The sequence below is a fragment of the Chiloscyllium plagiosum genome, unplaced genomic scaffold (assembly GCF_037043375.1).
Source record: "Chiloscyllium plagiosum isolate Xiang-an unplaced genomic scaffold, Cpla_swu_hap1 HiC_scaffold_20, whole genome shotgun sequence".
Lineage (NCBI taxonomy): Eukaryota > Metazoa > Chordata > Chondrichthyes > Orectolobiformes > Hemiscylliidae > Chiloscyllium > Chiloscyllium plagiosum.
Window position 1 is genome coordinate 64876451 of NW_028270158.1, and position 144179 is coordinate 65020629.

At 51.7% G+C, this 144179-nt stretch overlaps 2 long non-coding RNA genes across 4 annotated transcripts; one reads left to right on the forward strand and one right to left on the reverse strand.

Moving 5' to 3' along the window:
* Positions 1 to 10967: 10967 nt before the first annotated feature.
* On the forward strand, positions 10968 to 72781 carry LOC148146642 (uncharacterized). Its single transcript, XR_015760639.1, has 4 exons — positions 10968 to 11094; positions 15499 to 15572; positions 71864 to 72013; positions 72343 to 72781. It is a non-coding gene; the product is annotated as an uncharacterized LOC148146642 (long non-coding RNA).
* A 9662-nt stretch (positions 72782 to 82443) lies between these two features.
* On the reverse strand, positions 82444 to 90702 carry LOC148146643 (uncharacterized). Of its 3 annotated transcripts, none has more exons than XR_015760642.1 (3): positions 90577 to 90702; positions 85287 to 85400; positions 82444 to 84584 (listed from the first exon to the last, which is right to left on the reverse strand). It is a non-coding gene; the product is annotated as an uncharacterized LOC148146643 (long non-coding RNA). The 3 variants fall into 3 exon arrangements; XR_015760641.1 differs by lacking the exon at positions 90577 to 90702 and adding an exon at positions 88040 to 88267 and having other exon boundaries at positions 82444 to 83121; positions 85287 to 87176; XR_015760640.1 differs by lacking the exon at positions 90577 to 90702 and adding an exon at positions 88040 to 88267 and having other exon boundaries at positions 85287 to 87176.
* Between the last annotated feature and the right edge of the window lie 53477 nt (positions 90703 to 144179).

Below are 144179 nucleotides of genomic sequence, written 5' to 3' on the forward strand. Positions count from 1 at the left end.
GGAGTGTGTGGCCAACGTGGCCTTGCCATCACATGCAGGTCAGACCAGACTGGGTTTAAAATTCCACGTAATGAAAGATTCAGTGAAGCAGTTGTTTTTTTGCAACCATCTGACAGCATCCATTCTTCTATTCTGCTGCCAAACTATAAGTTTAATGAATTAAATTTGACAAAGACAACTTCTGTCCTTGATTCACCCTTACTGTTCTAAACATTGGTTTTGTCCCGAGTTTAAGATTAACTGCTCAGAAGTTATTTCATTTATTTTTTTGCTCAGATTGGAGAGGAAGGAACAGAGTGACTTCAGTCTTCTATAAAAAAAGCTTGATCTGGATTCCAAAATGTATTATTCTTTCATGGGAAGTTTGCTAACTCACACATTTCAAAGAGTGAATTAAGAGTCAGCTACATTACTGTCGATTTGGAGTCTGTAGACATGGGTCTAGCAGAGTAAGGATGATAGGTTTCCTTCACAAAGAACATCAGTGAATCAGATGTTTTTCTGACTCATGGTCACAATTGTTGAGGTGAACTTTAGTGTATTCATTGAATTTAAATTCCACCATCTCCTGTTATAAGATATGACCCTATGTCCCAGAACATTAGCTAGCACTCCTAGATTACTCACTCAGCAATTTTAGCACAACGTTCATCTTCCCACATTGAGAAGCTCGTTGGGGATATTAGTAACAGTGATGGAATTGATGGAGAAAGTGACAGTTAGAGAGATCACAGAAAACAATTGCATTGACTACTCTTGTGGCATCCAACCCATGGGACCATCCATCCATTAAAATCTTTCAGCTTATCTATGCATGCAAGAATTATTCTGAGGAGGAAGAGTTGGGTTCTTGAAGCGTTGAAGGATCTCAAATGACCTGCTTTTATCTGTACAGTGTGATGTTGAATGAATGACTGCAAGAGAGTTGGCCTGATGTTGAGGTGAGAATGGAGTGCATTTACCATGTGAGCAGTTCACTGGGAGAAGCCCTGAGTACAGTACAACCATTTCTAATATAATGAACTCTCTCCTTGTTTCCAGGTTTCTGATGATTTATAGAGTCATAGAATTCCCATCCCTCCAATTGCAACAAGGATAGAACCTCCCCTGATCCTCACTTTCCACACCACCAATCTCCGGATACAGTGCATCTTCCTTGGTCATGTCCCCACCACCAGAGATATATTTCCCTCCCCACCTCTATCATCATTCAACAGAAACCATTCCCTCCCTGATTCCTTTGTTAGGTCCATGCCCCTTACCAACCCACCCTCCACTGCCAGCACCTTCCCTTGCCACATCCAAAGATTTTTCTGCATATTCAAATATCTTATCTACTGTGTCCTTTGCTCTCGATGTGGTCTCCTCTACATTGGGGAGACAGGAGGCCAACTGAAATGGAGCGTTACAGAGAACAATCTGGGACACATGCATCAAACAACCCCACCACCCTGTGGCTGAACATTTCAACTCCCCATCCCACTCCACCAAGGACGTGCAAGTCCTAGGCCTCCTCCATCAACAAATCCTAGTCACCCGACGCCAGGAGGAACACCTCATCTTCTGCCTTGGAACTGTCCAACTACATGGCATCAACATTAATTTTACCAGTTTCCTCATCTCCCCTCACCCCAGCCCATCCCTGATCCAACCCTCCAACCCGGCACTGCCCTCTTGAACTATCCTACCTGTCCATCTTCCTTCACCCATCCGCTCCACCCTCCACTCCAACCTCTCACTGTCACTGCCCACCTGCATCTACCCATCACCTTCCCAGCTACCACCCCCACCACACCACCCACCCCACCCACCCACATTCCTGATGAAGGCCTTATACCCAAAACATCAACTCTCCTGCTCCTTGGAAGCTGCCTGACCTGCTGTGCTTTTCCAGCACCACACTTTTCAATTTTGATCTCCAGCATCTGCAGTCCTCACTTTCTCATAGAATCATACTCATATAGCACGGAAACAGACCCTTCGGTCCTACTATTTCATGCTGATCAAGTTTCCCAAACTAGTCTCACTTGCCTACGTTTGGCCCATATCTCTCTAAACCTTTCCTGTTCAAGTACCTATCCAAACTTGATCTACAGATTTAACTATCTGTCTAAAGTGTTATTGGGCATAGCATAGACAGGTCACAATATTCATAGTTTTGATGTTGATAATTACGTGGTTGATTTGAACATTTTTAATTTTTCAGGTTGATTGAAATTCTTTTGTCTTGATTTCTTTCGACAGTGTCTGACTGGCTGTAATCAGAGTGAGAGGGTGTGTTTTTCACTTTAATTACTTTGAGTTGAGTTATTTAATGATTGTTTTCAAACTGTGACCTTCACAACGCACCAGTCCATACACTAGCACGCCAATCGACATACAGACGACAGATTACAGTCAGTATTTAGCCTCTTTTTTACATATTCAGTGGAAGTGTATAACATAAACATGCCTGCAACAGGTGGCCCCGTGTTGAGGGGGGCGTGGGGGGGGGGGGGTGGGGGGGGTGGGCGGGGAGGGGTTGGGTAATCAGCCTCTCAGCTTGTCCTTTTCTGTGTCTCTGTTTCAGGGTTCCCTGAATCTGTTCAAGTGTGACATTTCATGAAAAAACAAAGAACTGCAGATGCTGGAAGTCAGATAAACAAACTGAAACTGCTGGAAAAGCTCAGCACATCTGTGGAGAGAAATCAGAGTTACAGTTTTGTGTCCAGGGACCTTCTTCAGGATGCTCTTCAGAAGTTATAAAGAAGGGTCACTGGATCCGAAATGTTAACTCTGCTTTCTGTGACAGGAGTTTGCAGTCCTTTTTTGGCTGTAGGAGCCCTTTTCTAAACAATGAGTTGAAATTAAATTTCAATATGTCCATAAATACTTCAGGATCATATTACATTTTGAAGGTAGCCATTGCTAATTCAATTACTTTTATGCTTGTAGAGCTCACCAACTCACCAGAATACGTTCAACAGTCCTCCAGCCTGAATAATTAGGGTGGCACGATGGTTAGCACTGCTGCCTCACACTGCTAGGGACTCTGGTTCAATTCCAGCTTTGGGTGACTGTCTGTGTGGAGTTTGCACATTCTCCCAGTGTCTGCGTGGGTTTCCTCCGGGTGCTCTGGTTTCCTCCCACAATCCAAAGATGTGCAGGTTAGGTGAATTGGCCATGCTAAATTGCCCATAGTGTTAGGTGCATTAGTCAGAGGGAGATAGGTCTGGGTAGGTTACTCTTCGGAGGGTCGGTGTGGACTTGTTGGGTCGAAGGGCCTGTTTCCACACTGTAGGGAATCTAATCTAATCAAAGAATTGTCCATTCTTACTCTAGCCCTGCCCCAGGAAGTAGCTGGAGTTAATATGGGAGGCATGTAGCTTATGTAAGCTTTCCGGAAGAAGATCCCAACTGCCTGGCATATTCTAGCTAGAGTTCATACTTCCCCCCATTCCATTGGCAGATGTCCACAGATGTTTAATGGGGATGTTTGTTGTGGTGAGGGGTATATTGTACCACAGAGAGCCGTGAGATATGTAATGTCATTTATCTCAAGAGGTTGGAATGTAAAGGCAGCGGTGTGCTACTGAGACTTTATAAAGCTCTGGTTAGGCCCCATGTAGAATACTGTATCTAATTTTGGGCCCCACACCTCAGGAAGAACATACTGGCACTGGTGCATGTTCAGTGGAGATTCACGCGGATGATCCCTGGAATGGTAGGCCTAACATACGTTGAATGGCTGAGGATCCTGGGATTGTATTCATTAGAGTTCAGAAGGTTGAGGGGAGATCTAATAGGATCTTACAAGATAATGTATGGCTTAGAAAGGGTGGACACTGGGAAATTGTTTCCATCAGGCAGCGATACCAGGACACGTGGGAACAGCCTTAGAATTAGAGGGGGTCAATTTAGAACGGAAATGAGGAGACATTTCTTCAGCCAGAGAGTGGTGGGCCTGTGGAATTCATTGCCATGGAGCGCAGTGGAGGTTGGAACATTGGGTGTCTTCAGGGCAGAGATTGCTAAATTCTTAATCTCGCAAGGAATTAAGGGATACAGGGATAGTATGGGTAAGTGGCGTTGAAAGGCCCATCAACCATGATCGAATGGCAGAGTGGACTCAATGGGCCAAATGACCTTAATTTCACTCCGATGTCTTATGGTCTTATGGAAGAGCATGCATAGGGTGAATTGCCAAGGCTTATTTCCCAGGGTAGGGGAGTCCAAAACTAGAGAGCATAGGTTTAAGGTGAGAAGGGAAAGACTTAAAAGGGACTCAAGGAGAAACTTTTTCATGCAGCAGGTGTATGGAATGAGCTGCCAGAGGAAGGGATGGAGGCTAGTACAATTACAACATTTAAAAGGCATCTGGATGGGGACATGAATAGGAAGGGTTAGAGGGATATGTGCCAAGTGCTGGCAAATGGGACGAGATTAATTTAGGTTATATTGGACCTGGTGTTGGGGAATGAGCCAGGCCAGGTGGCAGAAGTTGCGGTGGAGGATTTCTTTGGGAACAGTGACCACAATTCTGTAAGTTTTAGAATACTCACAAAGATGAGAGTGGTCCTAAAGGAAGAGTACTAAACTGGGCCAAGGCCAATTATATCAAAATTAGGCAGGATCTGGGAAATGTGGATTGGACACAGCTATTTGAAGGGCAGTCCACATTTGATATGTGGGAGGCTTTCAAAGATAGGTTGGAGAGGGTGCAGGATAGGCATGTCCTGTTGAAAGCAAAGGATAGGAAGGGCAAGATTCATGAACCGTGGATGTCAGGAGAAATCGTACAACTAGCCAAGAGGAAAAGGGAAGTGTACATAAGGTCTAGGCAGCTAAGAACAGAACAGGCCCTGGAGGAATATCGGGAGAGTAGCACCAGTCTTAAATGAGGAATCAAACGGGCTAAAAGGAGTCATGAAATAACTTTAGCAAACAGAATTAAGGAGAATCCCAAAGCCTTTTATTCTTTTATAAGAAGCAAGCAGGTAAGTAGAGAAAGGATTAGTCACTAAAGGATAAGGAAGGAAGGCTGTGTGTCGAACCTGAGAAAATGGGTGAGATTCTGAATGATTACTTTGCATCAGTGTTCACTGAGGAGAAGTACATGATGAATGTTGAGATTAGAGATAGAAGTTTGATTAGTCTGGATCACATTGACATAAGTAGGGAGGATGTGTTGGGTAGGCTAGAGGTTGTTAAGATGGACAAATCCCCAGGACCGGATGGGATCTATCCCAGGTTGCTGAGGGAGGTGAGACAGGAAATAACTGGGGCCCTGACAGATATCTTTGTAGCATCCTTAAATACAGGTGAGGTGCCGGAGGTCTGGAAGGTTGCTCATGTTGTCCCCCTGTACAAGAAGGGTAGTAGGGATATTCTGGGTAACTACAGACCAGTAAGCCTGACGTCAGTGGTGGGAAAACTGCTGGAGAAGATACTAAGGGATAAAATCTATTTATATTTGGAAAAGAATGGGCTTATCAGTGATAGGCAACATGGTTTTGTGCGGGGGAGATCGTGCCTTACTAACTTAATAGAGTTCTTTGAGGAAGTGACCAAGTTTATAGCTGAAGGAAGGGCTGTAGATGTCATAAACATGGACTTTAGTAAGGCATTTGATAAGGTTCCCCATGGTAAACTAATGGAGAAAGTGAAGTCACATGGTGTGCAGGGTGTTCTAGCTAGGTGGATAAAGAACTGGTTGAGCAACAGAAGAGTAGTAGTTGAAGGGAGTTTCTCGAAATGGAGAAAGGTGACCAGTGGTGTTCCACAGGGGTCAGTGTTAGGGCCACTGTTGTTTGTGATATACATAAATGATCTGGAAGAGGGCACTGTTGGTATGATCAGCAAGTTTACAGATGACACGAAGATTGGTGGAGCAGCAGAAAGCATTGGGGACTGTCAAAGAATACAGGAGGATATAGATAGGCTGGAGAGTTGGGCAGAGAAGTGGCCGGTGGCATTCAATCCAGGCAAATGTGAGGTGATGCATTTTGGGAAGTCTAATTCTAGAGCAAATTATATAGTAAACGGAAGAACCTTGGGAAAGGTTGATGAGCAGTGATCTGGGAGTGCAGGTCCTTTGTACCCTGAAGGTTGCTGCACAGGTGGATAGAGTCATCAAGAAGGCATATAGTATGCTTGCCGTCATCGGACGGGGTATTGAGTATAAGAGCTGGCAGGTCATGTTAAAATTGTACAAGACATTGGTTTGGCCGCATTTAGAATACTGTGTACAGTTCTGGTTGCCACATTACCAAAAGAATATGGACGCTTTGGAGACGGTGCAGAGAAGGTTTACGAGAATGTTGCCTGGTATGGAAAGTGCTAGCTATGAAGAGAGATTGAGTAGGTTAGGATTGTTTTCATTAGAAAAAAGGAGATTGAGGGGCGCATGATTGAGGTCTATAAAATCATGAAGGGTATAGACAGGGTAGATAGAGATAAGCTTTTTCCCAGGGGTGAAGGATTCAATAACGAGAGGTCACACTTTCAAGGTGAGCGGTGAAAAGTTTAAGGGGGATACACATGGCAAGTACTTTACACAGAGGGTGGTGGGTGCCTGGAACGCATTGCCAGCAGTGGTGGTAGAGACATGCATGGTAGATTCATTTAAGACACGCCTGGAAAGATACATGAGTAGGTGGGGAGCAGAGGGATAGAGATGCTTAGGAATTGGGTGATACGTTTAGAAAGTGGATTTGGATCAGCTCAGGCTTGGAGGGCTGAAGGGCCTGTTTCTGGGCTGTAAATATTCTTTGTTCTTTGTTATCTGCTTGGCATGGACGAGTTGGACTCAAGGGTCTGTTTCCATGTTGTACAGCTCTATGACTCTATGAGCGTTAACACTGCACATTTGATAATAAATAGAGCACCACATTAGTTTCACAGAACCATCCAGATGAGAGAAAGCCAACCAGCCATTGTATACATGCTGGGTTTTGAAAAGGCTGCCCTCTTAGACACAGCACCTGCCTGCAGCTCCCCTCTCAACCTTTCCTTTCTCCCGATAACTCCCGATATACTAGCACTTAAAATGGCAGTGCTTGTCCGGTTGCATTGTGACATCATAAAGATGGCATGGTTCCCAGGAATGTTGATTAACAAATTGTTCTGGAAACAGCACATGGTAAGACTGAACAAGAATTGGATGTGAGGGATACCATCGGATTAAGGGAGGTAGTTTATGAGGCAACTTTGATAAGATATGGTGAGAAATCTTGCCAGGCCTTACCATGGTAGCTCCAACAGCTCAATGAAGGTCACATTGAGCCAATGAAACAGAAGATTCAGCCAGCTGTTAGATCCTGTTTCCCTTTGGCTGGCTTGTTGACTATTTGGCTTCTAGCACTCAGAGCGAGAAGTTCTTTACCTGCAATACAGAGGTGGTTCTTCAACTGTGACCCTTCACAATATACTAGCACTTAAAACCAGAATAGTGCATGAGTGCTCAATTCACTCGCACATCAACTTCCATTAGCATGTACCAACCAGAATAGCAGATAGTTTTCAATAATTTATTTATTTTTCTGATAGGATAAAACACATAAAATATCTGGCTGAGGTACCTTTCTGCTGAGAAGTGGAGTGATCAGTCTCCTTCTATTCTTTTTGTTCTGTCTCCTTTCTTGTTTGAAGATTCCCTGTCCCTCTACAGGTGTGACACTCCACGGCTCTCACGCACAGTCCCAGACAGTGACTGAACTTACATAAACAGACTGTTTTTTTTAATGCTGCAGTCCTCTTTTAAACAACACATTTAGAAGTTAAAAGATAAAAATTTCTATAGTACTTCAGAGTTCTGATGTGTCATGACGGTCTCTATTGACTAACAACAAATAAACATTGGCTGGGCTATCCCTAGTTGCCCTTGAGAAGGTGGCTGTGCACTACCTTCTTGAGCTGCGACAGTCTGTGTGTTGTAGGTGGATCCACAATGTCATTTGGGAGGGAATTCCAAAACTTTGACCCAGCTCTGCTGAAGTAATGAGAACATATTTCCAAGTCAGGATGGTGAATGGCTTGGAGGGAAACTTGTGGTGGTGGTGTTCCAATGTATCTGCTACCCTTGTCCTTCTAAATAGCAGAGTTTACCATTTTGGAAGATTCTATCTCTGGAACCTTGGTGAATTGCTTGGTGAGTCTTGGAATGATAATCAGGAATGAAGTTTAATGACTCCCAAGGGGAAAGTAAAGAAGACAGGGGGTGGAAGATAGATTGTGAATTATCAGAATGAATGTAACTAAAATGATAATGCAGAAGTCTTGGCATCAGACAGCACTTCAGAACAACTACTCTGTGTGCATGGCATATTCACAGGAAGTGCTCTCTTGTTCTGTTATGAGATCATATTTGATTTGGGTCAATATGATTGAGAATGGGTTGAGAATAGGTTAGTAGAAAGAAGGTGGAGTGTAGGCACAACCAGCGCATTTTCAAGGTGATTAACTGTTTCTAGTTAGGTTCTCCAAGGGTCAAGCAATTCTTCACAAACTATATAAATGATTTGCTTCTGGAAATTAATATTTTTAAATTTGGAAATCTGAATAACAAAGCAAGTTGTAAGATGGATACAAGGACAGGGTGGCATGGTGTCTCCCTGCAGCCTCACAGCACCAGGGACCTGGGTTTGATTCCACCCTCGAGTGACTGTCTGTGAGGAGTTTGCATATTCTTCCCATGTCTGTGTGGGTTTCCTCTGGGTGCTCCAGTTGCCTCCCATATTCCAAAGATGTGCAGGTTGGATGAATTGGCTATGCCAAATTGTCCATAGTGTCCAGGGATGTGCAGGCTAGGTGGATTAGTGATGGGGAAATGAAGAGATAGGGTGCACAAGTCGGTGGGAAGATCTTTGGGGGGGGGGTCAGTGTGGATTCAATGGGCCAAATGGCCTGCTTTCACTCTACAGGTATTCTATGAAAGAAGGTTCAAGAAGACTTGGACAGTCTGGGTGAGTGGGCAAGAAAATAACAAATGGATTATAATGTGAATGAATGCAGTTATTTCCTCTGATAGAATAAGACAGAAGGGCAGGATGTTTATTAAATGGTGAGAATTTGGAATGTGCAGGTGTGTGAAACGTTTTAGATTAGATTACATTACAGTATGGAAACAGGCCCTTCGGCCCAACAAGTCCACACCGACCCACCGAAGCGCAACCCACCCATACTCCTACATTTACCCCTATACCTAACACTACGGGCAATTTAGCATGGCCAATTCACCTGGCCTGCACATCTTTGGACTGTGGGAGGAAACCGGAGCACCCGGAGGAAACCCATGCAGACACGGGGAGAACGTGGAAACTCCACATAGTCAGTCGCCTGAGGCGGGAATTGAACCCGGGTCTCTGGCGCTGTGAGGCAACTGTGCTAACATCTTGTCCATGAGCCACATGCATGTGCAGCAAACAATTAGAAAGTCAGTTAGTACTTTGGTGATAATCACAAAGGGATTCGAGAACAGCAATAAAGATGTCTAGCTGCAGTTGTATGGAGCTTTTGTGAGACTGCACAATGTGTATGATGTTGGTCTGCTTATTGTAGGAAGAAAATATTTGCCACAGAGGGAATGCATCATCAGATTAATCGCTGGGATGGCATGATTGTTTTATGAGGAGAATTTGAGTTTTAAAATTTTGAGTTTTGAGTTTCAAAAGAGAGGCGATCTCATTGAAATTTACATTGCTCTTACAGAGTAGCTGCTCATTCTAGAACCAGGAAAAATCATCTAAAGTTAAGATGCAAGCCACTTCATAGAATCGCTACAGTGCAGATAGAGGTCATTCAGCCCATTGTGCCTGCACTTACCCTCCAAAGAACATCCCACCCAGATCCAACCCCTCTACTTTCTCCCTGTAACCCTGCATTTCCCATGGCTAATCCACTTAACCTGCACATCCCTGGACAGTATGGGTAATTAAACAAGGCCAATTACCTAAGTTGCACATCTTTGGACTGTGGAAAATCACACAGAACACAAAGAGAACATGTAAACTCCATACTGACAGCCACCCAGGGCGGGAATTGAACTGGGTCCCTGGCACTGTGAGACAGCAACGCTAACCACTGAGTCACCATTTCGTACTGACATGAGCAATTCCTTCAGTTAGATGGTGGTGAATCTTTAGAATTCTCTACCCCAGACGCCTGTGGAAACTCAATCATTGTCCAAATTCAGGACAGAAATCAATACATTTCTGGAAATTAATTACATCAAAATGGTATGGAAATGGAGCAGGACAGTGACATTGAGGAGATCATCAACCATAATCTATAATGGCAGGGCAGACTGAAAGGGCTGAATAGCCTACTCCTGTTTCTGTGTTATTATGTTATGTTGCACGGATGTCGAACTCACTGCTCTGACCTAAGGTATTTATAGCAATGCGTCAAATTCTCCTCATGTAAAACCTGCAAGTCTGAGGATTCAGGGCACTGAGTGGTTCATGCTAAACTACTGCACACTTCGCACTTAACAGATTGAATCACTCTCGGAATGCACAAGTCAGTCTATCGCAGTATGAGGTGCATTTTTAAAGGAACAGATGTGACAGAATTTCTCTCTTTATTTTACCTTAAAATCCTTTTTCGTTTTCTTAAGTCCTTAGACACTAAAGAATAAATCAGGCAAGGACTCACAGTAAATTATTAAATATTGGCTCAACATTGAAAGCAACATCATCATTTTATGTCTTTTATTTAAACTTTAGTCATGAATGGCTGTTTAGTGGTTGGCTTGTGGAATTTCAGTGTCATAACAAGGTAGAATGGATTTTCACGTTCAGGACAGACGATGACCAAAGGGATGATAGTTCAACTGAGCAACAATCTACCCCATTATTTTGGGAGGGTCTTGACCCCTGTGCTGTGCGCAGCAGGGAATTTGAGTTTCCATCCGTCTGTGTCTTTTTACAAGGCGTATAAAATTCGACACTTCATGACTCTGAGGGTTTCTCTATTGAGCAGATCTCAGGATCAAAGCTGTGCTTTGTTGCAGTCTGTAATGGATTTAGGTTCTGGCGGATTTGTGGATGAATAGATTTTCTCAGTTCCTCCTCCAACCACCACCTGACTCCGTGTTCCCTCTCCTCCATCACTAAGGTAAATAAATTACTGCAGGCGTGGTCTGATAGCCTGGGTGATCATTATCCCGAGCTGGGTCGCAGGGTGTAACATTCCATTTGCCTGAGGCCTCTTTCACCATCTGCTCTGCAAGATTCCTCTGGGTTCGAGTTCTTGGTTTGTGTTTCATCCCTTTATCATTCCCACTTGAGGCGTGAACTGGCTCTGGTCCATTACCTACTCAGGTTGGCCTGGAGTTTCAGAGGCGTCTTGTTGTCACTGATCAGTGTTTGTGCACTAAACAGATTTCAGAGGTCAATCCAAAAATTTCTTATTGCTTTTAAGTAAGAATTTTAGACATTCTGAACATTATAAAGGCACCTCAGGTACCTGAATGACAAATAGCAATTTGTGCTCTGGCTGATATTGTGTGTGTGGCTGTTTGTTTGAAAGTATACTGTTTATTATCCTGCAACAACATGGTTTATTTTTGCTTTTATTTACCCCTGACTAGGTTTGCCTGGCAGTGAAAGGTGTGTGATTTATTACATATAATTTTTAGGGTTTCCATTTCAAAGTAGTAGCATACCAATGTTGATGACTTTTGTGAAGGGTTTTAAACAAAGCTGTGTCAAACTGTCATAGAGTCATAGTCATAGACTATGGAAACAGACCCTTCAGTCCAACCCATCCATGCTGACCAGATAGCTCAACCCAATGGCCAACATCAGTATGTGTTAGGAAACCCTCGAGCACTCATGGTAAATTTTATATATTGCAGTGAGTTATCATAGGAAGAGTAAACACAGAAGGTCAATAGCATGTTTTCAGTATTGAATAAAAAAGGGTCATTTTATTTGGTTTTGAAAACCCAGTGATTGACCATTTTTAAGATTTTTCAGAGGAGAACTGACTCAGAAGCAAGAACAGAGCTGAAAATGTGTTGCTGGAAAAGCGCAGCAGGTCAGGCAGCATCCAAGGAACAGGAGAATTGACGTTTCAGGCATACGCCCTTCTTCAGGAATGAGGAAAGTGTGTCCAGCAGGCTAAGATAAAAGGTAGGGAGGAGGGACTTGGGGGAGGGGCTTTGGAAATGCGATAGGTGGAGGGAGGTCAAGGTGAGGGTGATAGGCCGGAGTGGGGGTGGGGGCAGAGAGGTCAGGAAGATGATTGCAGGTTAGGAAGGCGGTGCTGAGTTCGAGGTATTTGACTGAGACAAGGTGGGGGGAGGGGAAATGAGGAAACTGGAGAAATCTGAGTTCATCCCTTATGGTTGGAGGATTCCCAGGCAGAAGATGAGGCGCTCTTCCTCCAACCGTCGTGTTGCCATGGTCTGGCGATGGAGGTGTCCAAGGACCTGCATGTCCTTGGTGGAGGGGAGGGGGAGTTAAAGTGTTGGGCTACGGGGTGGTTGGGTTGGTTGGTCCGGGTGTCCCAGAGGTGCGCTTTTCCAGCAACAAATTTTCAGCTCTGATCTCCAGCATCTGCAGCCCTCACTTTCTCTCTCAGAAGCAAGAACAGTCTTTCTGAAAGAAAGAAGCTTTATTCAAAGCAGCTATGGGAATAGATTATCTCAGTTGTAACAGATCTACTTGTAAAATTTCCAGACAGGAAGATTTGGTTAGAAAGAGGCAGGTCTTTAGAAGATGAGAAAGTCAAAGCTCTTGGTTTTGTGGCTACTCATGTAAGAAAACTCCACAGGCTCTTGGGACAGAAATTGGGGAGGATCAGTTCAGTAGAATTTAAAAAATTTGATGCAGTGATACAATTTTTCTGGATTTGAATCACTATAAAGTAATGGTTTTGGGATATAAAACCTTTGGTTTTGCTGTGTATTTTCAGATTTTTCTGTGTTCTATGTCTAGATAACTTCGTTTAATTTTGTTGTCATGATTAGATTACATTACAGTGTGGAAACAGGCCCTTCGGCCCAACAAGTCCACACCGACCCGCCGAAGCGTAACCCACCCATATCCCTACATTTACCCCTTACCTAACACTATGGGCAATTTAGCATGGCCAATGACCACCTGACCTGCACAAGTTTGGACTGTGGGAGGAAACCGGAGCACCCGGAGGAAACCCACGCAGACACGGGGAGAAAGTGCAAACTCCACACAGTCAGTCACCTGAGGCGGGAATTGAACCCGGGTCTCTGGCGCTGTGAGGCAACAGTGCTAACCACCGTGCCGCCGTGCCGTCATCTTTTGTATAATAACCATTTGCTCTGTTATTAAGAAATCTCTGCCTCATGAGACTATATTTCAGTAAATGACCACAATGTTAACCAGAAAAATGGTACAACCGATCAATCCAGGTTATACTCTGGGACCTGATTTGTTCAGAAGTACTGTCAGCTGGCCTCCTGATACTAGTTTTCGATTATGTAGCATTAAGAGGTTAATGTAGAGTCATAGAGTCATACAGATATACAGCATTGAAACAGTCCCCTTGGTCTAACTTGTCCATGCCAACCAGATATCCCAAATTAATCTAGTCCCATTTGCCAACATTTGGTCCATGTTTCTCTGACCCCTTCCTATTCATGCACCCATTCAGACGCCCTTTAAGTGTTGTAATTGTACCAGACTCCGCCCTTTCTCTGGCAGCTCATTCCATACATGTATCACCCTCTGCGCAAAAGAGTTATCCCTCGGTCCATTTTAAATCTTTCTCACTCACCATAAACCTATGCCCTCTAGTTTTAAACTTCACTACCATGGGAAAAAGACCTTGTCTGTTTATCCTATCCATGCCCTTCATGATTTTATAAACCTCTATAAGGTCACCCCTCAGCCTCTGATGCTGCAGGGAAAATCATCCCAGCCTGTTCAGTCTCTCCCTATAGCTCAAACCCTTCACCCCTGGCAAAATCCTTTTAAATCTTTTCTGAATCCTTTCAAGGTCAACAACACCTTTTCTGTGGCAGGGAGACCAGATTTTGTTTTATATTTATTTTATATCAAGATTGTCAGATACAGTCAGAAAGAGACTTTTACACAGAAACAATTGGCTACACAGGGTCATGTCAGTGTATAGAACTGGACAAGGATCTGGGAAAATGCCAAGGCTTCAGGTAAATTGGTCATTTAAGGAGGCCAAAAAAAAAAGTCCTGCCTATTCAGAAGTTTGTGAACACAAGGCAAGAGTGAGGAAATATTGCAGCAATTTTAAAGTGTTGATGTTGGCGACTGAAGCAATTCAATAGATCGTAAGATTATCCACAAGACTGTAAGACATAGGAGCAGGAGTAGGCCATTCAGTCTATCAAGTCTGCTTCACCATTCAATGATATCATGGATGATCTGATAATCCTCAACTCCATTTTCCTTCCTTTACCCCATTATCCTAGAAGAGGAGCAGAGGGTTTTCAATGCAGGAAAATAGGGCACTTCAAGCAGCTTTTACAAGAAAAAAATCCACCATAAGGCAAAAATCGAGAGACTGTTTCTAAAAAAAAACTGTCAATTCTCAAAATCAAAAGAAAAAGCAATAAGTAAAAACAGATTTCTTCAGGGAATTCATAAAGGAAAATAGATATTCTGGTCAGTCACTCAGGCCCTAAAAGGCTTCAAAACAGAGTTGGAGCTAGGCATTGGTGTAAGCATTCAGTCTTACAAACCATTTACAATCGCTCAAAATGGGAGAAATTCAGCCATCAAGAATTAGACTGTGAGGTCCAAGGGGCACACTTCTTCAAGTAAAAGTTCAGATCAATACCACACTTACAGAACAATGAGACTTTCAATGTCTTAAAGAACTAAAGACTATCTTCATTGAACAGAATAAAGATCCAAGATGGCAGCTGAGTAGGAATCCTCAGCCAGAGCTTATTCTCTCCATCTATTTCTTTATGTTTCCTTCTCTTTTTTTCTGTTTTGCATTTCTTTCCTTCTTTTCTCTCAGCGATGTTTTGAACTCGCATCCTTTCATAGATGAAACCTCTTGGTCTCAACATGGACCCAGTGTAGCAATCCCTCGGCCTGGTGTAGCAATCTCTTGGCTCAGTGTGGTGGCCTCTCAGTCTGACAGCCCTGAATCCTGGCCCAGCCTGGTGGTTGCCTGGAAGCCTGATGTGTCATCTCTCGGTGGGCCAGTGTGTCAGTCTTTCCGCCTATCGTGGCCTCAGCTTGGAATTCCAGCCCTAAGTGGTCGCCTGGCCTCAAAAACCTTGAGGTGAAGCCTGGTACAGTCTGGAATCAAGGCCCAGTGGGGACTGGAGGCTAGGTGCCGGTGGGGACTGGGTTAGAAGGACTGTTATTCTGAACTTTTTATTTCTTTTTTTTCTATATTTTTCCCTAAACGTTTGTACTTAAGAATCTTTACCTAGGTGCCTTGATACCTAAGATGATGCTGTTATTGGCAATTTGTAAACTTTTCATTGTACTCATTTGTGACAATAAATCCAATTCTAATTTTAAGGAAATGTCTATGTTCAACTAGGACTTCAGGAAAGAGTAGTCAAAGTTCTACATCAAGGCAATGAACAGGATACCTACAGTTGTTGCAGAGACTTGGTAAGTTCAAGAAAGAATATTACATTACAATGTTCTAAGATGTTAAGTTAATCTGCCTGTACATTCCCAGGAGGGTGCCACTCCCATTGCTGGAGAAGGTTAAAGAAGAGCTTGATAGAATGCTGTCCTGTGGGGTCATATCATCAGTCAGAAAGCTATCCAGGGAGTAGTCCATCTGATGTCTTTACTAGTGTGCTCTTCACTAAACCAGACGTTAACAGCAATTATTGCCAATTACCCAAATTTTACAAGGTTTAACATGCTGCTTTAAACACCTTTCACTTGTGATCTCACCAGACTCCATGATAGTTTGGGTATTGATGTCGGGGTTTAGATTAGAGTGGTGCTGGAAAAGCACAGCAGTTCAGGCAGCATCCGAGGAGTAGTAAAATCGACGTTTCGGGCAAAAGCCCTTCCTCAGGAAGCATCCTGAGGAAGGGCTTTTGCCCTAAACTTCGATTTTACTGCTCCTTGGATGCTGCCTGAACGGCTGTGCTTTTCCAGCACTATTCTAATCTAAACTCTGGTTCCAGCATCTGCAGTCATTGTTTTTACCCAGGTATTAATGTCCTTGAAGGGAAGAAAGAAGGACTTTATTATATGGGTGTCATACACAGCAATACAAAACAGGAGCATGAAGTGCTGGCAGCTTTTGAATTAGAAATGCAAATTTTCTAAGATTGAGAATGAATCCACGTCCATGGACTTGATTTAACATCACATCAGACAACGCACTACTGCTTCAGTGTTGCTTTGGAGCATCAGCTTCATTTATATTCTGACAGAGGATTGAAATTCATAAACTTCTCACTTCAAGGTAAACTGTGTTGGTCTAAACAATCGACAATAGAGGAATTAATACATTTATACTTGTAATAATGCCGGTATTACTGTATTAATTTTGATATAATTGTACAAATTAGAATAGTACGAGTAATAGATGAGAATGAAAGGGAGACCAGAACCTGACCAGGGATAGGGAGGATGGTGAAAGAAGGATCCAAACAAAAGACATAAAGGTAAGAAGCAAACGTGAAGTCAGAAAAAACTTTGGGAAAAAATAAATGTGCAGAGTTTTGGTCTGTAGTCCGGTCATTATCTGTAATCTTTACCTACCCTTCCCTTTTTTAAATAGTGGATGGGGACCACCAAAGCATCCAATATTTCTCGGGCCACTTCCTTTAGTACTCTGAAATGTAGATTTTCAAGCCCTGGGGATTTGTCAGTCTTTAACCTCATTAATTTCCCTAACACTGGGAAGTTTGCGAGTGGAATGTCTCCTCGCCCGAGCAGATGTGGCACAGGCGAAAGAATTGGGAGAATGGAATGGAGTTCTGGTGGAAGCAGAGGAATTGGGAGAATACGCTGTTACATCGATGACTGCATTGATGCAGCGTCCTACACACAGGCTGAACTGGAGCAGTTCATCGACTTTGCCCACAACGTCCACCCTGCCCTCAAATTCACTCCGACACCTCCCTCCCCCTTCTTGAAATCACAATTCCATCTCCGGTGACAGTCTCTACAGACGGACGTTTGCTACAAACCGACAGACTCCCATAACCATCTGGACTACACCTCCTCCCACCCAGTATCCTGCAAGAACTGCATCCCATTCTCCCAAATCCTCTGCCTCTGCTGCATCTGCTTGGACAAGGGGACATTCCACTTGCGAGCTTCCTAGATATCCACCTATTTCGAACAAGGTGCTTTTCCACCCCGGCCACCCAGACACCCCTCCACCACACCACCTCCATTTGTTTCTGAATGCAATGATCAGTTTTTTTGTTTTGCTGACCTCTATTCCCTGTTCCACTGCTCTAACCCCCTCCTCCCAACGCAATAAAGACAGAGTTCCCCTGGTGCTCACCTACCACCCTACCAGTCTCCACATCCAATGATTATCCTTAAACAGTTGCCCCAACTCCAACTGGACCCCACCACCAAGAACATTTTCCCCTCCCCACCCCCTCTGCTTTCCGCAAGAACCATTCTCTTCGACATTCCTTGATTTGCACCTCTCTCTCCATCAACCCCCCCAAACTCTCAGATATCTCCCCCTGCAACCAGAAAAGATGTAAAACCTGCCAATACATCACCCTCCACCCCCCCCCTTCACCTCCATCCAGGACCCCAGTCAGTCCTTCCAGGTGAGACACAGGTTCACCTGCCTCTCCTCCAACCTAGTTTACTGCATCAGGTGATCCTAGGGTGGTACAATTGGCACAAATTGGAGGATCAACACCTCATCTTCCGCCTGGACAGTCTACAGCCCAGAGGACTCAACATTGAGTTCTCCAATTTCAAATAACCTCCCTCCCCATCCCCGACTCCCTTCCCAGCTCCTTCCCCTCACTGCCACTGCTCCCTGCTACCAACCGGATTCATTCCTCCCATTGACCAATCAGGTCATATCCTGTACCTGTCTTCACTTGTCCCCACTTCACCACCCTGCCCCCCCCCCCACTCTTATCTGCAGCTCCCCCCATACCCACTCCAGTCCTGAAGAAGATTTACACCTGAAACATCGACTTCTCCACCACCTGATGCTGCCTAACTTGCTGTGCTCTTCCAGCCTTTGGTAACCTTCCATGGCCATGAGAAAAGCAAATGGGAGTCCATGGACAGAAGGTTGGCTTCAGTGATGGTCTGGGCTGTGGTCAGAACTTTCTGTAGTTTCTTATGGTCCTGGGCAAAGCAGTTGCTAAACAGGCCATTATGTACCTGGCTTGTAAGCTTTCTACTGTGCATCTGTAGAAGTTGGTGAGGGTCTTTATGGACATGCTGAATTTCCTCAGCCACCTGAGGAAGAAGAAGTGTTGTTGTGCCTTCTTGACCGTCACATCTACGCAGGAAGTCCAGCACAGAATGTCAGTTATCATCACTCCAAGGAACTTGATGCTTTCAACTATCTCAACCTCTGCTCTGTTGATGTAGATGGGATTGCGTTCTCCTCTTTTGTTACTGAATGCAATGATCAGCTTTTTTGCTTTGCTGACTTTGAGAGAGGTTGTTATCATTGCATTGACACCAAGCCTTCTATCTCCTTTCTGTATTCCGACTCATCATTGTTTGACATCCATCCTACCACGCTAGTGTTGTCAGCAAACTTGTAGATGGTGTTCATTCAGAATTTGGCTACACAGCCGCGGGTGTACAGGAAGTACAGTAGGAGGCTGAGAACGCAACCTTGGAGGGCTCCAGTATTGAGGGTTGTCATGGAGGAGGTGCAGTTGCCTATCTTCAATGATTGCAGTCTCTGTGTCAGGAAGCCGAGGATCCGGTTGCAGAAGAAGTGTTGTTGTGCCTTCTTGACCTTCACATCTACGCAGGAAGTCCAGCACAGAATGTCAGTTATCATCACTCCAAGGAACCTAGGTCTCAGGGTTTTGATCTTAGTCTGGAAGAGATTATGGTGTTGAAGGTGGAGCTGTAGTCAATGAGTAAGAGTCTGACATAGGTGTCTTTATTGTCCAGACATTCTAGGGATGAATGCAGGGCTAGCGAAATGGCGTCCCTGTGGTCCTGTTATGTCGGTTGGCAAATTGCATGGGATTGAGGCAGGCTGGGAGGCTAGAGTTGATGTGGGCCATGACCAACCTCTCAAAGGACTTCATGATTATGGAAGTCAGAGCCACTGGGCAACATTTAAGGCATGTTGCATGTGCTTTCTTTGGTAATGTGGTGACGGTGGTCATCTTGAAGCAATTAGGGACGTATAGGAGGGAAAAGTTGAAGATGTCAGTGAGTACCTCCACCAGCTGAACCACACAGGATCTAACTGCATGACTGGGGACTCTGTCCAGGCCCATTGCTTTCCTTGGATTGACTCTCAGGCAGACTGATCTGACATCTTCAGCAGTGACAGTGGGATCTGGTTCATCTGGGACTGTTGGGGCAGGTGACCCTGCATCGCTGGCATTCTGCTTGAACTGAGCACATTATTGGGCACATCAGGGAGAGATGTGTTTTTTTATTTGCTATCTTGCTCTGCTTCATTTTGTATCCCATTCTGTTGTCTAGGCCTTGCCACAGGCAGTGGGTGTCCATATGGTTGGTTTGGAACTCTAACTTGGTTCAGTACTGCCTCTTCACATCTCTGGTGGTTCTGTGGAGGTCACTTTCTGTATAGGCCTGGGTTGTCCAACTTGAATGCTGCATGCCTGGTCTTCAGTAGGTAGTGGATTTCTGCTTCATCCAAGGTCCCAGTTGGGGAACACCAGCATTGACATCTTTGGCACAGAATGAAGTTGGTGTTGGTGGTGGTGTACTTGTCTAGGATTAGACAAACCTAATTCAGGGAGGATGTTTTCCCTGGCTGAGGAATATGGAACCAGGGGTCATTGTCTCATGGTGTGGGACAGACACTTAGGACCTTTTTTAATTCACTCATTGGTCCTGGGACCTGGATTCTGCTGGCTGATTGCAGCCATTTCTGGTTGTCCTTGATATGGTGGTGGTAAGCTGCCTTCTTGAACCACTACAGGCCATGTTCTGTTGGTAAGACCCACAATACCATCAGGGAGGGAATTCCAGGATTTTGACCCATTGACAGTGAAAGAATGATGGTGTGTTTCCAAGTCAGGATGATGAGTGGCTTGAAGGAGAACTTGCAGGGGGTGATGTTTCGTGCTGCCCTTGTCCCTCTAGATGGAAGTGGCTGTGGGTTTGGAAGATGCTGTCTAAGGGGTTTTGGAGAAATGAGGAAACATTTCTTCATTCAAAAGGTTGTGAACATGTCGAATTCTGTTCCAAAGAACTAATTAACTAGCATATTCATCATGGAATGCATTTACCAACCAGAGGCTTTTCTCCAACTGATTGGCACTCTCATATAGTATAAATGTTGTTCCTCTTTAAGTTGGTAAATAAAGATCTATCCACAAAAGGGGAGGATGGAAACTTCAACAAAATATGCCCACTTGCAGCAACATTTAAATTCATATATAATTGCACTGATATTATAGGCGATATTACAATAATGGCACTAATCCAGACATAATTGTACTTTGAAGATATTATTCTAATGCAGATGTAACTGTTTTAATGTCAGTATAACTGTACTAATATAGTTATTGCTGGTCTAATTCAACTGGAAAACTATAAATATAGTACAGGAGTAGGCCCTTCAACCCTTTAATACTGCCCCACCATTTCATATGTTCATATCATTAAACTCAAAAGCTTCTTCCCGTTATTCCCCCATATCCTTTGATCCATTTTACTGTAAATGCTACATCCGATTTACTCCTGAAAACATTCAATGTTTTGGTCTTGCCTGCTTTTTCTGTGACAGAGAATTCCACAGGCTCACCACTCTCCGAGTGAAGACATTTCTCTGAATCTCAGTCCTAAATGGCCTACTGTATATCCTTAGACTGGTCTGGACTCCCCCATCACCAAGAACATGCTCCCACCACAAACCTGTCTAATCCTGTTGGCATTTCCCACTCAGGCATGAGATTAGATATTCAACCTCCATTTTAGATCCAAAATGGTTTTAAAAGTTACTCCAATGTTATTTGCACATTCAGTCATGTAAATGAGTTCCAAATAATTGGAAGTAAGTAATGCTTCAATGTTAATGTTTTCAAGTTAAGCAGAGAATTCAACAGTTCAAACTAACATTACCTCTACCCTGTGGGAAATGCTGTAATAGTGGGTATGCACACAACTACCGTAGCTCTTTCTTCTCTGCAATAGTATAAAATACTAGTCATTCATTGGCCAGATTTACATCAGAATACATCTGCATCACGCTTTCTAATTTCTAATCTCAGAAAAGTGTAAGGAATTTTAAATTTAGAAAGGGTGGCACAGTGGCTCAGTGGTTGGCAGGGCTACCTCACAGTGCCAGGGACCCAGATTCAATTCCAGCCTTAGATGACTGTCTGTGTGGAGTTTGCACATTCTCCCTGTGTCTGCATGGGTTTCCTCCCAAGATCCAAAGATATGCAAGTGAGGTGAATTGGCCATGCTAAATTGCCCATAGTGTTCAGGATGCGTAGCTTAAGTGCATTTGCCACGGGAAATATGGGATAGGGGGATTTGTCTGGGTGGGATCCTCTTTAGAGGGTTGGTGTGGACTTGTTGGGCCAAATGGCCTGTTTCCACACTTTGGGGATTCTATGAAATGGACATCTATTTTCCAAGATGATTGATGGTTTGTGTCATAATTGTGAAAAAAATCTGACAGTGAAAGTTTGTGGTTAATGATAACGCATTGTTTTGGGGAGAACACTCCGAGCATGCTGATATTTCCAAATAAATCCAGTGGCAAATTCAGTAGAAACTTCTTTACTGAATTGTGGTGGAGTATGAGTGCAATCCCACAAGGGGCAGTTTTGGAAAAGGAACAGAGACTTTGTTGACAGGAGGAAATGACGATGGAGTGTTAATACAGCATGAGCCAGTTAAGTAAATGCCCTTCTGTGCTTCAGACTTCATGTTATTCTACACAAAACAAATTTGGTCTTCTTCACCAGTTGGATAGCTTGCAGGCATGAGAAAGTGGCTTAGATCGAAGAAAGATAAATAAAGTTTTGAGATTAAACAAAATAACAATAGAAAAAAACTCAACGTAACAACAATTAGGTGTCATCGTTTAGCAAGATGATCCATAATTAGTTAATTAATTTATTATTCATTATGGATTGCTATTGAGTCCACAGTCACAGTGCCAACCTGTTCAAACTATCAGGACCACATTAGTCTGTTTCCAAACTATGAGCATATCACTCAAAAAGATGGTCACTCTTCTACGTCTCCTCGGTGGGCTTTGTCTTGGTTTTTTGAATGAATGAATGAATCATTTATGATTCATTGTCACACATATCTAGGGAGATACAGTAAAAAGTGTTCTGTCACCACACTCTGGCACCATTTTGTGGGTCAAAAGCATAAAAAGAAAGTTTCTAAATAGAGTTCATCTTCATTGACTGGGGTCCCAAAAATGGCTCCAGGACCTATGCAAGGTCACTGCAATGTCCCCACTCTGGGCCTACCACAGCCAGGAGCGCACACTCCGGTCAGCACCATACAGCTCCAGCCGCCCTGCAATGTCAGGAAGATGAAGAAAACAAGATAAAGAAAAAAGGGTGATAAAGAGAGAAAGAGATGAAAAGAATGTGGCCTGCCTGGAGTAGATGGGCTGTACCACGCCGGTGCTGCCAGCTTGAATAGCTGGGCCCATTCTCTCTTCTGCGATGCATTGTCCACTCTCCCCTCCATTTGGGCCCACTCTCCCCTCCCCATTGCAGGGCCCGCTCTCCCCTCCGCACTGCAGGGCCCGCTCTCCCCTCCGCGCCGCAGGGCCCGCTCTCCCCTCCGCGCCGCAGGGCCCGCTCTCCCCTCCGCGCCGCAGGGCCCGCTCTCCCCTCCGCGCCGCAGGGCCCGCTCTCCCCTCCGCGCCGCAGGGCCCGCACTCCACTCCCCAGCGCAGGGCCCGCACTCCACTCCCCAGCGCAGGGCCCGCACTCCACTCCCCAGCGCAGGGCCCGCACTCCACTCCCCAGCGCAGGGCCCGCACTCCACTCCCCAGCGCAGGGCCCGCACTCCACTCCCCAGCGCAGGGCCCGCACTCCACTCCCCAGCGCAGGGCCCGCACTCCACTCCCCAGCGCAGGGCCCGCACTCCACTCCCCAGCGCAGGGCCCGCACTCCACTCCCCAGCGCAGGGCCCGCACTCCACTCCCCAGCGCAGGGCCCGCACTCCACTCCCCAGCGCAGGGCCCGCACTCCACTCCCCAGCGCAGGGCCCGCACTCCACTCCCCAGCGCAGGGCCCACTCTCCACTCCCCAGCGCAGGGCCCACTCTCCTATCCCCATTGCAGGGCTCACTCTCCCCTCCCCATTGCAGGGCTCACTCTCCCCTCCCCATTGTAGGGCTCACTCTCCCCTCCACACTGCAGGGCCCACTCTCCCCTCCCCATTTCATGGCTCACTCTCCCCTCCCCATTGCAGGGCTCACTCTCCCCTCCCCATTGTAGGGCTCACTCTCCCCTCCACACTGCAGGGCCCACTCTCCCCTCCCCATTTCATGGCTCACTCTCCCCTCCCCATTGCAGGGCTCACTCTCCCCTCCCCATTGTAGGGCTCACTCTCCCCTCCACACTGAAGGGCTCACTCTCCCCTCCCCATTTCATGGCTCGCTCTCCCCTCCGCACTGCAGGACACACTCTCCCCTCCCCAGCGCAGGGCTCGCTCTCCCCTCGCCTTTTCAGGGCTCACTCTCCCCTCCGCACTGCAGGGCCCACTCTCCCCTCCGCACTGCAGGGCCCACACTCCCCTCCGCACTGCAGGGCCCACTCTCCCCTCCGCACTGCAGGGCCAACACTCCCCTCCGCACTGCAGGGCCCACTCTCCCCTCCGCACTGCAGGGCCAACACTCCCCTCCGCACTGCAGGGCCCACTCTCCCCTCCGCACTGCAGGGCCAACACTCCCCTCCGCACTGCAGGGCCCACACTCCCCTCCGCACTGCAGGGCCCACACTCCCCTCCAAACTGCAGGGCCCACACTCCCCTCCACACTGCAGGGCCCGCTCTCCCCTCACCGCTGCAGGGCACGCTCTCTCCTCCCCGCTGCAGGGCTCGCTCTCCCCTCCGCGCCGCAGGGCCCGCTCTCCCCTCCGCGCCGCAGGGCCCGCACTCCCCTCCGCGCCGCAGGGCCCGAACTCCCCTCCGCGCCGCAGGGCCCGCACTCCCCTCCGCGCCGCAGGGCCCGCACTCCCCTCCGCGCCGCAGGGCCCGCACTCCCCTCCGCGCCGCAGGGCCCGCACTCCCCTCCGCGCCGCAGGGCCCGCACTCCCCTCCGCGCCGCAGGGCCCGCACTCCCCTCCGCGCCGCAGGGCCCGCACTCCCCTCCGCGCCGCAGGGCCCGCACTCCCCTCCGCGCCGCAGGGCCCGCACTCCCCTCCGCGCCGCAGGGCCCGCACTCCCCTCCGCGCCGCAGGGCCCGCACTCCCCTCCGCGCCGCAGGGCCCGCACTCCCCTCCGCGCCGCAGGGCCCGCACTCCCCTCCGCGCCGCAGGGCCCGCACTCCCCTCCGCGCCGCAGGGCCCGCACTCCCCTCCGCGCCGCAGGGCCCGCACTCCCCTCCGCGCCGCAGGGCCCGCACTCCCCTCCGCGCCGCAGGGCCCGCACTCCCCTCCGCGCCGCAGGGCCCGCACTCCCCTCCGCGCCGCAGGGCCCGCACTCCCCTCCGCGCCGCAGGGCCCGCACTCCCCTCCGCGCCGCAGGGCCCGCACTCCCCTCCGCGCCGCAGGGCCCGCACTCCCCTCCGCGCCGCAGGGCCCGCACTCCCCTCCGCGCCGCAGGGCCCGCACTCCCCTCCGCGCCGCAGGGCCCGCACTCCCCTCCGCGCCGCAGGGCCCGCACTCCCCTCCGCGCCGCAGGGCCCGCACTCCCCTCCGCGCCGCAGGGCCCGCACTCCCCTCCGCGCCGCAGGGCCCGCACTCCCCTCCGCGCCGCAGGGCCCGCACTCCCCTCCGCGCCGCAGGGCCCGCACTCCCCTCCGCGCCGCAGGGCCCGCACTCCCCTCCGCGCCGCAGGGCCCGCACTCCCCTCCGCGCCGCAGGGCCCGCACTCCACTCCCCAGCGCAGGGCCCGCACTCCCCTCCCCAGCGCCGGGCCCGCACTCCCCTCCCCAGCGCCGGGCCCGCACTCCCCTCCCCAGCGCCGGGCCCGCACTCCACTCCCCAGCGCAGGGCCCGCACTCCACTCCCCAGCGCAGGGCCCGCACTCCACTCCCCAGCGCAGGGCCCGCACTCCACTCCCCAGCGCAGGGCCCGCACTCCACTCCCCAGCGCAGGGCCCGCACTCCACTCCCCAGCGCAGGGCCCGCACTCCACTCCCCAGCGCAGGGCCCGCACTCCACTCCCCAGCGCAGGGCCCGCACTCCACTCCCCAGCGCAGGGCCCGCACTCCACTCCCCAGCGCAGGGCCCGCACTCCACTCCCCAGCGCAGGGCCCGCACTCCACTCCCCAGCGCAGGGCCCGCACTCCACTCCCCAGCGCAGGGCCCGCACTCCACTCCCCAGCGCAGGGCCCGCACTCCACTCCCCAGCGCAGGGCCCGCACTCCACTCCCCAGCGCAGGGCCCGCACTCCACTCCCCAGCGCAGGGCCCGCACTCCACTCCCCAGCGCAGGGCCCGCACTCCACTCCCCAGCGCAGGGCCCGCACTCCACTCCCCAGCGCAGGGCCCGCACTCCACTCCCCAGCGCAGGGCCCGCACTCCACTCCCCAGCGCAGGGCCCGCACTCCACTCCCCAGCGCAGGGCCCGCACTCCACTCCCCAGCGCAGGGCCCGCACTCCACTCCCCAGCGCAGGGCCCGCACTCCACTCCCCAGCGCAGGGCCCGCACTCCACTCCCCAGCGCAGGGCCCGCACTCCACTCCCCAGCGCAGGGCCCGCACTCCACTCCCCAGCGCAGGGCCCGCACTCCACTCCCCAGCGCAGGGCCCGCACTCCACTCCCCATTGCAGGGCTCACTCTCCCCTCCCCATTGTAGGGCTCACTCTCCCCTCCACACTGAAGGGCTCACTCTCCCCTCCCCATTGCAGGTCTCACTCTCCCCTCCGCACTGCAGGGCCCACTCTCCCCTCCGCACTGCAGGGCCCACACTCCCCTCCGCACTGCAGGGCCCACTCTCCCCTCCGCACTGCAGGGCCCACACTCCCCTCCACACTGCAGGGCCCACACTCCCCTCCACACTGCAGGGCCCACACTCCCCTCCACACTGCAGGGCCCACACTCCCCTCCACACTGCAGGGCCCACACTCCCCTCCACACTGCAGGGCCCACACTCCCCTCCACACTGCAGGGCCCACACTCCCCTCCACACTGCAGGGCCCACACTCCCCTCCACACTGCAGGGCCCACACTCCCCTCCACACTGCAGGGCCCACACTCCCCTCCACACTGCAGGGCTCACACTCCCCTCCACTCTGCAGGGCCCACTCTCCCCTCCCCATTGCTGGGATCACTCTCCACTCTCACTGCAGGGCTCACTCTCCCCTCCGCACTGCAGGGCCCACTCTCCCCTCCGCACTGCAGGGCCCACACTCCCCTCCGCACTGCAGGGCCCACACTCCCCTCCGCACTGCAGGGCCCACACTCCCCTCCACACTGCAGGGCCCACACTCCCCTCCACACTGCAGGGCCCACACTCCCCTCCACACTGCAGGGCCCACACTCCCCTCCACACTGCAGGGCCCACACTCCCCTCCACACTGCAGGGCCCACACTCCCCTCCACACTGCAGGGCCCACACTCCCCTCCACACTGCAGGGCCCACACTCCCCTCCACACTGCAGGGCCCACACTCCCCTCAACACTGCAGGGCCCACACTCCTCTCCCCACTGCAGGGCCCACACTTCCCTCCCCACTGCAGGGCCCACTCTCCCCTCCCCACTGCAGGGCCCACACTCCCTTCCCCACTGCAGGGCCCACACTCCCCTCCCCACTGCAGGGCCCACACTCCCCTCCCCACTGCAGGGCCCACACTCCCCTCGCCATTGCAGGGCCCACACTCCCCTCCGCACTGCAGGGCCCACACTCCCCTCCGCACTGCAGGGCCCACTCTCCCCTCCGCACTGCAGGGCCCACTCTCCCCTCCGCACTGCAGGGCCCACTCTCCCCTCCGCACTGCAGGGCCCACTCTCCCCTCCGCACTGCAGGGCCCACTGTCCACTCCGCACTGCGGGGCCCACTCTCCCCTCCGCACTGCGGGGCCCACTCGCCCCTCCGCACTGCGGGGCCCACTCTCCCCTCCGCACTGCAGGGCCCACTCTCCCCTCCCCACTGCAGGGCCCACTCTCCCCTCCCCACTGCAGGGCACCCTCTCCCCTCCCCACTGCAGGGCCCACACTCCCCTCCCCTCCCCTCCCCAATGCAGGGCCCAATCTCTCCTCCACACTGCAAGGCTCACTCTCCCCTCCGCACTTCAGGGTTCACTCTCCCCTCTGCACTGCAGGGCTCACACTCCCCTCCCCATTGCAGGGCCCACTCTCCCCTCCACACTGCAGGGCCCACTCTCCCCTCCACACTGCAGGGCCCACACTCCCCTCCCCATTGCAGGGCCCACACTCCCCTCCGCACTGCAGGGCCCACTCTACCCTCCGCACTGCAGGGCCCACTCTCCCCTCCGCACTGCAGGGCCCACTCTCCCCTCCGCACTGCAGGGCCCACTCTCCCCTCCGCACTGCAGGGCCCACTCTCCCCTCCGCACTGCAGGGCCCACTCTCCCCTCCGCACTGCAGGGCCCACTCTCCCCTCCGCACTGCAGGGCCCACTCTCCCCTCCGCACTGCAGGGCCCACTCTCCCCTCCCCTTTGCAGGGCTCACACTCCCCTCCCCATTGCAGGGCTCACACTCCCCTCCCCATTGCAGGGCTCACACTGCCCTCCCCATTGCAGGGCCCACTCTCTCCTCCCCATTGCAGGGCCCACACTCTCCTCCCTATTGCAGGGCCCACTCTCCCCTCCCTATTGCAGGGCCCACTCTCCCCTCCCTATTGCAGGGCCCACTCTCCCCTCCCTATTGCAGGGCCCACTCTCCCCTCCCTATTGCAGGGCCCACTCTCCCTTCCCTATTGCTGGGCCCACTCTCCCCTCCCTATTGCAGGGCCCACTCTCCCCTCCCTATTGCAATGCCCACTCTCCCCTCCCTATTGCAGGGCCCACTCTCCCCTCCCTATTGCAATGCCCACTCTCCCCTCCCTATTGCAATGCCCACTCTCCCCTCCCGATTACAGGGACCACTCTCCTCTTCCCATTGCAGGGCTCACACTCCCCTCCGCACTGCAGGGCTCACTCTCCCCTCCGCACTGCAGGGCTCACTCTCCCCTCCGCACTGCAGGGCTCACTCTCCCCTCCGCACTGCAGGGCCCACTCTCCCCTCCAGACTGCAGGGCTCACACTCCCCTCCAGACTGCAGGGCTCACTCTCCCCTCCCCATTGCAGGGCTCACTCTCCCCTTCCCATTGCAGGGCTCACACTCCCCTCCCATTGCAGGGCCCACTCTCCCCTCCCATTGCAGGGCCCACTCTCCCCTCCCATTGCAGGGCCCACTTCTCCCCTCCCATTGCAGGGCCCACTCTCCCCTCCCCATTGCAGGGCCCACACTCCCCTCCACAATGCAGGGCCCACACTCCCCTCCACAATGCAGGGCCCACACTCCCCTCCACACTGCAGGGCCCACACTCCCCTCCACACTGCAGGGCCCACACTCCCCTCCACACTGCAGGGCCCACACTCCCCTCCACACTGCAGGGCCCACACTCCCCTCCACACTGCAGGGCCCACACTCCCCTCCACACTGCAGGGCCCACACTCCCCTCCACACTGCAGGGCCCACACTCCCCTCCACACTGCAGGGCCCACTATCTACTCCCCATTGCACGGCCCGCACTCCACTCCCCAGCGCAGGGCCCGCACTCCACTCCCCAGCGCAGGGCCCGCACTCCACTCCCCAGCGCAGGGCCCGCACTCCACTCCCCAGCGCAGGGCCCGCACTCCACTCCCCAGCGCAGGGCCCGCACTCCACTCCCCAGCGCAGGGCCCGCACTCCACTCCCCAGCGCAGGGCCCGCACTCCACTCCCCAGCGCAGGGCCCGCACTCCACTCCCCAGCGCAGGGCCCGCACTCCACTCCCCAGCGCAGGGCCCGCACTCCACTCCCCAGCGCAGGGCCCGCACTCCACTCCCCAGCGCAGGGCCCGCACTCCACTCCCCAGCGCAGGGCCCGCACTCCACTCCCCAGCGCAGGGCCCGCACTCCACTCCCCAGCGCAGGGCCCGCACTCCACTCCCCAGCGCAGGGCCCGCACTCCACTCCCCAGCGCAGGGCCCGCACTCCACTCCCCAGCGCAGGGCCCGCACTCCACTCCCCAGCGCAGGGCCCGCACTCCACTCCCCAGCGCAGGGCCCGCACTCCACTCCCCAGCGCAGGGCCCGCACTCCACTCCCCAGCGCAGGGCCCGCACTCCACTCCCCAGCGCAGGGCCCGCACTCCACTCCCCAGCGCAGGGCCCGCACTCCACTCCCCAGCGCAGGGCCCGCACTCCACTCCCCAGCGCAGGGCCCGCACTCCACTCCCCAGCGCAGGGCCCGCACTCCACTCCCCAGCGCAGGGCCCGCACTCCACTCCCCAGCGCAGGGCCCGCACTCCACTCCCCAGCGCAGGGCCCGCACTCCACTCCCCAGCGCAGGGCCCGCACTCCACTCCCCAGCGCAGGGCCCGCACTCCACTCCCCAGCGCAGGGCCCGCACTCCACTCCCCAGCGCAGGGCCCGCACTCCACTCCCCAGCGCAGGGCCCGCACTCCACTCCCCAGCGCAGGGCCCGCACTCCACTCCCCAGCGCAGGGCCCGCACTCCACTCCCCAGCGCAGGGCCCGCACTCCACTCCCCAGCGCAGGGCCCGCACTCCACTCCCCAGCGCAGGGCCCGCACTCCACTCCCCAGCGCAGGGCCCGCACTCCACTCCCCAGCGCAGGGCCCGCACTCCACTCCCCAGCGCAGGGCCCGCACTCCACTCCCCAGCGCAGGGCCCGCACTCCACTCCCCAGCGCAGGGCCCGCACTCCACTCCCCAGCGCAGGGCCCGCACTCCACTCCCCAGCGCAGGGCCCGCACTCCACTCCCCAGCGCAGGGCCCGCACTCCACTCCCCAGCGCAGGGCCCGCACTCCACTCCCCAGCGCAGGGCCCGCACTCCACTCCCCAGCGCAGGGCCCGCACTCCACTCCCCAGCGCAGGGCCCACACTCCCCTCCACACTGCAGGGCCCACACTCCCCTCCACACTGCAGGGCCCACACTCCCCTCCACACTGCAGGGCCCACACTCCCCTCCACACTGCAGGGCCCACACTCCCCTCCACACTGCAGGGCCCACACTCCCCTCCACACTGCAGGGCCCACACTCCCCTCCACACTGCAGGGCTCACACTCCCCTCCACTCTGCAGGGCCCACTCTCCCCTCCCCATTGCTGGGATCACTCTCCACTCTCACTGCAGGGCTCACTCTCCCCTCCGCACTGCAGGGCCCACTCTCCCCTCCGCACTGCAGGGCCCACACTCCCCTCCGCACTGCAGGGCCCACACTCCCCTCCGCACTGCAGGGCCCACACTCCCCTCCGCACTGCAGGGCCCACACTCCCCTCCACACTGCAGGGCCCACACTCCCCTCCACACTGCAGGGCCCACACTCCCCTCCACACTGCAGGGCCCACACTCCCCTCCACACTGCAGGGCCCACACTCCCCTCCACACTGCAGGGCCCACACTCCCCTCCACACTGCAGGGCCCACACTCCCCTCCACACTGCAGGGCCCACACTCCCCTCAACACTGCAGGGCCCACACTCCTCTCCCCACTGCAGGGCCCACACTTCCCTCCCCACTGCAGGGCCCACTCTCCCCTCCCCACTGCAGGGCCCACACTCCCCTCCCCACTGCAGGGCCCACACTCCCCTCCCCACTGCAGGGCCCACACTCCCCTCCCCACTGCAGGGCCCACACTCCCCTCGCCATTGCAGGGCCCACACTCCCCTCCGCACTGCAGGGCCCACACTCCCCTCCGCACTGCAGGGCCCACTCTCCCCTCCGCACTGCAGGGCCCACTCTCCCCTCCGCACTGCAGGGCCCACTCTCCCCTCCGCACTGCAGGGCCCACTCTCCCCTCCGCACTGCAGGGCCCACTGTCCACTCCGCACTGCGGGGCCCACTCTCCCCTCCGCACTGCGGGGCCCACTCGCCCCTCCGCACTGCGGGGCCCACTCTCCCCTCCGCACTGCAGGGCCCACTCTCCCCTCCCCACTGCAGGGCCCACTCTCCCCTCCCCACTGCAGGGCACCCTCTCCCCTCCCCACTGCAGGGCCCACACTCCCCTCCCCTCCCCTCCCCAATGCAGGGCCCAATCTCTCCTCCACACTGCAAGGCTCACTCTCCCCTCCACACTTCAGGGTTCACTCTCCCCTCTGCACTGCAGGGCTCACACTCCCCTCCCCATTGCAGGGCCCACTCTCCCCTCCACACTGCAGGGCCCACTCTCCCCTCCACACTGCAGGGCCCACACTCCCCTCCCCATTGCAGGGCCCACACTCCCCTCCGCACTGCAGGGCCCACTCTACCCTCCGCACTGCAGGGCCCACTCTCCCCTCCGCACTGCAGGGCCCACTCTCCCCTCCGCACTGCAGGGCCCACTCTCCCCTCCGCACTGCAGGGCCCACTCTCCCCTCCGCACTGCAGGGCCCACTCTCCCCTCCGCACTGCAGGGCCCACTCTCCCCTCCGCACTGCAGGGCCCACTCTCCCCTCCGCACTGCAGGGCCCACTCTCCCCTCCACACTGCAGGGCCCACTCTCCCCTCCCCTTTGCAGGGCTCACACTCCCCTCCCCATTGCAGGGCTCACACTCCCCTCCCCATTGCAGGGCCCACTCTCTCCTCCCTATTGCAGGGCCCACACTCTCCTCCCTATTGCAGGGCCCACTCTCCCCTCCCTATTGCAGGGCCCACTCTCCCCTCCCTATTGCAGGGCCCACTCTCCCCTCCCTATTGCAGGGCCCACTCTCCCCTCCCTATTGCAGGGCCCACTCTCCCTTCCCTATTGCTGGGCCCACTCTCCCCTCCCTATTGCAGGGCCCACTCTCCCCTCCCTATTGCAATGCCCACTCTCCCCTCCCTATTGCAGGGCCCACTCTCCCCTCCCTATTGCAATGCCCACTCTCCCCTCCCTATTGCAATGCCCACTCTCCCCTCCCGATTACAGGGACCACTCTCCTCTTCCCATTGCAGGGCTCACACTCCCCTCCGCACTGCAGGGCTCACTCTCCCCTCCGCACTGCAGGGCTCACTCTCCCCTCCGCACTGCAGGGCTCACTCTCCCCTCCGCACTGCAGGGCCCACTCTCCCCTCCAGACTGCAGGGCTCACACTCCCCTCCAGACTGCAGGGCTCACTCTCCCCTCCCCATTGCAGGGCTCACTCTCCCCTTCCCATTGCAGGGCTCACACTCCCCTCCCATTGCAGGGCCCACTCTCCCCTCCCATTGCAGGGCCCACTCTCCCCTCCCATTGCAGGGCCCACTTCTCCCCTCCCATTGCAGGGCCCACTCTCCCCTCCCCATTGCAGGGCCCACACTCCCCTCCACAATGCAGGGCCCACACTCCCCTCCACAATGCAGGGCCCACACTCCCCTCCACACTGCAGGGCCCACACTCCCCTCCACACTGCAGGGCCCACACTCCCCTCCACACTGCAGGGCCCACACTCCCCTCCACACTGCAGGGCCCACACTCCCCTCCACACTGCAGGGCCCACACTCCCCTCCACACTGCAGGGCCCACACTCCCCTCCACACTGCAGGGCCCACACTCCCCTCCACACTGCAGGGCCCACACTCCCCTCCACACTGCAGGGCCCACACTCCCCTCCACACTGCAGGGCCCACACTCCCCTCCACACTGCAGGGCCCACACTCCCCTCCACACTGCAGGGCCCACTATCTACTCCCCATTGCACGGCCCACTCTCCACTCCCCATTGCAGGGCCCACTCTCCACTCCCCATTGCAGGGCCCACTCTCCACTCCCCATTGCAGGGCCCACTCTCCACTCCCCATTGCAGGGCTCACTCTCCCCTCCGCACAGCAGGGCCCACTCTCCCCTCCGCACTGCAGGGCCCACTCTCCCCTCCGCACTGCAGGGCCCACTCTCCCCTCCACACTGCAGGGCCCACTCTCCCCTCCACACTGCAGGGCCCACACTCCCCTCCACACTGCAGGGCCCACTATCTACTCCCCATTGCACGGCCCACTCTCCACTCCCCATTGCAGGGCCCACTCTCCACTCCCCATTGCACGGCCCACTCTCCACTCCCCATTGCAGGGCCCACTCTCCCCTCCCCATTGCAGGGCTCACTCTCTCCCCCCCCACCAGTGCAGGGCTCACTCTCTCCCCGCCAATGCAGGGCTCACTCTCTCCCCCCCATTGAAGGGCTCACTCTCTCACCCCCCCACCCCCCCCCCCCATTGCAGGGCTCACTCTCCCCCCCCCCCCCACACCCCCCACCCATTGCAGGGCTCACTCTCTTCCCCCCCCCCCCCCCATTGCAGGGCTCACTCTCCCCTCCCCATTGCAGGGTTCACATTCCCCTCCCCATTGCAGGGCCCACACTCCCCTCCCCATTTCAGGGCCCACACTCCCCTCCCCATTTCAGGGCCCACTCACCCCTCCGCACTGCAGGGCCCACTCTCCCCTCCGCACTGCAGGGCCCACTCTCCCCTCCCCATTGCAGGGTTCACATTCTCCTCCCCATTGCAGGGTTCACTCTCCCCTCCCCATTGCAGGGTTCACATTCTCCTCCCCATTGCAGGGTTCACATTCTCCTCCCCATTGCAGGGTTCACACTCCCCTCCCCATTTCAGGGCCCACACTCCCCTCCCCATTGCAGGTCCCACTCTCCCCTCCCCATTGCAGGGTTCACACTCCCCTCCCCATTTTAGGGCCCACACTCCCCTCCCCTTTGCAGGGCTCACACTCCCCTCCCCATTGCAGGGCCCACTCTCTCCTCCCTATTGCAGGGCCCACTCTCCCCTCCCTATTGCAGGGCCCACTCTCCCCTCCCTATTGCAGGGCCCACTCTCCCCTCCCTATTGCAGGGCCCACTCTCCCCTCCCTATTGCAATGCCCACTCTCCCCTCCCTATTGCAATGCCCACTCTCCCCTCCCTATTGCAGGGCCCACTCTCCCCTCCCTATTGCAATGCCCACTCTCCCCTCCCGATTACAGGGACCACTCTCCTCTTCCCATTGCAGGGCTCACACTCCCCTTCGCACTGCAGGGCTCACTCTCCCCTCCGCACTGCAGGGCTCACTCTCCCCTCCACACTGCAGGGCTCACTCTCCCCTTCGCACTGCAGGGCTCACTCTCCCCTCCGCACTGCAGGGCTCACTCTCCCCTCCGCACTGCAGGGCCCACTCACCCCTCCGCACTGCAGGGCCCACTCTCCCCTCCGCACTGCAGGGCCCACTCTCCCCTCCGCACTGCAATGCCCACTCTCCCCTCCCGATTACAGGGACCACTCTCCTCTTCCCATTGCAGGGCTCACACTCCCCTTCGCACTGCAGGGCTCACTCTCCCCTCCGCACTGCAGGGCTCACTCTCCCCTCCACACTGCAGGGCTCACTCTCCCCTTCGCACTGCAGGGCTCACTCTCCCCTCCGCACTGCAGGGCTCACTCTCCCCTCCGCACTGCAGGGCCCACTCACCCCTCCGCACTGCAGGGCCCACTCTCCCCTCCGCACTGCAGGGCCCACTCTCCCCTCCGCACTGCAATGCCCACTCTCCCCTCCACACAGCAGGGCCCACTCTCCCCTCCGCACTGCAGGGCCCACTCTCCCCTCCGCACTGCAGGGCCCACTCTCCCCTCCGCACTGCAGGGCCCACTCTCCCCTCCGCACTGCAGGGCCCACTCTCCCCTCCCCATTGCAGGGTTCACATTCTCCTCCCCATTGCAGGGTTCACACTCCCCTCCCCATTTCAGGGCCCACACTCCCCTCCCCATTGCAGGTCCCACTCTCCCCTCCCCATTGCAGGGTTCACACTCCCCTCCCCATTTCAGGGCCCACACTCCCCTCCCCTTTGCAGGGCTCACACTCCCCTCCCCATTGCAGGGCTCACACTCCCCTCCCCATTGCAGGGCCCACTCTCTCCTCCCTATTGCAGGGCCCACTCTCCCCTCCCTATTGCAGGGCCCACTCTCCCCTCCCTATTGCAGGGCCCACTCTCCCCTCCCTATTGCAGGGCCCACTCTCCCCTCCCTATTGCAGGGCCCACTCTCCCCTCCCTATTGCAATGCCCACTCTCCCCTCCCTATTGCAATGCCCACTCTCCCCTCCCTATTGCAATGCCCACTCTCCCCTCCCTATTGCAGGGCCCACTCTCCCCTCCCTATTGCAATGCCCACTCTCCCCTCCCTATTGCAATGCCCACTCTCCCCTCCCTATTGCAGGGCCCACTCTCCCCTCCCTATTGCAATGCCCACTCTCCCCTCCCTATTGCAATGCCCACTCTCCCCTCCCGATTACAGGGACCACTCTCCTCTTCCCATTGCAGGGCTCACACTCCCCTCCGCACTGCAGGGCTCACTCTCCCCTCCACACTGCAGGGCTCACTCTCCCCTTCGCACTGCAGGGCTCACTCTCCCCTCCGCACTGCAGGGCTCACTCTCCCCTTCGCACTGCAGGGCTCACTCTCCCCTCCGCACTGCAGGGCTCACTCTCCCCTCCGCACTGCAGGGCTCACTCTCCCCTCCGCACTGCAGGGCCCACTCTCCCCTCCGCACTGCAGGGCTCACTCTCCCCTCCGCACTGCAGGGCCCACTCTCCCCTCCGCACTGCAGGGCCCACTCTCCCCTCCGCACTGCAGGGCTCACTCTCCCCTCCGCACTGCAGGGCTCACTCTCCCCTCCGCACTGCAGGGCTCACTCTCCCCTCCGCACTGCAGGGCTCACTCTCCCCTCCGCACTGCAGGGCTCACTCTCCCCTCCGCACTGCAGGGCCCACTCTCCCCTCCAGACTGCAGGGCTCACTCTTCCCTCCGCACTGCAGGGCTCACTCTCCCCTCCCCATTGCAGGGCTCACTCTCCCCTTCCCATTGCAGGGCTCACACTCCCCTCCCATTGCAGGGCACACTCTCCCCTCCCATTGCAGGGCACACTCTCCCCTCCCATTGCAGGGCCCACTCTCCCCTCCCCATTGCAGGGCCCACACTCCCCTCCACAATGCAGGGCCCACACTCCCCTCCACAATGCAGGGCCCACACTCCCCTCCACACTGCAGTGCCCACACTCCCCTCCACACTGCAGGGCCCACACTCCCCTCCACACTGCAGGGCCCACACTCCCCTCCACACTGCAGGGCCCACACTCCCCTCCACACTGCAGGGCCCACACTCCCCTCCACACTGCAGGGCCCACACTCCCCTCCACACTGCAGGGCCCACACTCCCCTCCACACTGCAGGGCCCACACTCCCCTCCACACTGCAGGGCCCACACTCCCCTCCACACTGCAGGGCCCACACTCCCCTCCACACTGCAGGGCCCACACTCCCCTCCACACTGCAGGGCCCACACTCCCCTCCACACTGCAGGGCCCACACTCCCCTCCACACTGCAGTGCCCACACTCCCCTCCACACTGCAGGGCCCACACTCCCCTCCACACTGCAGGGCCCACACTCCCCTCCACACTGCAGGGCCCACACTGCAGGGCCCACACTCCCCTCCACACTGCAGGGCCCACACTCCCCTCCACACTGCAGGGCCCACACTCCCCTCCACACTGCAGGGCCCACACTCCCCTCCACACTGCAGGGCCCACACTCCCCTCCACACTGCAGGGCCCACTATCTACTCCCCATTGCACAGCCCACTCTCCACTCCCCATTGCAGGGCCCACTCTCCACTCCCCATTGCAGGGCCCACTCTCCACTCCCCATTGCAGGGCCCACTCTCCACTCCCCATTGCAGGGCCCACTCTCCACTCCCCATTGCAGGGCCCACTCTCCACTCCCCATTGCAGGGCCCACTCTCCACTCCCCATTGCAGGGCCCACTCTCCACTCCCCATTGCAGGGCCCACTCTCCACTCCCCATTGCAGGGCTCACTCTCCCCTCCGCACTGCAGGGCCCACTCTCCCCTCCGCACTGCAGGGCCCACTCTCCCCTCCGCACTGCAGGGCCCACTCTCCCCTCCGCAATGCAGGGCCCACTCTCCCCTCCCCATTGCAGGGCCCACTCTCCCCTCCGCACTGCAGGGCCCACTCTCCCCTCCGCACTGCAGGGCCTACTCTCCCCTCCGCACTGCAGGGCCTACTCTCCCCTCCGCACTGCAGGGCCCACTCTCCCCTCCGCACTGCAGGGACCACTCTCCCCTCCGCACTGCAGGGACCACTCTCCCCTCCGCACTGCAGGGCCCACTCTCCCCTCCCCATTGCACGGCCCACTCTTCACTCCCCATTGCACGGCCCACTCTCCACTCCCCATTGCAGGGCCCACTCTCCCCTCCCCATTGCAGGGCCCACTCTCCCCTCCGCACAGCAGGGCTCACTCTCCCCTCTGCACTGCAGGGCCCACTCTCCCCTCCCCATTGCAGGGCCCACTCTCCCCTCCGCACTGCAGGGCCTACTCTCCCCTCCGCACTGCAGGGCCCACTCTCCCCTCCGCACTGCAGGGCCCACTCTCCCCTCCGCACTGCAGGGCCCACTCTCCCCTCCCCATTGCAGGGCCCACTCTCCCCTCCCCATTGCAGGGCCCACTCTCCCCTCCCCATTGCAGGGCTCACTCTCTCCCCCCCCCCCCCCCATTGCAGGGCTCACTCTCTCCCCCCCCCCATTGCAGGGCTCACTTTCCCCCCCCCCACCCCCCCCACCCATTGCAGGGCTCACTCTCTCCCCCCCCCCTCATTGCAGGGCTCACTCTCTCCCCCGCCCCCCCCATTGCAGGGCTCACTCTCCCCTCCCCATTGTAGGGCCCACTCTCCCCTCCCCATTGTAGGGCTCACTCTCCCCTCCCCATTGCAGGGCCCACTCTGCCCTCCCCATTGCAGGGCCCACTCTGCCCTCCCCATTGCATGTCCCACACTCCCCTTCGCACTGCAGGGCCCACCCTCCCCTCCCCATTGCAGGGCTCACCCTCCCCTCCCCATTGCAGGGCTCACCCTCCCCTCCCCATTGCAGGGCTCATTCTCCCCTTCCCATTACAGGGCTCACTCTCCCCCCCCCCCCCCCCCCACCCATTGCAGGGCTCACTCTCCCCCCCCCCCCCCACCCATTGCAGGGCTCACCCTCTTCCCCCCCCCACCCATTGCAGGGCTCACCCACTTCCCCCCCCACCCATTGCAGGGCTCACTCTCTCCCCCCCCCCCCCATTGCAGGGCTCACTCTCTCTCCCCCCCCCACCCATTGCAGTGCTCCCTCTCTCCCCCCCCCACCCCATTGCAGGGCTCACTCTCTTCGCCCCCCTCCCCCCCCCATTGCAGGGCTCACTCTCTCCCCCCCCCCCCATTGCAGGGCTCACTCTCTTCGCCCCCCTCCCCCCCCCATTGGACGGCTCACTCTCTCCCCCGCCACCCATTGCAGGGTTCACATTCCCCTCCCCATTGCAGGGTTCACATTCCCCTCCCCATTTCAGGGCCCACACTCCCCTCCCCATTTCAGGGCCCACTCTCCCCTCCGCACTGCAGGGCCCACTCTCCCCTCCGCACTGCAGGGCCCACTCTCCCCTCCGCACTGCAGGGCCCACTCTCCCCTCCCCATTGCAGGGCCCACACTCCCCTCCCCATTTCAGGGCCCACACTCCCCTCCCCATTTCAGGGCCCACTCTCCCCTCCGCACTGCACGGCCCACTCTCCCCTCCGCACTGCAGGGCCCACTCTCCCCTCCGCACTGCAGGGCCCACTCTCCCCTCCGCACTGCAGGGCCCACTCTCCCCTCCACACTGCAATGCCCACTCTCCCCTCCGCACTGCAGGGCCCACTCTCCCCTCCCCACTGCAATGCCCACTCTCCCCTCCGCACTGCAGGGCTCACTCTCCCCTCCCCATTGCAGGGTTCACATTCCCCTCCCCATTGCAGGGCCCACACTCCCCTCCCCATTTCAGGGCCCACACTCCCCTCCCCATTTCAGGGCCAACTCTCCCCTCCGCACTGCAGGGCCCACTCTCCCCTCCGCACTGCAGGGCCCACTCTCCCCTCCCCATTGCAGGGTTCACATTCCCCTCCCCATTGCAGGGCCCACACTCCCCTCCCCATTTCAGGGCCCACACTCCCCTCCCCATTTCAGGGCCCACTCTCCCCTCCGCACTGCAGGGCCCACTCTCCCCTCCGCACTGCACGGCCCACTCTCCCCTCCGCACTGCAGGGCCCACTCTCCCCTCCGCACTGCAGGGCCCACTCTCCCCTCCACACTGCAATGCCCACTCTCCCCTCCACACAGCAGGGCCCACTCTCCCCTCCACACAGCAGGGCCCACTCTCCCCTCCGCACTGCAGGGCCCACTCTCCCCTCCCCACTGCAATGCCCACTCTCCCCTCCGCACTGCAGGGCCCACTCTCCCCTCCCCATTGCAGGGTTCACATTCCCCTCCCCATTGCAGGGCCCACACTCCCCTCCCCATTTCAGGGCCCACACTCCCCTCCCCATTGCAGGTCCCACTCTCCCCTCCCCATTGCAGGTCCCACTCTCCCCTCCCCATTGCAGGGTTCACATTCCCCTCCCCATTGCTGGGCCCACTCTCCCCTCCACACTGCTGGGCCCACTCTCCCCTCCACACTGCTGGGCCCACTCTCCCCTCCACACTGCTGGGCCCACTCTCCCCTCCACACTGCTGGGCCCACTGTCCCCTCCACACTGCTGGGCCCACTGTCCCCTCCACACTGCTGGGCCCACTCTCCCCTCCACACTGCTGGGCCCACTCTCCCCTCCACACTGCTGGGCCCACTCTCCCCTCCACACTGCTGGGCCCACTCTCCCCTCCACACTGCAGGGCCCACTCTCTCCTCCACACTGCAGGTCCCACTCTCCCCTCCGCACTGCAGGGCTCACACTGCCCTCCCCATTATAGGGCTCACACTGCCCTCTCCATTGCAGGCTCACACTGCCCTCTTCATTGCTGGGCTCACTCTCCCCTCCCCATTGCATGTCCCATTCTCCCCTCCCCATTACAGGGCCCACTCTCCCCTCCCCACTGTAATGCCCACTCTCCCCTCCGCACTGCAGGGCCCACTCTCCCCTCCGCACTGCAGGGCCCACTCTCCCCTCCGCACTGCAGGGCTCATCCTCCCCTCCGCACTGCAGGGCTCACACTCCCCTCCCCATTGCAGGGCTCACACTCCCCTCCCCATTGCAGGGCTCACTCTCCCCTCCCCATTGCAGGGCCCACTCTCCCCTCCGCACTGCATGTCCCATTCTCCCCTCCCCATTGCAGGGCTCACTCTCCCCCCCCCCCCCCCCTCCATTGCAGGGCTCACTCTCTCTCTCCCCCCCCCCCCCCTCCATTGCAGGGCTCACTCTCCCCTCCCCATTGCAGGGCCCACACTCCCCTCCCCATTGCATGTCCCACACTCCCCTCCGCTGCTGCAGGGCCCACTCCCCCCTCCACACTGCAGGGCCCACTCCCCCCTCCACCCTGCAGGGCCCACTCTCCCCTCCACACTGCAGGGCTCACACTCCCCTCCACACTGCAGGGCCCACTCTCCCCTCCACACTGCAGGGCCCACACTCCACTCCACTGTACAGGGCTCGCACTCCCCTCCACACTACAGGGGTACTCACCCCCCACCCCCCATTGCAGGGCTCAGTCTCCCCTCCACACTGCGCGACCCACACACCCCTTCACATTGCACGACCAAAACTCCCCTCCACTCTGCAGGGCCCACTCTCCCCTCCCCATTGTAGGGCCCACTCTCCCCTCCCCATTGTAGGGCTCACTCTCCCCTCCCCATTGCAGGGCCCACTCTGCCCTCCGCACTGCAGGGCCCACTCTCCCCTCCGCACTGCAGGGCCCACTCTCCCCTCCCCATTGCAGGGCTCACTCTTCCCTCCGCACTGCAGGGCCCACTCTCCCCTCCGCACTGCAGGGCCCACTCTCCCCTCCCCACTGCAATGCCCACTCTCCCCTCCGCACTGCAGGGCCCACTCTCCCCTCCCCATTGCAGGGTTCACATTCTCCTCCCCATTGCAGGGCCCACACTCCCCTCCCCATTGCAGGTCCCACTCTCCCCTCCCCATTGCAGGGTTCACACTCCCCTCCCCATTTCAGGGCCCACACTCCCCTCCCCTTTGCAGGGCTCACACTCCCCTCCCCTTTGCAGGGCTCACACTCCCCTCCCTATTGCAATGCCCACTCTCCCCTCCCTATTGCAGGGCCCACTCTCCCCTCCCTATTGCAGGGCCCACTCTCCCCTCCCTATTGCAATGCCCACTCTCCCCTCCCTATTGCAATGCCCACTCTCCCCTCCCTATTGCAGGGCCCACTCTCCCCTCCCTATTGCAATGCCCACTCTCCCCTCCCTATTGCAATGCCCACTCTCCCCTCCCTATTGCAATGCCCACTCTCCCCTCCCTATTGCAATGCCCACTCTCCCCTCCCGATTACAGGGACCACTCTCCTCTTCCCATTGCAGGGCTCACACTCCCCTCCGCACTGCAGGGCTCACTCTCCCCTCCGCACTGCAGGGCTCACTCTCCCCTCCACACTGCAGGGCTCACTCTCCCCTTCGCACTGCAGGGCTCACTCTCCCCTCCGCACTGCAGGGCCCACTCTCCCCTCCGCACTGCAGGGCTCACTCTCCCCTCCACACTGCAGGGCTCACTCTCCCCTTCGCACTGCAGGGCTCACTCTCCCCTCCGCACTGCAGGGCCCACTCTCCCCTCCAGACTGCAGGGCTCACACTCCCCTCCAGACTGCAGGGCTCACTCTCCCCTCCGCACTGCAGGGCTCACTCTCCCCTCCCCATTGCAGGGCTCACTCTCCCCTTCCCATTGCAGGGCTCACACTCCCCTCCCATTGCAGGGCCCACTCTCCCCTCCCATTGCAGGGCCCACTCTCCCCTCCCCATTGCAGGGCCCACACTCCCCTCCACAATGCAGGGCCCACACTCCCCTCCACAATGCAGGGCCCTCACTCCCCTCCACACTGCAGGGCCCACACTCCCCTCCACACTGCAGGGCCCACACTCCCCTCCACACTGCAGGGCCCACACTCCCCTCCACACTGCAGGGCCCACACTCCCCTCCACACTGCAGGGCCCACACTCCCCTCCACACTGCAGGGCCCACACTCCCCTCCACACTGCAGGGCCCACACTCCCCTCCACACTGCAGGGCCCACACTCCTCTCCACACTGCAGTGCCCACACTCCCCTCCACACTGCAGGGCCCACACTCCCCTCCACACTGCAGGGCCCACACTCCCCTCCACACTGCAGGGCCCACACTGCAGGGCCCACACTCCCCTCCACACTGCAGGGCCCACACTCCCCTCCACACTGCAGGGCCCACACTCCCCTCCACACTGCAGGGCCCACACTCCCCTCCACACTGCAGGGCCCACACTCCCCTCCACACTGCAGGGCCCACTATCTACTCCCCATTGCACGGCCCACTCTCCACTCCCCATTGCAGGGCCCACTCTCCACTCCCCATTGCAGGGCCCACTCTCCACTCCCCATTGCAGGGCCCACTCTCCACTCCCCATTGCAGGGCTCACTCTCCCCTCCGCACAGCAGGGCCCACTCTCCCCTCCGCACTGCAGGGCCCACTCTCCCCTCCGCACTGCAGGGCCTACTCTCCCCTCCGCACTGCAGGGCCCACTCTCCCCTCCGCACTGCAGGGACCACTCTCCCCTCCGCACTGCAGGGACCACTCTCCCCTCCGCACTGCAGGGCCCACTCTCCCCTCCCCATTGCACGGCCCACTCTTCACTCCCCATTGCACGGCCCACTCTCCACTCCCCATTGCAGGGCCCACACTCCCCTCCCCATTGCAGGGCCCACTCTCCCCTCCGCACAGCAGGGCTCACTCTCCCCTCCGCACTGCAGGGCTCACTCTCCCCTCCGCACTGCAGGGCTCACTCTCCCCTCCGCACTGCAAGGCCCACTCACCCCTCCAGACTGCAAGGCTCACACTCCCCTCCAGACTGCAGGGCTCACTGTTCCCTCCGCACTGCAGGGCTCACTCTCCCCTCCCCATTGCAGGGCTCACTCTCCCCTTCCCATTGCAGGGCTCACACTCCCCTCCCATTGCAGGGCCCACTCTCCCCTCCCATTGCAGGGCCCACTCTCCCCTCCACACTGCAGGGCCCACACTCCCCTCCACACTGCAGGGCCCACTATCTACTCCCCATTGCACGGCCCACTCTCCACTCCCCATTGCAGGGCCCACTCTCCACTCCCCATTGCAGGGCCCACTCTCCACTCCCCATTGCAGGGCCCACTCTCCACTCCCCATTGCAGGGCTCACTCTCCCCTCCGCACAGCAGGGCCCACTCTCCCCTCCGCACTGCAGGGCCCACTCTCCCCTCCGCACTGCAGGGCCTACTCTCCCCTCCGCACTGCAGGGCCCACTCTCCCCTCCGCACAGCAGGGCCCACTCTCCCCTCCGCACTGCAGGGCCCACTCTCCCCTCCGCACTGCAGGGCCCACTCTCCCCTCCCCATTGCAGGGTTCACATTCTCCTCCCCATTGCAGGGCCCACACTCCCCTCCCCATTTCAGGGCCCACACTCCCCTCCCCATTGCAGGTCCCACTCTCCCCTCCCCATTGCAGGGTTCACACTCCCCTCCCCATTTCAGGGCCCACACTCCCCTCCCCTTTGCAGGGCTCACACTCCCCTCCCCTTTGCAGGGCTCACACTCCCCTCCCTATTGCAGGGCCCACTCTCCCCTCCCTATTGCAGGGCCCACTCTCCCCTCCCTATTGCAGGGCCCACTCTCCCCTCCCTATTGCAATGCCCACTCTCCCCTCCCTATTGCAATGCCCACTCTCCCCTCCCTATTGCAATGCCCACTCTCCCCTCCCTATTGCAGGGCCCACTCTCCCCTCCCTATTGCAATGCCCACTCTCCCCTCCCTATTGCAATGCCCACTCTCCCCTCCCTATTGCAATGCCCACTCTCCCCTCCCGATTACAGGGACCACTCTCCTCTTCCCATTGCAGGGCTCACACTCCCCTCCGCACTGCAGGGCTCACACTCCCCTCCGCACTGCAGGGCTCACTCTCCCCTCCGCACTGCAGGGCTCACTCTCCCCTTCGCACTGCAGGGCTCACTCTCCCCTCCGCACTGCAGGGCTCACTCTCCCCTCCGCACTGCAGGGCTCACTCTCCCCTCCGCACTGCAGGGCCCACTCTCCCCTCCAGACTGCAGGGCTCACACTCCCCTCCAGACTGCAGGGCTCACTCTCCCCTCCGCACTGCAGGGCTCACTCTCCCCTCCCCATTGCAGGGCTCACTCTCCCCTTCCCATTGCAGGGCTCACACTCCCTTCCCATTGCAGGGCCCACTCTCCCCTCCCATTGCAGGGCCCACTCTCCCCTCCCATTGCAGGGCCCACTCTCCCCTCCCCATTGCAGGGCCCACACTCCCCTCCACAATGCAGGGCCCACACTCCCCTCCACAATGCAGGGCCCACACTCCCCTCCACACTGCAGGGCCCACACTCCCCTCCACACTGCAGGGCCCACACTCCCCTCCACACTGCAGGGCCCACACACCCCTCCACACTGCAGGGCCCACACTCCCCTCCACACTGCAGGGCCCACACTCCCCTCCACACTGCAGGGCCCACACTCCCCTCCACACTGCAGGGCCCACACTGCAGGGCCCACACTCCCCTCCACACTGCAGGGCCCACACTCCCCTCCACACTGCAGGGCACACTCCCCTCCACACTGCAGGGCCCACACTCCTCTCCACACTGCAGTGCCCACACTCCCCTCCACACTGCAGGGCCCACACTCCCCTCCACACTGCAGGGCCCACACTCCCCTCCACACTGCAGGGCCCACACTGCAGGGCCCACACTCCCCTCCACACTGCAGGGCCCACACTCCCCTCCACACTGCAGGGCCCACACTCCCCTCCACACTGCAGGGCCCACACTCCCCTCCACACTGCAGGGCCCACACTCCCCTCCACACTGCAGGGCCCACTATCTACTCCCCATTGCACGGCCCACTCTCCACTCCCCATTGCAGGGCCCACTCTCCACTCCCCATTGCAGGGCCCACTCTCCACTCCCCATTGCAGGGCCCACTCTCCACTCCCCATTGCAGGGCTCACTCTCCCCTCCGCACAGCAGGGCCCACTCTCCCCTCCGCACTGCAGGGCCCACTCTCCCCTCCGCACTGCAGGGCCTACTCTCCCCTCCGCACTGCAGGGCCCACTCTCCCCTCCGCACTGCAGGGACCACTCTCCCCTCCGCACTGCAGGGACCACTCTCCCCTCCGCACTGCAGGGCCCACTCTCCCCTCCCCATTGCACGGCCCACTCTTCACTCCCCATTGCACGGCCCACTCTCCACTCCCCATTGCAGGGCCCACTCTCCCCTCCCCATTGCAGGGCCCACTCTCCCCTCCGCACAGCAGGGCTCACTCTCCCCTCCGCACTGCAGGGCTCACTCTCCCCTCCGCACTGCAGGGCTCACTCTCCCCTCCGCACTGCAAGGCCCACTCTCCCCTCCAGACTGCAAGGCTCACACTCCCCTCCAGACTGCAGGGCTCACTCTTCCCTCCGCACTGCAGGGCTCACTCTCCCCTCCCCATTGCAGGGCTCACTCTCCCCTTCCCATTGCAGGGCTCACACTCCCCTCCCATTGCAGGGCCCACTCTCCCCTCCCATTGCAGGGCCCACTCTCCCCTCCACACTGCAGGGCCCACACTCCCCTCCACACTGCAGGGCCCACTATCTACTCCCCATTGCACGGCCCACTCTCCACTCCCCATTGCAGGGCCCACTCTCCACTCCCCATTGCAGGGCCCACTCTCCACTCCCCATTGCAGGGCCCACTCTCCACTCCCCATTGCAGGGCCCACTCTCCACTCCCCATTGCAGGGCCCACTCTCCCCTCCGCACTGCAGGGCCCACTCTCCCCTCCGCACAGCAGGGCTCACTCTCCCCTCCGCACAGCAGGGCCCACTCTCCCCTCCGCACTGCAGGGCCCACTCTCCCCTCCCCATTGCACGGCCCACTCTTCACTCCCCATTGCACGGCCCACTCTCCCCTCCCCATTGCAGGGCCCACTCTCCCCTCCCCATTGCAGGGCCCACTCTCCCCTCCCCATTGCAGGGCCCACTCTCCCCTCCCCATTGCAGGGCTCACTCTCTCCCCCCCCCCCCATTGCAGGGCTCACTCTCTCCCCCCCCCCCCCCCCCTATTGCAGGGCTCACTCTCCCCCCCCCCCCACCCCCCCCACCCATTGCAGGGCTCACTCTCTCCCCCCCCCCCCCCCTCATTGCAGGGCTCACTCTCTCCCCCGCCCCCCCCCATTGCAGGGCTCACTCTCCCCTCCCCATTGTAGGGCCCACTCTCCCCTCCCCATTGTAGGGCTCACTCTCCCCTCCCCATTGCAGGGCCCACTCTGCCCTCCCCATTGCAGGGCCCACTCTGCCCTCCCCATTGCATGTCCCACACTCCCCTCCCCATTGCAGGGCTCACCCTCCCCTCCCCATTGCAGGGCTCATTCTCCCCTTCCCATTACAGGGCTCACTCTCCCCCCCCCCCCCCCCCCCCACCCATTGCAGGGCTCACTCTCCCCCCCCCCCCCCCCCCACCCATTGCAGGGCTCACTCTCCCCCCCCCCCCCCCACCCATTGCAGGGCTCACTCTTCCCCCCCCCCCACCCATTGCAGGGCTCACTCTTCCCCCCCCCCCACCCATTGCAGGGCTCACTCTCTCCCCCGCCCCCCCCCATTGCAGGGCTCACTCTCCCCTCCCCATTGTAGGGCCCACTCTCCCCTCCCCATTGTAGGGCTCACTCTCCCCTCCCCATTGCAGGGCCCACTCTCCCCTCCGCACTGCAGGGCCCACTCTCCCCTCCCCATTGCAGGGTTCACATTCTCCTCCCCATTGCAGGGCCCACACTCCCCTCCCCATTTCAGGGCCCACACTCCCCTCCCCATTGCAGGTCCCACTCTCCCCTCCCCATTGCAGGTCCCACTCTCCCCTCCCCATTGCAGGGTTCACACTCCCCTCCCCATTGCAGGGCCCACACTCCCCTCCCCTTTGCAGGGCTCACACTCCCCTCCCCATTGCAGGGCTCACACTCCCCTCCCCATTGCAGGGCCCACTCTCTCCTCCCTATTGCAGGGCCCACTCTCCCCTCCCTATTGCAGGGCCCACTCTCCCCTCCCTATTGCAGGGCCCACTCTCCCCTCCCTATTGCAGGGCCCACTCTCCCCTCCCTATTGCAATGCCCACTCTCCCCTCCCTATTGCAGGGCCCACTCTCCCCTCCCTATTGCAATGCCCACTCTCCCCTCCCTATTGCAATGCCCACTCTCCCCTCCCTATTGCAGGGCCCACTCTCCCCTCCCTATTGCAATGCCCACTCTCCCCTCCCTATTGCAGGGCCCACTCTCCCCTCCCTATTGCAATGCCCACTCTCCCCTCCCTATTGCAATGCCCACTCTCCCCTTCCTATTGCAATGCCCACTCTCCCCTCCCGATTACAGGGACCACTCTCCTCTTCCCATTGCAGGGCTCACACTCCCCTCCGCACTGCAGGGCTCACTCTCCCCTCCGCACTGCAGGGCTCACTCTCCCCTCCACACTGCAGGGCTCACTCTCCCCTTCGCACTGCAGGGCTCACTCTCCCCTCCGCACTGCAGGGCTCACTCTCCCCTCCGCACTGCAGGGCTCACTCTCCCCTCCGCACTGCAAGGCCCACTCTCCCCTCCAGACTGCAGGGCTCACACTCCCCTCCAGACTGCAGGGCTCACTCTTCCCTCCGCACTGCAGGGCTCACTCTCCCCTCCCCATTGCAGGGCTCACTCTCCCCTTCCCATTGCAGGGCTCACACTCCCCTCCCATTGCAGGGCCCACTCTCCCCTCCCATTGCAGGGCCCACTCTCCCCTCCCATTGCAGGGCCCACTCTCCCCTCCCCATTGCAGGGCCCACACTCCCCTCCACAATGCAGGGCCCACACTCCCCTCCACAATGCAGGGCCCACACTCCCCTCCACAATGCAGGGCCCACACTCCCCTCCACACTGCAGGGCCCACACTCCCCTCCACACTGCAGGGCCCACACTCCCCTCCACACTGCAGGGCCCACACTCCCCTCCACACTGCAGGGCCCACACTCCCCTCCACACTGCAGGGCCCACACTCCCCTCCACACTGCAGGGCCCACACTCCCCTCCACACTGCAGTGCCCACACTCCCCTCCACACTGCAGGGCCCACACTCCCCTCCACACTGCAGGGCCCACACTCCCCTCCACACTGCAGGGCCCACACTGCAGGGCCCACACTCCCCTCCACACTGCAGGGCCCACACTCCCCTCCACACTGCAGGGCCCACACTCCCCTCCACACTGCAGGGCCCACACTCCCCTCCACACTGCAGGGCCCACACTCCCCTCCACACTGCAGGGCCCACTATCTACTCCCCATTGCACGGCCCACTCTCCACTCCCCATTGCAGGGCCCACTCTCCACTCCCCATTGCAGGGCCCACTCTCCACTCCCCATTGCAGGGCCCACTCTCCACTCCCCATTGCAGGGCTCACTCTCCCCTCCGCACAGCAGGGCCCACTCTCCCCTCCGCACTGCAGGGCCCACTCTCCCCTCCGCACTGCAGGGCCCACTCTCCCCTCCGCACTGCAGGGCCCACTCTCCCCTCCGCACTGCAGGGCCTACTCTCCCCTCCGCACTGCAGGGCCCACTCTCCCCTCCGCACTGCAGGGACCACTCTCCCCTCCGCACTGCAGGGCCCACTCTCCCCTCCCCATTGCACGGCCCACTCTCCCCTCCCCATTGCACGGCCCACTCTTCACTCCCCATTGCACGGCCCACTCTCCACTCCCCATTGCAGGGCCCACTCTCCCCTCCCCATTGCAGGGCCCACTCTCCCCTCCGCACAGCAGGGCTCACTCTCCCCTCCGCACTGCAGGGCCCACTCTCCCCTCTGCACTGCAGGGCCCACTCTCCCCTCCCCATTGCAGGGCCCACTCTCCCCTCCCCATTGCAGGGCCCACTCTCCCCTCCCCATTGCAGGGCTCACTCTCTCCCCCCCCCCCCATTGCAGGGCTCACTCTCTCCCCCCCACCCCCCATTGCAGGGCTCACTCTCTCCCCCCCCCCCCCCCCCATTGCAGGGCTCACTCTCCCCTCCCTATTGCAGGGCCCACTCTCCCCTCCCTATTGCAGGGCCCACTCTCCCCTCCCTATTGCAGGGCCCACTCTCCCCTCCCTATTGCAGGGCCCACTCTCCCCTCCCTATTGCAGGGCCCACTCTCCCCTCCCTATTGCAGGGCCCACTCTCCCCTCCCTATTGCAATGCCCACTCTCCCCTCCCTATTGCAGGGCCCACTCTCCCCTCCCTATTGCAGGGCCCACTCTCCCCTCCCTATTGCAGGGCCCACTCTCACCTCCCTATTGCAATGCCCACTCTCCCCTCCCTATTGCAATGCCCACTCTCCCCTTCCTATTGCAATGCCCACTCTCCCCTCCCTATTGCAATGCCCACTCTCCCCTCCACACTGCAGGGCTCACACTCCCCTCCGCACTGCAGGGCTCACTCTCCCCTCCGCACTGCAGGGCTCACTCTCCCCTCCACACTGCAGGGCTCACTCTCCCCTTCGCACTGCAGGGCTCACTCTCCCCTCCGCACTGCAGGGCTCACTCTCCCCTCCGCACTGCAGGGCTCACTCTCCCCTCCGCACTGCAAGGCCCACTCTCCCCTCCAGACTGCAGGGCTCACACTCCCCTCCAGACTGCAGGGCTCACTCTTCCCTCCGCACTGCAGGGCTCACTCTCCCCTCCCCATTGCAGGGCTCACTCTCCCCTTCCCATTGCAGGGCTCACACTCCCCTCCCATTGCAGGGCCCACTCTCCCCTCCCATTGCAGGGCCCACTCTCCCCTCCCATTGCAGGGCCCACTCTCCCCTCCCCATTGCAGGGCCCACACTCCCCTCCACAATGCAGGGCCCACACTCCCCTCCACAATGCAGGGCCCACACTCCCCTCCACACTGCAGGGCCCACACTCCCCTCCACACTGCAGGGCCCACACTCCCCTCCACACTGCAGGGCCCACACTCCCCTCCACACTGCAGGGCCCACACTCCCCTCCACACTGCAGGGCCCACACTCCCCTCCACACTGCAGGGCCCACACTGCAGGGCCCACACTCCCCTCCACACTGCAGGGCCCACACTCCCCTCCACACTGCAGGGCCCACACTCCCCTCCACACTGCAGGGCCCACACTCCCCTCCACACTGCAGGGCCCATTGCACGGCCCACTCTCCACTCCCCATTGCAGGGCCCACTCTCCACTCCCCATTGCAGGGCCCACTCTCCACTCCCCATTGCAGGGCCCACTCTCCACTCCCCATTGCAGGGCTCACTCTCCCCTCCGCACAGCAGGGCCCACTCTCCCCTCCGCACTGCAGGGCCCACTCTCCCCTCCGCACTGCAGGGCCCACTCTCCCCTCCGCACTGCAGGGCCTACTCTCCCCTCCGCACTGCAGGGCCCACTCTCCCCTCCGCACTGCAGGGCCCACTCTCCCCTCCGCACTGCAGGGCCCACTCTCCCCTCCCCATTGCACGGCCCACTCTTCACTCCCCATTGCACGGCCCACTCACCACTCCCCATTGCAGGGCCCACTCTCCCCTCCCCATTGCAGGGCTCACTCTCCCCTCCGCACTGCAGGGCTCACTCTCCCCTCCGCACTGCAGGGCCTACTCTCCCCTCCGCACTGCAGGGCCCACTCTCCCCTCCGCACTGCAGGGCCCACTCTCCCCTCCCCATTGCACGGCCCACTCTTCACTCCCCATTGCACGGCCCACTCTTCACTCCCCATTGCAGGGCCCACTCTCCCCTCCCCATTGCAGGGCTCACTCTCCCCTCCGCACTGCAGGGCTCACTCTCCCCTCCGCACTGCAGGGCCTACTCTCCCCTCCGCACTGCAGGGCCTACTCTCCCCTCCGCACTGCAGGGCCCACTCTCCCCTCCGCACAGCAGGGCTCACTCTCCCCTCCGCACTGCAGGGACCACTCTCCCCTCCGCACTGCAGGGCCCACTCTCCCCTCTGCACTGCAGGGCCCACTCTCCCCTCCCCATTGCAGGGCCCACTCTCCCCTCCCCATTGCAGGGCCCACTCTCCCCTCCCCATTGCAGGGCTCACTCTCTCCCCCCCCCCCCATTGCAGGGCTCACTCTCTCCCCCCCCCCCCCCCCCCCATTGCAGGGCTCACTCTCCCCCCCCCCCCACCCCCCCCACCCATTGCAGGGCTCACTCTCTCCCCCCCCCCCCTCATTGCAGGGCTCACTCTCTCCCCCGCCCCCCCCCATTGCAGGGCTCACTCTCCCCTCCCCATTGTAGGGCCCACTCTCCCCTCCCCATTGTAGGGCTCACTCTCCCCTCCCCATTGCAGGGCCCACTCTCCCCTCCGCACTGCAGGGCCCACTCTCCCCTCCGCACTGCAGGGCCCACTCTCCCCTCCCCATTGCAGGGCCCACTCTCCCCTCCGCACTGCAGGGCCCACTCTCCCCTCCGCACTGCAGGGCCCACTCTCCCCTCCACACTGCAGGGCCCACTCTCCCCTCCCCATTGCAGGGCCCACTCTCCCCTCCGCACTGCAGGGCCCACTCTCCCCTCCACACTGCAATGCCCACTCTCCCCTCCCCATTGTAGGGCTCACTCTCCCCTCCCCATTGCAGGGCCCACTCTCCCCTCCGCACTGCAGGGCCCACTCTCCCCTCCCCATTGCAGGGCCCACTCTCCCCTCCCCATTGCAGGGCCCACTCTCCCCTCCCCATTGCAGGGCTCACTCTCTCCCCCCCCCCCCCATTGCAGGGCTCACTCTCTCCCCCCCCCCCCCCCATTGCAGGGCTCACTCTCTCCCCCCCCCCCCCCCCCATTGCAGGGCTCACTCTCTCCCCCCCCCCCCCCCCCCCCCCATTGCAGGGCTCACTCTCCCCCCCCCCCCACCCCCCCACCCCCCCACCCATTGCAGGGCTCACTCTCTCCCCCCCCCCTCATTGCAGGGCTCACTCTCTCCCCCGCCCCCCCCCATTGCAGGGCTCACTCTCCCCTCCCCATTGTAGGGCCCACTCTCCCCTCCCCATTGTAGGGCTCACTCTCCCCTCCCCATTGCAGGGCCCACTCTGCCCTCCCCATTGCAGGGCCCACTCTGCCCTCCCCATTGCATGTCCCACACTCCCCTTCGCACTGCAGGGCCCACCCTCCCCTCCCCATTGCAGGGCTCACCCTCCACTCCCCTCCCCATTGCAGGGCTCATTCTCCCCTTCCCATTACAGGGCTCACTCTCCCCCCCACCCCCCCCCCCACCCATTGCAGGGCTCACTCTCCCCCCCCCCCACCCATTGCAGGGCTCACTCTTCCCCCCCCCCCACCCATTGCAGGGCTCACTCTCCCCCCCCCCCCACCCATTGCAGGGCTCACCCTCTTCCCCCCCCCACCCATTGCAGGGCTCACCCTCTCCCCCCCCCCACCCATTGCAGTGCTCACCCTCTTCCCCCCCCCACCCATTGCAGGGCTCACCCACTTCCCCCCCCACCCATTGCAGGGCTCACTCTCTCCCCCCCACCCCCATTGCAGGGCTCACTCTCTATCCCCCCCCCCCCATTGCAGGGCTCACTCTCTCCCCCCCCCCCATTGCAGGGCTCACTCTCTTCGCCCCCCTCCCCCCCCCATTGCAGGGCTCACTCTCTCCCCCGCCACCCATTGCAGAGCTCACTCTCTTCCCCCCCCCCCCCCCATTGCAGGGCTCACTCTCCCCTCCCCATTGCAGGGTTCACATTCCCCTCCCCATTGCAGGGCCCACACTCCCCTCCCCATTTCAGGGCCCACACTCCCCTCCCCATTTCAGGGCCCACTCTCCCCTCCGCACTGCAGGGCCCACTCTCCCCTCCCCATTGCAGGGCCCACACTCCCCTCCCCATTTCAGGGCCCACACTCCCCTCCCCATTTCAGGGCCCACTCTCCCCTCCGCACTGCAGGGCCCACACTCCCCTCCCCATTTCAGGGCCCACTCTCCCCTCCGCACTGCACGGCCCACTCTCCCCTCCGCACTGCAGGGCCCACTCTCCCCTCCCCATTGCAGGGTTCACACTCCCCTCCCCATTTCAGGGCCCACACTCCCCTCCCCTTTGCAGGGCTCACACTCCCCTCCCCATTGCAGGGCTCACACTCCCCTCCCCATTGCAGGGCCCACTCTCTCCTCCCTATTGCAGGGCCCACTCTCCCCTCCCTATTGCAGGGCCCACTCTCCCCTCCCTATTGCAGGGCCCACTCTCCCCTCCCTATTGCAGGGCCCACTCTCCCCTCCCTATTGCAATGCCCACTCTCCCCTCCCTATTGCAATGCCCACTCTCCCCTCCCTATTGCAGGGCCCACTCTCCCCTCCCTATTGCAATGCCCACTCTCCCCTCCCTATTGCAATGCCCACTCTCCCCTCCCTATTGCAGGGCCCACTCTCCCCTCCCTATTGCAATGCCCACTCTCCCCTCCCTATTGCAATGCCCACTCTCCCCTCCCTATTGCAATGCCCACTCTCCCCTCCCGATTACAGGGACCACTCTCCTCTTCCCATTGCAGGGCTCACACTCCCCTCCGCACTGCAGGGCTCACTCTCCCCTCCGCACTGCAGGGCTCACTCTCCCCTCCACACTGCAGGGCTCACTCTCCCCTTCGCACTGCAGGGCTCACTCTCCCCTCCGCACTGCAGGGCTCACTCTCCCCTCCGCACTGCAGGGCTCACTCTCCCCTCCGCACTGCAGGGCCCACTCTCCCCTCCAGACTGCAGGGCTCACACTCCCCTCCAGACTGCAGGGCCCACTCTCCCCTCCACACTGCAGGGCTCACTCTCCCCTTCGCACTGCAGGGCTCACTCTTCCCTCCGCACTACAGGGCTCACACTCCCCTCCCATTGCAGGGCTCACACTCCCCTCCCATTGCAGGGCCCACTCTCCCCTCCCATTGCAGGGCCCACTCTCCCCTCCCATTGCAGGGCCCACTCTCCCCTCCCCATTGCAGGGCCCACACTCCCCTCCACAATGCAGGGCCCACACTCCCCTCCACAATGCAGGGCCCACACTCCCCTCCACAATGCAGGGCCCACACTCCCCTCCACACTGCAGGGCCCACACTCCCCTCCACACTGCAGGGCCCACACTCCCCTCCACACTGCAGGGCCCACACTCCCCTCCACACTGCAGGGCCCACACTCCCCTCCACACTGCAGGGCCCACACTCCTCTCCACACTGCAGGGCCCACACTCCCCTCCACACTGCAGGGCCCACACTCCCCTCCACACTGCAGGGCCCACACTCCCCTCCACACTGCAGGGCCCACACTGCAGGGCCCACACTCCCCTCCACACTGCAGGGCCCACACTCCCCTCCCCACTGCAGGGCCCACACTCCCCTCCACACTGCAGGGCCCACACTCCCCTCCACACTGCAGGGCCCACTATCTACTCCCCATTGCACGGCCCACTCTCCACTCCCCATTGCAGGGCCCACTCTCCACTCCCCATTGCAGGGCCCACTCTCCACTCCCCATTGCAGGGCCCACTCTCCACTCCCCATTGCAGGGCTCACTCTCCCCTCCGCACAGCAGGGCCCACTCTCCCCTCCGCACTGCAGGGCCCACTCTCCCCTCCGCACTGCAGGGCCCACTCTCCCCTCCGCACTGCAGGGCCCACTCTCCCCTCCGCACTGCAGGGCCCACTCTCCCCTCCGCACTGCAGGGCCCACTCTCCCCTCCGCACTGCAGGGCCTACTCTCCCCTCCGCACTGCAGGGCCCACTCTCCCCTCCGCACTTCAGGGACCACTCTCCCCTCCGCACTGCAGGGACCACTCTCCCCTCCCCTTTGCACGGCCCACTCTTCACTCCCCATTGCAGGGCCCACTCTCCCCTCCGCACTGCAGGGCCTACTGTCCCCTCCGCACTGCAGGGCTCACTCTCCCCTCCGCACTGCAGGGCCCACTCTCCCCTCTGCACTGCAGGGCCCACTCTCCCCTCCCCATTGCAGGGCCCACTCTCCCCTCCCCATTGCAGGGCCCACTCTCCCCTCCCCATTGCAGGGCCCACTCTCCCCTCCCATTGCAGGGCCCACTCTCCCCTCCCCATTGCAGGGCCCACACTCCCCTCCCCATTTCAGGGCCCACACTCCCCTCCCCATTTCAGGGCCCACTCTCCCCTCCGCACTGCAGGGCCCACTCTCCCCTCCGCACTGCACGGCCCACTCTCCCCTCTGCACTGCAGGGCCCACTCTCCCCTCCCCATTGCAGGGTTCACTCTCCCCTCCCCATTGCAGGGTTCACACTCCCCTCCCCATTTCAGGGCCCACACTCCCCTCCCCTTTGCAGGGCTCACACTCCCCTCCCCATTGCAGGGCTCACACTCCCCTCCCCATTGCAGGGCCCACTCTCCCCTCCCTATTGCAGGGCCCACTCTCCCCTCCCTATTGCAGGGCCCACTCTCCCCTCCCTATTGCAGGGCCCACTCTCCCCTCCCTATTGCAATGCCCACTCTCCCCTCCCTATTGCAATGCCCACTCTCCCCTCCCTATTGCAGGGCCCACTCTCCCCTCCCTATTGCAATGCCCACTCTCCCCTCCCTATTGCAATGCCCACTCTCCCCTCCCTATTGCAGGGCCCACTCTCCCCTCCCTATTGCAATGCCCACTCTCCCCTCCCTATTGCAATGCCCACTCTCCCCTCCCTATTGCAATGCCCACTCTCCCCTCCCTATTGCAATGCCCACTCTCCCCTCCCTATTGCAATGCCCACTCTCCCCTCCCGATTACAGGGACCACTCTCCTCTTCCCATTGCAGGGCTCACACTCCCCTCCGCACTGCAGGGCTCACTCTCCCCTCCGCACTGCAGGGCTCACTCTCCCCTCCACACTGCAGGGCTCACTCTCCCCTCCACACTGCAGGGCTCACTCTCCCCTCCGCACTGCAGGGCTCACTCTCCCCTCCGCACTGCAGGGCCCACTCTCCCCTCCAGACTGCAGGGCTCACACTCCCCTCCACACTGCAGGGCCCACACTCCCCTCCAGACTGCAGGGCCCACTCTCCCCTCCACACTGCAGGGCTCACTCTCCCCTTCGCACTGCAGGGCTCACTCTTCCCTCCGCACTGCAGGGCTCACACTCCCCTCCCATTGCAGGGCTCACACTCCCCTCCCATTGCAGGGCCCACTCTCCCCTCCCATTGCAGGGCCCACTCTCCCCTCCCCATTGCAGGGCCCACACTCCCCTCCACAATGCAGGGCCCACACTCCCCTCCACAATGCAGGGCCCACACTCCCCTCCACACTGCAGGGCCCACACTCCCCTCCACACTGCAGGGCCCACACTCCCCTCCACACTGCAGGGCCCACACTCCCCTCCACACTGCAGGGCCCACACTCCCCTCCACACTGCAGGGCCCACACTCCTCTCCACACTGCAGTGCCCACACTCCCCTCCACACTGCAGGGCCCACACTCCCCTCCACACTGCAGGGCCCACACTCCCCTCCACACTGCAGGGCCCACACTGCAGGGCCCACACTCCCCTCCACACTGCAGGGCCCACACTCCCCTCCACACTGCAGGGCCCACACTCCCCTCCACACTGCAGGGCCCACACTCCCCTCCACACTGCAGTGCCCACACTCCCCTCCACACTGCAGGGCCCACTATCTACTCCCCATTGCACGGCCCACTCTCCACTCCCCATTGCAGGGCCCACTCTCCACTCCCCATTGCAGGGCCCACTCTCCACTCCCCATTGCAGGGCCCACTCTCCACTCCCCATTGCAGGGCTCACTCTCCCCTCCGCACAGCAGGGCCCACTCTCCCCTCCGCACTGCAGGGCCCACTCTCCCCTCCGCACTGCAGGGCCCACTCTCCCCTCCGCACTGCAGGGCCTACTCTCCCCTCCGCACTGCAGGGCCTACTCTCCCCTCCGCACTGCAGGGACCACTCTCCCCTCCGCACTGCAGGGACCACTCTCCCCTCCGCACTGCAGGGACCACTCTCCCCTCCGCACTGCAGGGCCCACTCTCCCCTCCCCATTGCACGGCCCACTCTTCACTCCCCATTGCACGGCCCACTCTCCACTCCCCATTGCAGGGCCCACTCTCCCCTCCGCACTGCAGGGCCTACTCTCCCCTCCGCACTGCAGGGCCTACTCTCACCTCCGCACAGCAGGGCTCACTCTCCCCTCCGCACTGCAGGGCCCACTCTCCCCTCTGCACTGCAGGGCCCACTCTCCCCTCCCCATTGCAGGGCCCACTCCTCCCTCCCCATTGCAGGGCCCACTCTCCCCTCCCCATTGCAGGGCCCACTCTCTCCCCCCCCCCCCCATTGCAGGGCTCACTCTCTCCCCCCCACCCCCCATTGCAGGGCTCACTCTCTCCCCCCCCCCCCACCCCCCCCATTGCAGGGCTCACTCTCCCCCCCCCCACCCCCCCCACCCATTGCAGGGCTCACTCTCTCCCCCCCCCCCCCCTCATTGCAGGGCTCACTCTCTCCCCCGCCCCCCCCATTGAGGGCTCACTCTCCCCTCCCCATTGTAGGGCCCACTCTCCCCTCCCCATTGTAGGGCTCACTCTCCCCTCCCCATTGCAGGGCCCACTCTGCCCTCCCCATTGCAGGGCTCACCCTCCCCTCCCCATTGCAGGGCTCATTCTCCCCTTCCCATTACAGGGCTCACTCTCCCCCCCCCCCCCCCCCACCCATTGCAGGGCTCACTCTCCCCCCCCCTCCCACCCATTGCAGGGCTCACCCTCCCCCCCCCCCCACCCCCCCACCCATTGCAGGGCTCACCCTCTTCCCCCCCCCACCCATTGCAGGGCTCACCCACTTCCCCCCCCACCCATTGCAGGGCTCACTCTCTCCCCCCCCCCCCATTGCAGGGCTCACTCTCTCTCCCCCCCCCCCCCCATTGCAGGGCTCACTCTCTTCGCCCCCCTCCCCCCCCCATTGCAGGGCTCACTCTCTCCCCCGCCACCCATTGCCGGGCTCACTCTCTTCCCCCCCCCCCCCCATTGCAGGGCTCACTCTCCCCTCCCCATTGCAGGGTTCACATTCCCCTCCCCATTGCAGGGCCCACACTCCCCTCCCCATTTCAGGGCCCACACTCCCCTCCCCATTTCAGGGCCCACACTCCCCTCCCCATTTCAGGGCCCACTCTCCCCTCCCCATTTCAGGGCCCACTCTCCCCTCCGCACTGCAGGGCCCACTCTCCCCTCCGCACTGCACGGCCCACTCTCCCCTCCGCACTGCAGGGCCCACTCTCCCCTCCGCACTGCAGGGCCCACTCTCCCCTCCGCACTGCAGGGCCCACTCTCCCCTCCACACTGCAATGCCCACTCTCCCCTCCACACAGCAGGGCCCACTCTCCCCTCCGCACTGCAGGGCCCACTCTCCCCTCCACACTGCAATGCCCACTCTCCCCTCCACACAGCAGGGCCCACTCTCCCCTCCGCACTGCAGGGCCCACTCTCCCCTCCCCATTGCAGGGTTCACATTCCCCTCCCCATTGCAGGGCCCACACTCCCCTCCCCATTTCAGGGCCCACACTCCCCTCCCCATTGCAGGTCCCACTCTCCCCTCCCCATTGCAGGGTTCACACTCCCCTCCCCATTTCAGGGCCCACACTACCCTCCCCATTGCAGGTCCCACTCTCCCCTCCCCATTGCAGGGTTCACACTCCCCTCCCCATTTCAGGGCCCACACTCCCCTCCCCATTGCAGGTCCCACTCTCCCCTCCCCATTGCAGGGTTCACAGTCCCCTCCCCATTGCTGGGCCCACTCTCCCCTCCACACTGCTGGGCCCACTCTCCCCTCCACACTGCTGGGCCCACTCTCCCCTCCACACTGCTGGGCCCACTCTCTCCTCCACACTGCTGGGCCCACTCTCCCCTCCACACTGCTGGGCCCACTGTCCCCTCCACACTGCTGGGCCCACTCTCCCCTCCACACTGCTGGGCCCACTCTCCCCTCCACACTGCTGGGCCCACTCTCCCCTCCACACTGCTGGGCCCACTCTCCCCTCCACACTGCTGGGCCCACTCTCTCCTCCACACTGCTGGGCCCACTCTCCCCTCCACACTGCTGGGCCCACTGTCCCCTCCACACTGCTGGGCCCACTCTCCCCTCCGCACTGCAGGGCCCACACTCCCCTCCCCATTTCAGGGCCCACTCTCCCCTCCGCACTGCACGGCCCACTCTCCCCTCCGCACTGCAGGGCCCACTCTCCCCTCCCCATTGCAGGGTTCACACTCCCCTCCCCATTTCAGGGCCCACACTCCCCTCCCCTTTGCAGGGCTCACACTCCCCTCCCCATTGCAGGGCTCACACTCCCCTCCCCATTGCAGGGCCCACTCTCTCCTCCCTATTGCAGGGCCCACTCTCCCCTCCCTATTGCAGGGCCCACTCTCCCCTCCCTATTGCAGGGCCCACTCTCCCCTCCCTATTGCAGGGCCCACTCTCCCCTCCCTATTGCAATGCCCACTCTCCCCTCCCTATTGCAATGCCCACTCTCCCCTCCCTATTGCAGGGCCCACTCTCCCCTCCCTATTGCAATGCCCACTCTCCCCTCCCTATTGCAATGCCCACTCTCCCCTCCCTATTGCAGGGCCCACTCTCCCCTCCCTATTGCAATGCCCACTCTCCCCTCCCTATTGCAATGCCCACTCTCCCCTCCCTATTGCAATGCCCACTCTCCCCTCCCTATTGCAATGCCCACTCTCCCCTCCCGATTACAGGGACCACTCTCCTCTTCCCATTGCAGGGCTCACACTCCCCTCCGCACTGCAGGGCTCACTCTCCCCTCCGCACTGCAGGGCTCACTCTCCCCTCCACACTGCAGGGCTCACTCTCCCCTTCGCACTGCAGGGCTCACTCTCCCCTCCGCACTGCAGGGCTCACTCTCCCCTCCGCACTGCAGGGCTCACTCTCCCCTCCGCACTGCAGGGCCCACTCTCCCCTCCAGACTGCAGGGCTCACACTCCCCTCCAGACTGCAGGGCCCACTCTCCCCTCCACACTGCAGGGCTCACTCTCCCCTTCGCACTGCAGGGCTCACTCTTCCCTCCGCACTACAGGGCTCACACTCCCCTCCCATTGCAGGGCTCACACTCCCCTCCCATTGCAGGGCCCACTCTCCCCTCCCATTGCAGGGCCCACTCTCCCCTCCCATTGCAGGGCCCACTCTCCCCTCCCCATTGCAGGGCCCACACTCCCCTCCACAATGCAGGGCCCACACTCCCCTCCACAATGCAGGGCCCACACTCCCCTCCACAATGCAGGGCCCACACTCCCCTCCACACTGCAGGGCCCACACTCCCCTCCACACTGCAGGGCCCACACTCCCCTCCACACTGCAGGGCCCACACTCCCCTCCACACTGCAGGGCCCACACTCCCCTCCACACTGCAGGGCCCACACTCCTCTCCACACTGCAGGGCCCACACTCCCCTCCACACTGCAGGGCCCACACTCCCCTTCACACTGCAGGGCCCACACTCCCCTCCACACTGCAGGGCCCACACTGCAGGGCCCACACTCCCCTCCACACTGCAGGGCCCACACTCCCCTCCACACTGCAGGGCCCACACTCCCCTCCACACTGCAGGGCCCACACTCCCCTCCACACTGCAGGGCCCACTATCTACTCCCCATTGCACGGCCCACTCTCCACTCCCCATTGCAGGGCCCACTCTCCACTCCCCATTGCAGGGCCCACTCTCCACTCCCCATTGCAGGGCCCACTCTCCACTCCCCATTGCAGGGCTCACTCTCCCCTCCGCACAGCAGGGCCCACTCTCCCCTCCGCACTGCAGGGCCCACTCTCCCCTCCGCACTGCAGGGCCCACTCTCCCCTCCGCACTGCAGGGCCCACTCTCCCCTCCGCACTGCAGGGCCCACTCTCCCCTCCGCACTGCAGGGCCTACTCTCCCCTCCGCACTGCAGGGCCCACTCTCCCCTCCGCACTTCAGGGACCACTCTCCCCTCCGCACTGCAGGGACCACTCTCCCCTCCCCATTGCACGGCCCACTCTTCACTCCCCATTGCACGGCCCACTCTCCACTCCCCATTGCACGGCCCACTCTCCCCTCCGCACTGCAGGGCCTACTGTCCCCTCCGCACTGCAGGGCTCACTCTCCCCTCCGCACTGCAGGGCCCACTCTCCCCTCCGCACTGCAGGGCCCACTCTCCCCTCCCCATTGCAGGGCCCACTCTCCCCTCCCCATTGCAGGGCCCACTCTCCCCTCCCATTGCAGGGCCCACTCTCCCCTCCCCATTGCAGGGCCCACACTCCCCTCCCCATTTCAGGGCCCACACTCCCCTCCCCATTTCAGGGCCCACTCTCCCCTCCGCACTGCAGGGCCCACTCTCCCCTCCGCACTGCACGGCCCACTCTCCCCTCTGCACTGCAGGGCCCACTCTCCCCTCCCCATTGCAGGGTTCACTCTCCCCTCCCCATTGCAGGGTTCACACTCCCCTCCCCATTTCAGGGCCCACACTCCCCTCCCCTTTGCAGGGCTCACACTCCCCTCCCCATTGCAGGGCTCACACTCCCCTCCCCATTGCAGGGCCCACTCTCCCCTCCCTATTGCAGGGCCCACTCTCCCCTCCCTATTGCAGGGCCCACTCTCCCCTCCCTATTGCAGGGCCCACTCTCCCCTCCCTATTGCAATGCCCACTCTCCCCTCCCTATTGCAATGCCCACTCTCCCCTCCCTATTGCAGGGCCCACTCTCCCCTCCCTATTGCAATGCCCACTCTCCCCTCCCTATTGCAATGCCGACTCTCCCCTCCCTATTGCAGGGCCCACTCTCCCCTCCCTATTGCAATGCCCACTCTCCCCTCCCTATTGCAATGCCCACTCTCCCCTCCCTATTGCAATGCCCACTCTCCCCTCCCTATTGCAATGCCCACTCTCCCCTCCCGATTACAGGGACCACTCTCCTCTTCCCATTGCAGGGCTCACACTCCCCTCCGCACTGCAGGGCTCACACTCCCCTCCGCACTGCAGGGCTCACTCTCCCCTCCGCACTGCAGGGCTCACTCTCCCCTCCACACTGCAGGGCTCACTCTCCCCTCCACACTGCAGGGCTCACTCTCCCCTCCGCACTGCAGGGCTCACTCTCCCCTCCGCACTGCAGGGCCCACTCTCCCCTCCAGACTGCAGGGCTCACACTCCCCTCCACACTGCAGGGCCCACACTCCCCTCCAGACTGCAGGGCCCACTCTCCCCTCCACACTGCAGGGCTCACTCTCCCCTTCGCACTGCAGGGCTCACTCTTCCCTCCGCACTGCAGGGCTCACACTCCCCTCCCATTGCAGGGCTCACACTCCCCTCCCATTGCAGGGCCCACTCTCCCCTCCCATTGCAGGGCCCACTCTCCCCTCCCCATTGCAGGGCCCACACTCCCCTCCACAATGCAGGGCCCACACTCCCCTCCACAATGCAGGGCCCACACTCCCCTCCACACTGCAGGGCCCACACTCCCCTCCACACTGCAGGGCCCACACTCCCCTCCACACTGCAGGGCCCACACTCCCCTCCACACTGCAGGGCCCACACTCCCCTCCACACTGCAGGGCCCACACTCCTCTCCACACTGCAGTGCCCACACTCCCCTCCACACTGCAGGGCCCACACTCCCCTCCACACTGCAGGGCCCACACTCCCCTCCACACTGCAGGGCCCACACTGCAGGGCCCACACTCCCCTCCACACTGCAGGGCCCACACTCCCCTCCACACTGCAGGGCCCACACTCCCCTCCACACTGCAGGGCCCACACTCCCCTCCACACTGCAGTGCCCACACTCCCCTCCACACTGCAGGGCCCACTATCTACTCCCCATTGCACGGCCCACTCTCCACTCCCCATTGCAGGGCCCACTCTCCACTCCCCATTGCAGGGCCCACTCTCCACTCCCCATTGCAGGGCCCACTCTCCACTCCCCATTGCAGGGCTCACTCTCCCCTCCGCACAGCAGGGCCCACTCTCCCCTCCGCACTGCAGGGCCCACTCTCCCCTCCGCACTGCAGGGCCCACTCTCCCCTCCGCACTGCAGGGCCTACTCTCCCCTCCGCACTGCAGGGACCACTCTCCCCTCCGCACTGCAGGGACCACTCTCCCCTCCGCACTGCAGGGACCACTCTCCCCTCCGCACTGCAGGGCCCACTCTCCCCTCCCCATTGCACGGCCCACTCTCCACTCCCCATTGCAGGGCCCACTCTCCCCTCCGCACTGCAGGGCCTACTCTCCCCTCCGCACTGCAGGGCCTACTCTCACCTCCGCACAGCAGGGCTCACTCTCCCCTCCGCACTGCAGGGCCCACTCTCCCCTCTGCACTGCAGGGCCCACTCTCCCCTCCCCATTGCAGGGCCCACTCCTCCCTCCCCATTGCAGGGCCCACTCTCCCCTCCCCATTGCAGGGCTCACTCTCTCCCCCCCCCCCCCATTGCAGGGCTCACTCTCTCCCCCCCACCCCCCATTGCAGGGCTCACTCTCTCCCCCCCCCCCCACCCCCCCCATTGCAGGGCTCACTCTCCCCCCCCCCACCTCCCCCACCCATTGCAGGGCTCACTCTCTCCCCCCCCCCCCCTCATTGCAGGGCTCACTCTCTCCCCCGCCCCCCCCCATTGAGGGCTCACTCTCCCCTCCCCATTGTAGGGCCCACTCTCCCCTCCCCATTGTAGGGCTCACTCTCCCCTCCCCATTGCAGGGCCCACTCTGCCCTCCCCATTGCAGGGCTCACCCTCCCCTCCCCATTGCAGGGCTCATTCTCCCCTTCCCATTACAGGGCTCACTCTCCCCCCCCCCCCCCCCCCACCCATTGCAGGGCTCACTCTCCCCCCCCCCTCCCACCCATTGCAGGGCTCACCCTCCCCCCCCCCCCACCCATTGCAGGGCTCACCCTCTTTCCCCCCCCCACCCATTGCAGGGCTCACCCACTTCCCCCCCCACCCATTGCAGGGCTCACTCTCTCCCCCCCCCCCCATTGCAGGGCTCACTCTCTCTCCCCCCCCCCCCCCCATTGCAGGGCTCACTCTCTTCGCCCCCCTCCCCCCCCCATTGCAGGGCTCACTCTCTCCCCCGCCACCCATTGCCGGGCTCACTCTCTTCCCCCCCCCCCCCCATTGCAGGGCTCACTCTCCCCTCCCCATTGCAGGGTTCACATTCCCCTCCCCATTGCAGGGCCCACACTCCCCTCCCCATTTCAGGGCCCACACTCCCCTCCCCATTTCAGGGCCCACACTCCCCTCCCCATTTCAGGGCCCACTCTCCCCTCCCCATTTCAGGGCCCACTCTCCCCTCCGCACTGCAGGGCCCACTCTCCCCTCCGCACTGCACGGCCCACTCTCCCCTCCGCACTGCAGGGCCCACTCTCCCCTCCGCACTGCAGGGCCCACTCTCCCCTCCACACTGCAATGCCCACTCTCCCCTCCACACAGCAGGGCCCACTCTCCCCTCCGCACTGCAGGGCCCACTCTCCCCTCCACACTGCAATGCCCACTCTCCCCTCCACACAGCAGGGCCCACTCTCCCCTCCGCACTGCAGGGCCCACTCTCCCCTCCCCATTGCAGGGTTCACATTCCCCTCCCCATTGCAGGGCCCACACTCCCCTCCCCATTTCAGGGCCCACACTCCCCTCCCCATTGCAGGTCCCACTCTCCCCTCCCCATTGCAGGGTTCACACTCCCCTCCCCATTTCAGGGCCCACACTACCCTCCCCATTGCAGGTCCCACTCTCCCCTCCCCATTGCAGGGTTCACACTCCCCTCCCCATTTCAGGGCCCACACTCCCCTCCCCATTGCAGGTCCCACTCTCCCCTCCCCATTGCAGGGTTCACATTCCCCTCCCCATTGCTGGGCCCACTCTCCCCTCCACACTGCTGGGCCCACTCTCCCCTCCACACTGCTGGGCCCACTCTCCCCTCCACACTGCTGGGCCCACTCTCTCCTCCACACTGCTGGGCCCACTCTCCCCTCCACACTGCTGGGCCCACTGTCCCCTCCACACTGCTGGGCCCACTCTCCCCTCCACACTGCTGGGCCCACTCTCCCCTCCACACTGCTGGGCCCACTCTCCCCTCCACACTGCTGGGCCCACTCTCCCCTCCACACTGCAGGGCCCACTCTCTCCTCCACACTGCAGGTCCCACTCTCCCCTCCACACTGCAGGGCGCACTCTCCCCTCCGCACTGCAGGGCTCACACTGCCCTCCCCATTATAGGGCTCACACTCCCCTCCCCATTGCAGGGCTCACTCTCCCCTCCCCATTGCAGGGCCCACTCTCCCCTCCGCACTGCATGTCCCATTCTCCCCTCCCCATTGCAGGGCTCACTCCCCCCCCCCCCCCCCCCCCCCCATTGCAGGGCTCACTCTCTCTCTCCCTCCCCCCCCCCCCCCTCCATTGCAGGGCTCACTCTCCCCTCCCCATTGCAGGGCCCACACTCCCCTCCCCATTGCATGTCCCACACTCCCCTCCGCTGCTGCAGGGCCCACTCCCCCCTCCACACTGCATGTCCCACACTCCCCTTCGCACTGCAGGGCCCACTCTCCCCTCCGCACTGCATGTCCCACACTCCCCTTCGCACTGCAGGGCCCACTCTCCCCTCCACACTGCAGGGCTCACACTCCCCTCCACACTGCAGGGCCCACTCTCCCCTCCACACTGCAGGGCCCACACTCCACTCCACTGTACAGGGCTCGCACTCCCCTCCACACTACAGGGGTACTCACCCCCCACCCCCCATTGCAGGGCTCAGTCTCCCCTCCACACTGCGCGACCCACACACCCCTTCACATTGCACGACCAAAACTCCCCTCCACTCTGCAGGGCCCACTCTCCCCTCCCCATTGTAGGGCCCACTCTCCCCTCCCCATTGTAGGGCTCACTCTCCCCTCCCCATTGCAGGGCCCACTCTGCCCTCCCCATTGCAGGGCCCACTCTGCCCTCCGCACTGCATGTCCCATTCTCCCCTCCCCATTGCAGGGCCCACACTCCCCCCCCCATTGCAGGGCTCACTCTCCCCTCCCCATTGCAGGGCCCACTCTCCCCTCCCACACCCATTGCAGGGCTCACTCTCTCTCTCCCCCCCCCCCCCCCATTGCAGGGCTCACTCTCCCCTCCCCATTGCAGGGCCCACACTCCCCTCCCCATTGCAGGGCCCACAGTCCCCTCCCCATTGCAGGGCCCACACTCCCCTCCCCATTGCAGGGCACTCTCTCCCCTCCCCATTGTAGGGGTCACTCTCCCCTCCATATTGCATGGCCCTCTCTCCCCTCTGCACTGCAGGGCCCTCTCTCCCCTCTGCACTGCAGGGCCCACTCTCCCCTCCCCATTGAAGGGCCCACTCTCCCCTTCCCAATGCAGGGCTCACTCTCCCCGCTGCACTGCAGGGCCCACTCTCCCCTTCCCAATGCAGGGCTCACTCTCCCCACTGCACTGCAGGGCTCACTCTCCCCGCTGCACTGCAGGGCCCACTCTCCCCTTCCCAATGCAGGGCTCACTCTCCCCACTGCACTGCAGGGCACACTCTCCCCACTGCACTGCAGGGCCCACTCTCCCCTTCCCAATGCAGGGCTCATTCTCCCCACTGCACTGCAGGGCTCATTCTCCCCACTGCACTGCAGGGCTCATTCTCCCCACTGCACTGCAGGGCTCATTCTCCCCTCTGCACTGCAGGGCTCATTCTCCCCACTGCACTGCAGGGCTCATTCTCCCCTCTGCACTGCAGGGCTCATTCTCCCCACTGCACTGCAGGGCTCATTCTCCCCACTGCACTGCAGGGCCCACTCTCCCCACTGCACTGCAGGGCCCACTCTCCCCTTCCCAATGCGGGGCTCATTCTCCCCACTGCACTGCAGGGCTCATTCTCCCCACTGCACTGCAGGGCTCATTCTCCCCTCTGCACTGCAGGGCTCATTCTCCCCACTGCACTGCAGGGCTCATTCTCCCCACTGCACTGCAGGGCTCACTCTCCCCTCCACACTGCATGGTTCACTCTCCTCTCCGTATTGCAGGGCCCACTCTCCCCTCCCCATTGCAGGCCTCACAATCCCCTCCGACCTGCAGGGCCCACGCTCCCCTCCACACTGCAGGCCCCACGCTCCCCTCCACACTGCAGGGCCCACTCTCCCCTCCACACTGCAGGGCCCACTCTCCCCTCCCCAATTCAGGCCTCACAATCCCCTCCGACCTGCAGGGCCCACGCTCCCCTCCACACTGCAGGGCCCACGCTCCCCTCCACACTGCAGGGCCCACTCTCCCCTCCACACTGCAGGGCCCACTCTCCCCTCCCCAATTCAGGCCTCACAATCCCCTCCGACCTGCAGGGCCAACACTCCCCTCCAAACTGCAAGTCTGACACTCCCCTCCCCATTGCAGGGCCCACTCTCCCCTCCCCATTGCAGGCCTCACAATCCCCTCCGACCTGCAGGGCCCAGGCTCCCCTCCACACTGCAAGGTCACTCTCCCCTCCGCTCTGCAGGGCCCACTCTCCCCTCCGCACTGCAGGGCCCACTCTCCCCTCCACACTGCAGGGCCCACGCTCCCCTCCCCATTGCAGGGCCCACTCTCCCCTCCCCATTGCAGGCCTCACAATCCTCTCCGACCTGCAGGGCCCAGGCTCCCCTCCACACTGCAAGGTCACGCTCCCCTCCGCACTGCAGGGCCCACTCTCCCCTCCACACTGCAGGGCCCACGCTCCCCTCCACACTGCAGGGCCCACGCTCCCCTCCCCATTGCAGGGCCCACTCTCCCCTCCCCATTGCAGGCCTCACAATCCCCTCCGACCTGCAGGGCCCAGGCTCCCCTCCACACTGCAAGGTCACTCTCCCCTCCGCTCTGCAGGGCCCACTCTCCCCTCCGCACTGCAGGGCCCACTCTCCCCTCCGCACTGCAGGGCCCACTCTCCCCTCCGCACTGCAGGGCCCACTCTCCCCTCCACACTGCAGGGCCCACGCTCCCCTCCACACTGCAGGGCCCACACTCCCCTCCCCATTGCAGGGCCCACTCTCCCCTCCCCATTGCAGGCCTCACAATCCCCTCCGACCTGCAGGGCCCACACTCCCCTCCACACTGCAAGGTCACTCTCCCCTCCGCTCTGCAGGGCCCACTCTCCCCTCCGCACTGCAGGGCCCACTCTCCCCTCCGCACTGCAGGGCCCACTCTCCCCTCCGCTCTGCAGGGCCCACTCTCCCCTCCGCACTGCAGGGCCCACTCTCCCCTCCGCACTGCAGGGCCCACTCTCCCCTCCGCACTGCAGGGCCCACTCTCCCCTCCGCACTGCAGGGCTCACACTCCCCTCCGCACTGCAGGGCCCACTCTCCCCTCCGCACTGCAGGGCCCACTCTCCCCTCCCCTTTGCGGGGCTCACACTCCCCTTCACACTGCGGGGCCCACTCTCCCATCCCCATTGCAGGGCCCACTCTCCCCTCCGCACTGCAGGGCTCACACTCCCCTCCGCACTGCAGGGCCCACTCTCCCCTCCCCATTGCAGGGCTCACTCTCCCCTCCACACTGCAGGGCTTACACTCCCCTCCACACTGCAGGGCTCACTCTCCCCTCCCCATTGCAGGGCCCACTCTCCCCTCCACTCTGCAGGGCCCACTCTCCCCTCCACTCTGCAGGGCTCACTCTCCCTTCCCCATTTCAGGCTCACTCTCCCCTCCCCATTTCAGGCTCACTCTCCCTTCCCCATTTCAGGCTCACTCTCCCCTCCCCATTTCAGGCTCACTCTCCCCTCTATATTGCAGAGTTCACTCTCCCCTCCCCATTTTCAAGGCTCACTCTCCCCTCCGCACTGCCGGGCCCACTCTCCCCTCTCCATTGCAGGGTCACTCTCCCCTCCACATTGCAGGGCCCAGTCTCCCCTCCACACTGCAGGGCCCACTCTTCCCTCCACACTGCAGGGCCCACTCTCCCCTCTACACTGCAGGGCTCACTCTCCCTTCCCCACTGCAGGGCTCACTCTCCCCTCTCCATTGCAGGGTCACTCTCCCCTCCACATTGCAGGGCTCACTCTTCCCTCCACATTGCAGGGCTCACTCTTCCCTCCACACTGCAGGGCCCACTCTCCCCTCCGCACTGCAGGGCTCTCTCTGCCCTCCACAATGCTGGGCCCACTCTCCTCCATGCTGCATTGTTCACTATCCCCTTCGCGCTACAAGCCCCAGTCTATTCACTCCACTCTCAGAAACTAATAAATTGGGCATTGCCTTCCACTTCATGCATTCTGGATACTGACTGAGACGAATAAACTTCCCATTGCACTTTTCAACTTTAACTTTGAATCACGTGGCTTGAGTTTGTTCACATCTCTCCATCTCTGCAAATGTGACACGGTTATATGCATGTGATTACCAATATCTGATCGAGTTGCTTTACTGACCTTTGAAGTATTTATATTGTCACTAATCTGTGAGCAATGTTTGAATTCCCCTGTAATGTCTGCTTGAGGGAAATCCGAACATTCTTTGAGACACATGGAATTTTCTTTCCGTTGTAAACGAGTTTAATTTGGATTTGGTCATGTTTTGGTCCTGGTGTTTACTCAGGTCAGATTCTTTTCTGTCAATTGTAATGTTGTGAATGACAAAAACGTTTACGTCTTCCTGCAGCTTACTAATGGAGGGTTGTTATGGCACACACCATTCCTGTCTGCTTTTATGAACCAAACACCCGATTTCACCAATTTGTTTCCTTGCCAACTGCCATGAAAAAACTACCCATCCAGATTTCAATGCTGATAACCTGGAAGGCTTACCTTCAGCTGCCTCAGCCCTAAGGTCTGCAGTTCTGACCCAAAATTTCTCTGGTTCTTTATTTCTCCTTCCTTTTTGGTGCTTCTTAAGAGACATTCCACAAGTTTGAGCCAATTGTCCTAATATCTCCTTATTTGGCAGCATCAAATTTTGCTTCATCATGGCACTTTGGAACATTCTATCACATTAATAAGGTTATGTAAATATGATTTATTATTGTTATCCCTTGAACAAAAGCCTGGACTGCCAAACTTCCTGTCCCTATGTCAGTCAATTCACTACGTGAACCCCAATCTATAAGTTTTCAGACCCTTATCCTTGTTTCCAAATTGCCGTATGGCCTAATCCCATCAGAGAGAATTCTGGATTCCCATCCCTGCACATAGTCTCTAGATTCCCATTCCTGCACATAATCTCTGGATTCCCATCCATGCACGTAGTCTCTGGATTCCCAGTCATGCTCATAGTCTCTGGATTCCCATCCCTGCAGATAGTCTCTGGATTCCCATCCCTGCACATAGCCTCTGGATTCCCGTCCCTGCAGATAGTCTCTGGATTCCCATCCCTGCACATAGCCTCTGGATTCCCGTCCCTGCACATAGTCTCTGGATTCCCGTCCCTGCACATAGTCTCTGGATTGCCGTCCCTGCACATTGTCTCTGGATTCCCGTCCCTGCACATTGTCTCTGTATTCCCATCCCTGCACATAGCCTTTGGATTCCCATCCCTGCACATAGCCTCTGTATTCCCATCCCAGCAAATAGTCTCTGGATTCCCATCCATGCACATAGTCTCTGGAGCCCCATCCCTGCACATAGCCTCTGGATTCCCATCCCTGCACATAGCCTCTGGATTCCCGTCCCTGCACATAGTCTCTGGATTCCCATCCCTGCACATAGCCTCTGGATTCCCGTCCCTGCACATAGTCTCTGGATTCCCATCCCTGCACATAGCCTCTGGATTCCCGTCCCTGCACATTGTCTCTGTTCAGATGGCACTCGTTTCCTGTCCTGTCTCATTGGTGGCATCTTCAGGTGAGGTGCAGACACATCCTGGATCTTCTTCCATTTACAACTTCCCAAATATTCTTCCAAAAAAAAGCTCCTCCAACGAAACCTTTTACTGTTTGGGTGGGGTCGCATGTTTGCTCGCTGAGCTGGTAGATTTGTTCCCAGACGTTTCATCACTATGCTAGGTAACGTTGTCAGTGAGCCTCCGATGAAGCATTGCTGTTCTGTCCAGCTTGCTATTTATCGGTCCTGGTGTGTTGCCCTAGTGTGTCCTGGGTGATATCATTTCTGGTTCTGTTTCTGAGAGGTTGGTAAATGAGGTCCAAATCAATGTGTTTGTTAATGTAGTTCCTGTTTGAATGCCAAGTCTCTAGGGTGGCAAGAGTCTCCTGTTTCGATCTGTTGTGCAGGGATCATCGGATTGTGCTTATCGGGTCAAGATTAGAGTGGTGCTGGAAAAGCATAGCGGGTCAGGCAATATCCAAGGAGCAGGAAAATCGAAGTTTCAGGCAAAAGCCCTTTATCAAGAATCCTTTTTCAGCACCACTCTAATCACCAGCATCTGAAGTACCCAGTTCTGCTCTGCACTTATCGGGTACCCGTTGTTCCTGAATACATTGTACAGGTGTTTTTCCTTGGCTTTTCCTAATTCCTGGGTGCTGCTGTGTGTGTTGCGGCTTATTTAACCTTTTCTTTTTTTACTTCTCACCCCTTCCCCCCACCAAGCCTAACCTTTTCCACTTCTGTTCCCTGCTCAGAGATCACTGCCTGTGAAACACTGAGGGGTCTCTCTACATTGAGGCAACATGGAAGAAATGGATGTTGATGGTATCTGACCTGCTGTGACTATTGCGTCATTATCTCCAGATTGTTTTAATCACATTTGCGAAGATGTGGAGTTATGATGAGTCAGTTTAAAAGCTTTTTTGTATTAATGGCATAAATGACATGAGCAAATGGGTTTTGACATATTTCTAACCATAAAACGGAAATAAAGATGAAACATGAGTGCTGTTAATCTATTACTGATCCACAGTCGGTATAATGAGATTTGGACTTCCTTATTTAGCGAATGCTGTTTGTCTTTGTATTTTTAATATTGTATAATGTATTCGTAAAGATGATTACTTTGCCTTGCCAGCCTTCCATTACTCTTTTGACATGCACAAATTCTATCCATATGCAACATTTGATCTTTAGCATTTCAGAGCAGTTTGTTTTTCCCATTCATCCTCAGATTAAAGGGAACTATCATCTGGTGAAGGTTTCAGCAGTAAAGGCGGCTCCGGAGTGGCATGCATCATGTGAAGTCATCATATTCCATGTTGCTTCAGAATAAAATAGAGTTTGACCATCTGATACACCCCCAGCTGCCTCAACATGCCTACACCAAGTGTGGAATGAAAGCTTAAAGTGCAACTTAGTTGAGGATAAAGAAAGACCTGCACCTTCAATGACCCAACGTCACAGAAATCCTGTTAAAACATACTCACTCTTGTAATGTAAGAAATTGTGAAACATCATACTTCCTTCATAACCTCGCTTCCTACAATTGACAAGTTAACTCCTTGTCTCATCACTGTAAGCTCTTGTATTTTACTCATTTAAACTGTCATGTTATATTTCAACTGTTTGTACTTTTTGACCCTTATGTCATAATCTTAACCTTCATCTTCAATTGCAATACTGGCGAGTTAAAATTAATACAATGATTTGGGTACTTATACTGATATATACCAATTCCATTGTCTGGCATCTGTACACATGTACAATGGACTGGTTGTTTTATGTGGAGAAAGTGAGGGCTGCAGATACTGGAGATCAGAGCTGAAAATGTGTTGCTGGAAAAGCGCAGCAGGTCAGGCAGCATCCAGGGAACAGGACAATCAACGTTTTGGGCATGAGCCCTTCTTCAGGAATGAGGAAAGTGTGCCAAGTGGACTAAGATAAAAGGTAGGGAGGAGGGACTTGGGGGGAGGGGCGTTGGAAATGCGATAGGTGGAAGGAGGTTAAGGTAAGGGTGATAGGCCGGAGTGGGAGTGGGGGCGGAGAGGTCAGGAAGAAGATTGCTGGTTCAAGGGTTGGGACTGAGACAAGGTGGGGGGAGGGGAAATGAGGAAACGGGAGAAATCTGAGTTCATCCCTTGTGGTTGGAGGGTTCCTAGGCGGAAGATGAGACGCTCTTCCTCCAGCCGTCATGTTGCTATGGTCTGGCAATAGAGGAGTCCAAGGACCTGCATGTCCTTGTGGAGTGGGAGGGGGAGTTGAAGTGTTGAGCCACGGGGTGGTTGGGTTTGTTGATCCGGATGTCCCAGAGGTGTTCTCTGAAACGTTCCGCAAGTAGGCAGCCTGTCTCCCCGATATAGAAGAGGCCACATCAGGTGCAGCGGATGCAGTAAATGATGTGTGTGGAGGTGCAGGTGAATTTGTGGCGGATATGGAAGGATCCCTTGGGGCCTTGGATGCAAGTAAAGGGGGAGGTGTGGGTGCAAGTTTTGCATTTCTTGCGGTTGCAGGGGAAGGTGCCGGGAGTGGAGGTTGGGTTGGTGGGGGGGGTGTGGACCTGACGAGGGAGTCACGGAGGGAGTGGTCTTTTCGGAATGCTGATAGGGGAGGTGAGGGAAATATATCCCTGGTGGTGGGGTACGTTTGGAGGTGGCGGAAATGACGACGGATGATACGATGTATATGGAGGTTGGCGGGGTGGTAGGTGAGGACCGGGGCAGTCAGGTTTGTGATTCGGCCCCGGCCGACCCATTGTCTCAGCCTGCTCCTGCCCCACCGAACTCATCTCTGCCTACCTCGACACGGTCCTGTCCCCCTTAGTCCAAGAACTCCCCACCTACGTTCAGGACACCACCCATGCCCTCCACCTCCTCCATGATTTTCGCTTCCCTGGTCCCCAATGCCTTATCTCCACCATGGACATCCAATCCCTGTACACCTCCATCCCCCATCACGAAGGACTCAAAGCCTTCCGCTTCTTCCTTTCCAACCGAACCAACCAGTACCCTTCCACTGACACCCTCCTTCGACTGACTGAACTGGTCCTCACCCTGAACAACTTCTCTTTCCAATCCTCCCACTTCCTCCAAACCAAAGGAGTAGCCATGGGCACCCGCATGGGCCCCAGCTATGCCTGCCTCTTCGTAGGGTATGTGGAACAGTCCATCTTCCGCAGCTACACTGGCACCACCCCCGACCTTTTCATCCGCTACATCGATGACTGTATCGGCGCTGCCTCGTGCTCCCACGAGGAGGTTGAACAGTTCATCCACTTTACCAACACATTCCACCCCGACCTCACATTCACCTGGACTGTCTCAGACTCCTCCCTCCCTTTCCTAGACCTCTCCATTTCTATCTCGGGCAACTGAATCAACACGGACATTGACTATAAACCGACCAACTCCCACAGCTACCTAGACTACACCTCCTCCCACCCTGCCCCCTGTAAAAACACCATCCCATATTCTCAATTCCTTCATCTCTGCCGCATCTGCTCCCAGGAGGACCAATTCCAATACCGTACAACCCAGATGGCCTCCTTCTTCAAAGACCGCAAATTCCCCCCAGACATGGTCGGCGATGCCCTGCACAGCATCACCTCCACTTCCCGCTCCTCCGCCCTTGAGCCCCGCTCCTCCAATCACCACCAGGACAGAACCCCACTGGTCCTCACCTACCACCCCACCAATCTCCATATACATCGTATCATCCGTCGTCATTTCTGCCACCTCCAAACGGTCCCCACCACCAGGGATATATTTTCCTCCCCTCCCCTATCAGCATTCCGAAAAGACCACTCCCTCCGTAACCCCCTCGTCAGGTCCACACCCCCCACCAACCCAATCTCCACTCCCGGCACCTTCCCCTGCAAGCACAAGATATGCAAAACTTGCGCCCACACCTCCCCCTTTACTTCCCTCCAAGGCCCCAAGGGATCCTTCCATATCCGCTACAAATTCACTTGCACCTCCACACACATCATTTACTGCATTCGCTGCACCCGATGTGGCCTCCTCTATATTGGGGAGACAGGCCGCCTACTTGCGGAACGTTTCAGAGAACACCTCTGGGACACCCGGACCAACATACCTAACCACCCCGTGGCTCAACACTTCAACTCCCCCTCTCATTCCACCAAGGACATGCAGGTCCTTGGACTCCTCCATTGCCAGACCATAGCAACACGACGGTTGGAGGAAGAGCGCCTCATCTTCCGCCTAGGAACCCTCCAACCACAAGGGATGAACTCAGATTTCTCCCGTTTCCTCATTTCCCCTCCCCCCACCTTTTCTCAGTCCCAACCCTCGAACTCAGCACCACCTTCCTAACCTGCAATCTTCTTCCTGACCTCTCCGCCCCCCCCACCCCCACTCCGGCCTATCACCCTCACCTTAACCTCCTTCCACCTATCGCATTTCCAACGCCCCTCCCCCAAGTCCCTCCTCCCTACCTTTTATCTTAGCCTGCTGGACACACTTTCCTCATTCCTGAAGAAAGGCTTATGCCCGAAACGTCGATTCTCCTGCTCCTTGGATGCTGCCTGACCTGCTGCGCTTTTCCAGCAACACATTTTCCGCTCTTCACTGTCTAAGTGCAACCTGATTATTCTTTCCATTGCATTGTCTTTGTCTCGCTTAATTAGACACTCGATCTGATTTAAACGGGTCAATCTTTCTAAACTGGCAACTGTTCCAGAAATTTCCCCAGAAATGCGTGGAGTAGTCCAAAGGAATGCTGTGTGAAGAATTAAATATCCAATTGCTGTTTATAAAGCAATGATCATTCAGGAAGTAGCTTGTAATCTGAGTCCAGGGTACTTAATAATCTGAGGCTGATGCTCGCTTTTATTTCAGAGCACACAGGAAAGGTCATTCAGTCCTTCAAGCCTTCCGCACTGCTCACGGAGATAATGGCCCATCCCTATCTTAACTCCATCAGACTACCTTTGGTCCACTGGTCTTCGATTGCCAGCTTTTAGCAATCTCTGGTTTGATCTTCTTAACTCGTTACAGTTTCATGAAGATTTGGAGTTCCAGGTTTCCACCACCGATGTGTGAAGAATTGCTTCTTGACATCATTTCAGACAAACAAACTCCATGTTTTGGTGATATGGGCATTGCTGATGAGGCTGGTAATTTTTGCTGTGAGTCTGGTATCACATGTAGGTCAGACAAGATAAAGATGGTAGATTTTCTTTCCTAAAGGTTATTTGTGAACCAGGTGGATATTTTTTCGAACAACAATCTACTGTGGTTACAATTCTACCACTAAATTAGATTTTTGTTCGAGATTTTGCCATGTGTCATGGTGGGATTTAACCCCAGCTGCATAGTTTCTGGATTATAGGACAAATGATATAACTGCCTCACTGAATTCACCTTCCTGAAGGAAGATAGTCCGTACCCTGACATGTTGGGGGCACAGTAGCTCAGTAGTTAGCACTGCTCCCTCACAGCACTGGAGACCTGCGTTTGAGTCCAAACTCGGGTGATAGTCTGTGTGGAGTTTGCACATTCTCCCTCTGTTTGTGGGGGTTTCCTCCGGGTGCTCTGGTTTCTCCCACAGTCCAAAGATGTACAAGTTAGATGGATTTCCTGTCGTATCCAGGGATGTGTCGGTTAGGTGGATCAACCATGGAAAATGCAGGGATCGGGTGGGATGGGTATGGGTGGGATGCCCTGTGCAGGGTTGGTGTGGACTTGACAGGCTGAATGGCTTGCTTCCACACTGTAGGCAATCTATGGGTACTTTAAGGACTTGCTTAAAGTTCAGACTTACAAGAACAAGATCACTTATTAAAATGGTCTTCAGCTTGTAAAATCTGACAATCATCTCTCAGCCCACACCACCTTTGCTTTTTCAGTAGTAGGTCTGTCAGCACTACAGCTACTGTGCTGAGGTTTGTGACAAATGTTCAGTTGAAACCACATATTGCTAAGAAACCCATTTCAAAGTACAGCACATGAACAGTCCCTTTGGCCCACTAAGACTGCGCCAACAGATGATGCCTTTCTAAAGGTCAGGTGAATTGGCCATGCTAAATTGCCCGTAGTGTTAGGTAAAGGGGTAAATGTAGGGGAATGGGTAAATGTAGGGGAATGGGTGGGTTACGCTTCGGCGGGTCGGTGTGGACTTGTTGGGCCGAAGGGCCTGTTTCCACACTGTAAGTAATCTAATCTAATCTAAAGAAAAACCTTTGTCTCTATGCAGTCAGCCTCTCCCTATTCCCTGCCTGTTCATGCATTTATCAAGATGCCTCTTACTCATTCTGCTTCTCCTTCCAAGACCTGCTTCAACCACCCGGGTCTGCTTCTACTATCTTCTCTGGCAACTCACCACCCTCCAGGCACTCACCACCCTCTGTTTATGAAATCTAGTTCTCACATCTCCTTTAAACTTACCCCCCTTCATCTTAAGTCGAAGAGTGTGGTGGTGGAAAAGCACAGCCAGTCAGGCAGCAGCCGAGAAGCAGGAGAAATGTTGCTCCTGTTCCTTTGATTCTGCCTGATTAGCTGTGCTTTTCCAGCACCACACTCTTTGACTCTGATCTCCAGCATCTGCAGGCCTCACTTTTTCCCTTTTGCCTTAAACCTCTGTTCCCTAGTCACTGACATTTCTACCCTGGGAAAATGTCTTCCACTATCCATTCTATCCCCATTTCTCGTAATTTTATAAACTTCTATCAGCCAGCCCCCACCATCCTTCAATATTCAAGTGAAAACAAATCAAATTAGTCCAATCTCTCCTTATAGCTAGTTCCTTCCAAACCAGGCAACATTTTGGTAAACCATTTCTGTGCCCTCTCCAAGCCTCCACATCCTTCTGGTAGTGTGATAACCAGAACTGTACACTGTATTCCAAATGTGGCCTAACTAAAGTTCTGTATAGCTGACCAGCATGACTTGGCAATTTTTATACTCCATGGCCTGAGAAATGAAGACAAGCATGCCTTATGCCTTCTTGACCACTTGTGTTGCCATTTTGAGTCACCATGCTGTTCTGACTCACTTGTTCCTTTCTGGGTGTCATTATCAAACAGCTGCCCTGCAATGTTGCCATATCTACTTGCCTTGTAAACCTACATAACCCATCTTCTGATCTCTCCTTCCTCTAAATAATTTAAAGCCCACTCTATAGCCCAAATTCACCAGGACATTGGTTCCAGCATGGTTCAAGTGAAGCGCATTCGCTTCGGGCAGCTAGGTGGCTGGGGTGGCACGAAGGGTCAGTGGCTAGTACTGCAGCCTTACAGTGCCAGGGACCCAGGTTTGATTCCAGCCTTGGACCACTGTTTGTGTAGAGTTTGCATGTTCTCCCCGTGTCTGCATGGGTTTCCTCCCACAATCCAGCTGAATTGACCATGCTAAATTACCCATAGTATTAGGTCCATTAGTCAGGGGTAAATGTAGGGGAATGGGTCTGGGTGGGTTACTCTTTGAAGGGCAGGGAATCTAATCTTTCTACCCCAGTACAGATGCCAATGCCTCATAAAACTTATTCCACCCACATCAATCTTTAAGCCAGGTATTTAACTCCTTGATTTTATTTACCGTGTGCTAGCTTTGATGTAACCCAGGTTGTAATCCATTATTACCATGGAGGTTCTGCTTTTTAATTTAGCTCCAAATGGTTCAAAATATTTCAGCACAGCCTCTTTTCAGTCCTATCAATGTCATTGATACCATCATGGACAATGATAACTGGATCCCTTCCCTTCTCCTCTAGGATCCTCTTCAGCGCTGAGGTGATTTGGGCAGGCAACATAACCTTCAGGACAAATGCTCATGAACTGTCAATAACATTATTTACTTATTAAAACATTCATTCACAGAATGTGGGTGTTGCTGGCTGGGCCAGTATTTATTGCTGAAGAAGGACTTATGCCCGAAACGTCGATTCTCCTGTTCCTTGGATGCTGCTTGACCTGCTGCGCTTTTCCAGCAACACATTTTCAACTAGTATTTATTGCCTACACCTAATTTATCTAGAGGGAAGTTAAGAGTCAATCACATTGCTATGGGTTTGGAGTCACATGTAGGCCAGATGAGATGGGAATGGCAGTTTCCATCCATCAGGGATATTAGCAGTGGGTTGTTCCGACAATCAACATGATTTCATGGTCATCATCAGACCTTTAGTTCCAGATTTTTATTGAATGCAAATTCCACCAGCTGTCGCGGCAGGACTTGAACCTGGCTTCCCAGAACATGATGTGGGTCTCTGAATTAAAAGTCTGGTGGTAACACCACAAGGCCACTGCCTCCCCTATGCCACTTTCCATCCCCTACCACTGCACAATTATATTTCCTTCTCAGTTTGAGTGTTTCATGTACTAAGGTTCTGTGGTCAGTTCCACTCACCTCCCTTGTTAATCCCCACCCTCATCCAAATGGTTTGAAAGAACCATAGAACGGTTGAACAATTGCAGGGGCTAAGGTTCTCTGACACTACTGCTGAGTTTCCTCACTTGCCTCACTTGCAGTTGGAGGATCCAGTCCTGCTCACAGATCAGATGACCTCATCTGAAGGCTGTGACTGCTTTCTGGAGCAGGTAACTTTCCTCACGTCCCTGATGTGGCGCAATGTCAACAGATCTAGACTCCAGCTCCTCAGCTCATATCCAGGTTTCCTTGGCTTGCAAACTCCTGGTCCAGATGTGTTTGCTCAGCAGTACTTGATGTCCAGCAGCTCCCACACACTGCAGCAGCAACTCATGACGCATCCTGGCATCATTATTGTATATCATATCATTTATTAATTATTCTCACTTCAGATATGACTCGATCAATATCTTTTATCTTCTCACTCCTACCTTTCACTCTGGAGACAACTTGCAGCAAACCTTATTGAAAGCACCCATTTCCATCTCTACAACCAATTCTCACTTTGAATCAAATGCCCAGAAATGCTCAGTCAGCTGCTCTCTTCACTCTACTGAACATTCCTTTATACTGAGATCCTGCTCCTTACTCAATTTATAACATTAGCCCAAACACTGAAGAGCCTGTCAGTATAATACTTGCATACACCATGAGACATAATAATAGCTGTGAAAGCTTTCATTACCACATTATATTTTTAAAATTCGTTAACTGGATGAGGGCATCACTTTCAGACCGGCATTAGTTGCTCATCCCTCATTGTCCAGAGGCCAGTTAAGAGTCAACCACATTGCTATAGGTAAAAACAATGACTGCAGATGCTGGAAACCAGATTTTGGATTAGTGGTGCTGGAAGAGCACAGCAGTTCAGTCAGCATCTGAGGAGCAGTGAAATCGACGTTTTGGGCAAAAGCCCTTCATCAGGAATAAAGGCAGTGAGCCTGAAGCGTGGAGAGATAAGCTAGAGGAGGGTGGGGGTGGGGAGAGAGTGGCATAGAGTACAATAGGTGAGTGGGGGAGGGGATGAAGGTGATAGTTGAAACTTTATTGCTGGAACAGCACAGCAGGTCAGGCAGCATCCAGGGAACAGGAGATTCGACGTTTCGGGCACAGGCCCTTCTTCAGGAATGAGCCATTCCTGAAGAAGGGCCTGTGCCCGAAACGTCGAATCTCCTGTTCCTGGATGCTGCCTGACCTGCTGTGCTGTTCCAGCAATAAAGTTTCAACTTTGATCTCCAGCATCTGCAGACCTCACTTTCTCCCCGATGAAGGTGATAGGTCAGGGAGGAGAGGGCGGAGTGGATAGGTGGTAAAGGAGATAGGCAGGTAGGACAAGTCCGGACAAGTCATGGGGACAGTGCTGAGCTGGAAGTTTGGAACTAGAGTGAGGTAGGGGAAGGGGAAATGAGGAAACTGTTGAAGTCCACATTGATGCCCTGAGGTTGAAGTGTTCCGAGGTGGAAGGTGAGGCGTTCTTCCTCCAGGCATCGGGTGGTGAGGGAGCGGCGGTGAAGGAGGCCCATGACCTCCATGTCCTCGGCAGAGTGGGAGGGGGAGTTGAAATGTTGGGCCACAGGGCGGTGTGGTTGATTGGTGCGGGTGTCCCGGAGATGTTCCCTAAAGCGCTCTGCTAGGAGGCGCCCAGTCTCCCCAATGTAGAGGAGACCGCATCGGGAGCAACGGATACAATAAATGATATTGGTGGATGTGCAGGTAAAACTTTGATGGATGTGGAAGGCTCCTTTAGGGCCTTGGATAGAGGTGAGGGAGGAGGTGTGGGCGCAGGTTTTACAGTTCCTGCGGTGGCAGGGGAAGGTGCCAGGATGGGAGGGTGGGTTGTAGGGGGGCGTGGACCTGACCAGGTAGTCACGGAGGGAACGGTCTTTGCAGAAGGTGGAAAGGGGTGGGGAGGGAAATATATCCCTGGTGGTGGGGTCTTTTTAGAGGTGGTGGAAATGTCGGCGGATGATTTGGTTTATGCGAAGGTTGGTAGGGTGGAAGGTGGGCATTCTGTCCTTGTTACGGTTGGAGGGGTGGGGTCTGAGGGCGGAGGTGCGGGATGTGGACGAGATGCGTTGGAGGGCATCTTTAACCACGTGGGAAGGGAAATTGCGGTCTCTAAAGAAGGAGGCCATCTGGTGTGTTCTGTGGTGGAACTGGTCCTCCTGGGAGCAGATACGGCAGGGGCGGAGGAATTGGGAATACGGGATGGCATTTTTGCAAGAGGTAGGGTGGGAAGAGGTGTAATCCAGGTAGCTGTGGGAGTCGGTGGGTTTGTAAAAAATGTCAGTGTCAAGTCGGTCGTCATTAATGGAGATGGAGAGGTCCAGGAAGGGGAGGGAGGTGTCAGAATGGTTCAGGTAAATTTAAGGTCAGGGTGGAAGGTGTTGGTGAAGTTGATGAATTGCTGAACCTCCTCGCGGGAGCATGAGGTGGCGCCAATGCAGTCATCAATGTAGCGGAGGAAGAGGTGGGGAGTGGTGCCGGTGTAATTACAGAAGATCAACCGTTCTACATAGCCAACAAAGAGACAGGCATAGCTGGGGCCCATACAGGTGTCCATGGCTACCCCTTTGGTCTGGAGGAAGTGGGAGGATTCAAAGGAGAAATTGTTCAGGGTGAGGACCAGTTCGGCCAAACGAATGAGAGTGTCGGTGGAGGGGTACTGTTGGGGACGTCTGGAGAGGAAATAACGAGGGCTTGGAGGCCCTGGTCATGGCGGATGGAGGTGTAGAGGGATTGGATATCCATGGTGAAGATGAGGCATTGGGGGCCGGGGAAACAGAAGTCTTGGAGGAGGTGGAGGGCGTGGGTGGTGTCTTGAACGTATGTGGGGATAGGTCTGGACTCACACATAGACCAGACCAGGATGACAGTTTCCGACCCTAAAGGGCAATAGGAAACCAGATGGATTTTTCCTGACAATCAACTCACAGCCATCATTAGACTCTTAACTCCAGATTTTTATTGAATGCAAATTTCACCATCTGCTGTTGCGGGATTTGAATGTAGGTTCCCAAAGCATTACCTGAGCCTCTGGATTAAAGCCCAGCAACAAAGCCATTAGGCCACTACCTCCCCATTATCTGCCTTGGAATTTTTTTTTTGGAGGTCACATAAACATGGTGGCGTCTTGCGTCGACACCACAGGGGACAGTTCAGACTAATTTTCTACAGTCACTCATTACTCAAGATTATATTGGAGACCTGATACCCTCAGAAAGTCTCAATGAACCCGTCCTTGATTTGCACATCTCAGCATGAGAACCACAGCTTATTTGAACATGTTTGATCATAAATTCAGAGCTATTCAGTACAGTGGTTAATTCACTCCAATGTATTACTTCTCAGGTGGTGAAAGTAAAAATCTACCCTAATTTCTCATAAACATTCATTACCTACAGAGAGAGAAACTGGAAGCGTACTGACAAGACAAGGCTATGCTTTCCATGTTAAAGATTATTGTGTCTAACTTTGGAAGTGGGTCTGTGTTCAATTACAGCTGGAGTGGCTGGAACGTCTCTGTTGATTGTGGTTTACATCAAGCTGAAACACACAGAGTTCCTATTGAAATGTGAGTTCAGGGTCCTTTCTAGCTTCCAACCTCTCTTCTGGTAATTTTGCACCTATTAAGAAAATACAAGGTCGCACCATTTCAGTCTGTTTCGTTGTGATTATTTTTCTCCCCTCCACGTGTTTTCACAGGCATAAACACTGGCTTGAGTGTTACATGGCCATGTGATCACCAGCAGGTGATCTGCTTTTGAGTAAAAAAGCTCCCTCCTTGTATCAGTCCTAAACTGCTACTCCTTATTCTGAGAAGCTGTCCCTTGGTTCTAAACAGTGAGAAGTGTCCTTCCCTGTGAGAATTTGGTATGCTTTGACATTCAAATAGAGGTGAGTGGATGGGCTGGAGATTCCCTCTTTGTTTCTGCATGAATTAGATCCTGGCTGTCCCTCCAATGCAGTTGTTAGTGGACAGTAGAACAGGTTGTTTGCAGGGACGGTTAAAGAATTAATCCTGCCTCTGTGTCAGCTGAAAGACCTAGGAATAGGAGCAAAAAGGATAGCACATTTCAAGACATCTGTCAGGTTAATCTGACTCAGTTTGACTAGAAGTAGGCTGTTCAACCCATCAAGCCTGCTCTGCCATTTAATATGGTCAATGGCTGATCAAACACTTTTACCTGTCCCTTCCACATGACCTTTAGATCATGGAGAATCAGGAACCTGTGTGGTAGGTAATTAACTTATAGGTCTTCACTAGATCTGGGTGGCACGGTGGCACAGTGGTTAGCACTGCTGCCTCACAGCGCCAGAGAGCTGGGTTCAATTCCCACCTGAGGCAACTGTGTGGAGTTTGCACATTCTCTGTTGATTGTGGTTTACATCCGGGTGCTCCGGTTTCCTCCCACAGTCCAAAAATGTGCAGGTTAGGTGAATTGGCCATGCTAAATTGCCCGTAGTGTTAAGTGAAGAGGGGAATGGGTCAGGATGGGTTGCTGTTTGGAGGGTCAGTGTGGACTTGTTGGGCCGAAAGGCCTGTTTCCACACTGTAAGTAAACTAATCTAATCTAAAAAAGTAATCTAATCAATGTAGTTGATTCTTAACTGCCCTCTAGCAATGGCCTAGCAAGCCATACAAGGGCAATGAGGGACACATAAGAATGCTTGCCCTTGCCAGCAACAGCCACATCCGATGAAAGAAGAAATTTAACTCAGGACATTTTCAAGGTCTTTGTTGCCTTTTGAATAATGCACATAGCTGTAGCAGACGATACAAATCTACTAGGTGCATATGCTAACTGTAACAGGCAGCACCATGTCTGTTGATTGACAGTGCAGCTGGCGTCTAAGTGAGACTGAAGAGAGCTGGAGCCAAAAATGTTGATTTGTCTCTCAACAAGCAGCTTCATTCGGCAGCAGGTGTCTGTGTCGCAGAAGGTGCAATTTTCTGTCTCTGCTCCTCCGGGCTTTGCGATGCTCTTAACATCCTGGAATGATATCCACAGGCTGACTGAAGGCATGCAATAATGGGCCTCAGTTAAAGGAGGTAGACCTGCTGCAGATCCCAACTGGGATCAGAAACCTACAGAAAGATAACAGACTGTATGGGTGGTGGAGGTGTGTGGGTGGGAAGGAGTCATGGGGAAAGGGAAACGATTGAGAGGAGGCAAAAGGACAATCATGATAGGGTCAGTTGATCAAAAGGGGGTGAACAATGATGAAATTGGCCATGATTGAGAGGGCAAGTATGAATTGGAGAGAATAAGTGATCAAAAGGGCCAATTGTTGAGTTTGAGATAAGGGTGGGGGCAGAAGGTGATCTGAAGGGTGGCCACCTGCAGACAAAATCTGGGTTTGCTACTTTACTCACCAATCCTATCAGCTCCAGACTCGGCTATTAATCTACAGGGTTTCAATTATCCCAAATCTCTCCTGTTTAGGCTGTAATATGTACTTTATCCCTCTTCCTCAAGGATAAACATTATCTCTGTCTATGGTCACTGGAGTTTTGAAAAATGAGAGCTGATTTTCATTCAAACATTTAAGATTCTTACAGGGTAGATGTACCAAGAAGGTTTCTCCCAGATGGGAGTCTAGAATCAGGGGACACAGTCCCAGAATAAAGTGCAGGATAGTTAGGGGACTGAGATGAGGAGGCATTTCTTTACTCTGGAGTGGTGAACCTTCAGAATTTCCAAACCAAATGGACTGTAGAGGTTCAATCATTAAAGTTGTGAAGGGATACCGGATAACGTAGATTTGCCGACAACAATAGTAGACTCACCAACTTTCTGATGATTCCTGTTGAAGAGCTTATGCCTGAAACATCGATTCTCCTGCTCCTCGGACACTGCCTGACCTGCTGACCTTTTCCAGCGCCACACTCTCGACTTGCCAACTGTAAGGGCATTTAAATGATTATTGGATCAGCAAATAGATGAAAATGGAATAGTGTCGGTTAGATGGGCTTAAGATTGGTTTCACAGATGGGCAAAACTTGGAGGTCCAAAAGGCCTGTATGTGCTGTAATGTTCTATGTTTTATGTTATAAAGTAGGAAAATGGTGTTGCCTTGGCAGCTAATTGAATATCTAACTGGGTAGGCCTGAGAAGCAAACATAGAATATAGAACAGTACAGCACAGAACAGGCCCTTCAGCCCACGATGTTGTGCCAACATACTCCTATATTTTCCTAACCTTCAATACCTCAAATTTAAAAATCACATGTACACATTAAAATCCTACCAAGCCCAAATCTATCCATATCTCTGTAATTTTCCCAAGCTCTGCCACTCTCGCTCATCTATTAAAATCCAACAGGATTCTTTGATAAGGCTCTTTGTCACCCCCTCACTATCATTCTCTTTCCATCAGCTTCCATTATGTTTCTCCAGTCGGCTCTGCTATAACGCGCAGTTCTTCAATGCGAATTAGCTATAATGCGATTGAAGAATTTACACCATTGTTTGTAGAATGTGAACGTTGTTGGCTGTAGTGCAATTTTGGCCCTATTTTAGTTTAAATGGTGTTGTTATGATTCGATTTCCTTATAATGCGGCATCGCATGGAAACGTAACTATTGCATTATATCAGAACAGACTGTATTTTCCAGGAACTCTCACTGTTTTGTAACAGTTATATCCACTCACATCCCCACTTCCAGCCTTTCACTTTATCAACAAGCTATTCAACTACATGGGGCATCTCAGCCATGTCACCTTTTGATCGCTGGCCATTAATGTTGGGCTGAATGTGAGTTATTTCAACAGAAATCAATGAAAGATAAGGTGGCCAGATTTGCTCATTATTCCTCAATGCAGTACTTAAACACTGTGGTACACACCAGTTTGAAGAATATGCACCAGGCACAGTCTCATTTCTGTAGTTCAGCAGTTCTGAAGAGTCAAACCAGACTTGAAACATTAACTCTGTTTCTTTCTCCACAGATGCTGAAGTTCTCCAGTATTTTCTGTTTTTATTCTGAGATTTCCAGCTTTTACATTTTATAGTGATCAAACATCGGGAATGTTATCTCTTATTAAGCATTAAACTAAATTGGTCATTAATAGTTTAACACCATGCAAATTAACATGCCTCAAAATGGCACTGAATTGTGGTGAAAGAACACTTTTCGCTATATCTTCCTAGATATATGTAACAATAAAACAAAACTAACAATTTTATGCAATAGTTTGGATTGCCATTAAACAAATAAATTCAATATTGAGTCTTCTCTGGGGTGTACTTGAAGCTGCCTATTTGACACACTCTGTGTGGATCTGAAGAAGCACAAGAGCTCATACAGAGTAACTGACAGCTAATTACACATCAACCACTTTCCCTGGTGTCTCACACTGATCCACCACGCTGGTCACACTGGAAATCCATGTGGTTGAAAATCCTTGGAAAATCCCATCAGTGTGCCTGCATCTTGAGCTGACCCCATGCAGCCTCTGACTGTGCTTGCTTCCCTTTGACATCTGTGTTTCAAACCCTTGCGAGATCTTTGATGAGGGGTTGCCATCAGCTCGAAATTAAGTTGCCCCAGGCCAACAAATTAAAACTGGGAAGCATTGGAAAATAACTTATCTCAACCATAACTCTCAGGGGATGTGTGACTCAGTGCAGTTTCTTGGCAATGGTTGGTGTTGATAGTGTTGGTATCATCTAAAGGCTAAAGAGAGGCAGATTAATAGACATCTATATCGCACACTGGAAAGCTTACACAAAGGGAGAGGTTTTTAAGCCTCTCATCTAAGCTGGACACATTGGAAAATCTGATGGCTCCAACATTCCTACCTGTGCTGAGTCAGAAAGGCCATTATTTGCAGGGTCAGCCACAGGGAGAACTTAGACTCCAAATGCTGTTGTTGGTCCAATTTCAGTAATACTCTTTACCCTCCTAAGCACAGTTCAGAATGTGGTCGTAGTTTGAAATTTCTTCCTAACATTTAGTTAGACATTAAAAATAAGAAGCTCAGAACAGATCAGTCACTGCATTACCTCAGTGAGTTAACTCCCATTCTGAAATAGCTCAGGATCGAGAGTGTGTTCTGTGCTTGTGCAGAATTGTAATTTGCAACCCAACCCCCAATCAATTTGTGATTAGCTCTCCACTTTATGAGTGTCACTCCATTTTATGAGTGTCACTAAGAACTGAAACCTGAATTCGAATTCACTATGGTGTGATCAGATTGCACACAGACCTTCAGGTTTATTTATGTCGGTCAGATTTTGTCTTCAAACGATCACAGCTATGGATTGCACACACATTGAGCATATTACTCGCACTTCCATTCTAGCAGTTTGAATCACTGCAGAACTTCACTTGTGTTGCTTTCAGATATCCAGTGAGAAAGAAACTCTCACATGTGTTTAAAATATCGCTAAAGCATATCTGAAAATTTAAGCTTGTTTCTAGATAGAGGAGTCCTTGTGGACTCAACTCCTACCTGCTCTAGAGCCCTGACCTCTGAACAGGTAGGTTAGAAAAGAATTGGAATTTAAATAGATAAAAATGTATTTACAAATACATACTGCAATGTCATAATTTCAGTTGTTTTCCCTTAGTCACACCTTCATCCCATATTCACTTGCTTCTGATTTCATAACAAGCACAGCCTGACAGCAGGAGAGGCAATATTAATCCCTTTCCTCTTATCAATTAAAGTCACTGATGGCCAGGCAGGGCAACAGGCAGGGCTCTGCTGCTGGACAAGGAGGAAGTGGGTACTGCAGATGCTGGAGATTAGAGTCAAGGTTAGAGTGGTGCTGGAAAAGCACAGCAGGTCAGGCAGCATCCGTAGAGCAGGAAAATCGACGTTGCAGGCAAAAGCCCTTCATCACAAATGAGGCAGGGAGCTTCAGGGGTGAAGAGATAAATGGGAGGGGGTGGGACTGGGGGGGGGGGGGGGGGGGTGGAGGGGGAAGGTAGCTGAGAGCACAATAGATGGATGGAGGTGGGGGTAAAGGTGATAGGTTGGAGTGGATAGGTGAGAAGGAAGATTGATAGGTGGGACAGGTCATGAGGATGGTGCTTAGCTGGAAGGTTGGAACTGGGGTAAGGTTGGGGGAGGAGAAATGAAGAAACTGGTGAAGTCCACAATGATGCCCTTGGGTTGAAATGTGCCAAGGCAGAAGATGAGGCACTCTTCCTCCAGGTGTCGGGTGGTGAAGGAGTGGCAATGGAGGAGGCCCTGCATGTCCTTGGCACAGTGGGAGGGGGAGTTGAAGTGTTCAGCCACGGGGCAGGGGTGTCCTGGAGATGTTCTCTGAAGTGCTCTGCGCGAAGGCATCCAGTCTCCCCAATGTAGAGGAGATCGCATCGGGAGCAACGGATACAGTAAATGACGCATGGAAGCGCAGGTGAAACTTTGATGGATGTAGAAGGCTCCTTCGGAAGGAGGTGAGGGGGTAGGTGTGGGTGCAGGCTTTGCAATTCCTGTTGACAGTTGAATAATAGTTTAATTCTGTTTCAAAGGATCCTGAATGAATCCATGTAACGGTAGCAATTTGACAATTGCTTTAAGTCACCATCATCACTGCCCCCAACCTTTGCATTGCTTGTCTGAGCAGTAAGTGCAAGGGAATTTTGAAAAAGTGAGTGAATGAGATGGAGAGAGAAAACATGTTGGATATTGAGGTTGGAATAGAAGATCTGTTCCCACCATTTGACTGATGAATTCCTCTGGCTTGCTGAATAAATAGACATCATCTGGTTACTAGCACAAAATGGTGTGAGATTCACAACTGAAGGGTTAAGTAGCTTTGTGGGAAGCCATTCAAGGTCAGAGGAACCTCGATTATCCAAATGGCATGGGCAGGGAGTATTTTGTTTGCATAATCCAATGTTCAGATAATTGAATGCGGGATGACACAACTTAGCCAAGCGTCCTTATGATCTTGTCCGGATAATCTGAAATTCAGATAATCAAACGTTGGATAATCAAGGTTCCTCTGTATAGATACACACATACACAGACACACACACAACCATATATACAGATACACGCATACACAGACACACACACAACCATATATACAGATACACACATACACAGACACATACACAAACATATATACAGATACACACACACATACAAAACAACATATATACAGACATACACACACACTGCCCTCTCTGCACCATGATAAAAGCATGCCTGATATGTGCCCCTTTCCCCTTCTTTAAACTTCACAATCAGTTTCAGATTATCACGCTGTCACTGACTCTGGGCGATGTCAATCAGGTGATATTTTTCGGACAGTTTTGCTATGGACTCTGGAGACAAGGACACAGCGTGCGCTGTCCCGAAGAGTGCCTGAGATTGAACTGCCATATAAAGCCCTCCCCACCCATTGGTCACTGTTGAGAGACCTTGAGCTCTGTTTGAATAGCCCTGAGCAAACAAACACAGGCAAGCCTGAAGGAAAGTAATACAGCAGATGGCAGAGGCTCCTTGATGTACTTTGTCCTGACAAACACATGCATTGTGCTCAGGATAAGAGTGCTGGTAATTTAATTTGTGAAAATAATGAAGTCTACATCTGTGAACTATCTAGCCCCAGTTGTGGATAATTAATTAACTAATAGTCATTTGTCAACTCTATGTAGAAATGGAATTAAAGAACATTTTACATGTAAATGCTATCGCATTTTGTGTCACCTTACTACATTTTACCAGCTCTGTTTAAATGTTGAAACATAGAAACCTAGAAGCAGGAGTAGGCCATTCAGCCCATCGAGCCTACTACCCAAGTCTCAAACACTGCTGAGAATCAATCTCAACATCATTTTCCTTCCCCATCCCCCTTAGGTTATTATAGCTAAATTTTTTCAATCTCAACCTTGAACACAAAAACCGAAAGAACTGCAAATGCTGTAAATCAGAAATATAAAAAGAAATTGCTGGAAAAACTCAACTGCTCTGGCAGAATCTGTGAAGAGAAATCAAAGTTAATGTTTCAGGTCCAGTGACTCTTATTAATGTTAACTTTGATTTCTCCTCACAAATGCTGCCAGACCTGCTGAGCTTTTCCAGAAACTTCTGTTTTTGTTTCAACCTTGAACATACTCATCACTGGGCTTCCGCACCCTTCTGGAATCGAGAATACCAAACATTCACTGGCCTCTGTGTGAAGAAATCTCTCGCCACCTCAGTCCTGAATGGTCTGCCTTTTATCCTGTGCCTGTGTCCCTGGTTCTAGGCGCTGCAGAATAATCTATTCATCTTGTTGCACTCTTTAAGAATTTTGTCGTGGTGCTATTGCATTACAACTCACATGATAGACTGATTTGTAGCACTGTGCCTATGCTTATACACACACACACACACACACACATCAAAAAAGCAGAATTGTTCATAGTTTCGACAGATGGCGAATGAAGCAATGCCATAAATTTCCTTGGACAAATAGTAACAGGGCATTATCAAGGGAGTCAGCTATCAGATTAATTATTCTGATAAGAATGTATACAAACGTTTTTCTGTTGACTTGAGCAGACTTATAGCAGACTGTTAACATTCTGAATGGAAAGCCTATTCTATCAGTGTGCTGACATATTAATCACAGATAAGAGATTAATACAAGTATTAAAATCACAGCAATTCATTTTGGTACAAAGAGCAAGTGAACCCATTCCACTGTACCTTTACGCTTATCATGTGGCTTAGCACCATTACAACCAGAAAGGGAACTTTAGAGAGTCTTAACCCTTAACTGACACTTGTTTAAAATGCTTTGACCATCTCTAAGCTGTGATTAACTTTTGCAGCTATTTGCCTTCTGTTTGTGAGTGTTAAAAGCTCACAGCTGTGCAGAAAGTGCAGAGGTTCACTGAACCCAGCAGGTCAGACAGTGGTGGCACAGACCAGGTGAGGCAGAGTGTGGGAAAATGTAAAGTTGTGAACAAAAGTACAGAATATTATTTAAATGGAGAAAAATTGCAGAAATTTGCTATACGAAGGGACGTGGGGTAATTGTGCAGAAAACACAGAAAGCTAGTACACGAGGCAGCAGGTAATCAGTAAAGCAAATGGAATATTGGTCCTTATTTCAAGGGTGTTGGAATATAAGAGTAGGGAAGTCATACTGCAAATGTACAAGGTGCAGGTAAGACCAGTTTTGCTCCCCATATTCAAGGAAAGGAATTATTTCATTGGAGGCAACTCAGAGTTTGTTTACTGTGATGATCCCTGGTATGGAGGGATTGTCTAATGAACAAAGGCTTAAACAGGTTGGGACTCTACCCACTGGTGTCTAGTAAAATGAGAGGCGATCTCATTGAAACACATGGGATTCTTAAGAGGCTTGACAGGGTAATTGCTGAGAGGATGTTTCTCTTCATGGGAGAGTCTAGCACTAGAGGGCATAGCCTCAGAATAAAGAGGTGACAATTTAAGACTTGAGATAAGGAGGAATTTCTTCTCTCAGAGGAATGTGAGTCTTTAGAACTCCTTGCCACAGGGAGCCATGGGGGCAAAGTCCTTGTGTATATTTAAGGCTAAATTGATTCTTGATCAGTAGGGGAATCAACGGATTATTAGGAAAGGGTAGGAAAGGGGATATGAGGAATATTGGATCGGCCCAGGATTCTATTGAATGATGGAGTGAACCCAAGGGGCCGAATGGCCTACTACTGTTCCTGTTTCTTATGATCTTATGTTTAAGCCATTCCTAACAAAACAAAGAGTTTTCTGGGTGCATAATGTCCTTTACATTCTTCACTCCAGTTGACTCCATCATTAAAAATAATACAAAATCAATGAAGAAGAGTAAGAAACACAATTGCATTTACCTAACACCTGTAAAGGAGAATATCACAAGGTGTTTTACAGGAGTGGAATCAGACTACAAATGATTTTAGGTCAAGTGATTGAAACATTGCAGATGGGATTTGCAGATGAGGAAGAGAAAGATAGTGTCATGAAGAGATTGACAAAAGGAATTCCAAAGTTTAATCCTTGGAGGACTGAAGCCCAATGTTGGTGTGAGGTGAAATCAGGTCCCTGACATTTGTAAGTCAAAACTATTTCTACTTGCATCCTTGGTCTGTGAGGGCCTTCTGATCTCAGCCAGCCAACTGTACCATAATCATTGACCTCAATATCCAAAGGATCATGAGGGGAATTGCTCAGCATGATATCATTCAGGATCCAGTGAAAAGTAACTTTGTATGTGAAGGTCAGGAGAATTGGCCATGGGAAATTGCCCATAGTGCTCGGGGATGTGTAGGTTAGGTACATTAGTTAGAAGTAAAGGTAGAATAATAGGGTGGAGGGATTGGTCTGGGTGGGTTATTCTTCAGAAGATCGGTGTGGACTTGTTGGGCCAAATGGCCTGTTTCCACACTGTAGGATTTCAATGATTCTATGTGGTTTTGGCAGTGTCAGATTAAGGCAAGGTTTGGGTGAATTGTCACTTCTGAAACATTCAAGCTGCTGTCAGGTCTCTCACGTGTCCAATCTGGATTGGGACACAGTATCAGTGTTGGGATCAATGACACCTCAAACAAAGAATTGGTCTAGAATTTCTGATCCTTCTCTGAACCACCTCCAATGCATTTACATCCTTCCTTAAATAAAGAGAATAAATATTTGAGATGTGCTCTCACCAGCACTCCATATAACTAAAGCAACGCATCCTCACTTTTATAACAAAAGCAGAAATTGCTGGAGAAACTCAACAGGTCTGTCAGTATCTGTGAAGAGAAAGTAGAGTCCACTGACCCTTCTTACTTTTATGTTCAATTCCTCTTGTGGCAATCTTGGGCAGCATGGTGGTTTAGTGGTCAGCAGTGTTACCTCACAGGACCAGGGACTCAGGTTCAATTTCACGCACTGGGGATTGCCTTTGTGGAGTTTGCATGTTCTCCCTGTGGGGATTCCTCCCACAGTCCAAAGATGTGCAGGTTAGATGGATTGGCCATGCTAAATTGTCCATGATGTGCAGTCTAAATGGATTGGTCATGGGGTGGATTTGGGTGGGCGTCTCTTCAGAGGGTCAGTGTGCACATGATGGGCTGTATGGCCTGCTTCCACACTGTAGGGATTCTGTGAACCTTTTCTAGGATAGTTACAACACACTCTGAAGTAACTGCTGTAAACGGTGAAGACTTCTCCTCTCCAGGTTCACTATGGGAGGTGGGTTTTAAGATGAACTCAAATGATGATCTCCTTAGAGCCTGATAGTGTGAGATTCAGGGTACATTTGCGAGGCAGATAAGTTTACAGTGAGATGGATGGAGAACACACAAACACATTTCATGTAGATTCCTTACAGCTGGAATGTGCTTCAGTTTCACCGTCAATTCCTCAAGCATCTGCAGAGGGGAAAAGTCAGTCTCAAATCTTCCAAATACTAAATTCAACTGAACTTTGACAATTTTGAATCCAATCTTCAGTGCAGCATTTGGATGGATTCTCAATCATCATTGCAAGGTGGTAATAGTGTACGGCCAATTTAGAAAACAGTTACGATCTTGTATAGACACTTGTGTTTTGTAAGTTGCCTTGAAACAGCTTTGAATTGGTTCCAGTGCAGTCACAAGGGATCCATTAGATTTCACAAACAGGGTGGATGGTGAAGGATCTATTTATACTAACTTCAGAAACACTCAAACTGTGTGGTCTGATGGATTCTGATACACACTCAGAGGGACTTTAAACCAAGATGCTGACTTGGAAAAGTTAATCAATTGCTTTATGACAGACTCCTGCTTGCTCCTAAACAAAGAAAGTTCTGAAGAAGAGGATTTTCTACGTAAATTCACTAAACTATGGTTTGGAGAGGGGTGGGTATTTTTTGTCATTTGTGGGATGGCTAGGCCAACACTAAATGCCTAGTAACCCCTTGAGAAGATGATGGTGAGTTACCTTCGTGAACCGCTGCAGTCTATGTGCTGAAGGTTGACCCACAATGCACCTAGGGAGAGAATTCAAGGATATTGACCCAGCCTCAGTGAAAGAATGGTGATATATTTCCAAGTCAGGACAATGAGTGGCTTGGAGGGGAACTTGCAGGCGGTGGTGTTCCCATGTATCTGTTGCCCTCATCCTTCCAAATGGAAGTAATTGTGATTTGGAATGTTCAGGAGTTTATTGTGCATTATTTTGGAATCTTCTGATGTAAGATTTACTTCACCGTGGTAAATGTTGATATAATATAGATCAAAACTGCACCTCTGCCATAAAACTGTTAAGGTTGCTAGCAGACACGTGGCCTTACATTGCTTTCTATTGCTGATGTTAACGATCTTACTTATAGCTTCACATCAACTGTTCACATTGTATTTGCCAGGTCATTCTCCAGCTGCTCAGAGTGGGTGGCATGGTGGCTCAGTGATTGGTACTGCTGCCTCACAGCGGCAAGGACCTGGGCTCAATTCCAGCCTTGGGCAACTGTCTGTGTGGAGTTTGCACATTCTCCCATATCTGCATGGGTTTCTGCTGGGTGCTCTTGTTTCCTCCCATAGTCCAAAGATGGGAGGATTTGCTGTGCTAAGTTACCTATAGCGTTCAGGGGCTTGTAGGTTAGTGTGTTAACCATGGGAAATGCATGGTTATGGGGATTGGTCTGGGTAGGATGCTCTTTGGAGGGTTGGTGTGGACTCGTTTGGCCAAATGGCCTCTTTCCACACTGTAGGGATTCTATTCTAATATCTTTACAGATAATGGGCTAAATTCTCCCGGTTGATCTCAGTGCGGCCTCAATGCCAGCTCGGGAAGTTGTCAGGAACTGGTGAGATTTTGCTTCCAATCTCCAGGCAGGCAGGCAATTAAGAAGGTATGTCCAGGAGTCCATCAGTCAACTCTGGATGGGGAAGATGGATCAATGAAATAGCATACCCAGGGCAAAGGCCAGCAGCATTGTTAGACTGGCAGTGCCACTAGGAGATGTTGGCACTGCTATGTAAGTAGGTGACTAGGAGTGTGTCTCTAGATGGACACTGAAGAATGATAACATTGCAAACACGAGTGGCCAAAAATAACCAGAGCCTGTTTGTTTAGTAGGGGGCTGGTAGGGGAAACACTTTTCAGGATTGGCTTCAGCCTCTGCTGTGGCCCAGTGGTGATCTGAAGGAGGAGGTGATTCCAGCCAACCTGCTGCCCTTGGGAGCTCCAGGCAACTTCCAGCCTCCAACCACAGCTGGAGGAAAGAAGGCCCACCTGCCTTTGGAAAAATCTCCGTGCTGTCAACAATTTGATCCCCTGGGCACTTCACTGAGGTTACTGATTTACCCACTATTGCCAGGCGGGTGGCTGGTGCCAGGCTGATTTCACCTCTAAGCTTCAACTCTGTGGCCACTCAGATGACCCCATAGCTGGCATTTGAACTTGAGGTTGGGATAGAGACTCGACATTCTGGACTGAGTAATAGATCAAGCACAGTCTAAATCATCTAATCTAATCTAGTCCAATCTAATCTAGTCCAATCTAATCTAATCTAATCTAATCTAAACTAAATGATAATCATCACTTCAAAGCTTTCTACTGTGTGAATGGAATAAATGCTTGAAGTGGGTATGGAGACAGGCTGTAGGACTCTACACTCTGTAGCTGCTGACACCCCCACCATAAAGCTGATGGGTATATTTCTCTGAAGTGATGTAACATTAGGATGCTTCTCATACATGCTGGGCAATTTCTTGGAAGAGTGCCGACACACTGCCTCTGATTCTCCATCAGTTCATGTCAGTAGCTGGAAGACCACAAATCAACACTTGTGTGATTCACTTACAATTTCTTACTTTGTGTAATCTTTGATGGCAGTTGAGCTTTACCAGTTCTTTGGAAAATAAAATCCCAATGCTTCTCAAAGCAAGTCCCTTTCTTGCCATTTATTTTCTACATTTTTCACCTTCCCCTTTCTTCCCTTTATGCACTCTCCTTCCTTGTCCTTTTACACCATACCCCCTTCTCTCTTTTCCTTCTCCTCTCCTTTCTATTCTCAACTCTTTCCTTCTTCTTCTCTCCAGCTCCTCTCCTTCCTCCCATCCCCATCTCTCCTCTCCCCTCCATCATCTCTCCTCACCTTTCTCTCTCTCCCCTTGTGCTGGGGTGGAGCTTTATAGCTGGGTTCTGTCCAACAATGAGTACAAGTGGCTATCAATTGTCCTCAGTTAAGAAGACCTCATGAAAAGACTCAGCTATGTACTGGACAACCTGGAGATTCAAACTTCATTGTTAGCTCTCGTGACATCACATTTTGCACATATTGGGAGCACATGGTGGCAGTATGACCATGTGATATTCCATCTGTTAGAATGAGTGAACAGAAATTTGTGGCAGGCTTTTGTGGGCATGTGGAAATATTGTTGATTCTGTCTCCAACAACAAGCAAAGAACAATAATACTCACATCACATACTCAATGTAGAATCATTGTTCGGTGGTTGTTGGTTATAGAGTCATAGAGATGTACAGCATGGAAACAGACCCTTCGGTCCAACCTGTACATGCTGACCAGATATCCCAACCCAATGTAGTCCCACCTTCCAGCACCCGGCCCATATCCCTCCAAACCCTTCCTATTCGTATACCCATCCAAATGCCTCTTAAATGCTGCAATTGTACCAGCCGCCACCACTTCCTCTGGCAACTCATTCCATACCCATACCACCCTCTGTGTGAAAAAGTTGCCTCTTAGGTCACTTTTATATCTTTCCCCTCTCACTGTAAACCTATGTCCTCTAGTTTTGGACTCCCCGACCCTATGGAAAAGACTTTGCCTATTTACCCTATCCATGCCCCTCATAATTTTGTAAATCTCTATAAGGTCCTCCCTCAGCCTTCAACGCTCCAGGGAAAACAGGCCCAGCCTGTTCAGTCTCTTGCTATAGCTCAAATCCTCCAACCCTGGCAACATCCTTGTAAATCTTTTCTGAACCCTTTCAAGTTTCACAACATCTTTCGGTTTGCAATGTACAGTGAGACCATTAGTGGTTCAATTCCTGTACCAGCTGATGTTACCATGAAGGATTCTCCTTCTCAACCTCTCCCCTTGTCTGAAACCACCACCTGTCGTCTCTCTTTAATGAAAGAGTACTTCTCTGGGATAACGGCAACTTGCCTTCATCCATTCAGAAATTTAGCACAGCCAAAGTAGGACAGGTTACTGAAAGACTTGTGAGAGTCGTTAGTAAGTGTATCTAAGAATTGATAGGTTTTATTCAAAAGCATAGCAATTAACAGTCATAAACACAGAGATTAACACATAGAGTTCATCACAGAGTTCTCTGCAGAGATCACACTTATTTCATGTTGGATGGCACCTCAAGGCCATCAAGGTGAAAAGCATTAGGACAATAGATGCAAGCAGTGCCTCATTCAGCTGCTGTCCCTGTAAGATGATAGGCCCAACCATTGACCTTATGAACCTCAGCTTTTTCTGGACATGGCAGGAACACTTTCACTCACCAAATCAGCATGAAATGCGGATTAAATTTCACGGGGCTGCCTTTGGAAAATGTGGAACGTGTTCTCTTCAAACAGTGTTTACAGTGACACAATGGCAAGTTGAAAGCACAAGAATTGATCCAGAGTTGTTGTTTTTGTTCTCCTTTGCCAGAAAGTGAGGACTTCTTCCTCAAAAATATGCTTTGTCTTTAAAGAAACATGAAATAAAACAATTTAATTGTCATAAATTCAGCATTTACAAGACTGAAATGTCATTTTGAAGCAGAGCATCCAGACCAGACAGGCCTGTACCTTTAAGACAGTCATTTAGCATCATATAGTCTATTTGGTGTCATCATATGACACCAAAACTTCCAGACGGCAACATTGAGTCTATGCATCTTCTTTATACAGACTGCTTTGTTGCTGTTTAGAAATGATGTGATGCTACAACAATGACGCCCAACCCACCATTGAAGTCAGTGCCACTTTCACATTCAGGACAAGCTTAAACTGGAATTGGATTCCTTGAAACAAAACAACATCCTCCAAAACATTGAGGTTCATACCGATTGCTGCAGCTCCATTCTATGTGCTTTGAAATAAGACAGCTCTCTGTCTGCATTGTTTGATCCAAGATATAATGCACTAAAAAGATATTCACAAAAGATTCCCTGGAAAAGTTTAATCTATTCCATTAAGAATGGATATTGGTCCATGCACTTTTCCCAGGGCTAATCGGGGTCAGCAACTTTTAGAACATCTTGTGGGAGGTACTGTTTCCTCAGGTTACAGTTAGTATTATCCATCAGTCAGAATGTACATAAACAATAGGTGGGAATCTACCAGGTTGACTCTGTATCACTAATACTATCACAGTTCTTTGGAAAGTTAAACATCAGCATAACACGATGCTCCATCAATTCATGATAGCAACAAGGAAACATAATCTTGTAATCAGCAGGAACAAATGTCAAATCAACATGAGTCAAATCCATTTCTTGGTTTATCTCAGCTTTTCAATTGGTATTAGATCTAATTCTAAATGAATGGAAGATGCATAGAAGGTGCCTTTACCACAAGACAAAGATGATTTTTAAAGGTGCCTCTGAGTCATGATGCAAGTTCAGCACCAATATTTTCCATATCGATAGACACAATTCAGATGGCCACAATAATGCTCAACACCAGTCCCCTGTAAAGTTATGCCCTCAGCCCCTTACTATACTCCTTATACACTCACGGCTGTGTTGCCAAAGTCCACCTGAGCTCTATTTACCAGTTTGCTGATGACATTACTGTCATGCGTCAAATCTCAAATAATGAGGAAACGGTACAGGAAAGAGATAGAGAGATTGGTGGTATGGTGTAAACACAATATCATCAAAATGAAGGAGCTGGTCATTGACTTCAGGAGGTTGAGTGGGGAATACACTCCTCTCTGTATCAATGGTGCTGAGGTGGAGATGGTTTAGAACATCTGTTTTGAAGGAGTAACCGTCACCAACAATTTGTTCTGGTCCATTCACATTGACACCACAGACAGAAAAGTACACCAATGTATGTATTTCCTTAGAACACAAAGGAAAGTCTACATGTCCAAAATAACTCTTACCAATTTTTATAGATACATCATAGAAAGCATCCCATCCTGATGCGTCACAGCGTGGAATGGTAACTGCTCTGCCCAAGACCTCAAGAGAGTTGTGAACACAGACCAGTCCATCATGCAAACTGGCCTCCTATTCATTGACTCTGTCTACACTTCCTGATGCCTCAGGAAAGCAGCCAATATAATCAAAGATCTCTCCCACCCCAGTTATACTCTCTTCCATCTTCTTCTATTGTGCAGAAGATATATAAGTTTGAAAACACCTACCAACAGATTCAAGATCAGCTTCTTCCTCTGTTACCAGACTTATGAACAGACCTCGCAAATATTAAAGTTGATCTTTCTCTGCACCTTCTCTGTAGCTGTAATACTATATTCTGCATCCTGTTCTATTATTCTGATGTACTTATTATGATATGGTCTGCCAGAATAGCACATAAAACAATGGTTTTCCCTGTATCTTGGTACATATGACAATAATACATCAAATCAAATCAAATAATTCCAGCAAATTCCCTTTTATGTAACAAACCAAAGACACCACTAATGCAATAGTGGTTGGCACATTGGCCACCATATTCAGAACTTCAGCAAATTATGTCCAACAACAGACTGTATTCATCCTTCCAAGACAGGAAATGGGGTGTTCAAAATGTTACCTTCTTTCTTCACTACTGTTATGACCTGATCCCAGGGTAAGTTTTCCCAATTTATTACAGTTCCAGATGGAATACCATAAACTGTTTAGCTCCTGGGTGAGGCTGGTTCCTCTTTATTATTCACTCACCTCCCTGGTTAGTTGCAATAAGATTAATTTAGAAACAATTGCTTCCCTTCTAGATACTCTTCTACCAAATTAACTCAAATTTTCAAAGGAGCCGATTAAGCCAAACTTTATTGGAAAAAAACCCAAAAAGAGTGAGCATATTCATGACTAAACATGAGAGAAAATACTAACAGAATGTACTGATCCACACAGGGTAGAATTAAGGGGTGAGTCCGTAAAGATGAAAGTCATAAAACTGATGCAGATCAGTCTCTGAATTGCTTCTTGGGAGCAGATATGAAGCAATTGGCTGTTTTTGGATACACTGACAGCTTTGACATCTGAATGAAGAAGGATCATAGCTGATCTTAAAAAAAGCTCCTTTAAGTCACACCAGACAGAACTAACACAAAATCTCTTGGGTTGCATAACGCATGCAACTGATTTTCTCTCAATTTGAACTATGAGTATAACGCAATGCACTCATATACACAATGTTATTTTCTGTGGCTAATGTAGGACTGAGAGAAGACTTCATATTTCATGCAGCAATTGCAATCTTACTATTATGTGTTGCCACATGAGTGGTGCTGCATTCATTGAAATAGATGCTAGTGTCAGAGTGCCGAGCTGAGTCATTCCAAGGCACTCCCTGCCTGAAAAGCCCATGTTATGGAGGAGCCCAAAAGCCATCATTTGTGAGTGATGTGAATGCTGACTGCTCACATTCTTCAGCTCCCCACTCAGGGACATTGTAACATGAATCCTGCCACGACAAGGGTTATCATCGTTGTTGGAGTCACCTTCCGAAGGTGCAGAGAAATGAAAGATTTCCTCATGAGTCCTGGGTCAGTGGATGTTGAACAGTCTCCACATGAATTGGTCACAGCTGCAAAGCCCCTCAGGATGGGCAGGTGGTACAGGGTAGCCCAAATCTTTTGTCCTCGATGCCATTTGCTCCAGATGAATAAGGCACAGACTGAGGATGTCTTGGGGCACTGTCACTGAACTGCGGCAATTGCTGGACTGGGGCTGGTGATCCAAAGGAATGGGAGGCCATCCTATCCCAGTGGCCATCACATTAACAGCTACATTGATCTTTAATGCAAGTGGCTTCATCAGGGAGTCACTGGGGATCTATGTGGGATCTTTCAATCTTTCACCTAGAGGCATAGAGTACAGCACAGACGCAGACCTTTTGGTCAAACTCGTCCATGCCGACCAGATATCTTAGATTAATCTAGTATCATTTGCCAGCATTTGGCCATTATGCCTTCTGGAACATAGAACATAGAAAAGTACAGCACAGAACAGGCCCTTTGGTCCACGATGTTGTGCCGAGATTTAATCCTAATGTAAAATATAGTAACTTAACCTACACACCCCTCAACTCACTGCTACCCATGTGCATGTCCAGCAGTCGCTTAAGTGTCCCCAATGACTCTGCTTCTATCACCACAGCTAGTAACACATTCCATGCATTCACAACTCTCTGCGTAAAGAACCTACCTCTGTTGTCTCCTTTATATCTTCCTCCTAATATCTTCAAACTATGACTTTCATATTAGTCAATTCTGCCCTGGGGAAAAGTCCCTGGCCATTGACTCTATCTAATCCTCTCATTATTTTGTACAACTCAATTAGGTCTCCTCTCTTCCTTCTTCTCTCCAGAGAGAAAAGTCTGAGCTTATTCAACCTTTCTTCATAAGGCAAGCCCTCCAGTCCAGACAGCATCCTGGTAAACCTTCTTTGAACCCTCGCCAAAGCCTCTGTATCTTTCCTATAGCAGGGCGACCAGAATTGGACACATTATTCCAAGTGTGGTCTCATCAGGGACTTGTAGAGCTGCAGCAAAACCTCACGGTTCTTAAATTCGATCCACCTGTTAATGAAAGCCAAAACACCATATGCTTTCTGAACAACCCTATCCACTTGGGTGGCAACTTTGAGGGATCTATGTACTTGCACACCCAGATCCCTCTGTTCTAAACCTTTCCTATTCATATACCCATCCAGATGCCTTTTAAATGTTATAATTATGTAATTATATCAGTCTCCACCACTTCCTCTGGCAGCTCAATCCATACATGCACCACCTTCTGAGTGGAAATGTTGCTACTCACATCCCTTTTAAATCTTTCCCCTCTCACCTTAACCCTATGCCCTCTGCTTCTGGACTCCCTTATTCCAGGGAAAAAGACCTTGTCTATTTACCCTATCCATGTTCCTCATGATTTTATAAACCTCTGTAAGGTCACCCCTCACACTCCGACGTTTCAGGGAAAACAGCCCTGGCCTATTCAGCCGCTCCCTCTAGCTCAAACCGTCTAACCCGGCAACATTTTCATAAATCTTTTCTGAACCCTTTCAAGTTTCACAACATCTTTCCCATAGCAGGGAAACCAGAATTGAACAAAGTATTCCAAAAGGCAATGCCTGATGCTATTTGTGCCAGACCATACTACTCCATTCCGTGTCCATATGCTGAGGTCAGTTCTGCAACCCAAGCAATAAGATTGGGCCAGTGCTGGTTTCCCCACTATAGATTCGCCAGATCTTAAAACAATTGAGTTCATGTTTAGAAATGTGTCCTATTCCATCAATGTGCAAGTGATCTGTGATCATCAGTAATACTTCTTAGAAGTTTGTGGCCTGTACCCTGGGGGTTGTCGTGATTCTTACATTATTGAGATATTTTATATTCCTGCTGTGTTTGAGGCACCTCACGAGGATAATTACTGGGAGACAAAAGATTGCTCCGTGATCATGGCTGATGATTCCATTTAGCAGCCCCCGGAGTAGATACAATGCAGCCATTTCTTTATCCAGGGTCATTGTGGAGCAGACAGTAGACCTCCTGAAGATGAGATCCCATTCCTTCGATTGGTCTAAGGGGACTTACAGTGAACTCTTGATTTCTTAAAAAGAGTCATGCTACAATCAAAACATTAACTCTGTTTCCCCCTCCACACATGCTGCCAGAGTTGCTGAGTTGCTCCAACAATTTGAGATTTCTGGCATATGCAGCATTTTGCATTTTATGAGCACTTAACTGCCACTGTTCTCTCGTAGGTGGAGTCGGGTCAGTAATAATTCATTTCTGTTTTGAGAGGCAAATGCTGCTTCTGTTTGTTTGATGTCTGATTCATTTTGGTGCTGGCGAATAAAGGTTTTGAAGTATTTGAAAGCATTCCTACGTGGACTGGACAATATGAAGACTATGGATGACAATGGACATTGGAAAAAAAGTAGCAGTGACTTAGAGAGAGTTGTAAAATGGGATGTGACTATAGACAGGAGAGCCATGTGGCTTGGTGCTTAAACAGCGATAGCTGTAGGAATGTGAGACTGCACAGTCAAGAAAGTGGCAACTGTGCCATGAGAAGCTTTGGTTTGTGGCTACTGTGCTACTACATTGACAGTGAAGGATGTAACCAGATTGCCAAGGTTTGACTGGGTGTGCTGCTGGAGTTCCAAGATAATGCTGGTGCTAGATATACAATGATGAGTACTCTCAATGAGTAGGAGAATTGGGCTAACGTCAGAAAAGTGGAATGCCAAAGAGACATGGTCAGTAGTCAATTTGAAAAATAGTGCAAGAGAATTCAGTTGGCCTTGTAGAATCACAGAATCCTTCCAGTGTGGAAGCAGACCAATCGACCCATCGCGAGTCCATACCAATCCCCTGAAGAGCATCATACCCCTAGTATCCTAGCCCTGTAACCCTGCATTTCCCACAGCTAATCCACTTAGCCTGCTCACTGCAGGGCAATTTCACATGGCCAATCCACTTAGCCTGCACATCTTTGGACTGTAACTGGAGCACTTAAAGCAAACCCACACAGACACAGAGAGAATGTGCAAATTCCATACAGTCAGCCAAGGCAGGAATTGAAACCAGGAATTGAAAAGGAAAAGGAGGAGGAGAGGGGACCTAACTGAGGTATACAAGATAATGAGAGGCATAGATAGAGTCGATAGCCAGAGATTACTTCCCAGGGCAGAAATGACTAACACGAGGGGTCATAGTTTTAAGCTGGTTGGAGGAAAGTTTAGAGGAGATGTCAGAGGTGAGTTCTTTACACAGAGAGTTGTGAGAGTATAGAACGCATTGCCAGCAGCAGTTGTGGAAGCAAGGTCATTGGGGACATTTAAGAGACTGTTTGACATACATATGGTCGCAGAAATTTGAGGGTGCATACATGAGATGTGCAAAGATGTGCAGGTCAGGTGAATTGGCCATGCTAAATTGCCCGTAGTGTTAGGTAAGGGGTAAATGTAGGGGTATGGGTGGGTTGCGCTTCGGCGGGTCGGTGTGGACTTGTTGGGCCGAAGGGCCTGTTTCCACACTGTAATGTAATCTAATGTAATCTAATGTAATCTAATGAGGATCAATGGTTGGCACAACATCGTGGGCTGAAGGACCTGTTCTGTGCTGTACTGTTCTATGTTCTATGTCCCTGGCACTGTGAGGCAGCAGTGCTAACTACTGAAACGCTGTGCTGCCCAAGTTGGGAAGAAAGCCTCTATAAAACTCAACAAAAATGGCACTTTATGAAAGTATGGACGGATTAAACGCAAAGTATCTATTTACATCCTTGTACATGTCTATTAGATAAGGCTTCCTGTTCCTTACAGGGAAATCTGGGAATGTTGTATTCTGGCATAGACTCCAGGCCAGACTAGTACCTTTAAGAAAGATCATGACATCTGATGTTCTGGTATAAATACGCCCATCTTCCCTTCTGTCACTCTCTATGTGTAATGGACTCAGCTTAGTATGATCATTCAGTCAGCTGTGTGTGCATAACGTCCAGTAATATCAGTAAGTACAGGATCCAGACTATGTGTAATGTGTAAGTAGTCAGTGTTTTAAATCACCTTCAAGATATCTGACAGAACAAGAACTGGACTCTCTATGGTGCATGTTACACGTTAACATATAGAAAACTCCACAGAATGCATCACTGAACTCAATGATTGTGTGGAAATGGAAATAACAGGCCTTTCTGCATGCTGGGAGGTAGGACAGCATGAATCAAAAAACTGATGATGTGTGTAATTTACCCGCTTACCATTTACCTGTCAATCATCTGTCCTTGCTGAAAGCTACAGTTCATATAAGGAATGTCTGCAGTTTGTGATATGAGAATCATTTCTACAACTGTGGAACATGTGATTGTATTCCCTCATGTCTCACACACACGTGCGCACGTGCAAGCATGCAGACACATACAAACACATGCACACACATGCGCATGCACACAGACACAAACACATGCATACATACAGACACACACAAACATGCCCACATACACCACACATACAGACAAACACATACCACACACACACACATTCATACACACACAAACACACACACACACAGACATGTTTATCATGAAAAAGCAATAAATCAGACTGCAGCATTGATAAAACAGTGATCCTGTCTGTATGTCTGCAATTGGGTTAGTTATATTAAAAGTTGATAAAGCAAAAAAAACATGTATTTCATTTCTGTGGCTCTACTTCTACCTCATGAAACCAGCTCAGAGACACACATGCTCTATAATTCTGCCTTTCGCCTTTCAAATCTGGTTACTTATGTGTTCAAGCACATGTCAACAATGTAGCAAACGGTAAACCTCTCCATCAGTTTCCTGTCAGTGTGACCCTGCAGCCTCCAATGACCTGGAGTGATGATGGAGTCTGCCTTTGATCTCTATCCACTTCTTACGGGAGATTCCAACACTGTGACTTGATATCACTGTACAGCTGTCTGGCCCAGCCACTTGCAGTATCACTCAGTCACCTTCTCATCTGCTGTGTAATGTAGCTTACTGGAAGAAATTTAGACCCACAGTGAAATGCTTCCAGTCAGTTTCTGATGCTTTCTGTGGTTATTTCTCACTAAACTTTAGCTTATCTCCAAATTAATCCTTTCCTGTTTCAGTCATGTCTCTGGTAATGATGCCAGATTTAGGACTTGTTTCTGCCTGCTGCTGTCTTGCCTTTTGTCAGAGCAATAGGACGAAGCATTTTTTTGAGAATTAAGCGAGACGAATTGAAATTTCAAGTATTGGCCTCAAGACATAGCACAGAAACAGAAGTGCAAAATGATTAATTCCTTTGGGGTTCTCTTCAAGCAAGACAGCTGAACGGTCATTTTTTTTATTGCCTTTTCTGGAAAATTCCTTTACGAATTATTATCATGGCAGCGGTTCTAACAAACATTTGGAAATTAGCCAAAAGCCTTCTGTTTGATGATTCAGCTCATCTTCATTAAGCCTATACTTTCATAAATAAGTCTCAAATTTGACAACATACGTTGGATCAAAGATAACGTAAACCCTGAAATTTTGCAAAAATTAAATGTAAAGTTTTTTTGTCCTGGAACATATGTTTTTCCTTTAGTTACGTTGGCTACTTAAACTATTGAAGTGGAATTATCCGACATGTGAGATCTTGTGGGCTGTGGATAGAGTCCATGTTTCCAAATTAGAAACTTTGGATTTGAATCCCACTCCAGAACTTGGTGGACAAGAAAGTTACATTCTGATCACAACCAAACAGATTGAGGATCAACTTGCAAATCCTTCAGTCACATGGAAATGGCAGGTAGTAAGAGTGGGAGAGATTTATAGCCAGTCATGTGATGAAAAGAACACTGGAGCCTCTGCAATCACCATCCACAACTTCAGGAGTATAGCACGCAGGTAAAAGTGTAAATTGCTACAATAACTCGGATTCTCTGTGGGGCCAGCTGACTGGACTGCTGGTGTTTGCCAGATCGGATTTGACCCATGTTTTGGCTGGAGTGGATTTGGAAATTGGGAAAAACCTAAGATGGAGGTCATAGTGACCTAGAGAACTACAGGAGAAGAATTATGACACACAAACAGAACTTTCAACTTGCCGTCAGCCATTTTGTACATAATAGCAATGGCACTGGGACATGTGATAACAGGTGAGCACGTAATTAGGCACAGGCCTGTGGAGTAACCTTGATCACTCTCAGGATTTCCAATATTGGCAGCCCATCAGAAACTATGTGAAATCATAGAATGGAACCCCTACAGTGTGGGGACAGGCCATTAGACCCAACATGTCCACACCACCCAGACCCATTCCCTACCCTATAATTACTCCTGACTATTGCACCTAACCTACACATCCGTGAACACTATGGGCAATTTAGCACGGCCAAATCACCTAACCTGCATGTGTTTGGACTGTGGGAGGAAACCCGAGCACCCAGCAGAAATCCACGCAGGCGTGGGGAGAATGTGCAAACTCCACACAAACTGGGGTTGAACCTGGGTCCTTGTGCTATGAGGCAGCACTGCTAACCACTGATCCACCATGCCACGCTGTGGTCACTGTTGTAATGTAAGAAATGTAATTGACACAAAGTGAGCTCACACAAACAGCAGTGCAATGCTATCCAGATAGCCTTCCTGACAATACCTTCCAAGCACACAAATTCTAGTATCTTAAAGGACCAGGGCAGCAGATACATGGGAACACTAACTATCTGTAAGTTCCCTTCTGATCTGAGCCTCGCACCATCCTGACTTGGAATTATATTGCTGTTCCTTCAGCATTACTGAGTTAAAATCCCAGAACTCCCTTCTTACCAACAATATGTGGTTGTACACCACACAGACTGCACCTGCACGTTCTCAAAGGTAATTAAGAGTGGGCAGCAACAATCGGTGTTGCCAACATTACCAACATCAATGAAGGAATAATAAAAATAATTGTTCTTTCATGGTTGTGGCCAGAGCTCCAGCATGGCCTTCCACAGACAAATTAGGTTAAACTATTGTTGGAAAGACAACATCTCCAGCAATGGAGGCTCAGCCTTGATATTGTGTTGCTATGTGTGGAATGGAGCATGAATCAACTGCCTCAAAGATGGATGTGTCATGGTTGAGAGAGAGAAAAATAGAGTGAAGGGTTCTGTTGAATTGCTGTCAAGTGTTTGTGGTGTTTTGCCTTCCAACATCTTGTGTGTATGATTATGAGCTTCTGTGACATTGCTGATCAGATACTCACATTAAAGAAACTAAGTGAAAACCTGGATCGCATTAGCAATAATATTGTGCTCTTTTGCACTTTTTCCTGGTGGTACAGTAGCTATACCCCTGCAACTGGTATCATTCTGGCCTTTGGGTCATCTAGTGTGAATTGAACTTTGGGCATGACTACAAGTTGGCATGTTTTTTGGTACTGAGGAAAGTCTTGCTTTGGTATCAATGCATGAAGCTAAGGTGTTACCCGTCTTCTTCCTGGGATCAGATGGAGACAGTTGCTGGAATCCAAAGTAGACAAGGAGGAGGCTGGAAGAACACAGCAAGTCAGGCAGGATCAGGAGGTGGAGAAGTCAACATTTCAGGTATAACCCTTCTTCAAGAATTCCTGAAGAAGTGTTATAGCAGCTCCTCCTGATGTTGGGTTAAAGAATGTATTGCTGGAAAAGCACAGCTGGTCAGACAGCATCTGAAGTGCAGTAGAATCAATGTTTTGGGCATAACCCCTTCATCAGGAATGAGGCTTGTGGACCAAGGGAGCTGCGAGATAAAGGGGAGGGGGTGGGGCAATGGGAGAAGGTAGTTGGGTATGCGATAGGTAAATGAAGGTCAGGGTAAAAGTGATAGGTCGGAGAGGTGGGTGGAGCAGATAGGTCGGAAGGAAGATGGATGGGTAGGATAGTTAAAGAAGGTGGTACCATCTTGGAAGGTTGGGATTGGGATGACTTTGGGGGAGGGGAAATCCTCACTAATTTTGTGTGGTTGGAGGGTCCCAATGGGGAAGATGAGGCGTTCTTCCTCCAGGCGTCGGGTGGTTAGGGTTTGGCTATGGAAGAGGCCCAGGACCTGCATGTCCTTGGTGGAGTGGGAGAGTAAGCTTAAAGTGCTCAGCCACAGGATGGTGGGGTGGTTGGTGCGGGTATCCCAGAGATGTTCTTGGAAATAATCCGCAAGTAGGAGTCCTGTCTCCCGCAATGTGGAGGAGACTACATCCGGGGTGCAATGGATACAGTAGATGCCATGTGTGGAAGTACAGGTAAGCTAATTTCAGATGTGGAATATTCCTTTGGAGGTGAGGGGGGAGGTGTGGGCACAGGTTTTGCTCTTCCTGCGGTGGCAGCTGAAGGTGCAAGGAGTGGAGAGTGGGTTGGTGGTGGTGGTGGGGGTGGGGGGTGGTGGGAGCGTGGACCTAACAAAGGAGTCGGGGAGGAAATGGTCTCTCTGAAACACAGTTAGGGGCTCAGAGGGAAATGTACCTTTGGTAGTGGAGTCTGTAGGTGGCAGAAATGGTGGGGAATAATGCAATGTATTGGCACATTGGTTGGGTGGAAGGTGAGGACCGGGAGGTTGGGGGGAATGGGGTTCTGTCATTGTTGCATTGGGAGGGGTGGGGTTCAAGGGCAGAGTTGCGAGAAGTGGAGGATAGGCGCTGGAGTGCATCGTCAACCATATGAGAGGGGAAATTGTGGTCTTTGAAGAAGGAGGCCATCTGGGATGTTCTATGGTGGAATTGATCCTTGTGGGAGCAGATGCGTGGAGACAGAGGAATTGGACATAAGGGTTAGCATTTTTAGCGATGACAGGTTTGGAGGAGGTGTATTCCATGTGGTGCAGGACTCGGTAGATTTATAGTTGATGTCTGTGTTGAATCAGTTGCCGGAAATGGAGATGGGGAGGACCAGGAAGGAGGGCGGTGTTTGAGATGGTCCAGGTAAACTTGAGGTCGGGGTGGAAGGTGTTTGTGAAGTTGATGAACTGTTCAACCTCCTCATGGGGGCATGAGGTAACGCCAATTTGGTCATTAATGCAACGGACGAAAAGGTGGGGACTGGTGCCGGTGTAGCTGTGGAAAAATGGACAGTTCCACATACCTGACGAAGAGGCAGGCATAGCTGGGGCCCATGAGGGTGCCCAGGCCTACCCCTTTAGTCTGGAGGAAGTGTGAGGATTCGAAGGAGAAACTGTTGAGGGTGTGGACCAGTTTAGCCAGTCGAATGAGAGTGTCAGAGGAAGGGTAGTAGCTGGGTCAGCATGAGAGGAAGAATTGGAGGGCTTGGAGGCCTTTGTCATGGTGGATGGATGTGTACAGGGATTGAATGTCCATGGTGAGGATAAGGCATTGGAGCCTGGAGAAACAAAAATAATGGAGGCAGTGGAGGGCATGGGTTGTGTCCCAAACGTAGGTGGGGTGTTCCTGGACTAAGAGGGACAGGACGGTGTCAAGATATGCAGAGATAAGTTCAGTGGTGCAGCTCCTGATGCTGCCTGACTTGCTGTATTCTTGCAGCCTCCTGCTTGTCTGACTGGATCAGATGAGCAGGAAAGCATTTCATGGCATAACCAGAAGCCAATATACACTTCTCCCTCCAGCCATTTATTAAAATGATTATTCATCTTACTGCCATTTGTGGCTACTATATTTTGCCCACATAGCAGCAGTGACTAATGTTTAAGAAGTAGCTAATTGGCTATGAAGCTCAGGATGTTGTGGGATGCACAATGAAACCATACTTTACTTCAACAATGACAGAATTAGCTGGAGAAACTCATGGCAGAATCCGTGAATAAAGAAACAGAGTTAACATATTGTGTCCAATGACCGTTTGGAAACGTGAAACATTGACTCTGTTTTTTCTCCACAGATACTGCTAGATCTGTTGAGTTTCTTAGCAATTTCTGTTTTTGTTTCAGATTGCTAGCATCTGCAGTAGTTTTTTTTTGATTACCCTTGTTTCCAGTCAGGGTAACTGAACAAGTCAGAGGGAGCTTTGGGGGTACTGCGACACATTGAAGGGTGTCTGAGAGATTGAAGTAGGGGAGAAAAGATTGAGTTAACAAAGATTAAATGGAAAATGTTCAAATACCCTCTCCAGCATACTGCTGCTTTAAACACAATGTAAAGTTTGTAAGATGCTTACAAATCACATCTTTAATATAGCCTAAACTGCAGCTAAACAAATCCAGTCTTTTGATGTATAATGATGGCTTCAGGAATGAGAGAGTGTGACAACTTTCTGAAGTCAAGTCTCTCTCCCCATCCCTATTATTTCCCGAGGTGAGGTGAGAGGGACAGCACTTGACATCAAGGCCACATTCAACTGAGTGTGGCATCAAGGAGCCCGAGCAAAGCTGGAATTAATGGGTTTCGGGGGAAAACTCTCCACTGGTTAGAGTCAATTCTGGCATATAGGAAGATGGTAACAAAATCAGAAATTGCTGGAAAGACTCAGCAGTTCTGGCAGCATCTGTGGAGAGAAAGCAGAGTTAATATTTCGGGTCCAGTGGCGTAACTGAAGATGGTCATGGTTATTGGAGGTCAGTCATCTGCAGGAGTTCCTCAGGGTTGTGTCCTATGTCCACCCATCTTCAGCTGCTTCATCCCTCCATTAGAAGCAGTCAGAAGTAGAGATATTTGCTGATGATTGTACAACGTTCAGCACCACTTGCCACTCCTCAGATACTGAATCAGTCCATGTCTAAGACTTGCACAATGTTCAGGCTTGAGTTGAAAAGTGGAAAGTAACATTCACAGCACATAAATGACAGGCAGTGATCATCTCCAATGAGAGACAATCTAAACATCACTCCTTGACATTCAGTGGTATTCATAGAGTCATAGAGATGTACAGCATGGAAACAGACCCTTCGGTCCAACCCGTCCATGCCAACCAGATATCCCAACCCAATCTAGTCCCACCTGCCAGCATCCGGCCCATATCCCTCCAAACCCTTCCTATTCATATACTCATCCAAATGCCTCTTAAATGTTGCAATTGTACCAGCGTCCATCACATCCTCTGGCAGCTCATTCCATACACGTACCACCCTCTGTGAAAAAGTTGCCCCTTAGGTTTCTTTTATATCTTTCCCCTCTCACCCTAAACCTATGCCCTCTAGTTCTGGACTCCCTGATCCCAGGGAAAAGACTTTGTCTATTTATCCTATCCATGCCCCTCATAATTTTGTAAACCTCTATAAGGTCACCCCTCAGCCTCCGATGCTCCAGGGAAAACAGCCCCAGCCTGTTCAGCCTCTCCCTGTAGCTCAGATCCTCCAACCCTGGCAACATCCTTGTAAATCTTTTCTGAACCTTTTCAAGTTTCACAACATCTTTCCGATAGGAAGGAGACCAGAATTACACGCAATATTCCAACAGTGTCCTAATCAATGTCCTGTACAGCCACAACATGACCTCCCAGCTCCTGTACTCAAGACTCTGACCAATAGAGGAAAGCATACCAAACGCCTTCTTCACTATCCTATTGATCTGCGACTCCACTTTCAATGAGCTATGAACCTGCACTCCAAGGTCTCTTTGTTCAGCAACACTCCCTCGAACATTAACATTAAGTGTATAAGTCCTGCTAAGATTTGCTTTCCCAAAATGCAACACCTCGCAATTATCTGAATTAAACTTCATCTGCCACTTCTCAGCCCATTGGCCCAACTGGTCAAGATCCAGTTGTAACCTGAGGTAACCTTCTTCCACTGTCCACTACACCTCCAATTTTGGTGTCATCTGCAAACTTACTAACTGTACCTCTTATGCTCGCATCCAAATCATTTATGTAAATGACAAAACGTAGAGGGCCCAGCACCAATCCTTGTGGCACTCCACTGGTCACAGGCCTCCAATCTGAAAACCAACATTCCACCACAACCTTCTGCCTTCTACCTTTGAGCCAGTTCTGTCTCCAAATGGCTAGTTCTCCCTGTATTCCGTGAGATCTAACCTTGCTAATCAGTCTCCCGTGGGGAACCTTGTCGAACGCCTTACCGAAGTCCATATAGATCACATCTACTGCTCTCCCCTCATCAATCCTTTTTGTTACTTCCTCAAAAAACTCAATCAAGTTTGTGAGACATGATTTCCCATGCTCAAAACCATGTTGACTATCCCTAATCAGTCTTTGCCTTTCCAAATACATGTACATCCTGTCACTCAGGATTCCCTCCAACAACTTGCACACCACCGATGTCAGGCTCATTGGTCTATAGTTCCCTGGCTTGTCCTTACCACCCTTCTTAAACAGTGGCACCACGTTAGTCAGCCTCCAGTCTTCTGGCACCTTATCTGTGACTATCGATGATACAAATATCTCTGCAAGAGGCCCAGCAATCACTTCTCTCGCTTCCTACAGAGTTCTAGGGTACACCTGATCAGGTCCTGGGGATTTATCCACTTTTATGCGTTTCAAGACATTCAGCACTTCCTCCTCTGTAATATGGACATTTTGCAAGATGTCACCATTTATTTCTCTACAGTCTATATCTTCCATATCCTTTTCCACAGCAACTACTAATGCAAAATACTCATTTAGTATCTCCCCCATTTTGACCTTCACTGAAGCCCCCACTTTCCACATATTGGGGGTTACCATTGACCAGAAACTCAACTGGACTCACCACATGAACACAGTGGCTACAAGACCAGGGCAGAGGCTAGGTCTTTTTCACTGGAGTGTAGGAGGTTGAGGGGTCACCTTATGGAAGCTTATGAACTCATGAGGGACATCGATAAGGTGAATTCTAGGTGTCTTTTCCATATGGTGAGGAATTTCAAGACGAAGGAGCATATTTTTAAAGTAAGTGGAGAAAGATTTAAAAAGAAATGAGGGGCAATGTTTCTTTTACACAGACAGCAGTCCTTGTGTGGAATGAGCTTCCCAAGAAAGTATTGGATGCAGATGCGGTTACGATGTTTCAAAGACATTTGGATGAGTACATGAATAGGAAAGGTTTAGAGGGATATGGGCCAGGCACAGAGAGATGGAACTAGTTTAGTTTGGGATTATGGTTGGCATGAAGGGTCTGTTTCCATGCTGTATGACTCAATGACTTGTCAGTATGGAATGTCATTAACAAGCCTCATTAAATAAAAATGCCAGTGAAGGTCACTTCTCAAGAATGAATTGACAAAAAGGATGGCTTTGACTTGATTTACACAATTGCTTACATGCTAATTTTCTATCTTAATAATGTTTGCATCCACTAAAATCTGTGTTAATCTGCAGAAAGCCCTGATAAGAAAGCACCTCTTAGACACTTACCGCCGTGTTGTGCAATCTGTTGTTCTCTGCAGAATAGCAGCAGGTGCCTGGCTGTTATTAACGCTATAAGCTGCTGTCGCTGCGGTATGTTATCTTAGTGGCCCAGTGTACCTAACTGAAAGAATGTAAGAACCACATACTTGTTCAGGTGCATGAACACTATCAGAACTGACAGGTGTTGCCATATCAGGCTATCTTGCCGTAATCACAGCGGCACGACACTTTAATTAAACTTCCTTGTCGTGAGGTAATGCTGGTAAATACTCGGTGGAACACCAGTCTGAGTCAGAGACTTTCAAGTCTTATCAGTTCTAGACACACGCTAGGAGTCTGCTCAATCACGGACAGGAACAGGCGCACAAAGTGCTTGCAGTACATAGATTATAGTCAACCATTAATTTGCAAATGACTGATTCCCAGGAGACTTATTACTAAACTGCAGGTTGAGGAATTCCACGCAGTCTGATGCTATGTTGCAATAATTACAGATGTATCTAATTGATGTGCAGCTATATTGATGGCGGGCTATATTTAAGGTTACACTCTACTGCATTGTTAATTCTGTGGTCCTGGTTTTAACCATTCCCCTTCATTTGCAATTTAATGAGGCTATTGGTAACAAGCTTCCAAAGTGCCATACACATTTTCAACATCAAAACAATTCCATGTATAAACTTTAGAACATGCTTGCTTCGCTACTGTCAGCATCATTCTTCTCTTTGGAATATTCAAGTTTTGGGACTTTGATGCCAAATAGTTTGGAAGACTTTTTTGGAAGTCATTACTATTGCTCTTCTAACATTAGTGGTATGGTGGCTCAGTGGTTAGCACAGCTGCCTCACAGCACCAGGGACGTGGGCTCGATTCCTGCTGTGTGGAGTTTGCACATTCTCCCCGTGTCTGTGTGGGTTTCCTCCGGGTGCTCTGGTTTTCGTCCCACAGTCCAGAGATGAGTATGTCAGGTGAAATGACCATGCTAAATTGCTCATAGTGTTAGGCGCATTAGTCAGGGGTAATTATAGGTTGGGGGAATGGGTCTGAGTGTGTTACTCTTCAGAGGGTTGGTATGGACTTGTTGGGCTGAAGGGCCTGTTTTCATACTGTAGGGAATCTAATCTAAAAGATACAATTTGACACTTGTTGGTAATTGTTGCTAGCACATTTTGCTGTGTTTACTGGTGTAATTAATTTAGATCTCACCCATGTCTCATTACTTGCAAACTGTCCTGCGATTGACTGGAACCCAGGCCATTACTATGGTGACTGAGCTCATGATAATAGCGCAACCTCCTGCCCTCCCTGATAAATGGAGAGGGGCCTTTGAATTAAAAGACTGACTGTTTAACCAGCGATAAATACTAAAATGTTACAGCTCAAAATAGCAGCAGCTTTAAGCAGCTCTGAGACAGGCACCACAATGGGCTGTGCTGGCTTATTCATCTCCATTTGAAAGATGTTTTGGTATTCAGCTTTGTCAAATCCCTTTGTAAATCCAGGGATTGTCCTCTACCCATTAGGGCCTCAAAGAAACCTGTGGATGGCTGTTAGTCCACTGATTCACAACTGAATTATGGTTCATGTGCCAACTTGGTTTATTGACTCCTGGCCACCTGTTGTAGCAGCTTAAAATGGGGACAGTCAGGATCTGTAAGTGGGCAGAGCTTTCAATGTACTGCAATCACACCCTCTTCAACTCTGTCAGCATGCCCCTCCCCCTTTCCCACCCTACCCCATGCTCATTCCAATGGCCAGTGGGACAAGCAGATGGAAATGAGAGAGTAGAAATGTTGGTCATGTCCCATGCCAGTTTTTTTAAAATGCCACTTTCTTGATGAACTCAAAGCTGGCCACAACAGAACCTGTAGGATTGCTAAATGTTTAGTCATGCTGTGGGGGTGCCAGTGTGGATCTGTGGGGACAAAGTCAAAAATCCTACGACACTGGGTTATAGTCCAACAGGTTTATTTGAAATGTATGGTTTTGTGTACCCAGTGATGTGTGATTTTTTTTTGACTAAATGCTTAGTTAAAGGCAGAAGATAACTTAGAACATAGAACATAGAACACAGAACAATGCAGCACAGAACAGGCCCTTCGGCCCACGATGTTGTGCCGAACATTTGTCCTAGCTTAACTTGTGTTACATTCTGGTACACTTCATTGACTGTAGACGCTTTGGGATTTCTCAAGGCTGTGGGAGGCAAAATACAAATGCAAATCTACCAACAATTCTGTCTATTTCCCGCCTTGGCCACTGACTCTATAACAGGACACTATATTTATGTTCAGAAACTGTGCACCCTCCGTTAGCTCAATAGCGTTGCTAATGCCAGTAGGGAGGATTGCTCTTGTCCTTCACCTCTGATTTGTTTGGGACCAGCAGTACTGGACAATGTTTCCCCCAGCAGCTCCTGGTGATTTCATTTCTGTGTCCCACTGTCCCCCAAAATGTAATACACTACTGTCATCTTTCTCTCAAATACAAGACACAGGGCTTTCAGGTACCCAGCTGTGTCAAGCAGCTGGTAATTGTTTTTAGCAATTACTTAAACACAGTATAATATTTCATTCAGGGAGCTTCCCAGCAAGAGTATCAACAAGAAAGTGAGACTGAGCCATATGTAGAGTCACGAGGACAGATTTAGTAAAGCTGGGGTCTTCATGGTGAGCTCACCCAATGCAAGAATTAAATCTGAAATGTTAGTGTCACTCTCCATTGCAAACCAGACATTCAGTCAACTGATTCCTGATGAAGGGCTTTTGCCCAAAATGTCGATTTTACTGCTCCTCGGATGCTGCCTGAATTGCTGTGCTCTTCCAGCACCACTAATCCAGAATCTGGTTTCCAGCATCTGCAGTCATTGTTTTTACCTTATTCAGTCAGCTGAGATAACCAAGTGGAACCTCAAAAGGACGTTGACAAGGTGGTGGAGTGCATGGTGCCAGATGAGTGCAGAGAAGTATGAGTTGATGCACATTGTTACAAAGGACATGGAGACATTAAAGGTACTGTTCGAAGGTGTATGCAGGAGCAGAATGTACATGTATTAAAGGTGGCAGGGCATGTAGAGAGAGTTCCTGATGAAGGACTTTTGCCCGAAACATTGATTTTCCTGCTCTTTGGATGCTGCCTGACCTGCTATGGTTTTCCAGCACTATTCTAATCTTGACTCTGATCTCCAACATCTGCAGTACTCACTTTTGCCTAAGTAGAGTTGTTAAAAAAGTATAGAGTACCCTAACCTTCATTAATAGAAACATAGGGTAGAAGAAGAGGGAGGTTAGGAAGTTATGATGACCTTGCACAAGTCACTTGTTACACCTTCGCTGGAATCTTGTGTTCAGTTCTGGGTGTCAGATTATAGGAATGATATGAATGCATTGAAGAGGGTGCAAAAGTGGTTTAAGACAATACTTCCCAGGTCAGGACACTTCAGTGATGAGGACAGGTTGAAGAGGGAATGATAAAAGGAGATTTGACAGAAGTTTTAAAACTTATGTGCAGTCTGGACAGAACGGATAGCGAGAAAGTGGTCCCACTTGTTAGATGGAATAGAAAACAGGGGGCACAGATTTAAAGTGTTTTACAAAAGAAGCACTTACGATGCCAAATCCCTACTGGGTCGTCAGGCTGCTCTCTCAATAGAGAGTCTTTCAATCTCTGTCAAACTATGGGTCATCACATTTCAAGAGAGGGGAGAGGTTGAGAAGGGCAATCCTTCATGGTAACCTCAGCCAATATTGGAATGAAACCCATGATGGCATCATTTTGCATTGCAAACCAACTGTTCAGCTACCTAACTCAGCCCCTGTCTCCAGTGAAGTGAGAGAAACCTTTTTCACACAACTAGTTAGGTAATGGAAAGCATTGCCTGGAAATGTGGGGGAAGCAAGTTCAATTGAGGCATTCAAGAGGGACATTGGATGGTTATGTAAATGGAAACAACATGCAGGGCTACAGGAAAAGGGCAGAAGAATGACACCAAGTTAAAATGAGAGAAAGTGAGGACTGCAGATGCTGGAGATCAGAGTCGAGAATGTGATGCTGGAAAAGCACAGCAGGTCAGGCAACCTCTGAGGAGCAGTAGAATCGATGTTTTGGGAAAAAGCCCTTCATCAGGAATCATCATCATAAGCCCTTCCTAATGAAGGGCTTATGCCTGAAATGTCGATTCTCCTGCTCCTCGGATGCTATCTAACTGGCTGTGCTTTTTCAACACCACATTCGCGACCAAGTTAAAATGCTCAGACAGCCAGTGCAGGCACAGTGGGCCAAATGGTCTCCTTGTGTGAGACAGGAATGAGGAGGTAAAGAGGTATCGCAAGGGAACTCCAGAGCTTAGGGCAGCTGAAGACCTAAATGCTAGTGGTAAACTGATGGCAATTTCTGAACCAATAACTTCCTTCTTTTGCCAGCACTATCCACTCCTGGTCACTTGTACTTAGCTCACTTTGGTTCTATCTCTGGCTCTTTTTGAGGTCTCACAGCTGGAGCCGGGGACGGTCAAGAGAGAGATGATGGGTGCACACTGTGCTAACAAGGATCTGCATCACTTCCACACAAGCACAGCAGAAAACAAGAAAGAAAGGGCCAAAGGGTGGTGAGGACAGCCTATTGAGTCCCAGAATCTGGTGAATGATCAATAGTTTAGTGCCTAGCATGCTATCAATTAACACATAGTTCATCAGTAAGAGAAGAAAGACAAGCTGATACTCACAAATGGCACATTCATCCCTCCTTCCCCATCTCTTCAATCTATGGTCTCCCATCTCAAGGCTGTGGGCAAACTTTGGGGATTGTTTGGGGGTTTGAGATTAAGAGGCTTACCTCCAGAATTAAACTTTATTTTAATATGAACAATTTTGGAGGTAAATTATCAGGTGTGGCATAAATCAGGCTGCTGATTTGCTATCATTTGTTTTTTGTCATCGCTGGCAAACAGTTTTACCTCAGTGCCTCTGCCAATGCAGCAGTCTCTCAGTAGTGCCTGCCCTTGTTTACAAGTTTTTCAGTTGGGGTTTGAGCCCACCATTTTCTGACTCAAAGCCGAGACTTACACCATTTCCAGTAGAAAAACAGAGCCGAAACTCCCTTGATGTACAAAGCCCCATGACCCCATAATGTACAACTTAATTAACACCCAATTTACAGACATTACAGCACAGTACAGTCCTCGTTGTTGCACCGACCTGTGCAACCAAAGCTACCAATATTCAAATCAATGTTTGTCCTAACTTTCAGAGACTGGTGAGCTAAAGGTTGAATCATAGAATCCCTACTGTGTGGAAGCAGACCATTCAGCTCATTGAAACCACACAGAACCTCTAAAAGGCATCGCACCTCTGCTCTAACCCAGTAACACTGCATTTCTCATGACTAATCCATCTAGCTTGCACATCCCTGAATGCTTGTTCAACCCCAGGGCATCAATGTGGACTTCAACAGTTTCCTCATTTCCCCTTCCCCCACCTTACCCTAGTTCCAGCTCAGCACTGTCCCCATGACTTGTCCTACCTGCCTACCTTCTTTTCCAACTATCCACTCCACCCTCCTCCCTGACCTATCACCTTCATCCCCTCCCCCACTCACCTATTGTACTCTATGCTACTTTCTCCCCACCCCCACCCTCCTCTAGCTTATCTCTCCACCCTTCAGGCTCTCTGCCTTTATTCCTGATGAAGGGCTTTTGCCCGAAACGTCGATTTTGCTGCTCCACGGATGCTGTCTGAGCTGCTATGCTCTTTCAGCACCACTGATTCAGAATCTGGTTTCCAGCATCTGCAGTCATTGTTTTTACCACCATTATGGACAATTTAGCCTGGCCAATCCATCTAATCTGATCATCTTTGGACTGTGAGAGGAAACCCAAACCGACATGGGGAGAATGTCCAAACTCCACACAGACGGTCACCCAGGACTGGCATCGACCCTAGATCGGTGGTGCTATGAGGCAACAATGCTATCTGCTCAGCCACCATGCCACCCTAGCTTCTGCTACTTTTGCTTTCGATCTAACTGTACTGAGACAGAAAGTCTGTGATAGAACCCAGCATATTATCTGCAGACTGAGGGATGTGAAATCAGAATAGATTAATGCTGTGAGAGGAGGCATTTCTTATGGGGCTGCACCCCCTAGAGGCAAATAGCAGGAACTTCGGTGGTTCTGTGCAATGACCCTCTCAATTGTACCATAGCCTGGAAATTCTGTCTTGTTTTCTGGGATTTCTAGCCAAACTTATCATGGGAAACTTAAAAATGTCAATCGAAAGAATTGCAGGGACCTCCTTTTCCAACTGACCTTCACAAAGATAACCAATTCATTCTTACAAAGCAAGCTCTAGTTCCTTTATCACAGCATCTAACAATTTCTTGAAAGGCAACAATCTTACCTACACAAAAGATCAGGCCAAGTACTAACCATTTATTGATGGTCATTTCACTTAAGCTGCCTCTCATTAATCAGGAATCTTTATTAGAAACCCAGCTTCACAGCTGTCAGATTATCTAAGTGAACAATCGAAAACCATGGGAAATGCGTCTGAATTTCTGATATGCATCCTTAGGTTGCCTGCTAGAATCTTGTATGAAAAAAATGACTCATCCTGTATGCAAAATGAAGAATTATTTGTGAACTTGCCATTAACCAGCTTGTCTTCAAATTTCCTTGCACTAGCACTGTATACTATTTATAGGACAGCCCCACGTTCCAGTTACTAGCCTAAACCTTTAGTTTACCCATGGTGCGAGTGAAAGTGCAAATGGTGGGACTCCCACCACCTCTCACTGTCCCATGTGAATTCTGTTATGAATCCTAAGGAGGAGGATATATATGAGTTCTTAGAATTGGAAGAAGAGCCATTATTATGCAGAAGTTAGGTTTTAGAAATCATTACAGGCTAATTTCATTTCATCATTCTCTAGACACAGAATGCTGCAGAGATGAAGAGGGGATTGGTGGACAACACAATCAGTCTGAGGACCAAAAGAGTATGATAGGTGAAATAACTCCACAGAGGCTGGTATCCCGTCAGTGAGTCACCCCTTATTTACACATGCAAAGTATTTGGCTTCCTTACAGGCATCTCTCAGTGTGAGCAGAATATCTGCTACTCCTGTTTATATCGGTCAGCCAGGTTAACAGCCCCAATCAGGGAACACATATTCTCTGAAGTCCACTTTGCTGACCTTGTTACAATCATAACAGTAGGAAAATTGGGGGCTCTGTAGTAACTATTTAAGTGGGATAAGGAAGAGAAGGCTGACAATGACAGTCATTCAGAGATGGGGAATGTCCAAAGAACAATAAGCAGCTAGCAACAATAATGAGTGTATGCGCGTAAAGGAAGATTCCAACCTGTGACAATCATGACTAGAATGTGTGCTTACACTCAAGGAAACATATTTTTGCACCAAGCTCACACTTGCTTTGTATAATTAACCATCCTGGATTGCAGGAACTCTACCTAAACTTGCAGAGTACTAATGTGGCTATATCAAAGATACAACTTATGTACCCTCAGTGATTGAGTTCTCTATGTGAGAGCAGCATTGACACTAGGTCTGCTGAGAATTGCATATAATCGATTAACAAAGACAATTATCAGATGTATTTCTATCTTGTAGGGCAAGATCACAACAAAAAAAAGAGTGTGTACTAATCTTTCTCTTTTTCTGTTTCTGTGGAGTGCCACAAGGGTCAGTGCTGGGTCCACTACTTTTCATCATTTACATAAATGATTTGGATGTGAGCATAGGAGTTAGTAAGTTTGCAGATGACACCAAAATTGGAGGTGTAGTGGTCAGCGAAGTAGTGTAGTGGATCTCAGATTACAACAGGATCTTGATCAGATGGGCCATTGGCTGAGGAGTAGCAGATGGAGTTTCATGTATTTTGGGAAAGCAAATCTTAGCAGGACTTAATGGTAAGGTCCTAGGGAGTGTTGCTGAACAAAGAGACCTTGGAATACAGGTTCATAGCTCCTTGAAAGTGGAGTCGCAGGTAGATAGGATGGTGAATAGGTGTTTGGTATGCTTTCCTTTATTGGTCAGAGTATTGAATACAGGTGTTGGGAGGTCATGTTGCAGCTGTACAGGACATTGGTTAGGCCACTGTTGGAATATTGCGTGCAGTTATGGTCTCCTTCTTATCGGAAGGATGTTGTGAAACTTGAAAGGATTCAGAAAAGATTTACAAGGATGTTGCCAGGGTTGGAGGATTTGAGCTATAGGAAGAGGTTGAATAAGCTGGGGCTCTTTTCCCTGGAGTGTCGGAGGCTGAGGGGTGACCTCTTAGACATCTATAAAATCATGAGGGGCATGGATAGGATAAATAGACAAAGTCTTTTCCCTGGGGTGGGGGAATCCAGAACTAGAGGGCATAGGTTTAGGGTGAGAGGGGAAAGATATAAAAGAGACCTAAGGGGCAACATTTTCACACAGAGGGTGGTACGTGTATGGAATGAACTGCCAGAGGAAGTGGTGGCGGCTTGTACAATTGCAACATTTAAGAGGCATTTGGACGGGTATATGAATAGGAAGGGTTTGGAGGGATATGGGCCAGATGCTGGCAGGTGGGACTAGATTGGGTTGGGATATCTGGTTGGCATGGATGGGTTAGACTGAAGGGTCTGTTTCCTTGCTGTACATCTCTCTGACTCTATAACTCCAAATGATTATGGCACCATTTTGACTACACAGTCACTGACCATAGTGGTGAACATCTACAGAGTTAAAATCACGGAGATTACACATTTCTGCCTGGAATGATAGAAAGATACAGAGATGTCCTTGGCTGGCTGGTGCTGAGATTAGAGTGGTGCTGGAAATGCAAAGCAAGTCAGACAGCATCCAAGGAGCAGGAAAATCGACGTTTCGGGCAGGAGCCCTTCATCAGGAATTCCCTAGATGCTGCCTGACCTGCTGTGCTGTTCCAGCAATAAAGTTTCAGCTTTGATCTCCAGCGTCTGCAGACCTCACTTTCTCCTCCATTGGGTAGTGTTGTAGAACAGAGGGACCTAGGGGTGCAGGCACATAATTGTTTGAAGTTTGTGTCACATATAGATAGGGTGGTTAAAAATGTGATACATTTACCTTCATTGCTCGGTCCTTTGAGAGTAGGAGTTGGGAAGTCATGTTGAGGTTATACAAGTCATTGGTGAGACATCTTCTGGAATACTGTATCCAGTCCTCATCCTCCAGTTATAGGAAGGATATTATTAAGATGGAATGGGTTCAGAAGAGATTTGTTAGGATATTACGGGGTATGGAAGGTTTGAGTTATAAAGAAAGGTTGGATAGGTTGGGGCCCTTTTTCATTATAAAATAATGAGCGGTATAGATAGAGTTAATGATAGTTTCTTTTCTCTAGAATTGGGGATTTCAAGACAAGGGGGCCCATAATACATAAGAAGCACATTTTTTAGACACAAGGTGGTTCGTGTGTGGAATGAACTTCCTGAGAAAGTGGTGGATGTGAGTACAATTGCAACGTTTAAAAGACATTTGGAGGGATATGGGCCAGGAGCAAGCAGGTGGGCTAGTTTTGTTTGGGATTATGTTCGGCATGGACTGGTTAGAGAGAAGAGTCTGTTTCCATGCTGTAATACTCAATGACTCTATATCAATGATTGTTCATCATATTTACATTTTGTGCAGAGCGCGAAGTTTCAAGTTCTCCTGTAAAGGCAGTGATGAGTTTTATCCAGCAGAGGGAGGTGTGCTCACCTGTAAGATTCAGACTCTCCAAGTACAGTTCTTTAAAAAAGTCTAGATCATAATATTCAGTGGCTTAATCAGCATGATTTCTATCATGCAGCGGCTTTAGGTTTGAGTATATTTCATAAAATATGTTATTTTTCAACATTAAAATATAATCAACAAACATAGATACTTAAAGTTTCGGACATTATCGAAAATAGGATTAATGCGTTAGTAGAATAAAAACACATTTACGTTTGGTAAGTGATGCATTGTAAACCAGTATATAGATCAGGTAAATTAAGGAATTTAATTTGACAGATCCTGAATTTTGGTGTATGTTGATGCTAATATGAAGTGAATGCTACTTTCTTATGTTGGTTTCAAATTAATTGATTTCATTTCTTTCTCTTCTCTTCCCTGTAGCTCTGATGAATATCTTCAGCACACACCGTAATTTGATAACATTTGACGTGTTCTAATTTGTGCTGGGGTAAATGTGAGATTGAATTCAGTTAAAAACAATTCAATTTAATTCTGGAAGCGTTAAGCAAAATCCTTGATGTAAATCATCAGTTTTTGCAGGAAGTATACTGTAGGGACATAGGGGTGCCAATTATTCATGTATGCTCTCAGGAGATATTTATCTTCATTTAAGCTTTCTTATTAAATCTTTTTTTCTTTTGTTTGTCAATGCGCCAATACAGACTCGAATAAAACTTCTCCATTCTTTCCGTAAATCATAAGAACGTGAGACATAGGATCTGAAGCAGGCCATTTTGTCTGCTGTGCAACAAGATGATGTCTGACCCAGGTATTGTAAGCTCTATTTTCCTGCCTTTAACACATAACCCTTTGACCCCCTTACTGATTAAAAATCTGTCCAGCATGTTCACGTGATTGGAGATCTGATAGAGACTGGGGTTATTGTGTAGGCTGTGTCAAACTTGGTAATCCTGAGGTTTGTCCTTGTCTTCCAATGTATACAACACATGAACAGTCTGAGCTGCAAACTCACTGTATTTGGAAATTTGGACCAAAAGGCAAAAAATGAGGGTATACACTTTCACTTTTTCCAATTGGAGCAAGAGGAACCAGCAACATTATTCAAAAGTTAAAGGCATTCAAGAGGAAGACGACAGGTTGGAGCAGTTTGTCATGTACATTTTATGTTCCCGATAAGCCTGGTCTCGTAAATGGGTGGATCTTGGTGTCAGCATCCACCTCGAACATTACTATGGTGTTCTGGAATATACTTCTTCAAATGAACGCTTCCATAGCGTGAGAATTTTGGTTTCGTTCTACTGGAGACCCCATCACTGATGGACATAGTGAAAATATAGGCAGAAGTGGGTACTGCAGATGCTGGAGATTAGAGTCAAGATTAGAGTGATGCTGGAAAAGCACAGCGGGTCAGGCAGCATCCGAGAAGCTGGAAAATCAATGTTTCGGGCAAAAGCCCTTCATCAGGAATAGCGTAAATATACTCTTGTATCCACATTGCTCTCAGATGTTTGGATGGGGAACACTACATTTACATTTACATTCACTAACAGGTTGTGGCATTGATATTCACAGAATCACAGGAGGCCAATCAATTCATCTGGCTGTTTGTCAGATTTATCCAATTTATCCCACTTGCAGCCTTTTCCCCACTACCACGCAGGTTTTTCTACTTCAACTGATTTTGTCCAATTCCAGTTTTGTATGAACATACATTATAGGAGCAAGGGTAGGCATTCAGCCCCTTGAATGTGCTCCATCATTCAAAGAGATCATGACTGAACTGTTTGCATTTTGAATTCCACATTCCCATCGACCACCGTCTCCAACAAGGATTTATCTACTCTGTCCTAAGAATATTCAGGGGCTCCAGCTCCACGACCTTCTTTCAGCCCAGCGTGGTGATCCGCCGACTGGCGGTCTCTTGACCTGGCATGGCTTCACCATGGACTTCTAACCTCAAGAAGATTGCAGAGTGGTCTCCCGGTCTCAAGAACCTCGAGCTGAAGCCTGGAACAGTGTGGAGTCAAGACCCCGCACAGACTGGAGGCTTTGTGCCAGCGTGGATTGGGAAGAGCTATTTTTCTGAACCTTTCAGTGTTCTATTTTCTAATTTATTTCTATGATCCGTAATGCTGGACTTTTTAATTTCTTTATTTTGCTAATTATTTTTTACTGAGAATCTGCACTGAAGAATCTAACCTTGGTACCTTGTACCTAAGATGGCACCATAAGTGTTTGTACTCTAAAGCTAATTCTAAGGCAGATAGTTCCAAAATTGCTCAACATTTCAAGAGAGAATAATTCTCATTACTTCTGTAAGAAAAAACAAAGTTCTGATGATGCTGGAAGTCTGAAATAAAAGCAGAATGTGCTAGAGAAACTCAATGGTCTGGCAGTATTTGTGGAACAGCTTTGTTTTTCCAGCACTTTCTCTCCTACTCTCTGTCCTGAAAATTTCAAAACAGGTTAAAACTGGCTCTGGACTGACCCACATCCTTTCCATGTCCACTTTGTCAGGATCATGTAGGATGTTAAACACTTCAATCAAGTCACCCCTCACTCTCCTAAACTCCAGTAGAGATAAACCCAGGCTATCTAAATGTTCCTCTGAAGACCTATTCATTCCTCGTGTCCTTGCAGTTTGAAAGTTATGACTGGATCTACTGCCACCACCTTGTCAGGCAGTTTTATATTGTTTTCAAACATACAGAATGTCTCATTTTTCCAAATTGAATGATACTTGCCAAATGTCTGACAGATATATTGAAATGTTTACTAATTGTGATGACATGCTCAAATTGTGCACTCCAAAAAAAAATCTCCTCATCTCACAGCTGCTTATTTTATGTAAACCTGTACCCTCAAATGACCCCCCAATCCCCACACCCTGCTTTTGTTGACATCAATGATGCTCCTGTGGATTTAGTAAATGATCAAAGTTAAAGATATTCCTATTGAGGGTCAGTGTGGACTTGATGGGCCAAATGGCCTGCTTCCACACTGTAGGGATCCTATGATTCTATGATAAATGTTTACCATTTTCAGCTTTGCCAACTATGGTTATATTAACCCCTGAATGAAACCCAAATGCTTTCTGGAGGCTGAAACCTAAATTGAACCTAAATTGAAGCAGTCGGAATACTTTTTTATTATGATCAAAAAGTTGCTTTGAAATGATGTGAATTGAAGAATTTAACATCATGAAGGGAGAGCCTATTTTTGAATACAATATTTGATAGGTTTGTTCCACAAAATTTAGTCTTCTAGATCTTTGGGGACAGTGATGGCTGAGTGGTATTAGTACTTGACTGTTAATCCAAGGACCCAGATAATATTCTGGAGACCCATGTTCAAATCCCACCACAGCATGTGGAGGAATTTGAATTCAATAAAAATAGCCTAGAATTTAAGAGTCTAATGATGGCCGTGAATCCATTGTCAATTGTTAGGAAAAACCCATCTGGTTTACTGATGCCCTTTAGGGAAGGAAACTGCCATCCTTATTTGGTCTGACTCCAGTTTAGTCATGTGGTTGACACTTAACTGCCATCTGGGCAATTAGGGATGGGCAATAAATGCTAGACTGGTCAGCGACACCCTCATCATGTGAATGAATAAAATAACATGGAGGAGAGCTACAACAGTGGGTGAAAATAGGATCATGTCTGCAAACATAAAGCTGTTAGCAATGGCTTTGAACCTACTAGAAGACTAATTACCAGTGATTGTCCCAAAGGGACCAATGGAAAGACACTTTCCTATCATTATTTGTGACCTTGATGAAGATTCAAGGAATTAATACATTAGTTTGCGATGTTACAATGTTTTATGGAGGTGGCAAAATTGAGGAGAAAGTGAGCAATTGTAAACATTTCAATATATCTGTCAGACATTTGGCAAGTATCATTCAATTTGGAAAAATGAGACATTCTGTATGTTTGAAAACAATATAAAACTGCAGATTACAAGGTGCATCCATAATGAACAAGGCTTGAAGAATGTGAATGATAAAGACCTTGATGTCATAGTTCATACACTCTAAAACCTCCTGACCAAAGCCAAGAAGCTGAACCAAGCTGTGTTGGATTCACACTTCCATCCTTTCATAAAAACATTTGGCCTTTGTGAAAAACAGCTGACCAGCCCAAGGTTTGAAGATAATGTCCAGTTTTGCTCACGTTACATGATAGGTGACTTAGAAAGGTTTCAGAGGAGGGCCTGGGAAAGATTATTAGTTTTAAAATGCTATCACTGAACATTTAGAGCGAATAGAGAAATATAGACTGTGTAGAGGCACAAGATTTTTAGTTTAGAAAGGCAAGTGTTGGCACAACCCTGTGTTGTACTGGTCTTTGCTCTGCTCTTTGTGCTTTGATCAGACTATGTGCAGACTGAGAAATTATTGAACTTATGTGATGAGTGCTAGTTAAAAATCTTTCAAAAGAGAGCTGAAGTGATCCCTGGTTTGGTGACTCTTGTACAGGACAGTCAGTACTTGAAAGGGTTAACTGACGTCATGAGGTAAACTCACTCATAGAATGGTTCCTGAAAAGCCAAACAGTGTAAAGCTTTGGTTTCTTGTAGGCACCAGTAATGTATACTCACTCTTAGGTACAAAAGTTCTTAATTCGAGAAAGGTAATTTTGACCATGTGAGCCAGGAACTTTCACAAGTTGATTGGAGTAGACTGTTCGCAGGTAAAGGGATGAGTGGCAACTGGCAGACTCTAAGTGTATCCCAGGACATTGTGGGAAGTAATTGAAGACATTATGGGCCTCCTAGCAAAAATATTTCTATCATATACAGCCACGGGTGAGGTGCCGGAGGACTGGAGGGTGGCTAATGTTGTACCTTTATTTAAGAAAGGCTGTCAGGAGAAGTCTGGAATGCAGTCTAGTGAATCTGATATCAGTGGTGTGGATATCTTGGTGGAGGGGATTCTGAGAGGTAAGATTTGCATGCATTTGGAGAGGCAAGGGATAGTCAGCATGGGTTTATGCATGGCAAATCATGTCTCACAAATTTGATTGAGTTTTTTGAGGATGTAACCAAGAAGGTAGATGAGGGCAGAGCAGTAGACATTGTCTACATGGACGTTAGTAAAGCCTTGACAAGGTTCCCCATGGTAGACTCATCAGTTAAATTAGAAAACATGGGATTCGGGAAAAGCTTGTCAATTGGATGTAAAATTTGCTTGATAGTAGGAGACAGAAGTGGCGGTGGTGAAGGTTTGTTTTTCGTAGTGGAGTCCTATACCCAACAGTGTTCTGCAGGGTTTGGTGCTGGGTCCAATGTTGTTTGTTATTTATATAACTGATATGGCTGAGAATTTAGGAGGCATGGTTATTAAGTTCACAGATGATTCCAAAATTGATGCTATGGATAACAAGTGAAGACGTTTATCTAAGAATACAAAGTGTTCTTATCAATTGGGCCAATGGGCTGAGGAGTGGCATAAGGAGTTTAATTTGGCTAAATGTGAGGTATTATTTTTTGGTAAAACAATCAAGGGCAGGGCATTTACAGTTAATGGTAGAGCCCTGAGTACTGTTGTCAAAACAGAGAAACCTCAGGGTTCAGGTAAATAGTTTTTTGAAATTTGCATCACAGATAGGCAAGATGGTTCAGAAGGCATATGACACACTTTCCTTCATTGTTTAGACTATTGAGTATCGGAGTTTTTAATTAAAGGATTTTATTAAATTGGAGAGGATGCAGAAAAGCTTTATAAGGATGTTACTGGGAGTGGGACTGGAGGGCTTGAATTACAAGGAGAGGTTGGATAGGCTGTGATTTCTTTTTTCCCTGTAGCATAGGATGTTGAGGGGTGACCTTAAAGAGGTTTATAAAATTATTAAGAACTTAGATAAGGTGAATAGCAAGAATCTTTTCCCTAGGGTGGAGGAATTCAAAACTGGAGAGCATAATTTTAAGGCGAGAGAAGAAAGATTTAAAAAGGATCTGAGAGGCAACTGTTTCACACAGGGGGTGGTTCGTTGTGGAACGAACTGTGAGAGAAAATGGTAGGTGAAGGTACAGTTACAATATTTAAAAGACAATTGTACAGGTACATGGTGCAAAGCTTAGAGTGATATGGGACAAATGCAGGTAAGTGGGACTAGTTTAGTTTCAGAAATTTTGTCAGTATGATAGACTGAAGAGTCTGTTTCTGTGTTGTATGACTGTATGCCTCTATGACTCTATCAGAGAGTTTCATATAAATCAGATGTAATGTAATAAGCTATTAAGTATTGTGCAATAAACCCATTCTGTTAATCTTTCCTTCTGCCAAAACTCGGTGCGGCAACTTTCCCCACAGTCAGCTGGACATGTATTAATATGAGGAATAGAGGGTAGTGAATTTACTCAAAACATTTCAGATAGTCCTGGCAACTTGGACCACAACATACACCATGCTGATTGTGGTACTGATCCTCTGTCTTACATACACTAAAAATAAAAAGGCAGGGTCACCATTGTCCTCTTCTCTCATTCGAGAGGTACAACTGGTGGTGAGTTTATCCTGAGGGTTACTATTCCTCAAGTGAGGGGTGAGGTTGAGAAGAATTGAGGTAAGGTTGACCTTTATCGAATCATAGGGTCATACAGCATGGGAACAGACATTCCTGTCTAACCAGTCCACGCTGATCATGTTCCCAAATTAAACTAGTCCCACTTGCCTGCGCATATCCCTCCAAACATTTCTTATTCATGTATTTATCCAAATGTCTTTTAAAGATTTTAACTGTTCCTGCATCCACTAATTCCTCTGGAATTTCATTCCATACATGAGCTACCCTCTGTGTAAAAAACATACCCCTCGTGTCATTTTTAAATCTTTTACCTCTCACCTTAAAAAATGTTTGCAGTCTTGAACTCCCTCACCCTAAGGAAAGGACATCTGATCTGTACCTCTCATAATTTTATAAACCTCTATAAGACCACACCTCGATCTCCTATGCTCTAGTGAAAAAAGTCCCACGGTAACTTCAGACAGTGTGGGAACTGAGCTTGTGCTATTAGTATCACAAAGCAGCTGTCCAGTCAACCATGCTAACCAGCTCCCTACCACTGTTACTTTATCTACTACAGACAGCATCATACAAGGGGAATGAAACAAATTGCATAACCCATAATCACCATGCTCATTCCATATCACAGAACAGTCTTTCAGGTTTTTTTGTTCCTGAAAGACCCTTGAATCTTCTCCCAGGTGCTTGCATCCATGAGATTATAGATTCTCCTGACTTGATGTATCAAACCTAGATGGAACAGATCAGACAGACCAGCCGGCCATTCTGAATTTTTTTGCCAGATTCTGTTTTATTTTGGGACCAGACGGCAGACAGGAAAGCAGTCTTGGGTTGTGGCATGACTACATTGGACAGCATTGCTGCGAGCTATTCCAATCTGTGGACACAGCTCTTCATTGCCTGGCAATTTCCCACTACAAATGACACATTCCTTTTCTATATAAAAAGAAACCTTCAGTTGGTTTTCAAAAACAGTCACAACTCTCCAGGGCCATCTGGGCAGCTGCTTGTAATTTTCAATTTGTGGAAACTCTTGGGGCTAGTGGCTGTTGACAGAGGAGGGAGAGGAAGGTTGCAAACAGTTACTTCCGACTGGCCTTTAAGAGCTCAGCTTTCTATATGGCATTCTCCATATGTGACAGTTGTGTGAAGCTTCTAGAAATGCATCTGTATTTATTTTATTACTTTTTAACTGCTTCTTTCTGTAAATTAACCTCATATCCCAGCAGAACACAGAAAGATTTATTATTTTAAGCAATGCTTCGATATCTATCCTATTCCTACAGCCTAACCTATATGACCTTGTTAGCCGTGAGATTGACATAAATGTCAAATGCTTGTGACATTTGTGTTATTATCCATTAATCGAAACTGCAGAGTTCCGTAGGGATGGAGAGAATGGAATGTTGTACAAGGGCGCTGAAAATAACAGACATGGTGAAATCAGGAAACCGGCAATAAACTCTTTACAGTTTATTATTAAAATTGAATTGCAACCCATTGAAATGTCACATAATCTGTAACAAGTTACTGTGATAAAAGGAACAACAATCACACACAGATCACCACTCCTCTCTGTTTTAACAAAGTGAAAGATGGCCATATTTCTGGCAGAGATGCTGATTTGGATTCCATCAGAAATGTGAAGCTATAGTTGCATTCTAACAAGTCCCTCTTGGCATGGAACAGTCAGAAGAAAGTAAACAAGGTCCTATTGTTCACACCAGTCAGTTGCTACATTCTGTAATATAAAGGTTCAGCGTCACAGAAAGCCACATTGCCAGCTCATATGAAACAATAGGAACACAAGACAAATGTGAAGTTAGCATGCCAGAAGGGTACAGTGCCTGGTAGATAAGGTTTTGGCACCTGATATGCAAAGTGCTATATGGGTAGGGGTAGTGTGATGGTTAATAAGAGTGCCAGGTATGTAGAGTGTCACATTGGTAGGAGGTAGGCTAAGTGCCAGATGAATAAGGTGTAGTGTGCCATATAAATAGGCTGCCAGATGGTTACAGCACAAAATGATTAGAGGGTAGGGTGCCAAGTGGATACAATGTCATAAATGTAAGATGCCACAGGACAAAGTGACAAAAGAGGGAAGTAAATGAGGACATGGCCTAGGGTATCACTGCTGGACCATTACTCCAAAGATCCAGAAAGCATTCTGCGGACCTGGGTTCAAATCCCTCCAACAATAGATGGTGGAATTTGATATCAATAAATATCTGGAGTTAAGAATCTAATGATGACCATGAATCCATTGTCAATTGGTGGGAAAGACCCATCTGGTTCACTAATGCCCTTAGGGAGGGAAACTGCCATCCACAACCAGTCTGGCCTATATGTAACTCCAGACCCACAGTAATGTGGTTGACTCTTAACTGCCCTCTGAGCAATTAGAGATGAACAATAAGTGTTGCCTAGCCAGAGATCCCATCATCCTGTGAATGAATAAAGGAAAGGAAATTGTAAATGAAGGTGTGTTTAGGGTAGTTTTGTGTGGATTTTGGACCCAAGAAGAGCTAATGGGTGTTGTGAGGGCTATGTCCTTGGTGGGAAGACGGGCCCTGGTAGTGGGGGTTGAGGTTTGGATCCCAAGGGGGCTGGGTTCATTAATAGACATTAACAGGCAGGACATTACTTCCTGAGGTGAATGAATAGAGCTAGGAAATCTCCCTGTTCATCTGGGTGTGTGGGCAACTGTTTTGTAAGACTCACCTCTGAGAATTCATCTCAGTTATGTACTTGCACATTTGGTTGTTCAACCTTCAGCCTTCACCAGCCCACCAACATTGCCCATGCATTCCAATCTCTGACTTCCAGACCCAACCTGAATGCCCCCTTGGGGATGCTATTCCAATGTGTGCTGATTCACATCAATTCATGCCCTCAGCAATCCTCTATGCCTATGAGTGAATACTCAAAACACCTTCACCCACACTTTTCATGAAACACTATTGGCATCACCTCAGCAAACCTCAACAGCCTCCCAGAGAAGAAATAAAATCAAGTTCTAAATATCTATCACAGGCTTCACTATGTGTTAAAACAAACTCCCATTCATGAAATCCTATTTAAATTCCCTCAAGTACTACACCATAAAATCAGACTGAGTCAACATACCTTTTTTTTTGTAAAAGGGCAATTGTATTACGATCAGCCTGTTTTTCCCTGGGAAAAAAAGAAATGGAGTGAATTGCACCCCCTCCTCTGATCAGAAAGCAAACTCACAAACTCTGATGTTCAGGACATCCAACAGTCCCAGGCCACCTGCTACCCTGAGTTTCCCAAAGAAAGATTTTTCCTAAAATTCTTTCAGACTATGTCTAAAAGTGCTCTGGTCTATCAAAGATAATGGTTCAGAAAGAGTTAACATTGATGTTGCTTTACCTCCACCTAATCATGAATTGAATGAATGGATGAATTAGCTTTATTGTCACATGTACTCAAATGAGTACACTGAAAAGTTTACAAGTCACCACTCATGGTGCCATCTTATGTAAAAAGGTACAGATTCTTCAGTAGAGGTTATTAGAAAAAAAAGACCAATAAAGATTTAATTATGATGTCACACAAGCCATTAAATAATTAAGCACAGAATAAACAGAATTTAAAAAAAACAGCACTTTGTTGAAAAGACTAAGAGTTCAAAGTGGAATATGGCACAATAAATGTTCAGCTGTGCAGAGAAGACATCAGTTCTTCCTGTTCGTGAGCAATCCACCAATAATGTACTAGAGGAAGCTTGTCTACACTGTAGTAATTCTGTGATTCTGTGAGATGAGGATTCAGAGATTAATTCAGATTCTTATGGAGCTGTTGCCTTTGTAAATGGCTCTACAACAGTTCTTGTTCTTGGACTTGTTATAAATTCAGAATGTGAACATGTCTTGCCATCAATCTACATCTGAGCTGGCATGGTGGCTCAATGGCTATCACTGTTGCAACCTAGATTCAATTCCAGCCTTGGATGACTGTCTGTGCGGAGTTTGCACATTCTCCCTGTATCTGTGTGCATTTCCTCCCATATGTTCATGCTAGGATTGGCCATGCTAAATTGGCCCATAGTGTCCAGGGATGTGCATGGATGGGAATTAACCAGGGAAAATGCAGAGAAACAGGGATTCTTTGAGTCTAGATGAGATGCTCTTTAGAGGGTTGGAATGGGCTTGATGGGTCAACTGGCCTGCTTCCACACTGTAGGGATTCGATCATTGCTGACTGCACATACTTTACTAATTATTGCTACTGTGCATAATATTAAACTCATTACTAAAAAATAAAAGTTTTACTTTTTGACACTATTTATTTTACTCAATGTGCTCTTTCATTCAAATTGTATCATTAATTGCGATTTCTCACTCTGAATTATTATATTTATGAGCAATATTACTGGTGTCAGCAAGTGAAGACAATTTTTAAAATGTTACCTGGTAATGGATTGATCCACAAGAGGAAACATACTTTCTACATTCATCTTGTCAAGACCATTCACATACATTTCAATCAAGTCACCTCACTCTTCTAAACTCCAGGGGAAAACAGCTCAACATGTCCAACCTTTTCTCATCAGACAACCCACTCACCCCAGGTATTGATCTAGTTCACTTCCGCTGAAATCCATACAAGATCTTTATACCCTTCCTTATATAAGGAAACAAAACTGAATACAGTGTTTGAGGCATGGTTTCACCAGTGCACTACACAACTGAATAACTCCTATGTTCAATTTTTCTCACAATAAAGATTATTATCCCATTAACCTTCTTAGTTATGAGCTGTACCTGTATACTGACCGTTGTGACTGATGCACTACAGTAACTGGATACTTTGCAATTCTGTGGTCAGTCTCCATTTAATTAAATGCTCCCTTCCTGCCAAAGTGAACAACTTCACATCTCCCCACATTATATTCTGTCTGTTCGATCTTTGCACTGAATCTAGATTGCTCTGTATACTTGTACAGGCTTCATGACATGCTTTTCTGCTTATCTTTGCAGACACATACATGCTCTCATGCATTCTCTTTGCTCTTCTGAATCATTGATACAAATTGTGAAACATAGGGGCCATTCACAGTTGCCTGCAGGACACCACTACTCACATGCTGCCAATCTGAAAAAGACCTATTCATTCACATGCTGTTTTCTGCCAGTCAGTCAATCTTTGATCCCCACCAGTAATGTTACCCCCTTACACCATAAGTGCCTACTTTGCACAACAGTTTTTTATGTGGAACCTTGCCAAATACTTTCTGGATATCCAAGCACTGTACACCAATAAGCTCCTTTTTTTCACAATGCATGCACCCCTTCAAACATTTTAATAAATTGGTTATACTGAAGCCAAACTGAATTGTCCTGATTATCTTGAATTTTTCCAAATGCCCAGTTATAGCCTTCCGAATGGATGGATTCTAACATCTGCCTTATAACAGATGTCAGGCTAGCCGGACTTATAGTTATTGTTTTCTGCCTCCCTCCCTTCATAAATATAAGGAATATATTTGCTTCTTTCCAGTCTATTGGACCCTTTCCAGGATTGATTTTTGGAAAATTAACACTACCACATCTACTATCTCATTAGCAATCAAATTTAAGACCATTGGATGAAGTCTATCAGGATCTGAAGATTTATCATCTCTTAGCTCCATCAAGTTGTTCAGTACATATCCCTCGTAAATGTAGTTTCACCAAGTTCCTTTCTTTCATTCCTCAGGTTTTCAGGTATTATTGGAATTCAAAAGTTTTTGGAATTGTCTGCAGTGAAGGCAGAAGCAAAATATTTTGTCATTTCATCCACCATTTCTTTATTATGTACTGTTGTGAGAGAAGATTATGACACAGCTAGACTCCAGTCCAGGTCAGAGCTCTGTCCCAAATGAAAAGGGACCCCCAGCAATACAGGGAGAAGATCACTGTCCATCTGTGCTCTGCAAGGGGAAATGCCACCATATTCTCTCTGCAACCTCACACTCACAGGGACACCACTTACTCTAACATGGTACTCACGCACCTCTCACCAAGCTTTGTGGATTATACTCTTATGATAGCACACTTCATGTCCACTCAAGGCCTCTGACCCACCTCGTCCTCCCAAACAACTAACCCTCCCAGCCTTTTCCACTTGCTCCTCACTCACTGGGTACACCTCACTGTCTCCCAACCCCGGCTTCTGCATCCCCACTAAATGTCCTCCATTCATTGTTATTATTCTCAACCCTGCTATCATCTCATTGCTGGAGAGCATGTCCCCGAAACGGGGTGAGATTGCAAGGACATATAAGATGTGGGGGTGCTGGCCATATGAGAAGAATCGTCTAAATTTAGCCAAAGAGCACAACCACCCATGTGAAGGTTGGGAGACGTCAATGGCCAAGCAACTCCATGAGTTTCATTGTTATGCTGCTCTCTTGTAATCACCAATGCTAGCCCATACTTAATCTGCACAGGCTTTTATCCCTCGGAGACAACAGATTCCCTCTCTTGTCTAAGGCGGTAAGGTGGCTCAGTGATCAGCACTGCTGCCTCACAGTGCCAGGGACACGGGTTCAATTCCACCCTTGAGCCACTGTCTGTGCGGAGTTTGCACATTCTCCCTGTGTCTGCATGGGTTTTCTCCGCGTACTCCAGTCTCCTCCCACAGTCCAAAAATGTGCAGGTCGGGTGAATTGGCCTAGCTAAATTGTTCATACTGTTAGGTGCATTAGTCAGGGTTAAATATAGGGGAATGGGTGTGGGTGGGCTAATCTTTGGAGGGTCGGTGAGGAGTTGTTGGGCCAAATGGCCTATTTCCACACTATAGGGAATCTAACCAAAAGAAAAAGTAGGCACCAACAGCACCCAGAAAACCTCACCAGACCATCAGCTTCACTTCCATCTCAAAGGAGGAAACAACTCAATCCTCAGAGGATGCATTGGCAACGTTGTACCCTCCATCAGCTGCAAGAGCTTCTCCTCGGTGAGCTCTTTCTCTAGATTAGACTCAGGAAGCACTTTGCTGCCAGATCTCTGAAAGTTGCCACCCAGGTAAATAGTGCGGTGAGGAAGGCATATGGCGTACTGGCTTTTATTGGTAGAGGAATTGAGTTCCGGAGTCCTGAGGTCATGATGCAGTTGTATAAGACTCTGGTACGGCCGCATCTGGAATATTGTGTGCAGTTTTGGTCGCCATACTATAGGAAGGATGTGGAGGCATTGGAACGGGTGCAGAGGAGGTTTACCAGGATGTTGCCTGGTATGGAAGGAAAATCGTATGAGGAAAGACTGAGGCACTTGGGGCTGTTTTCACTAGAGAAAAGAAGGTTTAGGGGTGACTTGATTGAGGTGTACAAGATGATTAGGGGGTTAGATAGGGTCGACAGTATGAACCTTTTCCCGCGTATTGAGTCGGGTATTACAAGGGGGCATAGCTTTAAATTAAGGGGGAGTAGATATAGGACTGATGTTAGGGGTAGGTTCTTCACTCAGCGAGTCGTTAGTTCATGGAATGCCCTGCCAGTAACAGTGGTGGACTCTCCCTCTTTATGGGCATTTAAGAGGGCATTGGATAGGTATATGGAGGATAGTGGGTTAGTGTAGTTTAGGTGGGCTTGGATCGGCGCAACATCGAGGGCCCAAGGGCCTGTACTGCGCTGTATTCTTCTATGTTCTATGTTCTATCTACAGTCATAGAGTCATAGAGATGTACAGCATGGAAACAGATCCTTCGATCCAACCCATCCACACCGACCAGATATCCCAACCCAATCTAAACCCACTTGCCAGCAGCCGGCCCATATCCCTCCAAACCCTTCTTATTCATATACCCATCCAGATGCCTTATAAATGTTACAATTGTACTAGCCTCCATCACTTCCTCTGGTGGCTCATTCCATACACGTACCACCCTCTGCATGAAACAGTTGCCCTTTAGGTCTCTTTTATATCTTTCCCCTCTCACCCTAAACATATGCCCTCTAGTTCTGGACTTCTCCACCCCCGGGAAAAGACTTTGTCTATTTATCCTATCTATGCCCTTCATGATCTTATAAGCCTCTATGAAGTCACCCCTCAGCCTCTGACGCTCCAGGGAAAACATCCCTGGCAATGTCTTTGTAAATCTTTTCTGAACTCTTTCAAGTTTCACAACATCTTTCCGATAGGAAAGAGACCAGAATTGCATGCAATATTCCAAAAGTGGCCTAACTAATGTCCTGTACAGCCGCAAGATGACCTCCAAAACTCTATACTCAATACTCTGACCAATAAAGGAAAGTATATCAAACGGCTTCTTCACTATCCTATCTACCTGCGACTGTACTTTCAAGGAGTTATGAACCTGCACTCCAAGGTCTCTTTGTTCACAACACTCCCTAGGACTGTACTATTAAGTGCATAAGTCCTGCTAAGACTTGCTTTTCCAAAATGCAGCACCTCGTATTTATCTAAATTAAACTCCATCTGCCACTCATCAGCCCATTGGCCTATCTGATCAATATCCCATTGTAAGGTAACCTTCTTCGCTGTCCACTACAACTCCAATTTTGGTGTTATCTGCAAACTTACTAGCTGTATCTCTTATGCTCACATCCAAATCATTTATATAAATGACGAAGAGTAGTGGACCCAGCCCTGATCCTTGTGGCACTCCACTGGTCACAGGCCTCCAGTCTGAAAAACAACCCTCCACTTGGTCAAGGATGAAACTCAACAGTGGGCTAGCACTCTGAGGATGGATGAAGTCTAGACCCCTACATAGACCAAGGTAGAATACGATGCCATGGTGTTGACCATGAATAGACAGACAAGTACAGAGACAGTAGGTAGGTTTGCCTGAGACACTCAGTAAGCTGGCTTAAATCATTGGTGAGTCCAACACTACTACAGATCTGGCAGTATTTCTAAGGCAGGCCTACAGAAATTCAAAATGGTGTTTTAAGCCTGTATCTGGGCACTACACTGTCTATAGGCCTGAGCCTTCTCAACTGGAGGCATTTTCATAAGTCTTCCAGGCTGACAAGAGTCTATAATACATGCTCCCTTCTCCCTAGCTACAGAAATTGAGACTATAGTTAGATGCAGTGAGAGAAACAGGAGAAGGAAAACTTACTGAGGTACATAAGGTTGACACATTACTGTAAAGAAGGATTTCACTTTTATAAATATATGTTCACCAGTTCTGTGCACACTTATGTAATCTCTGCTGTCAAACCAGGTTAAGTCACACCCATATGGGCAGCCTATTTAGGCATCTGATGAATGAAAGAGACTGTAATAGCCAAGCATTGCTCATCTGATTGCCTGACTGCAGACTGTCTGTAATCACTAGGCTAGTTACACGTAACCTTCAGAGCTGACTGACCTCACAGTCACAGATCCCCAGATTCTGGTTGGACCAAGCTCCTGATTGACCACGGTCACCCCATTGAACTGTAATCAGACAAGCGCCTTGGCCAACAGTGGAGAGAGATGATTGTAGTCTACCCTGACCCCACTAAACACTCCCCTTTGACTTTCAGCCATGGCCATTTGCTTGAGACACATGCAATGAGTTTGCCATCGAAGCTGCTGGCACGCATTGGTTGTGTGGTGTTGACAATGCCTAGTGTTGAGTCAGTTAGCTCATTTAGCTGGACAGCTTAGTGTTATGAAGTTGAAGGCATGTACACTTTCTCTTTAAAGAGTGAATGCTGTTTTGCACTGAAAACTTACAAGCACCTGTCATATGAATAAGTATCAGTCTCAGAGTGACTGAAAAATTGAAAATATGTAATATTTGGCTGTGAAATAGTTACCTGATTTGGTTGCTGTTTTGACAACAATTTGAATCTAATCAATCAGTTTAAATTATGCCTCAGGATACTAAAACCCAATTAAGTTAGAATTTATTGTTTTTGCCAATATTGAACTAATGAGACAATCCGATGTTGAGCGTTTATGAAAACAGGCATTTTGAAACTCAGACAGAGTAACTGCCATTGAGAGAATAACTCCCATCGAGAAAGACTCTCTATCAAAACCACTCTCTATCAAAAATACCTTTTCATATGAAACATCTTCACAGTAAAAAAAAATGACCCAGGGAGATCTTCAGCCGAAAGAAGAAAGATACCAGAGACGACAGCTGCTGTATGGTTTTGAAATTAAGTTGAAATTTATTGTAACAATGTATGGTTATAGAGTTGGAGGCAGATAACAAGCATTTATAAGAAAGGGGACTTAGAGTTGTGAATAGTTGGTGTTTAATGTTCACTTTTAGAGTTAAGGGATAAATTGATATTATTTTCTTCTGGGAGTTTGGGAGTTCTCTGTCACTCATATTTTAACAGATTATGAGATGAGGTGAGCTTTTCTGGGCATTTGATTTAATTAACAGAAGGGTTCACCGCTGTGTCGTAACATTAGTTTATAGTACATAGTGCATCTACAGCATGAGCTCAATTTCTGCATTGGCTGAGACTACCATGAAGGACTCTTTATCTATTCCCTTGCCTGAGGTATGGGAGCCCTCCAGTTAAGCCATGACCAGATGTCTCTCTCTAATAAGAGAGCAACCCTATGGTCTGAAATGTATGGAATTTTTATCTTACTCCTATCATAGCTTGCAACATGTAAAGTAGGGCACAGTTGAAGTGATTAGTCTTAGTTTTTGAAGTTACCTTTGCCCTTAGTGATACAAATGGGCCTAGTCCTCTCTGAGAAGCCAAACTGTAGTATTTACCCTTTCCTGACCTAAGTCCTTCACCTACATTTCATAGACTCATAGATCCCTACAGTGCGGAAAAAGGCCATTTGGCCCAACAAGTCTACACTGACCCTCCGAAGAGTAACCCACTCAAAACTATTTCCCTATCCTATTACTATACATTTACTCCTGACTGATGCACCTATGCTACACATCCCTGAACACTATGGACAATTTACCAAACCTGCACATCTTTGGATTGTGGGAAGAAACAGGAGCACCCAGAGGAAACCCACGCAGACATGAGGAGAATGTGTAAACTCCACACAGACAGTTGCCCGAGGCTGGAATTGAACCCAGGTCCCTTGCACTGTGAATACTAACCACTGAGCCACTGTGCCACCTTGATGTTCCCTTCAGCCCATCAAGTCCGCACCGACCCTATGAAGAGCATCCCACCCAGACCCATCCCCTTACCCTATCCCTGTAATCTTGCATTTCCCATGGCGAATACACTTAGCCTGCACATCCTTGGACATGATGGGCAATTTAGTATGGCCAATCCACCTAACTCTAATACACCTAGGTTGCTGTCGGGCTTCTATGGGAATGGGAGTGCCTTCAGGAAGCTAAGGACTGTTCATGTGTAAATAAAGGGTGAGTTGGTGATTTGCTTCTGGTGTCTGTGGAGCATTTCAGGGAACATTGGGAATAAGGTGATTGAAAGGATTCTGGAGTGCGGAATATAGGGTGAAGGAGTCAGGTCAGAAAAGGCTAACCACGAGAGCTAGGCTTCTCATGGCGGCAAATCTTTGGACTGTGGGAGGAAACCAGAGCACCCAGAGGAAACCCACCCTGACAAAGGGAGAATGTGGAAACTCCGCACAATAGTCCCCCAAGGCTGGAATCAAACCTGGGTCCCTGGCACTGTGAGGCAACAGTGCTAACCCCTGAGCCATCATGCTGCTTCAGTAAATGTAAAGCAGTTGAACAGCTTCTTTGACTCTTCATGTATAGCTTATTTCCCATTTCTAGTTGCTCTTGAGAAGGTCCATTCAGGAGAAAGAAGCCATGCTGAGACAGGGCAGTGAGTTCTGAGTTGAGGTAGTTTTCAGGCTTCTGTTAGCATCAGCTCTCTGTGTGTGGTGGACTGCAGTCCCTTGTGATCAGCAGCAAGTTAAGGGCAATCCCAAGGTGCCATCTTTTCACCCCTCTCGTGTTGGTTGGATATTAAACATTTTAGAGTTTGTGTCGACCACTAAACAGATAGAATGTGGAGGGTCGTCACTGATTCTGTGCTCCCATTCACAGGGTAGATGTAATAGTGGGCATTCTATAGACAGAGGGCCCTAGCCCATTCCCTGGATATTGGCTTTCATCTCAGTGCCATCCACTGTGCACTGCAACAGCTTGGCCGCCCCCATAAACATCACAGACTACTCATGTCTGAGGCAATCTACAGTCAAGGAGTCAGGACCCCAAAAAGTTGAACAAAATTTGACCAATTGCAATGTGTCCATCCTCTGAACGTCTGAGGAAGATGCTTCCATCTCAAATAGCTCCAAGTAAAACATGCCCGACAGTGTCAAAGCCGATGTTTCCCTTCCTTTCCCTCCCACTATATCTAAATGCAGTTCCTGGGATCTGCAGCTAGGGGGCAGAAAGCCTGCTCTCAGCTTGGAAGTCTTGGCCAGTCACAGCCAGGCCTGCAGGGTTTAGAGTACCCAGGCCTGTTGGGAATGCCCTGCCCATATACAGGCTCATCCTCCTCCATTTGGACTTCTGCAGGTTTTGGCATCATGGGCAGGGGCTATGTGTGAGACCGACACTTCTGGAATGTCCAAAGAGGAAGTTGCTGGGCTCCTGCATGTGGCTCCTCCTCCCTTTGAGTGCCTACTTGCACTATCCTATCTCCTCGAAAGGAAGGGTGACATGGAGAGAAGGTGAGGTCCTTATCCTCCTGTTCCCTTGCTATGGATTATGAGCACTAGAGCAAAGGAGTACAGGTATTCCCTGTCATTAAGAATCCTGGACCAAGGTTTCCATGACAGCTGCCAACCTGCCCATGGAGACAGCCAGGTGTATATATGTCAGACCCAGCAGGGCACTTCCCATCATTGATTCAGCCCCTGCCAATCCTGCCTGGTGTTCATGATCCACTCTTTGCATTTTAACCAAATTATTAATGGCTTCATTGGAGCGTCATCTGCCTGGAGCTAATCTGGCGTCTGATTTCTGATAGTGCCAGCTCCCAGGGGCATTTCATTCCCTGCCAGCCGCAGAGACATGGCAGTGACATGTTCACCAGATTGTGCTTGTGAGTCCAATCCAGATAAGAACCCATTGAAGTGAAAGCTCTGAGCTGGCGGAGACAGAAGTGCCCTTCTCTCAACCAACCAACCACCGGCACCTCAAGTGAACTGAGAGGTTAGTTTACCTTTCTGTGTCATGTCCTCAGTGATCACAGTTAAACAGCACTTCGAGAGACAGTTCCTTGCCTACAGCATTTGAAAAGCTTTAGGGCTGGAGTTTGAAAATGGCACCAACTGGCATGAGGTGTGACAAAGTCCCAGCAGTGGGAACATTTATTATTCTCCTCTCCTGTGGCACAATCCCATGAGCCAGGTGAAAAAGAAGCCAGTTCCATAATTAATGAGCGGATGATAATAGTCTACATGGCCTGTCATGATTTCACTCACCAAAACAAAAGTACTAACACTCAGTGCTCTGAGTTTTGCATGTTTCTTGTATTTTCACAACTTCCTAACCATTGCTCATGCCACACCATAAAGAGGATATTTTTATAGACTTCCCTGTCCTATTTTATTTTGATGGAATGTGGATGTCACTGGCAGGGTCAGCATTTGTTGCTTGACCTTTATTGCCCTTGAACTGAGTGACTATTTCAATGGACAGTTAA